Source organism: Gasterosteus aculeatus, chromosome 1 (assembly GCF_964276395.1).
Source record: "Gasterosteus aculeatus chromosome 1, fGasAcu3.hap1.1, whole genome shotgun sequence".
NCBI classification, from domain to species: Eukaryota; Metazoa; Chordata; class Actinopteri; order Perciformes; family Gasterosteidae; genus Gasterosteus; species Gasterosteus aculeatus.
Window position 1 is genome coordinate 9,343,411 of NC_135688.1, and position 141,699 is coordinate 9,485,109.

The 141,699-nt window shown below is 41.6% G+C and overlaps 8 protein-coding genes across 21 annotated transcripts in view; 4 read left to right on the forward strand and 4 right to left on the reverse strand.

Moving 5' to 3' along the window:
- Window positions 1-2,320: 2,320 nt before the first annotated feature.
- On the reverse strand, window positions 2,321-8,054 carry hepacama (hepatic and glial cell adhesion molecule a). The gene is made up of 7 exons (XM_040188047.2): window positions 7,813-8,054; window positions 5,712-6,059; window positions 5,287-5,568; window positions 4,023-4,113; window positions 3,770-3,837; window positions 3,565-3,635; window positions 2,321-3,182 (listed from the first exon to the last, which is right to left on the reverse strand). Exons 1-7 carry the CDS (start codon window positions 7,907-7,909, stop codon window positions 2,814-2,816), a joined length of 1,326 nt encoding a protein of 441 aa, XP_040043981.2. The 5' UTR covers window positions 7,910-8,054; the 3' UTR covers window positions 2,321-2,813.
- A 2,438-nt stretch (window positions 8,055-10,492) lies between these two features.
- Window positions 10,493-18,878, reverse strand: nrgnb (neurogranin (protein kinase C substrate, RC3) b). Of its 6 annotated transcripts, none has more exons than XM_078098273.1 (7): window positions 18,791-18,878; window positions 18,366-18,540; window positions 18,206-18,282; window positions 18,069-18,112; window positions 15,935-17,582; window positions 12,467-12,622; window positions 10,493-11,422 (listed from the first exon to the last, which is right to left on the reverse strand). In XM_078098273.1, exons 2-7 carry the CDS (start codon window positions 18,517-18,519, stop codon window positions 11,399-11,401), a joined length of 2,103 nt encoding a protein of 700 aa, XP_077954399.1. In that variant the 5' UTR covers window positions 18,520-18,540; window positions 18,791-18,878; the 3' UTR covers window positions 10,493-11,398. The 6 variants fall into 6 exon arrangements, with proteins under 6 accessions (XP_077954399.1, XP_077954398.1, XP_040041999.1 ...); XM_078098272.1 differs by having other exon boundaries at window positions 12,412-12,622; XM_078098274.1 differs by lacking the exons at window positions 10,493-11,422; window positions 12,467-12,622 and adding an exon at window positions 14,560-15,569.
- A 23-nt stretch (window positions 18,879-18,901) lies between these two features.
- On the reverse strand, window positions 18,902-21,961 carry LOC120824873 (uncharacterized). 5 transcript variants are annotated; one of them, XM_040186023.2, is made up of 10 exons: window positions 21,817-21,961; window positions 21,357-21,653; window positions 21,180-21,230; window positions 21,010-21,042; window positions 20,308-20,421; window positions 20,200-20,224; window positions 20,037-20,077; window positions 19,906-19,950; window positions 19,680-19,789; window positions 18,902-19,221 (listed from the first exon to the last, which is right to left on the reverse strand). In XM_040186023.2, exons 1-10 carry the CDS (start codon window positions 21,863-21,865, stop codon window positions 19,090-19,092), a joined length of 897 nt encoding a protein of 298 aa, XP_040041957.2. In that variant the 5' UTR covers window positions 21,866-21,961; the 3' UTR covers window positions 18,902-19,089. The 5 variants fall into 5 exon arrangements, with proteins under 5 accessions (XP_040041957.2, XP_040041948.2, XP_040041939.2 ...); XM_040186014.2 differs by having other exon boundaries at window positions 20,308-20,424; XM_040186005.2 differs by having other exon boundaries at window positions 21,010-21,045.
- Window positions 21,962-37,068: 15,107 nt separating this feature from the next.
- On the forward strand, window positions 37,069-44,410 carry LOC144388346 (uncharacterized). Its single transcript, XM_078089076.1, has 15 exons — window positions 37,069-37,397; window positions 37,595-37,813; window positions 37,938-38,044; window positions 38,395-38,548; window positions 38,904-39,003; window positions 39,157-39,329; window positions 39,575-39,811; window positions 39,963-40,150; window positions 40,509-40,629; window positions 40,937-41,087; window positions 41,248-41,387; window positions 41,603-41,749; window positions 42,648-42,770; window positions 43,133-43,288; window positions 44,286-44,410. The coding sequence occupies exons 1-15, from the start codon at window positions 37,163-37,165 to the stop codon at window positions 44,408-44,410; spliced, it is 2,376 nt and encodes a 791-aa protein (XP_077945202.1). The 5' UTR covers window positions 37,069-37,162.
- Window positions 44,411-44,501: 91 nt separating this feature from the next.
- On the forward strand, window positions 44,502-66,215 carry LOC120827926 (uncharacterized). The gene is made up of 51 exons (XM_078098277.1): window positions 44,502-44,661; window positions 44,801-45,019; window positions 45,216-45,380; window positions 45,677-45,802; window positions 46,316-46,531; window positions 47,259-47,437; window positions 47,661-47,763; window positions 47,868-48,026; window positions 48,162-48,324; window positions 48,696-48,799; window positions 48,899-49,078; window positions 49,177-49,398; window positions 49,605-49,784; window positions 49,917-50,108; window positions 50,266-50,415; window positions 50,542-50,645; window positions 51,020-51,222; window positions 52,340-52,560; window positions 52,693-52,839; window positions 52,950-53,114; window positions 53,262-53,413; window positions 53,595-53,763; window positions 53,947-54,055; window positions 54,394-54,530; window positions 54,711-54,836; window positions 55,239-55,418; window positions 55,848-56,072; window positions 56,145-56,271; window positions 56,374-56,573; window positions 56,679-56,891; window positions 57,010-57,155; window positions 57,678-57,805; window positions 57,917-58,061; window positions 58,570-58,702; window positions 58,837-59,001; window positions 59,115-59,241; window positions 59,338-59,549; window positions 59,653-59,815; window positions 60,009-60,097; window positions 61,424-61,584; window positions 61,744-61,858; window positions 62,509-62,702; window positions 62,791-62,824; window positions 62,899-63,045; window positions 63,143-63,475; window positions 63,631-63,728; window positions 63,802-63,908; window positions 64,006-64,064; window positions 64,295-64,326; window positions 64,437-64,568; window positions 64,933-66,215. Exons 1-51 carry the CDS (start codon window positions 44,544-44,546, stop codon window positions 65,335-65,337), a joined length of 8,079 nt encoding a protein of 2,692 aa, XP_077954403.1. The 5' UTR covers window positions 44,502-44,543; the 3' UTR covers window positions 65,338-66,215.
- Window positions 66,216-68,494: 2,279 nt separating this feature from the next.
- Window positions 68,495-76,898, forward strand: scn3b (sodium channel, voltage-gated, type III, beta). 3 transcript variants are annotated; one of them, XM_040185964.2, is made up of 6 exons: window positions 68,495-69,223; window positions 70,425-70,603; window positions 70,716-70,944; window positions 73,667-73,805; window positions 75,342-75,425; window positions 75,938-76,898. In XM_040185964.2, exons 1-5 carry the CDS (start codon window positions 69,169-69,171, stop codon window positions 75,403-75,405), a joined length of 666 nt encoding a protein of 221 aa, XP_040041898.1. In that variant the 5' UTR covers window positions 68,495-69,168; the 3' UTR covers window positions 75,406-75,425; window positions 75,938-76,898. The 3 variants fall into 3 exon arrangements, with proteins under 3 accessions (XP_040041898.1, XP_040041914.1, XP_040041906.1); XM_040185972.2 differs by having other exon boundaries at window positions 68,522-69,223; window positions 75,342-75,413; window positions 75,938-76,072; XM_040185980.2 differs by lacking the exon at window positions 75,342-75,425 and having other exon boundaries at window positions 68,506-69,223.
- Window positions 76,899-95,244: 18,346 nt separating this feature from the next.
- On the forward strand, window positions 95,245-126,345 carry drd2a (dopamine receptor D2a). Its single transcript, XM_040188510.2, has 8 exons — window positions 95,245-95,643; window positions 112,098-112,408; window positions 117,145-117,254; window positions 120,456-120,592; window positions 121,832-122,040; window positions 124,366-124,452; window positions 124,709-125,102; window positions 125,386-126,345. The coding sequence occupies exons 2-8, from the start codon at window positions 112,130-112,132 to the stop codon at window positions 125,580-125,582; spliced, it is 1,413 nt and encodes a 470-aa protein (XP_040044444.2). The 5' UTR covers window positions 95,245-95,643; window positions 112,098-112,129; the 3' UTR covers window positions 125,583-126,345.
- Window positions 126,346-136,050: 9,705 nt separating this feature from the next.
- The window catches only part of ankk1 (ankyrin repeat and kinase domain containing 1), a 6,620-nt gene continuing 971 nt past the window's right edge, over window positions 136,051-141,699 (reverse strand). For all 3 annotated transcript variants that reach the window (XM_040192444.2, XM_040192462.2, XM_040192453.2), the window contains 7 exons: window positions 141,480-141,631; window positions 141,158-141,207; window positions 140,465-140,620; window positions 140,145-140,266; window positions 139,685-139,718; window positions 138,970-139,210; window positions 136,051-138,640 (listed from right to left, as the gene is read on the reverse strand). In XM_040192444.2, the coding sequence (XP_040048378.2) occupies window positions 137,605-138,640; window positions 138,970-139,210; window positions 139,685-139,718; window positions 140,145-140,266; window positions 140,465-140,620; window positions 141,158-141,207; window positions 141,480-141,631 (1,791 nt within the window). In that variant the 3' untranslated portion in view covers window positions 136,051-137,604. The remainder of the gene's footprint in view (window positions 138,641-138,969; window positions 139,211-139,684; window positions 139,719-140,144; window positions 140,267-140,464; window positions 140,621-141,157; window positions 141,208-141,479; window positions 141,632-141,699) is intronic.

Genomic DNA, 141,699 nt, shown 5'->3' on the forward strand with positions numbered 1-141,699 from the left:
CTGCTATCTTTGGCCTCATAATTACTGTACAGAATGTAAATTATATTAACCTTCTAAATTAGCTCAACAAGGCAGCGAATACATTTCCTAACATGTCAAATTACTATTACTAAATGAATTTCATTCAGTTTCTTCCCACACTGGTGGATATATAATATTAATGCCATGAAGACTGAGGTCTCCCTTTTTTCTTTCCTTATAATTCACTGGATATTAACAGGAATCACTTCACAAATTAAGTAAATAAATACAAAAGTAGTTCAAAGTAAACATAACTTAATGTATAAGTAATAGTTATACTTACGCATTGTTCAAGTCAATTTTTTAGTATACCTTATGTTCAGAAAGACAGGTATTTTTGTCCCCCTTCAAGATGAATCTAAGGGGTTGGGAAATAATTGATAAGGTAGAAACGAAGCGTAAACTATGTCCGTTGACACAAATTTGTATCAATTCCTTAAATGATTTGGAAAATATTGGAAAGTTTGACTTTATTGGGCCTAAAACCTTCAGAAGGTCAGAAGCCGCAATGACAGTGACAGTCCTGCCTCTGGAATTGAACATAACTACTAAAAAAGCAACTACTTAAAAGAAAGTAACTCAAACATTTCCTCTAGCACCGGTAATGTACCGTGTTTTCACCACTGCGTGACACACAGAGAGTATTTTCAGAGTGGACATGAGTTGTACTTCATTTTAACAACAGATCGACTACAAGCAAAGTAAAAATGAATCACAAGCAAAATGTGACAGAAAATAAAAATTGTGAAAGGACCCTGGTGGGTGTTCTTACCCACTACAATTCCTGACCCATAACACCAAAAAGGTTATAGCTTTCCAACCATTTTACCCTCTTTTTCTAAGGATTTTACATCACCAGGCTGGTGTGAACAGGGACATTACTGACAAGGCTCGGCCAGGCAGTAGGAGGAGGTCATTAATTGGAAATGGAAAGAATCAACATAATCTGTGTTTAATCCTGCTCCCCGTACATTTGCAGATGCTCAGAGTGATGCTCCCCCGGTTTGCATGCACGCAGGTGTGATCCTGGTCCCCAGGGTCTAGTTACTCGCGGCGGCTTACAACCTCCTCTGCCATGCTGGAGGCGAGGAGGGACATGATGGGACAAACTGTATAACTAATAAACACGTGGCATCGAAATAGATGAAAAGAAATTTCCAAGGTGAAAAAAAAGCATTATTAAAAAGCATCTCATTATCTGAGAACATTTAATTTTTCACTTACTGTAATCCATTAATGATCATGCACATTTGTGTGCTTGCTGGTCTGTTCTCCTTGCTCTGCCTGTGATGCTGTGTGTGTATTCATGAGTCTGTGTGCCAGGGAATAAATTGTGTTTGAAATAGATCAAAGACAGCAAACCTCAGATCAAAACAGGCAGATTGATCTGCTTATTTCATCACAAGACTCATCTCACCTTCAGTAAGGGAAGATACATTTCAGGATAAAAGAAATTATTAAAATGAAATCTTCATGACAAAAGATATCCAGCTGGACCTCTGAAAGGACACATTATCTTGATGATGGTGACGGACCAGGCCGTGCGTGTGTGTGTGCTTATTTTTGCGCGTTTGTACACCTTATCACAAGCGTTCAGCACATCTTTTAATCCTTTTGGTATTATTTATTCCATGCTCCATGTGTCTTTTGTCTAGAAAGTAAAAACAAACATGAACTATATGTAGGATAAAAAAATAAAGCCCATATTAAGTCCTAACTCGATCTTGTGTATGGTTACAGTTGCCACATACACTTAAGCCATTATTTCCAGGAACAGTATGTCCATAATCAAGAGTCTGTGATTCATGATTGCGTTACCCTGAATTGTGATTTACTGTAAATATTGACTAATTACACCTCATTCACTTAAAGCCTCCTCTTGACGTAATCGGTATGTTTGTGTTAATGATTTAGGTAGAGCTCTGGGTTCTTGATCCTCCCTGACCTTGTAATGTCAAGTGTGGAAGAGTCAGAGACACTTTGTCATAATCAAGTAGGCATCGTTGCTTATGGACGACGTCTCTAAGTAAAGCAAAAAGACAAAACAGTGGCAACGCAATTCAAAATACGCTCCAAAATGCTAAAATGCTATAAGTCAACTGCTGCATTTTGTACGTTAAAAGTAGAAAGTAAAATAATATTTACCAATAGATCTCTTCCTTACAAATGTGCATTTAACAATAGTGCTTAAAGCGATGTGTGGGCGACATCTAATGGACTGGAAAGGAATGACGTGTCACATTTTCCTTTACAAAAAGCATAACAACTGTTTTCACAGAGTGGAAACTGTGGGGGAGAGTTTACACATTATTTTAACTGTTTTTATTGCATTAGTTTATTCCATGACCCGATCCTTAAACATAATACACAGATTAAATTGTTAAAAAGAACAAAAAATACCCTTTCTAATACATATTAACTTACATATGTACAAGTAGTAGGAAAATGTATATGCATGAAGAAACAAAATATATACCAGAGCTGGATTTCTTTTTACTGTCTCAGCATTCTATTCATGATATACCACATACTGGTGGACAGAATACACTTGTTTCATGTGACAGGGTATCAACAAAATACTACAGAAATATTGTGCACGGCCATAGAGAAAAATATGCTAAATAATGGCAGTCAAATGAAGTCAAAGAGTTAGCTGAAAAGTGTGAACTCATCGCTCATCCTAGTGAATCTCCTCCATCATCTCCGGGGCCGGAGGCGCGCGAGGGGACCGACAAACTACACGTTGTACTCTACGCGTCACAGAACGCACGCGTGCCCCGGAGCGGGGGGCGTCACTGCTGCGGTGCACCGTGAGTCTGATCCAAAGGGTCTGGACACTCGGCCTCCACGGGCAGGTGGCTGCTCGGGATGCCCACCGGGGGACGGACTTTTCTAATCGGGCTGAAACTTCGCGGGGAGCCTCCGGGGGAGTGCGCAGGCGAGCGGACGGGACGCAGCGTAGGTCCCGGGAGGGGCTGCGGGGGAGGCTGGGCCAGAGGGGAGGGGCTGCGGGGGTACCTGCGAGGGGCGGACCAGACGGGCCGCTCGGTCCTGAAGGAGGAGGAGGGACTCGGGAGGACCGGGACGTACGTGGCAGGGATACTCGTTTCTGATTGGACGGCAGCGTTGTCAGCGTATTCTTCAAAACGCTCCACAGTCTCCTGAAGTGAAGATGGAGAACAGTTACAAAGCTCATCAGCTCTCTGGTGAAATCTACGATTCTCATTTTAATGAAACCATGACGTGTGTATAAACGCGAGCAAAGTTGGTCTGTCGGTCGATCAAGTCCAAACTGAAAGGTCAACGAAATGATCAATTGCCAAGCTAATTTGTAGTCGGGCATCCATGGTCCCAGGAGATTGATTCATAATGACCTTAGGGATTCTCCTGACTACCTCTAGCTCCACCATCACCCAGCAGGTTGACATTTGTGGCATTTAGCTCACAGAATGCTAAACGGAGCCGCTTGCATGGCTGCAGACCTTTGTTTCATTGTGAGGCTGTCAGTGGCTTTTTTGTTTTTATTTTAAAGGAGTGACTTACATCTTCGTTGAGGACATAAAGAGGCATTGGACTCCTTCGACCCAGCATAGTTGGTTTGGGAACAACATCAACTGCAAGACATTATATATTCATTTTATTGATATTCTGACAACAAGTTAACTTTCTAATGGTTAAAATCACTGGGTCAATGCAAGCTTTATAGGTGAATAATAATGTGGGGGGATTCAATTAAACTGTTGCTCACCATCATGGCCATTTTCACTCTGATCCAAATAGATGGGAGCTCTTTGGGGAACAGGTCGATGCTTCTTTCTACAGCAGGAACAAAAACATGCTAAATGGAAGTTACAGGTAACTGTGTGTATTGCCTTTTCACTAAAAGTTCAGGGTTTAATTAGACCGGGAGCTTTACTTGAGATTCTAGGCACACCCTCAAGTTCAATATAAAACGCCAATGGGAAAAGAAGAAAGAGAGAGGGGGGAAACAGGGCTCTTACTTGGATGGTTTCCAACAAGCGCACACTGTCACCAGGGTGATCAGGAGGAATATGCCCCCGGTGGACAGGATGATGTATAGCGAGCTCCGTCCTAAACCAGAATGATACATGAAGGAAGACAAGGAGACAAAGAAATAAAGAAAGAAGGAAAGAAAGACAGAAAGACAGAAAGGTGGAGAGGTTTGTATCAATGCAAGCAGCACATTGCAGCTTTGTTTTCACTCAACCACTAACCTGTAGCTTTACTTCAAAGATTTATCTGCCTTACGAATGCGTTGTTTGCAAAACCTCGGTCGGTTTATTGGTATTTTCTCTTTGAAAGTAGGATAATAAAGTTTGTAGGATCAGACAAAGTTGTGTCTTCACAGAAGCACATTTGTTAATTGGGAACATCCTGTTTGCTTTCAGATTAGTTTGGAATGAATTATAGCCCGGCTAACATGCACAGCATTCGACTTCCTTTTTTTTTCTTTTTTACAGTGCTTGCCAAGCTGTTTGAATGTGCTGCCACGAATAAGGGGCATTGAAGTAGCACATCGGGGTAGTCACTTTGAGACTTTATTCCATGCTGCAATGCACGCAGAGGGAACAGAACAGAGCGTGAGGGCCTGTCTCCTCATGCTCCACATAATACAACAATAATTAAGTCAGGATTACTAAGGTCCACTGAGGCAAAGCGTTCTCCCCACCTGCCTTCATCTTCTGCTCCCTCTTTGTAAATAACTGTCCATTCATTGGACCAGAAAGGCCTCTCCCTTTCTCTCAGCCCGACATGCGGCCCTATGCTGCCGCCCAGTAACAGCCGCTCTGGGCCAACGGTGCTGCACTCGCTGCCTGGATTTTCACTTGTTGTAAACAACATTGTTAGCGAGACAGGCATGCTTGTGTAAGGGTCAGCATGAGATGATAATTGCTTCTGTCAGCAACTGAGAGTGGATGGTTGCTGAACAATGAGCTAAATACGTACAGTGTTCTCACACAGGTTGGTATTTATTAGAGCTGGAGACCGGTATTGGAATGTAAAAACATTTAATTAAGCTCTGTGACTTTTGTGCTTGTACTTAATGTGAGTATTTCTATTTTTCACTTCACCAGATTTAAGTATTTTGCTGGAAACATGTCTCTACTTTCACCCAAGTAACATTTAAAAATTGGAACATTTCCGTCCACCAATGCCCCATCTGATGTTACTTTACCATCTTCACTTCACCTCCAATGCAAACTTGTAAAACGTGAGATCCTACCGGTGTAACATGCCACCTACTGTAGACAGTGAGCTGAACAGGCACGCTCTTCATGCTGCTGATGAGGTTCTCCACTGTGCAGGCGTAAATGTCATCATCTGAGATCACAACGCGTGAGATGGTCAGCACCTTTTGGTCATGTGAAAGCTGCAGACGTGTGTCATTGGTCAGCACCTTGCCTCCCTTCAGCCAACCGTAGATGGGCTTTGTGCCGTTCTCATGGGAACAGTGGAGGTTAAAGTGCTCGCTCAACTCCAGGACAGACGAGGCCATCATCTGTATGTAAGGTCTGGACACGGGGACTGAGCAAGGGGACAGGACAAAGACACAGGAGGGCTTGGGAATGAATATTCAAAGAGTGGTTGCCTTCTGGCTACACAGAAAAAAGTGCCTCTTTGAGCTGTAAGTGAACGCAGCTCTTTCATATGAAGGTCGTTCTGCATACCGTCCACAGTGAGCTCGATGTAGCGCTCTCCAGTAAAGGTGTCATCCGTGATGGAGATCTCAACTTCGTACGCCCCTTCGTCTGACAGCTGCAGGTTGTGAAGCAGCAGCGACCCGTTCTCAAATACCTGGATTCGGTTGCGGTACTCTGGCCTCAGGTTCCCTATGATGTCTGTTCCTATGGACTGCACCACGGTGATGGGTTTCTCCTTGGCCCTCTTCAGCTGCCACTTAATCACAGGCTTGTCCGAGCTGCTGCTGGAGTAGCTGACTGACAACAGGGCCTCTTTGCCCGCCGTGCCCCTCACCACCTGGGCTTGGCTGGTCACATTCACCCCTGACACTTCACCTGGAAGAAGCGACAAAGAGACGGCGGTGAGGAAGGAAGGGCTGGTTTGGGGACCCGTGAGTGGACAAAGGAGAGTCGCATTGCAGCCTTTGGTGCTCCATCTGCAAGCAAAGACCAAACAAATCACTTGAGCAACAGCAGAGGACACTAATTACTGCAAAGTACTACTATTACTGCAAGGACAGGCACGGACCATGGGCGTTTACAACAGAACATTTGCGTAATATGAATACAATATTAAGGAAATGAGCTCCAAATTGTTAACCTAATAGCTTTCACCCTTTTGTGTGTTTTAAAGTCTGTACTTCTTCCATCCATATTGTTTTTTAGGTGTAAGTATATTTGTGTCTACCTACCATTTCCAACAACATAAACAAGATTTCATAGGTATACATTATATTTTTACTTAAATGCATGCAAAAAAATACTTTTTGCATGGAAGCAATACATTTCTTACATTTCAGACTTTGCACACTTTGATGCTGTCATTCAATAGATCTTCACACAAGGGGCTTTCTTTTTGGTTGCAGACTTGAACTCATACGCACACAGGTTGTTTTTCCCTAATCTCTGATTTATTTCTCAGAACCCTCTCGCACCCCCTCCCCACCCCACCCTCCCTCGCCCACAAATTCCTCACAACCCCTTGTAGTGAACAACTAATTGTGATTTGTGTTCCCCAATTATCGCTCGTCTCCCATGGGGAAGGGGGGGGGGGATAAGGTATTACAGTGTAAGCCACATTTCATCTTTTATAAAAGAGCCCTGTCTTGGAAACCAGACCCTGCGAAGTCATTACGTTCCCAGTTGAGCTTCCTATAACTCAGCTGAGGCTGGACACATGGAGGCCTAAACATTGGCCGTGGGTGCGCGAGGGGCATCCCACTGTTAAGCCCCCAGTGGTGGAAAGATCATCCAAGAAGAGAGGGAGGAGACAGAGAGTCTGCACTGTTCACTCTTCTCTGCAGTGAGGCAGTTAGCAGGGCATCGCCTCATTACCGTGGTAACCGTTAGGTCCGCCTGACAGGACGTTGCCAAGGCGATAAGACAAAGGGCACGATTGTTGGAACTAGTTTCCTCCCTTGAAAAGAGTGAGAGAGCGCTAGAGAGGGAGAAAGAGAAAGTGAGTCTTTGTCACTGGTGAAGTTGGAGATGGACACCGGATTCAGGGATTCTAACAAAACTGACCCGGTTGGGTAAACTGAGTACACGGTGTAGTCATAAAATAAGATCAACACATTGTTAAACCAAATTCACCACATGCTTAACTTCTCCAGTTGGTTTGTCCCCTCAAATGGACGTTTAAAGCTTTCCACACTCAAATGAAGCAGGCTTTGCCCTATTCACCAGCCCTGAACAAAACTTCATAACATCACACTTAACCTACACATCCCCTTCTTTCACACCTACAATGGACCCTCCAGGCTCCTTGGAGCTCAGGATGAGGGCCCGATAGAGAGCACCACCCATGAACGAATCCATTGTGTCACCAATCCGTGGAACACAAGGACCAAACTTCCCTTCATAAGAAGAGAGGATTTGAGTTTTTACACGACATGATAACCAGTAACCAAAATACTGTAAAACAAGAAAATTCTTAATATTTTAATTTGAATGATAATCACTGGGCCCAGTCAGCTTTTCCAGCAAAATTTTGATTTGATTTTGATTAGAATGCATTTGATTTCTTGTCACAGAGGGAGGTTTTTCATCCTCGCGTCTCTGAAACAGCCAAACAAATTTTTGAGCTTACCTGTGAAGAGAAGGAGGAGGAGGCAAAACAACGTCAGTGGCGTAGGAATGTCAGTAAAAGCGTCGCTTGTAGAGAAGGTCTTCCTCTCCACCTTCATCGTGTGTCCTGGGCAGAGTCTTTCCCCCACTCAGTGAGCATGGTTTATCCACCCTGTGCACGTCTCTGCGGCTCAATGCTCTCTCCTCTGCCTGCCTGCCTGCAACGCCGGCCTCTGCCTGGTCCCACTGAGCCCCACTCGCCTCACAGCACCCCAGTCACAGCCAACAACAGCCAACTGTGTGTGTGTGTGTGTGTGTGTGTGTGTGTGTGTGCGTGAGTCAGAGACAAAGTGTAGATTAACTTCTCTCTTCGACCCCACGTTGCCCTTTCAGAAAATTAATAGTGTTTGCTTTTCAGGCAGTCAATTATTTTTCTTTTTCCACAGCCTTATGCAACAAAATAAGTGCTCGCTCTTTATTACACAATAAGTGAACCATTGACAGAGGTCATTTCAATATTAAGTTCAGCTCCTTAAGTTCAGCTTCTTATTAAGCTTCAGAATTCCTGCTGAGGAGAAATAATGTACTTCAGTTCTGAGAGCAGCACATTTAAAGCTCAGAAATGTCTTAGTTTAAAAAACAACTCCCCCCCCCCCCCCCCCCTCTTTTGCCCACTTTTGTGAAAACTCCTGTCTGGACTGGAGCCTCAAAAAACCCCCGATGAAAACAGCAAATAAAGGAAACACATGGACACAGCGTTGTGTACCTGCTTTGTCCTCTGGGTGGTACAAGCGCTACACTCAACGACTGAACTGAACGAGGGCGACGCTTTCAGAGTGAGTAATTTACAGGAGCACAATAGGTGCTTTATGAATAAAAAAACCTAAAAAACAACATCCAGTCCATTTGTTGGAGAATGGACTGCTGCCTTTGATAACATCAGACATGATGTCATTGTAAATAATCCCCCATCAGTCATTTTTCCAAGGTTTTTGGAGATTAAAGCATTCATTGTTAACTCAATTGCATAATAAATCATCCCACTTGGGAAAGCAGTCTTTGTTTTCTGGGGGAATATTCTTTGACGATAAAGGGAGGTTTTATGCAGAGGAGGAAGCATGATTGATAGGCAGCTGCAGGAATGTGGGAAGAGATGCTGTTGAAATCATTCTCCCAGGCCTCAAACTTTTGGTGGTGGGCCATCAAAGGCGAACCTCTCCCCTCCACCTCTGCCCTCACTAAAAGCAGCACCTCCCTCTCCCTCTCATCTTCTAACACACCCTGAATCCAGGGGCACCACCCTTCAACGCGCAGAGCGGCAGCACAGAAGGACACTTGTGTGGCCGTTTGGGTGCCTGCGCTGTGACAGAAACTGTTCACCATCACATATAGTTCAACATGAATGATGTAATCCAGTGCAGACTAAATCAGATTTGACTAAATGTATCATGATAATGGGAAGCAGGATGATATTACGTATTTTGAGTGGGACTTCTAATTGATGCTAAAATATCTGTTTTTGTCCATTCAGCTGGTACGTTAATGTCCTCTTATTAGCGCCAAGTTGCGTAACCTACTTGATGTAATGATGTGTCCCTCAACATGGTGATGACTGTGGCATAACTACTCGAAAGCAGCGCCCCTCGCTGTTATGTCCAGAATTATTCAGCTCTAATTGTCACCCAGGAGATTAGAACGATATTTTTTCCCTGACAGGCTCTAAGAAAGACCAACGAGCCAAGAAGAGCTTTCGCATCATCTACTGCGAAGAAACTCCATGTACAGCTCAACTAGCCACAAATGGGACGTAATTATTATTTTCTGCTTTACTGTATCATGCGCTTTACAAACTCACTTACTGATCCATTGAGGACATGACCAAGATTTCCATGTTGTCCTTTCTGAAAACTTGTCTTTGCCTCCACTCTCAGAAGCAGAAAGTGGGTATGTTTGGAGGTGTCCACAACATTGATTTTTTTTTTTAACCCACGCCCTTTAAAGAGACGGGAGAACGTAGTCGCGGCACCTGTGGGGACTGATTAGGTGAGACGAGAGTAGTTGTCATAGAAGGTGTTTATGCGAGCTTGGCGGAGGAGGAATGTCAGGAAGGAAGTGGCTTGGCAAAACCTCATGCTAGTTGCCGTGCCAACAGCTTTTGACGCACTCTCCAGCGCCTCTATTTGTGTGTGTGCAGGTGCCTTTTGCACTTGAGTGGCATCTGCGTACTAAAGCATGGGTCGTGCTTTTCCTGTGTGGGAATGCACGTGCAGCTGAGTTTTTGCTGCTAAGTGCTGTGTGGTTAAGATGTATGTGGGCGGGTTGAGTGGGAGCAGTGGGGGGGGGAGGGACAGAAGACACTGTAGTCTACTTCTCATCAAGTGAACAAGACCGGCTGGTCAAATGAAGCAAACATTGCGTTGTTCTTTTGTGATTTAACACTGTTATTGCAATAACGGTAGACTAAAAACCATCGCACACATCCCTCAGTGGTGAAGCTGTTTAGGACAGTGCATCTGTTAAAGGGAAACAAACGTTTTATATCTAAATGTCCCTGTTTTATACCTTGTATTGTACGTCACGGGTAAAAGCTATTTGTCCAGGCACATCAAAAGTTATAATAAAGGACAAATAAATAATTTTAGAATTTTAAATTAAAAAATACTTTAATTAAAGAAATATAAAAACGACTAGGTAAGTCACTGTATTTTTCAGGTGGATTTATTTGTGTAATGACAGGACTCCACAGCAAAGTTCAGTACTAATAAAATAGTTTTCAAGAAAGACAGCTGGGTAGACTTTGATAAAATGATTTCAAATACCTGATTCAACATGTCAAACAAGTCGAACATAACAACAGCACATATGAAGCAATGTCTCATGAAGTAAAGCTCTACCAAATGCATCTGGAAAAAAAGTTGAATCACTGCATGCCTACTTCCGGAAGATCAGATTTATAGAAAATGTTTGAAGCGGTGAAAAGAAAACCTTCTTATTCTTTGAAAAAGATAATCGAGGCAACTGCAGTCTGTATGACATGTCTTAGAATAAATAGAAGATACATATTTTTTAATAAGTTAGCAAGTTAAATGGGTAAATGATAGTCAAGATACAAGTACTTTGTAAACCATGCAAAATACATTATTTAAGACACAAAATTCTCAAAGTCTAATTCTAATTATGATGCATACAAGATTTATACACAGATGGCATGAGCTGATCCATCCCAAAAAAGCCCGGTTTAGCATTTAGAGGACATTCACAGATCATCACCTAAAAACTAGCACACTACCAGAAGTTTCACAAGTACATGCAGTGAGTTGCAAATTCTGGGTCAAAGACATCCGCACCGCTGAGACTGAAGAAGAAGAGAAGGAGTGTTCATAAAATTTACACAACACACCCTGAAAACGCTCGGTTCATTTCCTACTGCTAGTGTGCGTTGTTAAAAAAAAAGAAAGGTAAAGGACTTCCGGGGTAAAAAGGTGTGACTGACAGCCATTCCAATCCAGCCCATGCCAGCCATCCCCCGCTACTTTGCTTCGCCTCTTTCTCTCCATCCAGGTCAGAACAGGGGCGTCACTGCTCTGGCACAGATGTGTCGTCTCTCTCTACTGCCCCCGATCCTCCTGTCTCTAACAACAGAGAGAGGAAAACACGTATTTAAGCTTTGAAAGAACAGTTGCTGTATGCGCTCTTGTTGTCAGTCACAAAAGGTTGTGGGTGGATCCGATATACAAAACACACTTGAAGAAAACTCAATTTTGAAGGCGATGAATGTTGTATAGTTTGCCATCCTCAGAACCTGGGTGACATAACCCGAGCTAGAAAAACAATTTGTGAAAAGGGGGTCTCCCCCGATGGGAGGGGATGCTTGGTTCCAGCCTGACAGGTTCATTAATTTTCCTTGGCTCCCTGAAGCAAATACTGTAGCTAATGCACCTGGTGCTATAAATACAGCTCCTACGAAGGATGCAAAGCAGCCCACAACTGGGTTATGGAGAAACACCGACGAGCGTCTGACAAACATTGCATTTAAAAAAAAAAAAGAATTTGTTTCCATTTTTACTTTTCCGAGTAAAATAAGTACATAAAATCTGATTGTGGTGCAAATTTTTGCTTGTGTTGAAACAGTAAATCCTTTTTGGAAACCAAGCGGTTGTATAAAATAAAAACACGTGTCACATTGACAAATCAGTTGAGAATTCAGAAGATTAATAATCTAAAGATTCAATCATCTTTGGCTCGAGACTCTGTGTGATAAGGAAAGTGGTGTGTTGCATTAATCTCAGAGGGAATAACCCATAGGGGGCTCTAATAGATGTGCTTGTATAGCTTTTAAATGGCTTCTTCTCATGTGTGTATGATGGTTAATTGTTTTTTGTTCTTGCACGATGCGTTTCAGCTAACAGTCACAACGTCTTAAAATGGGAAACCCGAAGAGGTCAATAACGAGTCTGTTTATGGTCAAATGAGCAACTTATGCTCACTTACCTTTCGTCACCTACAGAAGCTACAACTCCTGATTCAGGCCTCCGTTATCGTCCTTACAGTCGCCAGCCACCAGGCCCTCTTCCACCGCATTAAGTCACCTAATCTTATCCCGTGGTTCTACACCACTGACCTGTGTGACCTGTCTGACCTCGCTGCCTTTGAGCACATCCCTCGGTGCTGCTCACCTCCTCCCCTTCTGCTTTGTCCTCGGGCTTCATCTTCTTGCGGGTCATGTGGCCACGGAAACCAGCCTGGATCTTTGCAGCAGCCCTGTTGGCCTCTGGGTCGTCCAGTGGGATGTCCATGATGTCCTCCTCCTCCTGGGGCCGGCTGCACTCCTCCTGCAGAGAGGATCCGAAAGTGGTACTCTGTCAGAGATGGGAGGCGTATCACAGGACCAGACGAGGCTGTTCTTTTCCTCGAACGAAAAATTGATTCCTCGACAGAACGCAATATCATGTTAACTTTATAAACTACTACAATTTCTTCTAGACAGTGAGGGATATGTGATTGTTGCTCAGCCCATTTCATTACTTGGACAGCGCTCTAATCCCCCCCCCCCCCCCTTTGTCTCTTGTCATATTGTCATATAATGAATTAATATTTGAGTCAGCCTATTTTATAATGAATCATCATGTGCTGCATTTGTCCTTTTTTCAGCATAGAAAAAGTGTCTTAAAAATCAAAATGATCAGTTCTAAATGTGTATTAAGCTTTTTGCTGTTGTTGTTTGTTGGTTGAACAAAACAAGGCTGGTGGAAATGATTGCTAATTTCTGTTATATTTGACTAATGTATGTGGGATGAGTTAAATGCAGAGAAGGATTTATTGGGGATTAATAAAGGATACTTTCTTCTAATGCTTCTTATTTCAAATAGCGTGGACGTACGTGAAAAAGTATTGCTTTCAAGGGTAAACTAATTTTGTTCACTGCTGCCTTGGCAAGAAAAGGATCCGCCAGCGCAAATTGTCCCGTTGTCAGCAGCAGCAGCTCATTCGGGGACTGAACGTGCAGCATGTAATGTCCCAAAGGAAACATGTGGTGGGCGGAGGCTACATTTTGGCTTGTCATAAATTGTCACCGGAATAACGCCAAGGCTGCTGTCAACAAGTTATGTGAACACCAATTCCAGTTCTATGGCGAAGACATTTCAGCCACGCCATGCTTTACTTGTAGAACAAGAAATTGGCATTTCACACAAAAGGCAACCCACAGAACGAGCCACAGTCATCCCACTGCCTCGGTTATGCAGTGCATCATGTCTCCAGTGAAACCCCTCCAGTGGAGGAGTGCGACCACCCACCCGTTCAGCCAGCATTCATTAGCCTGTTGTCCGTTTGACTGCTCCATGAGCAGCCAGAATCCAGCTTTTGTGCCGTAGCAGAGATCCAGGTTTGCTGCACTGGGTGTGATGGTTACACACCTTGCCAGGGGTCTTATTGTTTTTTTTTCTTATTTCCTCAGGGTCCTGACACAAATTGGTTTGAAATATTCAGGCAAATATTCTATGTGATGTAATACCCACTCATGATTTAAAAAAAAAGTTTAAAAGCTGCGTATAATACGACTTAATGGAGTCAAATCTGTAAAAAATGTTTATGTTTGAGCCATAATTATTATTATTATATTTCAGGTGAGAAAAAAAAAACACACGGCAGTGGGTCTCTCGTAAATACGATAAGTAACTAACAAAGGGCAAAACTGAATAAACCAAACCGCTTAATGATTTTAAAAAAAGATAAAAAGTTAATTTGAAGCTACTTACATTGTGACAGTCCATGTCTCACTCTCAGCGATGCTTTCAGTCTTCAGGTGACCTTAACTAGTGCAACTTGTATGCTTTGATTGCTATATGTTAAGCAAAGCTCTCTTTAAATGAGCCTGTGGTTTAATACAGATGTCTCACTGGCTCTTACTAACACTCACTGTATGTTCAGTAACACCCGCTCACGAACAGAGTGAGAGAGAGAGAGAGACATACAGTCCGAAAGAGAGGAAGAGATAAAGAGGGAGGGAGGGAGGGAGGAAAAGAGAGACCTCCTACAAACATGACAGCATGTGTTCCATCTTTTCCGTCCCATTAAGGATGCTGACCCACTGTGTTCACGGTAACGTTCAGCGAGCATGACCCAAAGACTCCAGGAAAGCTACTGACTAACCGGCTAACTGTACAACGTACCCTATTCGATGGATTTAAAGTTTGACCGTTTTGACGGGAGGAGGAATGATGAATTATTCAGTCTGTCAGATGTAAAGTGACTACCACATGCACTGAGCATCATAAAAAAAGCCCACAAGTTTATGTGTTAAAACAAGAAACACCACAAACAGAAACAGATGACCAACATAGAAATACTATGTAAAAGCCAGATGGTCATAAAACAATGATTGCAGACTTTGAAACTGTATTAATAGCGTGAATATGAAACAGTTTAAGCATCTTGGGCTGTTCTACACTAGGAGGTGTTGTAAATTTATTAGAGGCAGAGTGAGCTAACAACCCTCTCCATCCCTATGATCCCAGCTGGTATTTCCGCCCACACTCTTCTGCCAGCCTCAGAGACAAGACAGAGAGAGCGAGAAACAGAAAACATCCATTTGTATCAGTTATAAATCTGACACACTGCTCTCTCCTGCTGGTTTACTAACCAGTCAAATTATTAATATATTTGTAACAATATCTATATTGCCTATCTATTCACGGCGAGAGTATAAGGAACATCATTGTTGACATAGAAATGAAAAGAGAAAAAACAAGGGATCTGACCTTTTGCAGCTAGGTCACTGTTAGTATAGGTGGCCTATACACATTGGATAGTTGTATAGTATAGTGTATAGTTATGTTGTGGTAACTTCGTTTCAGCAGTAATTATTTCTGCCATTAAGCAAGAGTATACGAAAAAGCACTCTACTGAATGCAAGAATGTAATTGCTTGTTTAAAAAAAACTGTTATTAAAGGTAGACTGATACAGACGCTGCCTAGCAACTATCAGCATCAGCATCTCCTATTTAATTCCATGACGACACAAAGAGAGAGCTTGATGGTGAGAGGTTGCCATGGTAATATCCTCAGTACCTCTTCCTACACTCCCTTCCCTGTTTGTTTGGAGCCTAGTTGGTCCAGAAAAATTAGACATGGCTAACTGTGACGGCAGTAAAAATTTTAAAGGCCTTAACTCACAAGACAAATAGTCCAGTAAGTCTTTTATGATGATGGATTACTGAATCAGGTTTCAATCTGTGGATGGAGGATGTGGTGGCTCCCAAGAGGAGAGGGGATCTGGCCCTAACAAAGGCAAAGTATACAGGTTTATGAGCATGCAGCAGAGCAAAGGCCTCAAACAGCATCTATAACACGCAGCACCAATTTAGACACTGAAACTAAAAATTTCTGCACTAAAGAGATTTCTGTTGCGGACCCTCTGACATTGCATTCAAGTCTAATCGCCTACTCCTAGATAGTCCAAGGCAAAAAAGTGAGCAAAACTGTTGATGAGACTCGACCTTGACGGTTTTATTTATGTAGGCTACCTGAGACAGGAATGGGAGCAGTCTGAAACTGTGTGGACAGTTATTCTCTGCCCACTGATACAAGTGGAGGAGATGTGGTGAGCATATATTTCGTATTGAGAAGAAAGCATAAAATGTTACCTTGTCCCCAATCGTTTCAAGTGTCTGTTCCTCTCCTTGGTGACTCGCAGCCGGCCAATCTGCACTTTCAGTGTGGATGCTGCTGCTGCCGCTGCCTTCATCACAAATCGCATCATTCGTCTTTTCTATTTCAGAATCAATGTTTCCTTCGTCTACAAGGCCCCTTTCGTTTGAACTTATCTCCTTTGATGTGACCTCGTTTTCCACCACTGCATTCTCCGCCTGTGGCTCAGCGGGCGTCTGACCCTCCTCGTTCTCCTCTAATAGATGTTGTGCACTTGCCTCTAAAGCTCCCCTCTCCGTTGCAGCAGTTGATACATTTGACCCAGTGACTCGAAATAAATGATCCTCTACCTCCACATAACCTTCTGCATGTATTCCCCCTTTGTCTCCTCCAACCACGCCTGCAGTCTTGTCTTCTTTGTAGTAAGGGTTGCTGGACTCTGCTTCCTCTTCCTCATTCTGATGAAATTCGCCTTTCATCATCTTCTCATTATGTTCATTCTGATCGGTTTCATCCCCTGGGTTTTCTTCACCTGCCTTGGCGGTGGGCCGATGTGATGAGCCAGTTTCAACACATTTGAGCTTCTCATCATCACTATCATTTAAATTATAGTCATTTGTGTCCACCTTCTCTTTCATCATATGAAATACTTTGTGGTGACTTGTCATTTCAATTTCATCTTGGTCTTGTGTGCTAGATATGTGTTTGTCTGTTGACAGTAAAGAAACCTCTTTGGACTCGTCCTCCAGGTGCATTTCCAATACATTGTCCTGTAAGACCTCCACTGAGCCCTCTTGCTGTTTATCCTCATTAGTCTGCTGATCTTCTGGGACATCATCAACGCTTATCTTAACCAATGAGTCCTCTTTTGGTATAACATTATTATTTAAAGCAGTTATTTCCCTGGGAGAAGCCTCAGCCTCTGTTTCTCCCGCCTTTTCTTTTTCGACCTGATCTTTTCCTTCATCTTGATCGCGGTCAGTTTTAAATGATTGTTCAACCGTGTCTTCGGGTTGGAGATTTGAACTGTCTTCATCATTATCTTCAGCATTGGCTCCTTCAATTGTTCTTCCTGTTGCTCCAAGCTCATTAGCACACACATCCACATCAGCTTGTCCGGCATACGGAAAGACCTCCACTTTTGCTTCACTGTCGGTATTTTTCAGTCCCCCTGAGTTTACTTTTTCCTCATCTACGACTGCAGTCTCTTGTTGATCACCGCCTTCATCTTCTGCCAACTCCTGAGCACACACATCTACGTTCATAATCGCTCTGAATGATAACACGTCAGTGGGCTCTAACTCAGACTGGGGCATATCTTGGTCGGAAGCCAAGCTGCTATCTTTTCCATTAGCTGCCCTGTCAACTTGATCAAACGTATTAGTTGTTGGGTCCTTTTCTTCTATTCTGTTCAAACAATCTGGCTGTACATCTAAAGCTGGGAGCATAATGACTGTTTCCTCTTCTGAAATTCCCTTTTCCGGTAAAATAATGCCTTTCTCCGCGATGTCATCTTTTTCCTCATATTCTTCTGTGCTTGCAGATAAATCAACTTCCTCAGAGCTTCTGACGTGCGTAGTGGAAAGATCGAAGGTTTCTCCCAAACTGTATTCATCTTCCGTTTGGTGAACCTTTGATTGCTCGCTGAAAAAAGTTACCAATAAAAATGAAATATTACTTGAACTTGAGGAGAGAATGTATGTATATGGGGATTGAAGTGGTGCTTTTGTAAAAAAAAATAAGATTATAATACTATTATAATATTTATGAAAATAATTTATGTCTTCTGCAGCTGGTTTTAATACTGAGCTGACCTGTGATATTGCCAGGCTTTATTGCACAAAGCTTTTTTGCTTTAAAGTTTTGCTTTACAATGAAAAGGTATAGCATATGACTATTCCAATGATATATTTAATTAAGCCATAATAGAAAATATTTGAAGAGATCTTCAGAAAAAAAAAATCTATATATTACCCTAAACAGCGACTTAAAGTTATACACGTGAAAAATGTCGACCTTAATTCTCATTTATTCTTTTCCTTTCTGGTTTCTATTATTTCCCTTGTGCATTATCCTCTCCCTGTTCTGTTGATGCTTCTGGCTGTTGATGGGACATTAGATGGGACTCACTTGGACACCGTCACTTCTGTTGCAGGATATTTTTCAGGAATAGCCTGACAGGGTAAAAACAAACAACAACAAAGGTGTAATAACAGAGACACCGGGGCAAATATGTATATACCAGAATAGTGACTTGGGATTATTACCTCAGGAGCCTTAAATGCATTGTTGTGGTACATGTCTTCAAGTTTAGCTGCCCACTCAGCTGGGTCCATCCCACTGTCTGAGTTACAATAATACAAATTAATTACTTGAGAGCAGTACATTACAATTCTGTCAATTTATCAAATGTACCGTTTCAGTCACCTTCTCTTTGCTTGAGAAGAGCATCGAAATACTGTGCAGCATATTTGGGAATGTCTTTAGGCTGGTCTCGCAGGACTTCCCGGGCCAAGCCCTCCAGGATTGACCCGAACCCTCGCGGGATCCGCAGGTGAGTTTTGCAGAAAGGTACCGACATGTTTTTAGCTCACACTCAATTCTGGGACAGCGAGGGATAAGCCAGTCAAAGTTATGATCATTTATTAACCTAGTGTGAAATGACTGTAACGTTAGCTGAGGGGAGAGGTTAGCGTTAGCTGTCAGCTAACAGATTTTAAACCTACGTTTGATAACGTTAGCTAACGTTGAATATGATGACAGGCTAGTTTTCAACATTTGAATCCCTTTAATGTAAACCGTAGCAAGTATTAGAAAGTGTCAGAATATGAGTTATTAGTTAAATGTAGTACCTTAAATGACGCTCGCTTCGTATCAACCTTTACGCATAAACGTTTGCTTGTGTTTTGTTGATAACTGTTTCTAGGCAACGGTTGTAACTACGGACAACAAGGAGGCTCAAATGAGGCTCAAGAAAGAATTGCTTTATTGGATATAATTGCAGGTCCATAGAACACATACAAAAAATCTAAGAGTTAAACACTTGTAATATTACATTGCTTAAAAAAAAGGAATAAAAAATGGATTAATAAAAAAAAAAAGGTTGATGTTTTTTCTCCTTCATCTTCTGCTCCTGTAGCAGGGAGCTCGGTCATGCATATGTGATGACTGCATATTCAGAGTTGGTGCTCATCTTGCGGCTGACTTCTCTTGGCTGTGGGACATGCAGTCGGTCAGCTGAACGAGAGGCCTGCAAGTGAGACCTTGATTCATCTCCCCACAGCTGGAGGAGAAGCAGAGAAAAAAGTAATGTCACATTAACATGTTGTTATTAGATAAACCATCTCAAAACTATTGTAATTTGTAATATTTTTATTTCAAAGAGTTTTATTTAAAAACTATATTGAATATTAGAATTACAATAAAGTTATTGGGTTTTGTTTTCACAATATGCAGACGTGTAAATTAATATTGTAATAAACCAACAATCTTAATAATTGGTAAACAATCAATACAGTTTCCAGTTGAATTGGTACATATGGTTAATTCAACGCCACCTTTTTAGGTGCTAAACTTGATTCTTTAGTAGGCTGTATTTTGTGGTGCTGTATCTGTTTGTTATGATATTATGATGATTGAGAAATGTTTTAATACATAATGAACTGTATGTTTGTACGTTATCGAGGGCTGCTCATACATCATGGGATTTCGTACGATAAAAAGAACGTATTGATTTCTAACTTTTTGATCTCCAGCAGCCAGGTAGCCGACCTGAGTGAGCTCGGGTGTACTGACACCTCGGACGGTGATCATGATGTCAGCATATGGAACCTCAGTGTCACTCTCGTTATCTGGAACAAAGAAATGATTCAATATTAGTTCATGTCAGTCGTTGTATCGCAGACAGTGTTGCTGTCTCACTTGGAGAACAAGAGTGGTGATTCTGCTGATCCAGAGATCCTCTTACCTGGTGCATGAATCCTCACTCTTTCACTTTGTATTGACAGTGACCCTTGGGAATATATAATGAATGAATGGTAACTGGATTCTGAGATTGAAATTCTTGCGAAAATATATTTGGTATTGTAAACGTTTTACCCTTTACTGGTTTGGGGGCAGCATGAAGAAGTAGTGGCGACCTTAAACAAGAAAAAAAATGTAATTAAAATAAATCAACAAATTAAGAAAACCAAAATGATATATTTTCGAAGGTAATTGAACAAAGCTTTGATCAAATATTCATTGAGTAGATTGTACTCACCCTGATCTTGACACAACAGGCTCCCCTGGAATATTTGACATTATTAACTCAAGCTCTTTTTTAGAAAGTGTAACAGCAAGTGTGTGTTTTCACATTGTGATATTTCACCTTTAACGTTCCGGTTCTGTCTTTTCTGGCTCAGCCACAGGTAAACGGCTAATGCCGTAAGCAACGTAGCCACAGCAACGGTAACTGTCGCTAAAACCTTAATACCTGTAAATTCTCCTGTTAACATGAAAACAACAGTATTAACTTGGATTTTATTGCATCAAAAACTGCAACTTTTACTTTTGAATTCCACATATCGTCAAAAGTTTCAGTAAAATAGCATTTTTTTGCAATAGATGTACAATGTAGCTCGGAAAAGTTGTTCCCAAATCAGCGGCAGTAGATGTGTGTTCTGGTTTATTATCTTTTGGTAGGATGAACCTATGGTGTAGACCAGAGTGCATTGCATGGCGCTATTAGAATGCTAGACTCAAAAGACCATCATGCTCTCTTCCTCTGTGTTTGACAGTTGCTGCCACACACTAAACCATCTTGAACCGTCCTTTTGCGATTTCAATGGCGTAGAAAAACTCTGCGTGATACAGTGTCACTGGCATAGAAATGGCTTCAATTGCTCATAACCTGCAGTTACAAAGTCTTCTCCTCTCACTTCTTCCTCTTTGAAAGGAAATACCTATATTTTAAATATGTGCCCGGCTCTTCACCATGACAGGGACAATATATTGCATCGTGTAGTGAAATATTGACTAATGATGATTGAGGGTGTGGACAAAATGATCTTTTTTCAAAATAGCATCTTACCTTCAGTTGTGTCGTTTGGCTTAGCAGGAATCACTGCTGATGAATAAAAAGATAATATATTATATAGTTTATATAAATACAAGTAAATGTACAAATCATGTATAGCTAAAATTGCAGACTATTTACCATTGGACCTGTTCATACATTTTTTTAACATACAAGGTGCTCACCATTCTTTGTTCCACTCTTTGGCACATCTAGCCATTTGGGGGAACTTTGAGCTTAAAAAGAAATAAAAAATAATTAACTCTAATCTGAACTCCAGCTTTGTAAAATTAGTTTACATGTTGCACCTGGAAGAATTTCCCAGATAAAAATATTTCTTGTATTGATTTTGATATAATTACCTTGAGGTTGCAATAAAACGATGAGCTCTGTTGTTCGTGGAAGTTGAGGTTTATCTGCAGCATATGTGTAGCAAGTGTAGTTCTTAAGATCATCAGCAGACACATTTGTTAGATGAAGGGACGTCGTGTTCAAGTTGCTTTTTGTCCCGAGGCAACGAGAGTTGTCTGATCCTTTGCTCCAACAGCCACGAACAAATCCACTGGAGTCATTGTACGTGCAGTTTAATGTTAGAGAATCACCTAATGCTACCGTCAAGAAATCCATCGGTACTGTCAAATGAACACAGCTCACGAGATCTGCAAACAAAGGAAATTTGATCCACTTTACAAAGCATTGTATTACATTAAATGAATAGCACATTTTCATAGATGGGTGCAGTATTTTTGTTTCATTCAACACTTAATTGCTGTTCATTCCAATGAAAAAGAATATACATATATATATATATATATATATTACCTTGTGAGACCCAAAAAAAGAGCAAAGTGAAGTGGACGAAGATTATCATTGTTCTTCTGATTGCTGAAGCCTGCGTACATGCAATAAAATATCATGTGCTCACAAAGACGATGCTTGCACCTGCAGGAAAATGCTGATATGCCCACATATATGGCACAGGAAGTGGTAAACAATAGGATTCGGAGATGCGTAAAAATACTTTCCATTCGTTGCAACTTCCTGCAAAGTAAAGTGAATAATAATTCTCACACGTGTTGATACACATAGGACACACAAACATACTTAAGTAACTACATTTTTACTATTTCATTGGTCTCCTATGTTTTAATAGTGGAAAGCATACATTTGATACCTGGCTTAAAAAAACACTGTGGTTTCCACACGTCTGCAGATCCATTGCACCTCATCATGATGTATTTTATTTTCAAATTCTCACAATTTAAAGACAAGGGTTAGTTTTCTTTTGCTTCTTCACTTCAAAGTATCAATTCTCTGCATTATTTTTAGAAATGTATCAGATTTTTTCGCCATCTTTCTGCCCTTAAATTAAATACACAGGAAACACAAATAGTTGAAGTGATCCACTAACTGCGACATCATCTAGGTTAGCTTTAGCACACTCTCATTAATTATGGACGTGGAAGGTACAGTTTCAGAACATCATTGCTCACCATTATTAACTTGAGCACCGACCCGGGGGCTCATATTCCCTGCTCTTGTTTCACTCTCATTGACTGAGGGCCTCTTACTTTCATGCCTTTAAACAATCAGTCCTGTCGGCTAAGACCAAAGAGTCTTGAATGAAACTACCTAAAAAGAAGAGTGGACTTGATTAGAGATTCAGTGATAATGTGCTCATGGAAAGTTATGCACTTCTTCTGTTTTTCATCTTCTTGGATTTTTCTGCTGCCGCCCCAATCTGGACACGCCTCAGGTAAGAGCTAAAGTTGATTCAAAAATTTGAGCTAGTTTAGAAGAAACAAAACTATAATGACTGCATAGTCCTTCTAATGTCTCTTCTACATCCGTCCTGATATTAATTCATGCATGCAAGAATCCACTGAAGGGAGTGCAGACCTCTCCCTTGGTGAAGACAGAGACGTTGACCGGTGTCCAGGGGGAAAATACCTCTCCCACCAGCTTTGTTTGGAATGTCCATCTGGTCATTTGTAAGTCATCAACCATCTTTGATAAATGGCCTGTACATTTTTACTATGTCCCTAATCAGAATAGATACATAAATACGTATATGCGTAATGTAAAACAAATCTACATCTTTCAATCACATGTGAGAATTTGACTATTAATGAATGTATTTATGCTGTATAGTTGCCCTGGCAATGTATCTGCAGCTCATAGATGTCCAGCAGGAACGTTCAACCTCTACACGGGAAAAAGCAGCCTCAGTGACTGCAAGGTGAGAGACAGCTGTCAATAAAAGCCCATCATCACGCAACACACAGATTTATTTTTCCATGCCGTCCATTGAACGCCAAATAAAGTGCCTTTTTTTATTTGATAGTGTTCCTAATTATAAATCAGATGGAAAGACCCTTTTCACGAGCAACATTCCCAGTCCAAACACAGCTGGAACTAATCCCACTAACGAGGACTCTGATCCAGCAGATGCTGCAATGCATGACTAGTTACATATGTGTTTTACATGCTGATCAAATAGAAAAGGGCAGATTCAACATTAATATTTCTCCCCTCATGCGTGTCTATATCTTAAACCTCAGATATTGTTCTTGATGCAGTTTCATATGTATCATCGTGGCCATTGTTCTGTTGTTCTCACTTCAGTATGTTTGCAGCCTTGTTTTCCAGGTCTCATCAGTTCAGAGGACAGAGTGGACTGTCGACTTTGTCCAGCAGGTTTCTCATGTGATCCGGCCCATTGGACGCTGTCTTTATGCCCCCCAGGACAACATTCTCCTGAGGGGGTCCTAAAGTGTCTGGCATGCCCCGTAGACTCTGTCTGCACCTCTGGATTTCCTAGGAAGGTGACCATTACAGCAGAATGTCTTTAGTTGCATTCTCTTTGTCCCAAAATGCGTCATGTCAGAGACATGTCTGGTTTGCAGTTATAAATGGTTGGTAAACTTGGCCTAAAAATAATAATAAGACATATCCCCCTTTCTTCCTTATTCATCCTTTATATGTGCATTAAAGTGTGGACCTGGCAAAGAGCCCAACCTGGATTACACTCTGTGCACCGACTGTCCCCCAGGCTTCTATTCCACTGTGTGCACTATCAAGTGCCTACAGTGTCCAGCAGGTAGTGCACAAATAAATCAACTTCATCTAATCTGCTCTCAATACAGCATTAGATATGTCAGTAAACTTGGAATAGATATATGACCCTGTGTCCTCTGCCTGCCGTAGGAAGTTACTGCCCAGACAAAGGAACGTCTCGGCCTCTCTCCTGCCCTCCCAGTCGGTCTTCCACGCCCGGACAGACTTACTGTAACTGTAATGATACATCGTTGCTGTGTGTAGGAGCAGAGGCCCCCCGCCCGAACCAGCCGGCCCATAGGTCGGGTCAAACAACCAGCTGCCGACCAGGAACATACAAAGAAGAGGGGGGGGAGTCGTTGTGTGTGGTCTGTCCAATAGGTTCGTATAGCTGATATTCACATTCACACTCTCCTCCATCTGTCTCTATTTGTCTGCCTCTATTGTCCATGTTTGTTTTTTCCTCAGGTCATTACTGCATGGGAGGTGTAGTTGTACCCTGTCCTGCAGGGACTTACGGCCCTAAAGTAGGTCTGCAGCGGTTGAGAGAATGCACCGTCTGTCCTGCAGGTAGAGCATTGATTGATAGTGGCAAATCTTTCAAACCTGTTACACTCACAGATACACATTGCATCAGTATTAAAAACCACAAACTACGTCAGCTTCAGTTTTTCAAGCCTAATAGGCCAATTTTAGTTGGTAACATTTCTATGTCCTTTGTTGTATGACCATTTCTATAAATGCTTTTCTCTAGGGTTTTTCTGTCTGGAAGGCAGCTCATTGAGGCCTACCTCCCAGTTCCTGTGCCCACTGGGATATTACTGTGAAGAGGGCACTGCCATTCCGCATGGGTCACCTTGCCCTGCTGGTACGGCAGGGGAACAACTGGGTCAGACAAGTAGGGCAGCCTGCAAGAGATGTAGAGAAGGACGCTTCTGTCCTGCAGGTAAGTCTTCGCTGTAATACACTGACTTCCGTCTTCCGTCATGTGTCGGATGAAATATGTAATTGTAAGTAACCACACACATATTCAAAGAAAGAACGTGAAATGAAGATTAATAGATTTGTGTATGTGTATTTATATATGTATGTTTGCTGCGCAGGCTCATGGGGTCCTGGCCTGCCCTGTGCTCGTGGGAAATACTGTCCTGCTGGCACCCTGGAAGAAGTTACGTGTCCTCGAGGCACCTTCACCCCTCATCAAGGAGCAATAAGTGATTATTACTGTTTTATATTCACCACATAATCAAGTGATATATACCCCCACCCCTTTGTATACTGTGCAGAGGTTCTGGCTTAAGTGAAATGAACTTATTCTACAATTTATCATGAGCTCAGTTTAAATAAATATGCTGCTCTAGCAGTTCATCATAGCTAAACTGAGAGATTATATAAGTGATATGATATAAGTGTTGTTTTGTACCGACGATGAACTGGAACATATAGATGATACATTGGAACAGATGGATATTGAGAGGGTGAAGATTACTTTTTTTTCAAACACAGCCGTCGACGGCAAGTCGGAGCCGTAATAGATTAAAAAACATAAAATAATACCTATGAAAAGAGATCTTAGTAGAGTATAATGAAGTGCATTCCAAAGCTGATTTAATCTTGGCATCTTGTAACTATGCCCTCCAGGTGTGAAGGACTGTCTCAAATGCCCTGCTGGTTTTTACTGTCTTGAGGGGAGAAGCGACCCTGTGCCCTGTCCTCCAGGCACCTTTAACCCCTCAGAGGGTCAGGATGAGTTGACTGACTGCAGAGAGTGTTATGCAGGAAAAGCCTGCACACAGGTGGCTTTGAGAGCACCCGATGTGGACTGCATGCAAGGGTAAGGAAAGGTTTAATGTGAAGCATGCTTCAAAGATACGGTAAACTTGTGTGATTTGGAGGACAAAAAGCACTTCTCTTACAAAAAGATGTCTTGCCTGTAATCTAATTCGTCCTTTAAATTGTCCCACCACTTTTGACTGGATCTTAATAGGTTTGCATGTCCCCCTGGTTCCTCCAAACCTAACCCGCCAGCCAATGCCTGCCCACCAGGGACACTGAGCGATCGCACTGACCTCACTGACCACTCACAGTGTCAGCGGTGCCCAGCGCGATATGCCTGTCTGCGAGGTGCTACTTATCTTTCGCACATCTGCATCCTTCTAAAAGTACTGTTTTGATATTTCATGATTAGCATTATCCAAATAAATTAATTTAGTTACCTATGTCAAATGGAGCAGGATACATTAATAAGATATTTGTTATGTGATTTGAGTCAACATACTGATACACAGTACCAGTCAAAGGTTTAGACACACTATCTCATTGAATAGGAAAATGTGTCCAAGCTTTTGACTGCTACTGTTATATTAAATCAAATATATAGCTTCCAAATAATTTAACCTCTATGCCTACGTTGTTTATGCTCTAACAGGAACTGGTGGTATCCAGAGACCACCAATCTCCTGCTTTGCAGGACACTATTGTCCACCTGGAACTATGTTCCCCACCCAGTACAAGTGCCCTGTGGGGACATGGAGCAGTCAGAGTGGATTGGAAGCTGAAAGTCAGTGCCAGCCATGTCCACAGGGCTGGTACTGTCTGGCCGGATCTGGAGCTCCGTCGGGTCGCTGCAATTCTGGACACTACTGTCCTGAAGGTACTCATGAGTGTGACACAGGTGATAATAAAAGCAGTGTCCACATTCAATTATTAAGTGCGTCTACTGTTATTGTAGACCATTCAACACAATACATGGAAAAGCGCAGCAAAGAGTAAACACAGTGTTCTATAGGAAATGTATTCAATATGATGTTTTTTCATAATCACGACTCATTCTTGTGGATGCTGTTTAAGTATTTTGATGTTGTGTCACCAGGGACTGCATACGGCACCCAGTTTCCTTGCCCTGCAGGTACATACAGCATTAAAATGGGCAACAGATACAGAGAAGACTGCCTGATTTGTCCCAAAGGCTCATTCTGTCAAAAGGGCACCTCCAAACCTTCACCCTGCCCCCTGTAAGCAGTCAATACGTGCTCAATAAATGTGTGAATAAGGATGAAGAAGGTGATGATATTGAAACTGCTCTATGCAGAATAATAGAGGATTTAGCCCGTCTGATATAGAATGGTTTGAGTTAGTACATCATTTCTGTTATGTCTTTCTCCAGTGCCTCATTTCGCCATCTGAAAGGAGGTCGGAGGCTGGAGGACTGCTCTACCTGCCCAGCCGGTTATTTTTGTCCCCACTCAGCCACTGTGAACCCCAGAGTGTGTGGAGCTGGCAGCTATTCGGTAAGGCCTCATCTTTAACACCACAGTCCGCTGTGACTGGTCATCAGCGAGAACCAGTGGAGATCAGCGCTGGTGCATTAGTCTTGTCTTCCTGGTGCGCCAGTCGGCTTGTCCTATTTTTAGATGAGCATTTTCCGCCCACAGTGATTGTCTTACCTCATTCACCATGTACGTACATCTGTAAATGTCTGAGGAGTGGTTTCAGTCGAATGTTCTCAGGGTTCATCTTTTGCTCTCATTATTGAAGAAACGCCGGTGGTGTACCAGCATCTTGTCCGATCCTTCTCTCCCTTGTGTTTACAGTCCGTCTGTCTCTTTTTTTTTGCTCTGTACCTCCCCCGCACTGGTTGATATCTTTAACTTCGACTCTCATAGTCTTCCTTCACATTCTCATGTGTGCAGGACGAGGGCTCTGTGGAGTGTTCTCCATGCCTTCCGGGCCACTACTGCAGTAATGAGACCACGAGCGAGGAAGCCATGTTGAGCGTCATGGTGTGTCCCCCGGGCCTCCTCTGCTCTCAGGGTTTGGCCCGAGACCCCCAGCGCTCAGCAACCCTCTGTCCTCGAGGCTTCTACTGCCCCGGAGGAGGCGTTGTGAGTCACAATGATGCATGTAGCTTAGGTGTATATATCTATTTAAAAATGAATATGGTCTGTTTTTTCAAATGAGTGAAGCGCTTCTGGGTCATCAAACTACCTGCGAGTGTTTTATCCCTCACAGGAGCCCAACCCCATTCCTTGCCCCAACGGAACCTACAGCGACGCTCCGGGTCTGCGTGAGGCCATCGAGTGTGTCCAGTGTCCCAAGGGGAAGTACTGTTACTCCCAGCAGCCTCAGGAGCAGCCCATTACCAGCCCTGTAAGAAGCCAAAATTAATTAAAGAAAAAATGTTTGTTGTGCCTAATCAGCTCTGATAGCTCTGAAGTGTAAATACTACTTTTGATGAAGATCATGCATGCTGCGTTATTTCAGACAGCTGTGTGTCCTCATGGACACTATTGCCCGCAGGGGACCGGCCACCCACACACCTTCCCCTGTCAGGCCGGCCAGTACAGGAACAACACACTTGGTCACAGTGGAGCGGTGTGTGTTTTATGTCCAGCCAGGCATTACTGCGACAGACAGGGAACTCACAGACCCTCAGTCTGCCCTCAGGTAGGAATACCCACCGCTTTTTTTGTTGCATTCAAGAGGCATAAGCGTAACATTACATTACATTACATTACATTACATTACATTACATTACATTACATTACATTACATTACATTACATTACATTACATTACATGTCATTTAGCAGACGCTTTTATCCAAAGCGACTTACATTACACTTTAAACCCATGGCTTTTTTCACATTTTTGCCCGGGGAGCAATTAGGGGTTAGGTGTCTTGCTCAGGGACACTTCGACATGGAACAAGTGGCAGCCTGGAATCGAACCACCAACCTTGTGCTTCCCAGCACACCTTCTCTAACCCCTGCGCCACGACGACCCCCTGCCTTGTGGGTGTTTGCAACTCTGTGTGAGAAACACATCTATCTCTCTTGTCTGTCACAATGTTAATAGGGATTTTATTGTCCGGAGGGCACTTCTGCTCCTGAACCTTGCCCCGAGGGAACCTACAGCTCTCGTTCGCTTCTCGGTGACGGGGCTGAGTGCTCCCCTTGTGGCGGAGGCCAGTATTGCAGCACCGTGGGACTGTCACAGCCGTCTGGAAGCTGCAAAGAACGATACTACTGCAGAGAGGGAGCCAAATCTCCTGTATGAAAATGATATTTTAATCCTGGGTTTTTTAGTCTTTAATAATGTATCCTTGTCTGTATGAATTAAAGGTCACTCATGTCACGTAAAGCCAGTTTTTGAGAATGTGTCTAATGAACAAAATGGTTACACAATTCGGCATTTCCTCACATGTATGTATTGTGACTGTGTCCAGACTCCTGCGGATGGGCCGACAGGAGGTTTGTGTCCAGCAGGAAGTTACTGTCCTCTGGGTTCGTCCTCTCCCTTCCCATGTCCCCCCGGCACCTTCAGCAACAGCACCGGCCTCAGCAGACCTGAGCAGTGTGTCAGCTGTCCGCCAGGGTAAAGCCTCTCATACTCCATCCCCGTTCTTCTTTATTCTATTCTATTCTTTTATTCATGTATTATTTTTCTCTTCTTGTCAGTTTTTATTGTTTAGGTTCCAACAACACCTCTCCTTCGGGTCCTTGCTCTCCTGGTTTTTATTGTACCGGTGGCTCAACTTCGCCAACTCAGAACGAAGCAGAGGAGGGTTTTTATACCCTGGAGGGGGCCGCCAGGCCACAAGCCTGTCCTCTTGGGACTTTTCAGCCGGTAGGAAATAATCCATACAGATTTCTAAGCGCTGTTTCACTTCAAATCTATCGTTAAAGTTAAATAAAGCCTTATTCAAGGTTTTCCATTTGTCAATAAATCCTCCACAGCGTCAAGGTGCACAGTCATGTGTGGAGTGTCAGGGAGGCAGACTGTGTAACCAGACGGGCTTGTCCCAGCCTACACAGTGTCCCACGGGACACTACTGTCCTCCGGGGTCCTCTGTTGCTCGACCCTGTCCTCCGGTCAGTATCTGTGTGTTAGTATGTTTGCAGTGCGGCGTGTCTACATGTTGGTGTGTCTTTGCAGCTGCTTGTCCAGTCTCCTTCTCATCTCTGTCTGCTTAGTCCGGCATGTTTGATGAAAGCTCCATGAACTGGATTTAACCTCAAATTGACATCATTAATACCGTGAAATGATTTCATCTCATCATCCAGGGCTCTTATTCGGACCAGCCTGGTGGCGACGCTGTGCAGTACTGTCGGCCATGTGAGGCCGGTTGGTTCTGCAGCCGAGCCGGTCTCTCGAAGCCTCAGGGTCTCTGTAACTCAGGACACTACTGCACCTCAGGAGCGTCTACTGCCTCTCCGGTACAGGACACATCATTGTTAATCATTTAGGTAGCTCGGCTTCCAGGAGCTCATCCAAGTAAGAAGGGATGTTTTATTAAAAACTAATAGTAGTAATACGCATAAGTATAAGATTACCTCAATATCGATATCCAAAGGAATGCAATTGACCCTTTGATGCCATATACATTTTAATAACATATTTTCTTGTTTCACTCGTGTGATGTAGCATGAAAACAGGCTTGAATGCCGTTTAATATATTTAGCATAATTATATTTGAATGATTTACAAAGCTGGTGAAATGTTGGACATTTGGTGTAATATGTTCTTGTTGTGAACCACGTATAAGGGAAGGACTGACATAGAAAAATGTGTAGGAATATAATAAGACCAACCTTCGTACTGAATTTAAGGGTAGCTATTCATTTCATGTACACTTTGACTCCTTAGGTTCTGCCATGTTATATAATTATACATTTAAAGGCATATTTAGTTTGCATCAGGAAACTAAAGAATGTTGTTGGTTATTTTCCAGGGATAAGCTGCCGATTTAAACTGCCCACAGCTTCAACTGAAAGTTCTAACTACAGATGAAAGCCAAAATAATCAAACGTTGTCATATGCTCATGATTACTCGAATATTCCCATAGGTTGCCATGGCCTCTGCTGCTGTATGTCCAGCAGGTTTTGTCTGTCCGCAAGGCACCAGGTACCCCCAGCAGCACCCCTGCCCTGTAGGAACCTGGAGCAGCACTGTGGGAGCCCAAAACCTTTCCTCCTGCTGGCTCTGCCCTCCAGGATCCTACTGCAACCGGACTGGACTCAGCTGGCCCTCAGGAGCCTGCAATGCCGGTATATGGGAATTAGTTATCTGGTACAATACAGTGGATAAAAAGCTATTTAATGTTTGAAATCATTGCTTTATATTTTTGAGGTGTTAATAACATTTGAGATTTCAACATTTGAGAGAAAGTGTTTTTTTAAATATTTTTGTCCACTGACCGTCCCAAACTGTTGCCTATTGATTTACAGGTTATTACTGTTCAGGAGGGGCTGTGTCGTCAGTACCTTCAGACGGCGTGACAGGGGACATTTGTCCAGTTGGACACTTTTGTCCCGCGGGCTCAACGTCTCCCGTGCTCTGCCCTGATGGGACTTACTCCAACACTAGAGGTACGGAAAAATAATTGCATGGAACTGCCTGGCATAGTCTCACCATTTCAAATGTAAACTGCAGCTGTTACCTTTTTTTGGATGAAGGGTCAGAACAGTGTGATGACTGCCACTCAGGGACCTACTGTCTGTCCGGAGAAGGTGTCCAGCCTTGTCCAGTGGGACATTACTGTATTGGTGGCAGTGTTGAGGGCATCCTTCCCTGCCCTCCTGGCACATACAGCTCTCAGTTTGGCCTCAGCCAAGTGGAGCAGTGCCTCATATGTCCAGCAGGTGAGAGTATTGCCCCATGGTTGTCTTCACTGCTCTGCAAGCTACTGAAGTACCTCGCTAAATGTTGGATGGGTTGTCCTTCATTTGTTCAATGTTTTGGAACTAATTGATATAGATAAAAAGCAATATTACAACGTCCTATAATTATTTCGGAAATGGATATTATTTTATGTTGCAATGTTTATAGCAATAAACAATTCAGATTTTCATCCTTCTTAGCAGCAGTGACAGCAACACTGGTTTTGACTTTATCTTGTCTGAAGTCATTAGGGAAAAACAGATTAGGTAATAACTTACACAGAGGTGATTTTGAGTAAGGCTTTTTTATATATCTTTCAGGGGACAGACAGATTGTCAATGCAACGCTACCATGTAAGATGTAAACGCGGAGTAGCCGCTGGTGTGATCCTATTGTTGAGATGGCATTGGTGTTGTGTGCTAATAGGGTTCTACTGTGAGGACTGGGGTCTCTTTGAACCTAGCGGACCCTGCCAAGCTGGTTACTATTGCATAGCAGGTACTCTGCATGTATGATAAAAGCACAATTGAGTCAAGAACAATAATATCATTGCAACCTAACCAAGATACCTGCTACTCTACAAAAATCTGCTGAATAACTGAATTTAACTTCTTTTAAATGTTACTACTCAAGGTGTGAACTTTCAGAACCCAGATGGGAACTTCAGCACAGGAGTAGGAGGCGCCTGTCCAAACGGGATGTTCTGTCCTGAGGGCACCAGTCTCCCACTGCCCTGTCCACCAGGAACCTACTCCAACAGGTCAGTGGACCGCGCTTGTAAAGTGAATCCTTTTGTATGTGTTTTTGGTTCATGCGTTAACACATCAACGGGTGCAGTCTTCATCTGACAGAAGCTTCTGGCTGTAGACCATGTCCCCCGGGTCACTTCTGTGCCACGTCAGGTCTCACTCATCCATCTGGACTCTGTCAGGCGGGGTTTTACTGTCCAGGGGCAGACACAACAGCTACAGGTAGAATGACAAATGTTGAGTTTTTTTGTTGTTTTTTTATCTACAAGGAAAGATTTGTGCTTGTTGGATGGCGGCAAAATGTTTTTTAGTTGTTTCGACCACCTTCAGGTATCAACATAATAACTTCCCTGTTAATTAATGAATGACTAACAAAAGAAGTTTATACATAACATTAAATAGGGGCAACGTGAGCTGATATATAATGTGTGACAGGGGTTAAATTGTATAAATAAGCTTCAGCTGAAAGAGAATCAGATGCTAATACATGCAGGAAATCTGAATATGTGGGGGTGTTTTGTTGAACAAATGATTACTGAATTAATCAGGGTTGATCACATGATTCATCACATTAAGAGCCCAGAAATCCATAATCTCACTAATTTACCGTATCTAAAGTTCTTTTTATTCCCTCTCCAGGTTCTGAAGGAGGTCTTTGCCCACCAGCTCATTACTGCCCCGAGGGTAGTGCAAGCTCAGTGCCCTGCCCAGCTGGAGCCTACACCAACCTCACAGGGCAGCCTGTGTGTTCCCGCTGCCCCGCTGGATACTACTGTCCAGAAAAGACTGGCAACTTCACCAAGTTCCCCTGCCCGCCTGGCTTCTACTGCCCAGATGGTAGACTAATCCAAAATACTTTCTTAATGAATTCATGGACAGTAACACTATCTAGCTTTTACAAACTGCATATCTATAAGTACATGAATGTTTCCAGTACTGACATGGCAGGTTGTACTCGCCTAATGAAATGATATCATGTGCATAGGTTCAAAGCATGCCACCCAGTTCCCCTGTCCTCGCGGATACTACAACCCAGAGCCCATGACTCACAGTCTGGACAGCTGCCTGCCTTGTCCACCTGGACACTACTGTGAGAAGGAGAGGCTGACCAAAGTGTCTGGGAAATGCAAAGCTGGTCAGTTTGTTTGTTTTTGTGACCTTCACATCCATAAAGCCTTTTTGTTTTTAGGGGTTCTAAAGCAGTCTGCAAGGCCTCTGGGTGGCAAACAAAGAGTGCATGTTAAGATTAAAGCTTAACACTAGCTACATCTGTCAGCATTTTACTGCTTCTCTTTTTACAGTTTTCTTCTAGCATTCCAGCAGCAGCGGCAGCTTTTAGTTCATCTCAATGACCTAATGCACCGTCATTTTTACTTTCTGACGCTTGGGTTTAATTTCTCTCAGGTTGGTTCTGTGTGTCAGCAGCTTGGACCTCCCAGCCTTTCGATCTGGACAATTACACAAATGCCAACTGCCTTTGCCCAGCTACATCCACAGGGGGGCGCTGCCAAGTGGGCTTTTACTGCCCTTTAGGTAGCTCAGAGCCCGTGCCATGTCCACCTGGAGCCTTCTGTAACATCTCAGGTATTTTACAGGAATACAACACGTATTTGAATTCACTCAAAGACACATTGTAGTTTTTGCCAACATTACAAATTACATGACTTGACATGATATACAAACCAAAATTGCAGGATGTCAGCCTTGAGGTTTATAGTGTGTATCATTTCTCTGTATAAAAATATATATATATATATATATATATATATATATATTACCTATGTGACTTATGATGCTCAAAAGGTTTGGCTCGGCCGATGGGTCCCTGCTTCTCTGGGTATTACTGTGTGGGAGGAGCCACCGAGGCGAAGCCAACAGATGGAGAAACGGGCAGCATCTGTCCACCTGGGGCGTACTGCGGTAAGCCCTGCTTTACAGCATTGGAACGGTTTTAATACTAACCTACCAACAAACTTAAAGCATACTAAACAAGAAAAGTGAAGTAATTGTCAAAATGAACTGTGCCTTTGATCTTCAGATACCTGCCATCATATCGCCACCACACATTAAGTCCGCCCCTCAGAAATAAAGAGCAAAAAGTCTATTCGTAAGAATGTTTATATTGCTACATACTGTAGGGACTTTAGGGAAAAAAACGTTCCTTGGAATTGGAGTTATTTTTACAGCAAAAGGGCCTCTGTCTTTAACATTGCAGTCCAAAGACATGCAAATTAGGTGGACTAGAGACTGAAGTCGCTGTATGACTCAGGTGTACTTGACACCTTAAATTACTCATGGGTGTGAGTCATCCTGTGCCTGTTTTTTCAGCCTGTTGATACACTTGTAGGGTATCTGCACACTTTTTACTCAGTGCATCGTCTTAAAAACTTTTAGAATGAAATGAATGAAAGACTATATTAACCATTTCCCTTTTCAGTTGAGGGCTCAGGAGAGCCGGATTTGTGTCCAAGTGGTACTTTTTCCTCAGTGCCAGGTCTAAACAGTGAGGCTGGCTGTCAGAAATGCACTGCTGGTTTCTACTGCAAAGGAGCAGGTCTCAGAGCTCCGACTGGACCCTGCAGCCAAGGTGAATCCATGCGTTTAACGTTTTGGGCCGTAGCTACTTGAATAAACATCGGCGTGTTTGATGCATTGCTTAACACCTCTCCAAGCTCCTTTACATTTTTGCACCCTTGTCTGTACTGTGTCTCTTGTCACCTCGGTAGGGTTTTGGTGCCCACCAGGTCAGACTGTGCCTACAGCTCTGCCGTGTCCTCCAAGCCACTTCTGCTCACAGGGAAGTGCAGCTCCCGTTCCGTGCCCATCAGGAACCTACCAGGACAGAGAACAACAGTCAGCCTGTGCTGTCTGTGAAGCAGGTAGGGTAGCTTTATTCTCTCTTTTTTTCTTAGCACAAGCACAGTTTTACTTTATTTAAAACAAAAAATACAGGTTGACCTTGTGTCATTTTATGCTGAACAGGCTGTTATGAAACTCCCCCCTAAAGCACTCCAGCAGAGTTTAATTTATTGAAGTTGATGGCTTGTTCCAATGCATCTGTTCCACTTATTAAATAGCACTTTACTACATAGTTTTCTGTAAGAGTATTTTTAAATTTTATTTGATATTCCATTATCAAGTTTTCCCCATAGCGTTGATAATTTTAAAAAACATGTATTTCTTCTTTTTCAAGGTTACTACTGCGATTTGAGACGGTCCAATGTTTCTATTCTGAGGCCTTGCCCTGAAGGACACTACTGCCCTGCAGGTACAGCCCTGCCCAACCCCTGCCCCATAGGCTCCTTCAACCCCAGAGAGCGCACGCACAGTGTTGCAGGCTGCACGCCATGTGCTGCTGGACAGTACTGTCCTTTTGTAGGACTTTCAGAGCCGGCAGGTGAGAGAGAGAGAGAGAGGGAGTTGTCTTCTCTTGTTACTGTCTCGTTCATCCATTAAATAGTAGGTACCGCTATTTATGTGACGATGGAAAAAAAAAACATTTTAATGACCATGTCTGATCAGCAAATGGATGTTCATTGAGACGTGTATTTCCTATAAGCCTGTCTTTTCATGTTATACATTATGTTCTGCTATGGTTCATTGAGGTGTTAATGTAATGTCCAGTATGAGCTTACCCTGTGTCTATCTTCAGTAATTATTAACGGTTTTCCTAAATAGAAACTATCCAAACTTTATTGCAGACATCTTTGGATGTACTGTATTTGAGCTGTGACTTTAAAATGATGTGTTTTGATGTTCTTCCTCATATAGGATCTTGTAATGCTGGTCATTGGTGCAGAGGGGGGGCATCCTCTCCCAGTCCTCTGGATGGAGTCTCAGGTTCCTTGTGTCCACCTGGTCAATACTGCCCCACAGGTTACTGGCTTGCCGTCCTTTATCAACCAATCAGCCAGCCGCTCTGTCAGTACTGTGTACTGTTGATGCCTGAAATGTGACACGGTACAGGCGGTCCCCAATTTCAAAACAATAGTTTTAGAAATCCAGCGCTGATGCAGCTTTTTTTGCAGGCTAATGCAACCAAATTTATACCGTGTGAAGCTATTAACATTCTACCCCATTTTATCCAAGGGCTACAATGTGTTATTCATGCAAATCACCATTTGGTAGCCCAGGGGATGTGCTGACAACATTAGTCTTGTTATTTTGTAAGTTTTCTTAAAATGAATTTGTGCACTTGCTCGTTCTGACTTGGGGGCACTGACCTCTGCTTTAAAGACATTGCTGAAACGTGAACTCTGCTTTTTTTCTGCATGCAGCAATCGGATGCCTGAGTACCTCACTTATCTAGTTACACTTGAATTCTTCAAGTGTGTAAACCTTATTATATAACCCAATAACTGCATTGCTGTTGGCATCTTTTAATAGTCTCTTTTTCTGCATAGTCATCTGTTCAACGGAATTGAAAATGAGAGTTGAACTTCACGTCATCTTCACAGGCACCACAGCACCAATGGCCTGCCCTCAAGGAAGCTGGTCCAACGCCTCAGGTCTGCGTAAGCAGGAGGACTGCGCACCCTGTTTAGGGGGATTTTACTGCAACTCTGTCGGCCTCACCAAACCTAGTGGACCCTGCATCGGGGGGTACACCTTGCTCAGAAATTGATGTTCTTGCGCCCACGTTGTTGTTTGGAACTTCCTTGTATTCCTTCATTTTTTTTCATCCATGTCACAGAGTTTCCATGCTCTTATGTGTGTTACGCAGGTATTACTGCGTAGAGCGAGCCGTTACATCCGCCCCTACTGATGGAGTTACGGGCGGACCGTGTCCTGAGGGATACTACTGCCCAGAGGGCACTGTTCTACCTGTGCCCTGTGATCTAGGGACATATGCTGCTGTCACACATGCTACGCAGTGTGAGCCCTGTGTGCCAGGCTGGTACTGTGTGTCCGGCTCGCTTTCTTTGTGTCCTACAGGTGTGTAGCTTTCTGTTTGTATGCCTTTTCAAACCCTTAAACATAAGTTGTATGCTATTAAAATGAAGTTGTTGATTATCAAACAAAATACTTGATGAGTGAAAAAGCTGATCCAGCAAAATATTTTAATACATTTGCTGTAAGCCCCGAACCCTTTATGCCCATTCATATCCTTGTGTCTGTGCTGTGGCCTGCAGGCTTTTATTGTCCCGAAAGGACTGGATTTGACTTGAGAGGCTGTCCAGAGGGAACTTACGGCCCTGATCCTGGCTACTGGTCTGTTTCTCAGTGCAGGCAGTGTGACGGCGGCCATTACTGCTCTTCCAGAAATGGCACCGCTGTCACTGGACCATGTCATGAAGGATATTACTGCTCACATGGAAACACTTCTCCCCAACCTCAGTCCCAGGCTGCAGGTAAACAAACGTATTTTGCAGACACGGTCACACATTCAGAAAATAAAGTACAGTGTAATATGGGAATACCACAGTGGTTCTCCATCAGATAAACGACAGATTTGTTCCCTGTGTCTCTCACCAGAAAAGGGAGGAACATGTCCTGCCGGTCATTACTGCCCCCAGGCCACCGTCCATCCTCTGCCCTGTCCACGGGGAACTTTCACTAACCTCACCAAGTTGGTCTTCCAGGTCACTTTCACTCTCATGTATCCTTCTAAATTAGTGTAATTTTCTTCAGTTAGAATAAGATACAATGATGCATTGAATTGTGAACATTTGCAGGATGAATCAAATGCTCAACAAAAAATATTAATATATTCCCTATCTAATTCAAAACTCGTAATTCATAAAACATGATAATCGCATTTATAATCATTGCACATTGTAATTATGTGAATATGAATACATACATGATATATGTACTTTCAATTTGAAGACTGGGAATCAATTTTAAAACTGGAATTTAAATGGAATTACTGGCTAAATATTGCAATAACTCCCTCTCTCTTTCTCTGTGTCTTTCTCATTTCCTCTCTCAGGAGGATTGCCAGCCATGTCTTCCCGGTTACTATTGCGATGCTGTGGGGCTCTCGGGGCTTACAGGAAAATGCTGGGAAGGTTTCTACTGTGTGGGAGGTGCAGATCGCCCTGACCCTCCTTTGGGTCATAAGCACGGAGGGCCATGCCCAAAAGGTGATCAGAACCCTCTAAACTGGTGCTTCCTTCTTCTTTCTTGAATGAAAAAATTGTAAATGAGTGAAAACTGTGAAGAAAATTAATAAAAAGAGTCATTAGAATGACAATGTATTGAATGCAAAAGAAAGTGTGAATTGTAAAGCCCACAGTTATGTTGAATATTTGCATGATCCCAGAGCCAGATAATCTAACTGGTAAACAAACCTGAATTTTAGGTTTATAAGTTTAAACCTAAGAAGCTGTTATGTTTACACTGGAAACCAAACCCTGTCCCTGGTGAATCAAGCTGGTCTTTGTTTGTATACCTGTAAGTGTGCTTATCTTTCATGGCTTTTGCCCTTCACACAACCAGGTTATTTCTGTCCTGAGGGCTCTGCGGCTCCTCGCCACTGTCCCTTGGGAACCATCGGTACGGAAGATGGTGGAGCCAGCTGCAGTGCCTGTCCTCAGGGGTAAACTAGCTTATCAACTACACGCAGTCATTGTGCACAGACAACCACAGGGAAAGAGCTGTACCTACATATAGTGTTTTTGAAGTCTACATGCATAAATTATTAATCAGCAGCCAGTAACTAAGTTATTCCATTTTTGTTTTGTCTGGATAGTTTTTATTGTCCTGGCAGACTTAACGGCTCCCTGTCGAGGACTTATGAGTGTCCAGTAGGTCATTACTGCCCGCCCGGGACCTGGTCCAAACACCAGTACCCATGTCCACCAGGATCCATCAACCCCCACGCTGGGATGGCCGAGCCCCAGGACTGCCTGCCCTGCCCTGCAGGTCACACGCCATTTACTGCTAACGATCATGAGTTTCCTTGAGGTAGTTGACTCAGAGTTTAGGATGACCTTGTCGGTAGATGGTAATTGAATACCATCACCATTAACAAATTAGCATACTTTAAAGAAAAACGCTGTTAAAAAAAATTCAGGAGAAGATCACTCTTTGTTTTGGAGTGTGTGATCAATAAAATATAAAGCGCCTGTTTTACAATTTTCCATCACCCCTTTTTCCCCCCTTTCCAGGCTACTTCTGCTTTACCCCTGGGATGAGTGTTGCATCAGGCCAGTGTGACGCAGGGTACTACTGCTTCTCTGGGGCCCGGTCACCCACACCAGATGACGGAGGGACGACAGGTGATAGATGTCCCGAAGGCCATTACTGTCCCCGGGGTTCCTCAGCACCACTGCCCTGTCCCATCGGGCATTACAGCAACAGCACCAGAAACCGTTATCCCTCCAACTGTCTGCATTGCCCTCCAGGTTGGAGCAAATTTATTTGGCACATTCTAGTGTTTTGTTATGTGTCTTGCCAGAAGATAAAACTTCTAATCCAAAACTTGATTTGTCAAGAGATAATCCATTGGCACGATGTGTGCTATGGGCTATGTAACAGTCTCCCTTCCTTTTCCAGGTTTCATCTGTGACACTAGAGGGCTCTCTCTCCCTTCTAATATCTGCCCAGCTGGCTCCTACTGTCCAGGCAGAGAAAACAGCGGGCAGCAGGCCTCTTCACCTTGCCCACCTGGAAACATGTGTCCACCTGGATCCGATAGACCTGTACCCTGCTTGCCAGGGACCTTCCAGGATTTAAACGGACAGGTGAGGAAGATGAGCATTAACAGGTGCATGTGCTATACAACTTGATATACTGGTTTAGAAAATATAATTTGTTCTGAAACTGGACAACATGTCTTCACTATCGATTAATTGTATGTGACCTATAAGAGAGGGATTTTTAACGTATAGTGAGGCTTTGTTATTTGCACATTCTCAGGCATTCAGGAGAGTTGTAGCCTCTTTAACACCTGTGTGAACTGTGCACTATTTAATAGTTTAGCTTTTATCATCTTTAACACAAGTGTGTTCATCTTCGTTTATATCCATGAAAATCTGTAGTTTATGTATTCATTTTGTATGTAATCTGTGTATAAAAAACAAGTGTGTGCGAAATGTGCAGGCAGAATGTGTCAAATGTCCAGCCGGATTTTACTGTGCTGGTTTGGTGGATGCGGACACTGGCCATGTGTCTGGTCCTGCCACTCCGACTCTGTGTCCTATCGGACACTATTGCCCACAAGGTAGGAAACAATAATGAAGCTATTCTAACACATTCGTAACAAATGCACAATGTCATCAGAGATTGTTCTAAATCAATACGTGTAACATATAAGTGCTGTTTTTTGCGCAATGAGATGAACAAATGCATGCAAACTGCATGGAATACATTGTTGAATATGGTTAGTTTTGTATGTACTGATTAAGTGGCCGTATCAGTAAATGGATTTTCAATTATGCAAATGGACGAGATAATGACGGCTTTCAAAAATTGTTCTGTGATATTCAGGGCTGGAACAGCTGTAGATGTTAGACACTATTTATCTACAGGAACGCAGTCTGGTGTAGCATTCCCATGCCCAGCTGGCACTTTCAGCGGGCAGATGGGGTTGTCCAATCAGTCGGGCTGTGAGCTTTGCCCTCCAGGGAGATATTGCGGTTCCTCTGGACTTGCTGCACCCACTGGGGTCTGCTCTCCAGGGTAAACACGGGCGCACTAAACATTTACCTCATCGTGTTTCTATGAAATTGACAACTTCCTGTTCCTGTCAAATTATGTCACCCTCACCTGTAATTAAACCACTTTCTCCTTCCGTCTTTCTTGTCCACCCCTATTGTCTTCATCATCTCCCCGCCCCTAGTTACCTCTGTAGCCATGGTTCGGTTTCTTTCAAGCCGGAGGAGGGCCCAACAGGAGGCCGTTGCTCTGCAGGGTCCTATTGCCCCCAGGGTACCCACTACATGGTTCCTTGCCCTACAGGCACCTTCAGTTCCAAAGACGGTAACAAATGACAGTGAATAATTACACACACACCTTTGGTGACATTTGAACGTAATGGGCTGATTTAAATGAGTCTGTAAGCACTTTTGTTGTAAATTTCTGTAATCGATGAAATCTTCATCGTTAATCAGAGAAAAAGAAACAGGTGGAATTATTTCATCTCACCCTAATTCATGGATGGGTCAACCATAGGAGGTTTATTTTTGTTGTTCAAGGGGCCGTTTCTGTAGAGGTTTGTCGGTCCTGTTTGCCTGGCCATTATTGCTCTGCGCCTGGCCTGTCCTCCCCATCTGGGCCCTGCAACCCAGGTTTCTACTGCATCCAGGGATCCAGAACGGCCACACCTATGGGTGACACCTCAGGTAATAGGCAGATTATTCTTGCCCTTGACAAAGTGTTAGAAAGTCTATGACAGCCTGGCCCACCAGTTGTTATCTCTGTCAAAGCGATTATGCGATTCGAAGCGTACGTGTGTCCACGAGAGTGTGAACCTTTTAGTCTCAAATCTGCTGCAACAAACTGCATAATATTTAGGCTGGCCGGTTATTTCTGCATGCTCAAGGAGCTCTCATGGTTGCTTTGATTCAAACTTTTTTTTATACTACTAATTCCCTATTCACTGCCTGCTACTCACTGCTGCTAGAGATAACACAGCTGAGTGCGCTTACTTTCAGTTTTTGGATGCCGTGTATGCCGTGGCAAACTGCTGTAACAACCAGCACACAGATTGCTTAGTAAATTGCCGTCATTCATCCGCAGCTATGCAGCCAGACAGCTTGATGACGTTAATTCCGTTTTTGGCTCAATTGTATGATGCTCCCCATACGACCACTTTGAGCCAGAATGGGGTTTACAGAGCCTCACAGCCCTTCGGTGTCTAAATTTGGGGGTTAGCCATCATGGGCTGTGTTCCTTCAATCACACAGGGACATCCCACAACAGTGGTATACACAGCATACACAAATGGAAGTGAAAAGCTCTCTACTGACTTTTTACAGTTCTGAAAAAGGTATTTACAATAGAAAACATTGATACAAGCTTGAAAAAACGCCATTCTGTGCAGTTCTTTGTTACCACCCTTCTGTTTTTTACTTAACATTTTCCTGACCTTTGACTCCACAAGGCTGGAGAGGTCTCTGCAGGAGATTTACCAGTCCCCCCTGCTTCCCTGGGGTTGGAGAAAATGTCTTTGGCCTTTTATTTCAGTTATTAACCTAATGAGTAATGACATCCAATAAAGTTTCATTGCCTCGGTTACAGGAGATTCCACGTCGCCATCTCCACTACCTGGTGATTCAACCCTGGAACAGTTCACTGGCAGTGTGTGTCCTGCAGGCCATTACTGTCCTAAAGGGAGTGCAAAGCCAAGCCCTTGTCCTCCAGGTAGAAATCCAACATTTCCCATTAGAGCTTTGAAGCAAGTGGACATTTTACCTTCGCCCTGTGTTATTAATATGTTCTTGAACAGATATATATATATCCTGTCACTTTGCTGAATTGCGCACGGTTCCATACAGCCCCCAAGGGTAAAATATAATGCCTGAATGTATCCAGAAACCGTAAAAGGTGGCCCAACAGGAGCCCAATAAAACTGTCATAATGGTCAGCTAGCTACTAAACCAAGTGAAAGAATGTGTGGTGTGTATGCATGACACTATTATACCATGCTATATCTTATATGTTCGAGAGAAAATCAAGTAGAATACTTGCCTCTAGTGATATTACAATTTATTTCCTCCATGTAGGAACCTTCTTGGGAAGGTCTGCGGCTGAGTCTCAGACTGATTGTGAGGCTTGTTACTCGGGCTCTTACTGCCCCTCCTGGGCTCAGAGCTTTGTCGACCTCCTCTGTCCCCCGGGGTGGTTCTGTCCACCCGGATCAGTGTCCGGACATCAGCCAGGTACGGCACACATCACCAGGGGTCGTGTCAAGTTAGTTTTATCTATAAAAGGTAGTGCCTTCATTTAACTTTAGGTTCGAGTCGTATTCAAGATTCTCACTCAAAAGGGGATGGACAACTGCTATATGTATATTTTTTATACACACAATTGCCAATGAAATTCTTAACATGTTCCATATGGCATTTGTCCTAAGGGATCTATAAAGTATCAACCGGGACAAATAGACTGTTTTCATGTTGCGTAGCATTTTCAGATTTCCCAGTTGGTAGATGTTTTTCATGCTTGAGACATGAAGAAGGAGCAACTAATACATTCGATTATCTGAAAAACTAAAAACGACAGCAACAATGTTCCACCTCTTTTGTTTCTGCACCAATTTTCATTTTTTTTTGTTTCAATGGTAAGTGTGAAATATGACTAATTTATATTTGATAAATTAGTAGTTTACCTGCTTAAATGTAAGACCCACCTTTTTTACATTGACGTGAGGTGTTTGCATTGTTTTTGTCTACTCCCTAAATGTGGCGGTTTAGTACCTGTTGCAATAACTAGATCAATAGATGTGAGGCCGAACTCAACAATTACTTTTCTGATCCTACGCTAAATTTACCTTGGAGGTGAATTATATGTCGCAAAAGTGCTCTCCCCTTCCTCTCTTAATACATGCACACCTGGAAATTCTTTCAAAAGGCATCCGTGACCCCTTTTTGCCTTTCATTGTGGAAAAGGCTTTCTAATTTAACGATGAAAATGGTCCAACATGTTGCTGTCAGAGTCAGGGCCCCTGTGGCTGAGGCCATTTTTTCTCTTCTTTATGAACATTGCTCTGAGTGGGTCTCTTATTCATTACCTTGTTTCCATGTTACCACACAATACAACAGCTGCGCTTTCTTTTGTGTATATTTGCCCCGTGCCTGTCTTTAAAAAGCTATTCTGTTGTAATCAAGGAGTGTGCAGAAGATGGCTTGCACTTTTCTTTATCGCCTTGTGTCGCAGGATGTCAGTGCCCGCCCGGCCATGCGTGCCCACCTGGCAGTGCCGAGCCGGCCCTCTGTAGCCATGGCAGTTTTCAATCTTCCTCTGGACAGTCCACTTGCAACACCTGCCCACCAGGTAATTAAAAAAAAAGAGTCACACTTTAACTGACAAGTAGAAACTCTACACAAAGAAACAACAGCAGAACAGAAGTTGACAATGACACCTTGGCCAGGTTTCTTCTGTACTCGGGGTTCATCCGTGCCATCGGCGTGTCCGATGGGCAGCGTCAGTCCCTCGGCTGGCATTACGTCCCCGACGGACTGCCCCGCCTGCCCCGCTGGCTACTTCTGTAACAGCAGTGCTCTGACAGAGCCGTCCGGAGCCTGCAGCCCAGGTCGTACAGCCCAGCAACACCACGACCTTCCCATCTGATTGTCTTTCCTCCCCTGTATCTCGGCTATGCATTAAGCCACGGTTTCTCTTGAATGCTTCAGTGTTGTCAGTTAAATATCAAACTGCATTGTGCACCACAGGACATTTTTGTTCCCTGGGATCCACGGAGCCTTCCCCTGTCTCGCAGCCTTATGGAGATGTCTGCCCCGTAGGACACTTTTGTCCTGGGAGTAGCGGGTCACCCAAACCATGTCCTGTCGGCAGCTTCCTCCCAGAGCGTGGAGCTTCTGCCCGCTCTCACTGTCACCGTTGCCCCCCAGGGAAATACTGCCCGACTCCTGGAAGCTCACAGCCCACAGGTGGGTGATTTGGACACGTTTTTCAAGAGCGAAATTTGGCCAATTGTGCAAAATCCATGACATTGTGTGTTTCAGCTGTATACTACAACTAAGTACAGGTTCACGTTCTGGATCACTGCCAACATCAGCACTATTTTTACATTACATACAGCAAGATGGATCGTCGTTACATCTTTCTTAAACCTCCTTTTGTTAGGTCTGTGCTCTGCAGGTTTCTTTTGTTCTGGAGGGGCAGATAGCCCCACGCCTCGAGCCTCTGTGTTCAGCTGTCTTTGTGAGATACTGGAGGTTTACACCACAAAGAAAGACGCCGCACTCTGGATTCACAATCTGCCCTGCTTCAATAATTCCAGTAGTTCTGGTAAGATATATTTGCAATCACACAATACATGTTTCTGTTAAAGTGCAGGTACATATATTCCTTCAAACTATTTAACGAGAGAGCAAAGCCTTACGTGTTGTGATAAATGCACCATAAAGAAACACCTTGTAGCTTGACCTTCCCCTCAAGAATACTACAATCAATCATTGCCGTACAGTGTTACATTTTAAGAGATGTTCTTTCCGTGACAGTCTACACTGTTAAATCCCTCTTCTCAAGACAAAGATATTAAATCAGATATTCTTCATGCTTTATCCTCAACATCCTTTTTATAGGAAGCGACGCTAACTGGATCGAAGTGGTGACGGCGACGGAGGCGGGCTCGGTGACTCACTCACCGCTGTGCCTCAAGAGTCCACATCGGAGCTGCTCCTCGTACAGAGGAGACATCTGCCCTAAGGGTGGGTACTTCCTGACAGCGAACGTGTGTGAGCTTGATTTGATACGTGGTTCATTCCTTCAGGCGCACATAGTCCTTTTTTAACTGAACATGCTGTTACAATTTATCTGATCTGTCCAGTCCGCACTGCATATTACAGCTTTAAAGACCCGGTCATTGGTTTTATTTACACATGTATTGACTGAAATTTTAAATCCAGACAAGATAGTTAGAGAGGATGAATTTCTGCTATTTTCTTTCATGCTTTTATTATGTACCAGTTAAACCCCATCATGAAATTATCTTCATGCTACAGTAATTCTGTGTTGGCGGCTCAGGCTTAACGCTGGTGGTCATTCAAATGGATTACCTCATCTGAAAAAGCAATAATAGAGTGTGGAAAAGAAATGAGTATGAAAAAAAACTCCATCTCTACAGGGAATTGGGAGCGTAAAAGACAGTAATCCTCCTTATTGGACTTATGTCTGAAAGAAGTTAATTTACTTCATTGATACTTTCTGTGTCTGGTTTAAAGGTTTCTATTGTCCCGTGGGCTCTTCCTACCCCCAGCCCTGTGAAGCTGGATCTTACTGTGACCAGATTGGGCGAGAGGCCCCTGCAGGGCCTTGTGCTGCAGGATATCACTGTCCCAAAGGCTCTTTGAACCCCCATGCCACCCCTTGCCCCACAGGACACTACTGCCCCGCCGGAACTCCTCTTCCTCGGTCGTGTCCCATTGGGACCATAAAAAGTGAGACGTTCCTTTTACGAAATAAAGCTGTCCTCTTTTGATTCATCTATTAATCTCATCGATTCAATTATGCTCTTTTATGCCTGTGCGACGGTAACAGCTGGAAGCTTTTGAAGTAAAATCTCAGTAACTCCTGGAAAGAATTTGATCAGAAATAATTATGAAGAAAATACATTTTGGATAATAAAGGCAACCTGACTGGTGGGCAGTACATCTACGAGGCAGGAGATCTAGTGTGATTAAGAATTAATGATGAATGACTAATCAGCAACATAATGACAAATCCTCTTTGTTGCAAAAAATGTCAGTTTTTCCTTCTAATGTCCTTGAACTAAACTGATGTTTAGTTCACATGACCTGATATCTATCGTTGCAGTTCAGTGATGCAGAAGAATGTGAAAACTTCCATTAAAGCCGCTTTCTCCCCCTTGGGCGCCTGTGAATAAATTCAATCACAAAGTGGTTTAATTGTGTGATGGTATTCTGGTCTCACTGCGAACAACAATGATCCTATTAAAACCTTCTGTAGCACCTAATTGTGGTTATGAATTAGAATCTGATGAGGGGATAGGTATGTACTCTGCATTAAATTAACATCTATATGATTGGATTTCTTCTGTTTGTTGGTTTGCGAGTCAACAAACACTGTGCGCACAGCAACCAGTTCAAGACTTTTAAAAGTATGTCAATATTTTAACCAATCAACATCTTTTGTGCTATCCATCAGGTTCCCTGGGTGGGTCTACGGTGGGGGATTGCCAGATGTGTCCCCCAGGTCACTTCTGCCACCAGAGAGGAATAGCTGAGCCAAGTGGGCAGTGTGCAGAAGGCTACTATTGTCCTGAGGGACAGAGCTCCGAGAGACCACAACAACATGTCTGCTCACTGGGACATTATTGTGAAAAGGTCAGCCATCCAGTATTATACTTCAAGCTGTTTTCTGTGATCATTACCAAATATTGTATGAGATGTTTGCGCATGGGTCGTTCTTCTCACTGGTGGTGTGTTACTGAAACTGATTTGTTTCCGTGTTTTTCTTGACTTTCTCACAATTGTTCCTGCGTTGTCTCCGGTCTCTGTTATTGATGCCCGATGATGCATGTGGAAATCGATCAAATGGTTGCTACAGGGAAGTATCAGACAGAAGGCCTGCCTCCCCGGCAGCTACCAGCTAAGACAAGGCCGCGGCAGCTGTGAGACATGCCCTTCCGGTTTCTACTGTCGAGATCAAGGTAAAGCTGATCGGTGGACAAACGACCCGGAACGTGGATGTAATTGATGTTTAGATTTAATCAGAAGAGATCCCTTTTCATTCCGTACCATATCTGTACGTCAGGAGTGACCCATCCACTCCCTTGTGAGAGAGGATTTTATTGTCCCGGCGGATCAGCAAATCAACATCCCTGTCCGGCTGGAACTTACGGAAACATGTCAGGACTGGTTGAAGAGTGGCAGTGCTCAATGTGTGACCCTGGGATGTACTGCAAAGGAACAGGTACAATGGAGCCCCTCCTGTGATTAGTAATTTGGGATGTATCTACCTTGCTTTATAGAAGCGTTCCAGAAACAGTTAATGGCTGCTCTGTCGTTGAGGTGATTAAAGCCTTGGTTGAATGATATTTGTTTAAAGGGAGGACTTTTGCCAGCGGGCCGTGTGCTGCAGGGTTTGTTTGTGTTGGCGGAGCCTCTGAATCTTCACCACTCGATAATGTGACTGGCTTCCCATGCCCTCCCGGCTTCTTCTGCTCCGTGGGGACTTCTTCTCCAAAAGCATGCCCGAAAGGAACATTCAGGTGCACACCCTGCAATATCTCTACAAACGTGCTAATATCCATATCTCTAATTACCGTGAACCGAGTTATTCATGAGACACATTTTGAATTTTAATTCCAAACTACAGCAACACATTACATGGAGACTAAACATTGTTTGTAGTGGTAATGGATTAAAGTTTGAAGGTAAAATTGAATCCAGAGAGATGGATGATTTTCCTTGTTTAACCTTTTGCTTTGCCAGTAGAAAATATAAAAGTGTGATGAAAAGGCAGATTGCGGTAGTGAGAAGGAGTGACTTCTGTGATGTAATAATGAGCAATTGTTATCCAGGTGAAAGAAAATCCCCTTATTATTTCAGTGGTTTATGGTTGATGTGACTCTTTCCACAGTGAGCAGAGCAGGCTGGTGGAGGAGTCCCAGTGTCGTAGCTGCATTCCAGGCTTCTACTGTTCAGAGATCGGCCTCTCGGTAGTCTCTGGGCCCTGCCTGCCAGGTCACAAATAACAACGACAACTTGTGTTTGTCTGACGCATAACCACATCAGTATCAAAGGTGTGGTATCACAACGTTTCATTGAAGGCTTTTCTCTCAGGTTTCTACTGTCTAGAGGGATCCCAGACTGCTGCCCCAATGTCAAGTGGATCTGGAAGTGTTTGTCCCGCGGGCCACTACTGTGCAGAGGGCAGCAGTGTTCCCACACCCTGTCCGACTGGCTCTTACCGGAATGAGACTGGAGGAAAAAGCAAAGATTACTGCAAAACATGTCCTCTTGGTATTTAATTATGAAATAATAATATTGCGAATATAACGGCATAACTGATTTATTTTGTAGTGTATAAATGACTCACTGTTTGAATGTCTTTGAACCAGGCTGGTTCCAGGATTTATCGGGCCAAACAGAGTGTGATCCCTGCCCTGCTGGGTTCCACTGCCAGTACCCGAGTAGCAGCCCCACCATGGGAGGCCCTACTGGAGTCTCCAGCCCTCTGCCCTGCCCGGCCGGCTACATATGTCCCAGGGAGAATCCAGACAGTCACCCTTTTCCCTGCCCCAAAGGCACCTACAGCCCCCGCCACGGTCTCACCTCCACAGGTAAAAGGCCTCAACCTCTGTGACAGAAGTGGAATTACAAGATGCCGTAGAATCTTTTTTTTTCAAAACGTTTAAAATGTAGTTTACTTAGCCACGTTGAAAACCTTAGCAGCTGGCAACCATGTGAGAGACGCGACTGATGCATCTGGCAGGTAGCTTGTTGTTCTGTTTGGACTAAAGTCAAAGCTGTCGATGTGTGTTGACAGGTGAGTGCTTTGTGTGTCCAGCGGGTCAGTTTTGTGGGTCTGACGGGTTGGTTCAGCCTTCGGGGCCGTGTGCTGCTGGGTTTCTGTGTTTGATGGGCGCCACAGTGCCCAACCCGACTGACAACAGAACTGGATCTCTCTGTCCACCCGGGAAATTCTGCCAACGGGGGCAAACAGCAGGTAGATTAAATGAAACACACCCAAAGCGAATGTTGGGTTTTTTTCATTCCTCCTGCAGTTTATTTTGAATTCATGGATTTTAAAGATAACATCTTTCAATATAGTGTGTGGTTTCCCCTTTTCCGGCTTTAGGGGATTGCTGGGCAGGGTTTTATTGCGACTGGGGCTCCAGCAGAGCAGATACGGCTCTGTGCCCTGCTGGTTTCTTTTGCCCCAGAGGGACACTGGTCCCAATCCCTTGTTCTGCAGGTACATTTAGCTCTGAAACAGGAAACATACATCAAGACAATTGCACTACATGCACACCTGGGTACTACTGTCAAGGTAGGAAACAATTTCTAAGAGAGACTTTTTCTTCACATTCAATTTTCAATAACTTACGTTTATTGATTGTAATTCATTTTACGGCACTGGGCCCAATGGTTTCTCATTTAATTGTTCGCTTTCAATATCATATGTGTTTATTCTTGTTGTGGCTCAGTTAAAGGTACTATACAGCCTTCCTTATGTCCCGCTGGATACTACTGTCCTCCGGGGATGTCTCTAGGACGAGAGTTCCCCTGCCCTCCTGGCACTGTGCAGAACCGACTCGGAGCCTCCGATCCCGACGCCTGCCTGCCCTGTCCTGCCGGTGTGGAAAGAATTAATAACTTAAACCATAATGAAATTAAAACCACAACACAAAATGAATCATACACAGTGAATTCACGATATTTGAAATATGCTGATTACTTTATGCTGCTGGTGTTTCCTCCAGGAATGTTCTGCTCTCAACCCGGTCTGTCGCAGCCAACAGGACCTTGCGAGGCCGGCTACTACTGTCCTGCTGGTTCAACCAGCCCTAACTCTACTGCTTATCAGGTGTTGTTTGTGTTCTCTGTAGTGCTGCAACCTGGTGATGATGGTTCGTTCTTTTTTCCTAGACAAAGAGTCCTAATGGAACTGGTGAACCTGTGACCTTTCACTTAATAATTATATGAAGAAAATCAGATCTGTTGAGAAGATGTCGGCTACATATTTAATTATTCATGGTTTTGATGGTGCTATTGATTTATCGCTTTTTTTCCAGGACTTCCATAAACCCTGAATTCCCACTAGCACACAAAATTGTGGTCAGGGAATAAGTGAACTTTAAGACGCATAAAGGCAATGCATTATACTGTATATACTAATGTGCACTCTTAGGAAATGATGCCACCAAAAATACTAACGCTATTGTTATCATTTTTGCACAGGGGAATTCTACCATAGGACACCTTTGTCGTCCAGGTCACTATTGCCCCTCTGGCAGCGGCTATCCCCTCCCCTGCCCGGCAGGCTCTTATTCCATCTTGCATGGACTGAGGGGAGTTGATGGATGCCTGCCCTGCCCCCCTGGACGGTTTTGTGACAGGCCTGCAATAGCAGAGCTCTCCGTTGCACCCCCATGTCATGCTGGGTAAATACTTCTACTTTGATGTTTTTTTTTTTTTTTTCAAATCTCGCTACTCTCACACACCGTTTTGTTTAGTTGTTCGTATTTATTTATATTGTTTCATTGGTCCTGAAGAGGAAATGGCCAAGAAATGATTTGATATGTAAAGCTTTTTCTCTCCTGCTTTCGGTTTTCCTTTAATATTTTGGATTAATGTGTAGGATTTAAACATAGATTAAATGGTATACGCATCCATCCATTATCTTTAACCAGTTATCTTGTTCAGGGTTGAAAGGGAAGCCAACCCGAGCTGACATTGGGCAAAGGCGGAGTTGACCCAGATGGGGAGACTATCACAGGGCTTACACGCAGAGACCGACAAATATTCCATATCACATCCACACCATTCAGGACAATTTGGATTCATCATTTAACTTATGAGTGGCATGTTTGCGGACCCCGGGAGGAACCTAGAGAACCCACACTGCCAAAAGTATACACATAAACAAAGAAATCAGACAGGTAACGACAGCAGATTTCACCTGAGAGTCACAAGAGGAAATGGAGTGGGTGTCTTCAGCAAGATAAGAACCACACTCTCAGCACTGCTGCTGTTTGTCACTTTTTCATTCATCTTGTTAGCTGCACACAAAACAGGGTTTGAGAAGAATTTAACTTGGGAGAAACCGCGTTTTAATTTAGTGCAATTCAAAGACACTTGTGTATCTGACATTAATCACTAAGGAATACGTACCATAATAACTGATAAGGTAGTGGTAGTGGTAACTGCTTTAGGTGCGTTTTTGTGCTCATATCATTGTATACGTTGTTTTTTGTTGTCCTGTCAATTTACTAATCAAATCAATTTTGATTGATTTGATTTTTTTAACAAAGTGAATTTTATGTAATGTATTATAATAATACAGTAAAACTAAACTGTTTGGGAATCGTTTTCCGCAAATCAACAAAACGTGCCACATTTTTGGTTAAGACAAGTTCTGAGAAATGACTTAAAAGAGTAATTGACTCTGTAAACAGGAAAGCTTCCCAATGAAAATATGAACTCATACGTCATCACTGCCAAATCAACATCACTAATGGCAGCATTGAATATCTGTGATTTCCCCGTTTATGGCTGCAGGTATGTGTGCCTGGGTGGCAGCTCCAGTGCCACCCCATCCGACGGTTCCCATGGCTACCTCTGCCCCTCGGGCCACAGCTGTCCCGTTGGCTCAGCAAGTGAGGTGCCCTGTGAGACCGGCACGTACAGTCCTGCCACTGGAGCAGCTCACTGCTTAATATGTCCCAAAGGGTTCATGTGTTCCTACTTAGCAACTCAAGAGCCTTCTGTCTGTCCAGCTGGTGAGGACGGTGAAAACCAACCTACAGTATAAAAATCAGATTATTTACCCTTTTGCATACAGCAGCGATACTGTTCACTGGGCAAGTTTCTGATAATGATCCACCAATATTTAAAAAGTGCTCTCTTCCTAGGTCATTTTTGTCCTGCTGGGACCGTGCTGCCTGAGCTCTGTCCGTTGGGGACTTTCAGCAACAAGACAGGAGCCTTTTCTCTCTCTGTGTGCACACCCTGTCCCTCTGGAGTGTACTGTAGCTCATACGGAGCCTCAACACCAGACGGTCAGCAGACACAAAGAATTTACCCGTTTAGCAAAATACACACACCTGGTTCACTGGTTTAGTTAAGAACCAAACAGTAAACAAAATGTTTATTTTGTTATTCTCTGTAGGTTCTTGTTTGCAGGGTTATTTCTGCACGGGGGGAGCCACACAGCCAACACCGCACAGCTCTGACAACTCCCCAGGGAATGGCCCTTGCCCCGTGGGCCATTACTGCCCAGCAGGGTGCCTCGCCCCAATTCCCTGCCCTCTCGGCAGTATTCGCAAAACCATAGGTAAAACTACTTTCATTATATTCAAGTCATTATTATGAATGATGTGTTTTTTTGATGATTGAATGATTTGATATCCACAGCGTCTCTTTAACCGGGGGGGGCTTGCTTTTGAAATAGGTCCTACTGTTGTCTTCTTTCGTCCTGCAGGAGGGGTGTCCATGGAGAGCTGCTCCGCCTGTCCCGCTGGTCACTACTGCTCTGCGGAGGGTCTTGCTAGCCCCAGTGGCCCGTGTGCAGCTGGTTTCTACTGCCCTTTTGACTACTCCTCGACCACTCCATATGCCTTCTTGTGTCCCAAGGTAAAGGTCAATTTTTTTCATTTTTCACCCTCGTTCACTGAATTGTCTCCCCTCTTCTTGCGACTTCTCCATTGTTCGTATTGCTTTCCTAACGGCGTCTCTCCAGGAGAATTTTGTGCCATGTGCATTATTATGAATCTCTTGATGCACTAACCCTTTTGGCATTTCCTTTCTCTACTAGGGCCATTACTGTCCAGAAGGCTCCGTTCTGCCCCTGCCTTGTGCCACAGGAGAGTACCAGCCAAACCCGGGCTCAGACGGCTGCGTCCCATGCCGATCTGGGTTCTACTGTGAGGAGGCCATAGTGGGAGAGCCATGGCTCTGCCCACCACACTCATTTTGCCCTGCAGGTATTTTAAAGGTTTTGAATAACTGGGGATAGCAAATGGTGATTTAATCTAAGTAACATTATACCAACCATTCCTTGCAAACCCCTCAAAAATGCATTCTGGTCTATGCGCTGCTCTCATTGTGTAATTACTATACAACAAATAGCGCTGTAAGTCTCTGCTCTGCTGCATCCTTTTCTTTAGGCACAATGGTGCCTCTGCTCTGCCCCAATGGGACATACACTCCTTCAAACCGGGGAGGACTACGAGAAGAGCGAGAGTGTTTACCCTGCCCTCCAGGGAAATTCTGCAGGTATTCTGGATGCATCACAGCCCCACTATATGCATGCACATGTCTCACATTCACATACACGTTCGAGTACAGAGGCAGACACACACACACACACAATAAGGCAGATTCACATCCTGTACATACACACACAAAGACATGCTCAAAGGAGAAAAAAAGGCAAAAACCTCTGAGCTCTGATTAAACACACAATTGCAGGAGTCATGATTCACTGAACAACCAAATTAAAATTTAAATATGCCTGAAAATAATGGGAGGTAAAAATACCAGAAACTATGTAATTATCATTTAGGTAATGAAGTCTATATCTTTGTATATTATTTTGTGTATGTTTTCTTCAGGGCTGGTAGGATCCAGGGTTTGTGCGCGGCGGGCTATCTTTGTGTTTCTGGCAGTGCAGATGTCACCCCTGAGGCGCCACTGTCTAACATGACACAGTGCCAGTGGGGCATGCAGTGTGCTGGACCATGTCCACCAGGTACAATACATACATTGTTAAAAATATGCACATGTTGTTATACATAAGTACTGCTATTTGTATATCTTTTACATCAATTTCCTACTTTGTGATACATTCTCTAAATTATTAGCGTAGCTAGTTATTAATTGTACTATCTGTAAAATGTGTAGTTGCCACATGTAAGTATTTTTATTCCAGGTTTTTACTGTCCTGAGGGAACGGAGGAAGCTAAGTTCTGTGCTGCAAACACCTTCAGAAGCTCCCCGGGAGGTGCCAGCCTACCTGACTGTTTACCCTGCCCACCTCAGCATTGGTGTAAACCGGGTATTAGCTGGTGCTCTTCATGTTTGAGTATTTGGAAGTAATTGTAGTAACTGTTATCCGGCGTTTAAGATGAAAATAATTGGATAATTTAGTTCAGGCATTTTGGGACACATTCTTTTGAGGATTGAGGGAATCCGGCAGTTGAGTTTGCAACACTGATGAGAGAAAGATGAAATAAATAAGAACATTGTATCGAACACTGCTTGCTTGCTGTCCCGCCATGCAGTGAATTGCAGTTATGTTAAGTCTCATGTGTAAACTAAATCTAATTGGATACTAGCAGGATAAAAAACCCAGGCTGAGAATTGAAATGTAGCTGAAGCCCTTAAGTGATTCCTCAAATACAATGCAAGAGGGTTTTTTTTTCCGTTTCCTTAAAGTTGAGAATTTATCTTTGTACAGGAGACCCAGTCCTTCATCCGTGTCCGCCCGCGCATTACTGTGACGGTCTGCCTGGAAGTGACTTTAATGGAGGCACAGGACCCAGGCCATGTCCGCTGTACACCTATCGAGCTTTACCGGGAGCAGGCAGCAAGGGTGACTGCCTGCCCTGCCCTCCTGGTTCTCACTGTAACAGAACAGGTGTGACACACTGCATCTAACTGACCACAACCACTCTCATACTGCCTGTGGCTGCAATTTATAGAGGTGTATCATCCACAATTCCTTCTCTCTCTTGCTGTTTGGGATTTACATTTGTAGGACAGATCAAAGTGAATGGTGTGTGAATGCATAAGTCAGTCCGTGCCTGAGATAAAAGAGAAGGAGATATCATGAATTTAAAATGTGTGATGCCTAAGGGTATAGTGATAATTGAGTGGTGGATGGAAGAAAAAAACTTCTTTAAGATTTCCTTGTAAATACCTTTATGGGTGTTTGGGTTTTAGGCTTAATGGTTCAGGTGATTTTAATTTAACTTCCTGCTCAACGTGTGATACAGCAAATGTGCTTTTATTTATATTTCTCTTAGTTTTATTTTTTTATTTTTTAAAGACACTTCTTATTTCCCAGGGCTTACAGACTACTCCAACAGTCGGTGCCCGCCTGGTTTCTGGTGCAGCGGGTCTGGACCCCCCATTCTCTGCCCTGCAGGCACCAAAAGGCCCCGTCCTGGAGCTGCTTCACCGAGCCAATGTGAACCGTGTTCGGGGGGAACCTTCTGCCCAGATCCGAGAGCAACAGGGAGGCCCAATGTGGAGGGGATCCCCTGCAGGGCCTCCTATCAATGCCCAACTGGTAAGTTCATCAACACGGTTTATACTATTAGCATGTTGTATTAAAATCTGCATGTGGTAACTCACAACCCAGGTGCAGTCTCGGAGAGTCTGTGCAGAGCCGGCTCATACTGTGGACCTCATACTGATGAGCCTGCAGTTTGTCCCAAAGGGTATCTTTGTCCTGAGGGATCTCATACCTACAACACCCCCAAGCAACTGTGAGTGCATGAGAGGTCCTGAAACAGAAATGTGGCTGAAAAAATACTTGACTGACATGGAAACAAAAAGCTTTATAAATAACCTGTTAACATACCCCACAGATGCCCTTTTCCCTACTACTGTCCAGCAAACAGCTCCTTCATGAGGTCCTGCAAGGGGGGGTTTATGCCCATCAACACCAGCGACCTCAGAGGATCCAAAAACAGCTGTTGTCGTGTGTGTGAGGGGGGCACTTATCGCCCGTACCTCTCCCCCATCCTGCAATGTCTTCCATGTCCACCGGGATACTTTTGCTCTCCAGGTCCTCTGCTTACCACCACGAATAATTCCATAATTCAACCAATGTGTACAATATTTATTCGCTGCCTTCCTCCAAATTATGTGTGCATATATTTAAATTCCACAGGTACAACCGACTACAAAAGTTCCCCCTGCCCTGTTGGGTATCGCTGTCCAAAGGGAGCCGCCCAACCAATAGCCTGCCCTCCTGGCTTCTTTGGTAACATTACTCATGCTGAGACATTGAGTGACTGTCACCTGTGTCCAGCTGGCACCTTCAACCACCTGCTTGCTCAGAAGGCCTGCTTCCCCTGTGGCAGCTCCTCCACCTCAATAGCCGGTTCGATCCGATCAGATGTTTCTCAATAACACATTAAATACTTGTATTTGAATAATGAATATGTGTATTGAGTCAAGTATTAATTTGAAATGATTTGATTTCACACTGGTTTCCGCAGGTTCTTCTTCTTGCACCTGTATCGGTAAGAATCGGGCATTTCAGCACTCGGATGGTTCATGTTTGTGCAGAACTGGTTTCATCTTCTACAATGAACTGGACTTCAAAAGTTCTACCTCTGACAGTGAATTGGACTGCCAGCCTGAGGTCAGTTGGATGTTCTTGCCATCAATTAATTTATTTATATATCAGGCAGCAGAGTTAAGTAACAATGAATGGATTTGGTCCTATCCGTTGTCATTACATTTTAATTTTAAATTATCTCAATGCACTTTTGACAGCTATACCAAATATATTCACATCCATAAAAAATGTCTTTCAAGTGTTTTTACAGAAATGCAACTGGAAATTTTGATTGACTGAAAGTCTCATGTTGAAGTTTGCCAGAGGCCTGTGAATAACTGATCTGAACTCTTTAGTCAATCACCACGACTAAATGATTAACATGTAAAAAAAAATGGATTGACGATTTCCTCTATAATTTGTTTTTGCAAAAGATTTCAAAATCAGTGAATGGTTTTTCAATCAATAATGATGTAACCAGAAAGGTCTGTGTGTGTGTGTGTGTGTGTGTGTGTGTGTGTGTGTGTGTGTGTGTGTGTGTGTGTGTGTGTGTGTGTGCGTGTGCGTGTGTGTGTGTGTGTGTGTGTGTACGTTTGTGTGTTTCAGGTGAACAGACGGTGTTCTGCTGGTCAGGTACGTCTGGCAGCATCCAGGGAGTGTGTGACACCTTCCCTCCACTCCTGCAATACAACCTGTGGACAACATGGAGGAACTCTGGATGTGGCGATGGGCATGTGAATATAATTATTACTTTTCAACCCAGGAAATCCGTGAAAAGTAATTTACCACTAAAAATCCCTCACTCTGTCTTTTTGTCTCTTATCTGCTTGCTGCTGATGCCCCAGCTGCCGGTGTGAGCGATATGTGTCCGCTGAAGAGCTTTGCAACACGTCCTGCCTCTTCACACTACCTCAGCTCTCCGCCCAGATCTCACCAGACGGGCACCTGCTGCTCAGCTTAAAAGAAAGAGACAAGATGGTGTGGGCAAGGGTAAGGGAGTAATAATGGGACTTTGACTAATGATGATTGGCCATACCTTACAGATAATGGATTTATTTTTACCTAATACTTACATAGGATTAACATTATATGAGTAAACAAATGTTTGGGAAGATGTTCAGAAAATTGTGCACATTATGTTACCATAAAATACATGTTTTGCAATGGAAAACTCCCATTAAAATGTGTTTTAAAGGCCCCAAAATCCAAAACAGATATCACTGCACATACTGTAGTATAACAAACACAGCCACTGTGTAAAGCACTGTTCAGCATCAGTTAAATTCATAACTTTATGGATAATTATGCCATCTCTTGTGATTGGTTCTCAAATATTGTGTACACTGTCAATAGCAAATGGCTGCATTGTCAGTTCAATGAGAGAGATGGTCTCTTGAAGTTGGTTATTGATATCTTGTATTTTATTTCTTTAATTTATGTACTGTTCTTTGCTGCTGCAGTAGCATTTCTTATTGAGCTTGTTTCTGTTTGCTCCCAGACTGTGATGGATGTTTTAGGACCAGATATCCACGCAAAGGGTATTGGTAAAATCCATTTGATCCAGTTTGATCCTGAAGGCGTGTTTGGTTGGATTCCAACACAGAAAGAGCTCATCAATAACTTTCTGTCAGGTGACTAGACCCAAGTAGTCACATTGATTAATTGTATTTTCCGTCTTCAATCCAGCCATTTCATTTCTTGATCTTGTATTGTTTCAAAGGAACTTTCTGTCTAAACCTTGAGCTACTGTTTTTCTTCTACTCAGAACCGATTGAACTCCTGAAGACAAGACAAAGAAAGAGGAGAGACATGGAAGATGCCGAGGATTATGATGCTTCTGACACAGCTGTCCTTCCTCGTATCCCCAACCCCATTGTCTGTCTGTCCTCGGGTGACATGCTCATTTTCCATCTCACCATCAACCACACTGGTACTGCAGATTTCATTTCCTTTTGTGCTGTTTATCTATCCAAATGGACAGGGCTTTTCCTTTTGTGTTTTAAACACATTAAACTTGTTCTAACTAGACTTTATATCCGTTAGACCGACATCGGAGCCACTTTCCAGTGTATCAGAAAGACCACCTGTTTAACAGTAATCCCAGTTGGGACTTTGGTGCCTTCAGACGACTGCAGATACTCATGAAGCAGACCAACTTGAACTCTACAAGGTTTGTTGAGTCTGTACTGCTATTAGAGCCTCATTTTTCTCATACTGCATCCCTGCTATGTCACAAACTCATCTGTGTTCCTCTCCTTTTCCTCAGGTTTGCCCACGTGTTTTCAGCAGCTGGGAAGTACGCGTTTGTCGACAGCGCCGTCCCAGAGCGGAGTATGGTGGTGGTGGTCAGTGATCAGGGGACAGTCTGTGACCCTCGGGCCTCCGTCTTCCAGCCCATGACCCCGGCACAGCTGGTGAAGCACGGGATTATCAAGCAGCACAGACTCAACCTTCTTCCTGACTGGGGAGTGATAGCAGGTGTTTACCATCACTGCTCACTGTCAATGTCCCACTGAATAGGTGCATGGCTGTTGTAAGTTCGCTTGCTAATTCATCATGACACAATGCTCACTGTGTTCAGGGGTCCTTGGTCTGCTGCTGGTTCTCGTTGTGGTTTTGACCACCACCGTGATAGTTCTGCGACCCGGTAAAGCAAAACTCGTCTCCCAATGGAGGTATAAGCCCAAGTGGCGCAGCCTCGGGGAGCCCTTCTGTCCGGTGGATTGTGTTTGCAGTGAAGACAAGTGAGTTGTTGTGACGGCAGAACGGATGGTTTGTTTTATCCTGGTACTGATACTGTTCATCTTGATGAAACATGCTTCATGTCACCTTCCTCTCTCAATGTCTTATTGTCATTGTCAAGCTCTCCACTAGATATAGACTTTGTAAGAGGACACAAAACCAAAAAATGTGTGTGGCTTTGTATTTGGGTTTCAGCAAAGTTGTCCCAAGCGTAGGTGGCTTACTAGGTAGTAGGGGTGAAGGAGAGGGAGCAGAAGCCGAGGAGCCCGCTGTTTCAAAAGGAGGTAAGCTCACTTGTGCTGTCAATCGAGCCCTTTTGGAAATACGGTCTGGTAATGTCTGGAAGTCACGGTGTTGTGGAGGAATACACAAGTTTGGCCCCTGGAAAACTTTAAAAAGGGATCTTGAAGAATCGTCTTGATAAGCAGGACTAGTGCAAAGCGGAATATCTCTCATTTTAGGGAGAAGGGCCTAGTGAAAACGAATAAACCCTGTCATGGGAAAACAGGCTGGGTAGGTTGCATGCAGATATCAAGATATAGATATATAAAAGAGGGGCATGGCTCCTGGGATAGATGGATCTTCTTTGTGACCTTTGTTCTCTCCGGGGCAGAATAACGTAATTGCTGGTGGATATGAATCCACTGTCTATCTGTCTATGTACTGTATGTCAGGGCATACCCTGCTTTCAGCTGGAACGACAGCAGTTCACACATCACACCAGTCTACAGTTGTGGAGCCGTACTTGGATGCAACACAATGGAGTTAAACGGGTGCAATGTTTACCATGTTCACCAGTTTAGTGTTGCATGTTGTCATTTTTCATCTCACCAGACTAAAAGTAAAGATGAGGCTTAAGCTGATGGGAATGTTGAATCATTTTGCAGGTTATTCACACCTGGAAAAAATGAAATCTCGATCTGATAATGTCATGAAATGTCAGTCCGATTTATCTTTTAAGAACCATGGATGCCTCTAGCAAATGTCACGGTGATCCATCAAGTAAATGTTGAGAAATTTCTGTCTTGTGTTGTAGGCACTACAACCGTCTACTTTACATAGCCATACAGCCATGGCTAAACTAATTAATAGTAAACTAAATCAACACAGTCGTTTTTATATTTTTTCCACCAATACGGTCAATAAGTATAGTATTTGGGTCATTGCCTTTGTTTGTTTGTTTCTTTGCACTCTGCACCTTGTCAGCCAAATGGCCAAAGGTTTCCCAGCAAAAGGAGTTAAAGGTAGAATTGTCTTCAATGTGGCTCACTTAGTGCATATAAAGTTATTCATGCAGCTTGATAGGGCCTTTAAAGTCCATTGACCCAGTCATTATAAAACCATCCCGCATGACCAGGTAGCAGTAAACGGCCTGTTCCCCATTAGATTAATGATGATGAAAATAATGGCCAATACCACACTGTAATTACTAGTTGAGTTGCTCCATCCTGACTGAAATCTTATTTTGCCCACTCAATCAACCATATGATTTCAAGGTGCAGCCAATCATCAGGAGTGTATCTCCCCAGCTCTTAAGGATGGCATAATGACACATTTCCCCCGGCACATTTCTAATTGACCAATTATTGCCATTTACTGACCCCATTTAGGAAATGTTCCAGGGCGCTGCGATTTGGAGGAGTTGAATGTCAAGACTCTGTTTGACAAACTGGAGGATCAGAACTTACACATCGCCTCACAACTGGCCCGACACCGCAAAGACACACAGGAGTTTTATAGAAACATCTGTCAACAGACTGAAACACTCAAGGTGAGTTTTATCAAACATTCTTTTCAGATTTTAATTTGATGTGGTGAGATAAAGGCATCAAATCATCAGGTCAAGAAAGAATTTAGCTCATACTAAATTCTTTCTTGACCTAATGCTCAGGACTTCCTGAAAAATGTGACATATTAATTTTTCTTTCAGAATGTCCTAGACAATATGGATCATAGAAAACTAAGCTTTCTAAAGGAACTGCTTGTCCATAATGCAATGAAGAATAAACCATTCGACTGCAGTGCAAGAGGGAGAGATTTACAAGGTGAAGCTGCATGTTCATAATGATATTGGATTTTATTGTAAAGAAACTAATTTAGTCAAAGTCATGGTCAACGGGAAGGCAATATTATATTAATAAAGAAAACGTTTTAAATGTCTAATCATAAACCCAAGGTGATTAAATGAACAGTGTGTTAATTGAAAGTATTCTCATTTTCTTTCTTGTCAAGAAGATCGATCCCTCTTCCTCTGTATGATTAATATACAGCGGCGGCCTGTTCACGCAACTTGGCACAAAGAGACTATTTAAGTCCCAATGTGGGTTATTAGCAGATTAAATAAGATTTAAATGAGCAAAAAATGTATAACCTGTTGAGTGATCTTAAGAAGGGCTGGTTGGTGTACTATGGTACCAGTGTAGCTATTTCACCCTGTGTCAAGCCTGTAAGCTAAGCTAGGATACTTTGCTAATCAAGTAAATAAGCATTTCCCAATATATCAGACTATTCCTTTATGTCCTGTCACATAATATATCCTACATAATGTAGGATAACACACACAAGTGTTCAACTACTTTCTTTGGCCCTAAAGGCTCATATCAACCCTTAAATCAACCCTTATTGTGGTTTAAAAAATGTCACATTGGTTATCTAATGTTTTTCTTTCAATTCTCTGATAACCTCCTCAACACAGTTGAGACCTCTACAGCATTACTAGGAGATGTACTCCAGTCAGTAGAAGCTCTTCTCTGCAAGCTGGCGGGAGAAGCTTGGCAGAACCAGGATTTAGCCGCCCCTCCATACTGTCACATTGGTCCTCGTGATGCCAGGGAATGTGAACCACGAGCTGGATACAGACAATCTGGTGACAACATGTGTTATACACAGGTACTGTAATGTAACTTGTTGTCTGTAGCATGCTCATCTTGGAATAATTAAGAGGAGAATGACTCCTTCCTTCAATTTATGTCCAAAGTTTTCGTCAGCGAATGTGATCAAAGCAGAGCCAGGTACGGAACTTTTCAAGTCTCGAAGAATCAGTGATCGACGAATCAGCCCAATGAGATGATTCTTTCTTCCCCAGTACATCTACCGAGCACAGAGTCCTGTTTCAGTGACCACAACTTGTCCAGACTGGTCAGTACATCTCCTCTGTTCAAGACCCTGCACGAGATCCAACAGTCTTTACACAAACTCACCACAGAGGAGTCTAACCGTCAGCCTCACATTGGTGCATAAACCTGATTAAATAACTCAAAAGTAAAACCCACAATGATTGCAAAAACAAATTATGTCAAATATCAAGTTTTTTCCTTTTCTCCCAGCAGCTACAGAACAGTCTGTCCAGGAAAACAATGAAGGGCAACTTATCCCGACTGCCCTCGACAACCTCTCCGTGCAACACTCAGCCGTCTTCCTGTTCGGTTGCCAGGTGATGCAGTTGCTTGCGAACAGCCACCTGTTCCCCCCTGTGCTTCTCCTAATGGCCAAGTCGATACCTGTTCCTTTATCTTCCCCAAATGAGGGTCTGCTGACACATTGTTCAAGGGACTTTTATTTTGATGCATCCAATCAAATCCTTTATCTGTCAGAGGAAAAGCTTCATCACGTTGGACATTTCATCGCCCTCATTCTGCAGTCCATGGCCTACATAGTGTCAGGTAATAAGACAGAGTTATAGAAGAGGCCCCTGACACCCAATATTGTGCCATTGTTTGGCATCATTTGTGTAACACAGTACAATAGCAATAAAGCACAAAGTAACCCTTTTTGTATGGATATGATATTTATCTTCCTTCCTATATTTTTCATCCAGGATCCAAACCTCTGAGTTTCATGGAAGCCCTTCATGAGGCAATATCAGCTTTAAGCCTTCAGCTGTTCAACGTTTCTTTCAAATGGAACGCACCAGGGGTGAGGTGCTATATGAGCTTCAAACATCATCCTTTTACTGCAGGGGTAGATAATCCTTGATGCTTTTTTTCAGTCAAATTCCAACGCTTCAGAGGGGCAGCATAGTGCATTAGTGGAAGAGTTTCTCAACACTAGAATTCCCACTGAACCACAGTTTACCGAACACCTTTTAGCTTGCAGGTTGGTAAGAAATAGAAAATTGCAGCAGATAAATAGTATGCCATTCAAACAAAATCATGTAAATAAATATTTATATTCTACCTGTTCTCTAATTTAGACTTCAGAAACAGCTTATGACAAACCTCAAACAGATTTCAACTGAGGACAGAAACACAGGTAAGAGATAGAAAGTTAGGGTATTATACAGTAACAATTGCTTTGACCACAACTATCCACGCAATGTAAAAAATAAAGGTAAATGCCACATACTAATCAACCCAAACTATTGGGTCCAGAAACTGTTACACTCTATTTAATAATTACTGTTTTTTCAATCAACGGGTTCCGTTGAGACCTTCACCGAAGGTATTTATTGTGGAGAATCTAAAGTCTTTTTTCATCGTCAGCAGGTTTGCCACCAAAAGGGACACCAATGCAGGTATCAATCACTTATAAATCATAAATGATCTTAATTAAAGTAGTAGATAGTCACGTAGTCACTTAATTCCCGGTACAACGACTGTTACTTCACCGTATCCTCAATTACAGATGTCCTGCATAGAAGACGAAATTGACCGAATGAGTGAGTCTTTCTTGCAGCTGAGCGTGCAGCTACAGAAGAGAGCTCAAATGAGCACATGGCTAAAGGAGAGAGAAAATGGAGCTGGCAACCATTCTGTGGTAATTATCTGGAACATTGCACGTTTTACTTACTGTTACATAAACCAAGAAAATAATCTGCATGATAATTAAATTGCATTCTGAAGGTCTCAGAGAAAGTATTTTATTTCCTACGAGCTGACATACATTTTTGATTTTGATTTCATACATATAAATCTTATTTTACATTCATACATCAATTTGATCTGGTCATACAAGCGTTGTGCAGACGTTCATTTGCTCCTTTTCAGCAGTGACTGAAGAGAAAAATGTATGAATCAATATGCATGAAAATAATCTTTGCTTGAGACTGTGTGCATTACTCAATGTATTCGTTGCCAAATATTGTTTACAATACAACTGTCTGTCTAATATTCTCATGCAGCAGGCAATACCAACGAGCATACCAAGTCTCAGTCGTAATGGAACGATCCTGCTGGAGCTGAAGAGATCCTATGTATCACAGCGCCTCAACAAGCTCCAAATGACATTAGGCCACATCAGACAGAGCCAGCAGCGTGACAGCGAGTCAAAAAATGGAACAAGAGGCCGCATGCAAACCGACAGCAGCGCCACTCAGCAGGAGCAGAGCGACCATTATCCTGGCGTAGCTGATTGGGGTCCGCTTGGCGGCCAGCGGCCGGACAGTTTTCCATCTGACACGAGTCACAGCCAGCAAAGAGCAGAGAGCAGAGGTCCCGGTAACTCTAAACCGGAGAGTCGTATATCTGACCAGCTGATGAGTGACACTGTCCAGAGCAACAACCCAGACGCATCACTAGACTGCTAGAAGCCGTGTCTCTGTATCCCAAGGGTGCAGGAGGCTTTGGTACACGTTTGTTTTGATGCACAGAATAATACAATTTCTTGTATGTTTAATCAGAGCTAAGTGTGTTGTTTTTAATAATGTATGATCTTGAATTCTCAGGCAGGACTTATTGTGTTCTGTTTATTACCATATTCTAAAGAAGACGATAATCTTCAACTCGGTAGATTCAAAATGTGCTTCTGTGTTGTTTCTTACTCACAAACACTTCTCCCTTTTGTAGCGGTGACAACCTCTGTCTTCATAAGTATTTCATGTTTGTCCGTTTTCTTCATCTCAAAGCTCCATTCAAAATCTTGCTGGAAAGGTCTATGCTTCCTTCCTCACTCGGGTTCCTCGGTTTGTCTGACGCACAGGGTTCTGGTTCTTTTAATAGAAAGTGAGTATTCCTACAGGGGACTGCGGGCCAAATCAGAAGGTCAGATGGAACAAGTCTTCACTTACTATCAGTGTTAGCTTAGAGCTCTGTGACAACTCCCCCGAGGTGCAATTTGGCATTGCCCTGTAGATTTGTGTGTGTGTGTATGTGTATGTGTTTGTGTGCGTACGAGGGGTGTGGTTCAGTGACTCCTTGAGATTATACGCCTTATCAATTAGATTAGCTGCTATGTGTTAGTGATTTGGCCTCACGGTGAGACAAGGCATCATATAACACGGCTCCTGAGCCCTGTGTTTCTACATTAGCGGTACAGCGTTATGTTTGCTCTAGTTGTTGGGCTCAACACAAGTGTTATTTTTAGACACCGTCTTTTGTGATTTGTGTGTGACAGTATGTGTATATATGTTTGAATACTATATGTATACGATTGCAAAATATCCAAATTAAATACAAAACATATTCCATGAGGTCTGCCATGTACTCTAATACAATGCTAAATGCTAAAGTTCTAACAGTGGGTCAAGAATCAGCTGTCTTTTGTTGTATAAACACAGCAAAACCTTTTTTTTTAATTGCATTGGAATAGCAGATTTCTTTGTGTACATTTGTGAATTCAATACATGGATTATATAATTGCATAGAGTGCTGCACAGATACAGATGCATCTAGAATGCATATGAAAGATGCTTGTAGAGATAAACCAAATTCCGACGTTAAGATACAGTATATATTTTTTCTAGCAAACCCCCACAAGATTTACATCTCAGTTTCCAACATGTTTCATCCACGGCAGTCTGCCTAATCATGTTATAATCTTGAAATCCTTCCAAATCCCTAGAAATCTGCTCTCCTCTGACCCAAAACTGGCCCTGTACACATGCACACGCGTATGTATACATACATGCTCTCACTAACACACGCTCATGTGTCAACTGCTGGTGAATGCTGTTTTCTTGCTCTCCAGTCTTGGAATTGATGCACCCTTTTTTGGGATGCATTTACCATAAAATACGCAAAAGTGCTTCATTCATCACCTGCTGTGAAACCCCTTTGAGCTGCACACAGAAAAACACAGAGTGTAAAAGCACATGATTTAATACATATGTTAAATCATTTTCTTTGAGAGGATTTTCTTTTATGACTAAGTCAAAACATTAAGCTCTTAAAAAATATAGAGCTGCGTTTGAGCCTTCCTGTTTTAAGCCTGTGGTCTGTCGCTAAGGAGGTCTCTCGTCACCATGGCACTGCATTACTGTTTCTATGGTTTCCTTATCTGCAGGATGTGGTTCATCCAAGCCTGCCATATTTAGTCTGCTTCTCTGGCCTACTGCTAATGCTGACAACAACACAAGAGTGCACTCAGCTGCCTCTTTGCTGTCCTTTTTACATGAAAATCTGCTCCAACAACTATAAGCATCTTCTCATACATTATTGTGCATATTGTGCATATTAATATATATATATATATATATATATATATATATATATATATATATATATATATATATATATATATATATATATATATATATATATATGAAGCTTCCTTCGTGTAACACTTTCACACTTGTACTTATATATGGACAAGTTTAAGTAATATAAAAATACATTCATGGAATCGTGTCCTACTCATCTTGTTGCTAAGAGAAAATAAATAATAGGTAATGCCTTTAGATATTTCTGTGAATCTCAAAGCCTTTATCCACATTCTCAGTAATCCTGTCCTTACTCCAGATACAATAGAGGCGAAATTAAATACTGTAATGCTACAGTGAAAATCTTGTTTCTCTTTCAGGCCTATATGCTGTATCCTTGTTCCTGTGAGAAGAAAATCAGAAACAGAGTAAACTGAAATATGTTACCATTGTATAATCAGTAATACGTACCGATTTTTTCAATAATATTTAACCCCCAGCCCCCGAAAATGTAGATGTAGATTTTCCAAAAGATATAGTCATGAAATCTATTTTTGTATTCATGGTCATAGTGCAGGTGACAGAGGAAGATGGGAGAAAGAGATAGATATGCCCGTGGATTCAATTCCCTGCCAATTTATTGCATCATCATCACATCATTCAAATTTTGCAAGGGAATCATATCACTTTGGTCTTTAGTGAGAAACACAAAATATGATGTAATTACTCTGTTCAGCATTCATTTAACTCCTTTTCTGGTGCAGTTTGGGTTCGTGGGATTTAAAATAAATGAGGGTTATTCCCTCCTTCAGTTACTCTTTGTAAAAACATTTGTTGAAACAATTATCCTTCACACCCATTGCACTGAGCTTAGTTTGTCCCTTCAATTATTAAGGAGAAGGCAATTCTAATTGAAATATACACAGATCCTTAGAAAACGTCAAGTCTGGCACTGTGCTTTATCTGCTTCATAGTGGTACCACAGATACCGTCAGTCTATATGTGTGCTTAACATTTACAGGATTTTTTTTACAATGTCTATGTGTGCATTTTATTAATCTTAAACCACATGGTAAATCTGAGGATGCAATGTCATTGAAGACCTTCAACTCTGCATCCTCTCATCAAAGCACTAAACAAGAACAGGCTGTTTCAACTACTACTGAAATCTGTTTGTAGGTTTGTCAACTAGCCCTATAACTGGTTTTCACTTGACAGAATGACGCGCTGTTTTATGTTTCTTCAGTTAAAAGGAAAGCGGATGTAAACGGGCGTGCATGATCGATAGCTCAGGCCTACGCGTGTGACGGTAATAAGGACGTGCACGTTGTAGTGTAGGAGGGAGTAACTCACGCATGCGCACCAAAGCCTCCGCTCCACCAGCGCTAAGTGACTCCTGCAAAAACACAGGCAGCGATCCGCGGCGTGGGAATGTTGTCATTCATCCTTGCTGGAAGAAGAATACTTCAAACAGCCCATTTAGTCGTTCTTTGAAGAGTGAAATAACAGAAGTGCTATTTTTTTTAATGTTGCTCTTTGCGTAAACAAGACTCTACAACCTCGCGGCACTCAATCGGCTTTTGAGAATCCACAGGTTCTTCCTCTTCGCTCGGTTTATTTTTATTCTACTTCTGTGCTTCTGGAGCTGAAATAGAGCAGCAGCAGCAGCAGGTCTGTTGTCCCGATGCCCCGTGGGCCTGTTTATTGATGAAGTTGGTGTTTTCTTGATTTTTTTTTTTTGGGGACGACTCGAATTTAACCGAGCGAGCAGATCTCCCGCAGGCTCGATTCCGCAAGTCTCGACGGGCCTCTGAAGGAGTAAAGGGTTTTTACTCGTGAAGACCAAAGTTGCCTCGCGCGCTCATCCGCCGAAGAGCGGCGCTGTCCGTGGTCCTGAAGTCCTCTCCACAACTCCTGCTATTCCCACAACTTCAGGGTTTCCCCCAAAAGACAACAGCTGGAAGGGACACCGTCTGCCAGCGGCCCCGGGAAGCGCCTAATATGGTAACGCCGACCAGAGTTCCTCTGCAAACTTTGGTGCTTTTGTGTTTCGTTGGTAAGTATACACGCATACAAGTACAACATGTATCTGTTTGGTCGTGGGCGTTTCATGTCCTAATGCAACCGATTTTGGGGGGTCACATATAATCATGTGTTTTTGAACTTGTGAACTTGTCGGAGCAGCTTCACTGACCCCGAGTGCAACACAGCTCGGTTCTATTAGCATTTTAAATAAGACAATCCATTGAACAGAGGCTTAGCTATTTTTAATTTTTACTCTGTCCTATTTCCATGCATATTTGTATAAGCCCCGAGTCCAAAAAAAAGAAAAAAACCCCGATGAGATGAGATGGAATTGATGTTGTCACTGTCCGCCCTGAGGGACTCGGGTTATGTAAGAGCACCGGAGCAGATACAGCAGCACACACACAGACAGCCATGTGGACAGCTCACTGACATGGCTCACAATCATTTGTTATAATCCCGTCCCCTCTTCCCCTGCACTACCTGCCTTCCTCTAATTAGTCCATCCCTTGCAATGCTTTTATTCATCCATCGATCGATCGTTGTTCTCTTGATACAATTTGCAGAAAATTACTCATTGTGCCGCCTTCGAGCACAGTAACTTTGAAAGGCTCCTGTTGAAAAGCTGCTTGAGTTTGTTCCTTTGTTCCCAACATAGTTTTTCCACAAAAAAAGAACAATGAACATGTTGAAAATACTGAGAAATTACACTTATTAGTTACCCCTCTCCAAATTTAACCAAAATCTCAAATCTGGGGGTAGAGTAACTGATTAGAATATATTGATCAAAGGACTCTGTGACCTCATAAAACACATCTTTGGACGTAACGCAAAAAGTAAAATGAATATTTGAAAATTGTACACAAATGTCTGATGTAAAATCATGATGAATTTCTACACAGAGATGTAGACTGCAACTTTACTGGTTGTTGGGGCTACACAATCAGGAAAGTTGTGATCCAGTCATTTCAAAAGTTGCTGGCTAGACCAAGACGGGCTCCTGAACCAGTAGTGATCACCCTGCACTTAAACTCTAAACTCTTTTTATCGCTCAATTTATGATGAGCACAGACGCATTTTCGGCAGGTAGAAATGAAATAGCCTCAAACCTTGTATCTTTCTGCACCGTGAAGGTCAAACACTTGTGAACAAAAAGGAAACACTCTGGAAAGGGACTTCAACATCTTTGGCTGTGCTTTAATTATGCTGTCTGCATGTAAATGCTCTTCCAGTCCACCCGAGCCGGCCGGTATGTGTCGATATCCCGTCGGAGACCGATGCGGTGCTGGGGAAATCCATGAAGTTGACCTGCATATCTTGTATAAAGAGGGATGAGATCAAATCAAAGACACATGTGGATTGGTACTACATGCCAAACAAAGAAAAGGACGCTCCACCTAACAAAACCCATGTAGGTCCCTGCTAAATCATTGTCTATCAAATATACGCCGTATGTGTTCTTACTACATTGTATGGTAGTAAATATATTTTATGCATGCCTGCTTGTTTTTCCTCTCTTCAAGATTTACAAGTATGATGTTGATAGTCCAGTTGAATCGGATGGGCCGTTTAAAGGCCGTCTGGAATGGAATGGGAGCCAGGATTTGCAAGATGTCTCCATTCGAATCATCAATGTCACCTACGGTGACCGAGGCATTTACGAATGCGTCGTCCATCGCCAGTTTGAGTTTGACTCCTTCAAACCCTCCGTCTCCCTCACCAAGGAAATCAAGCTGACTGTGAAAGCAAAAGGTTTGGCTAATAGTTCTACAACTCCAATATGACTATCAATTTGTAATCTGGTATTTAGAAACACGTCCGCTTCTGTCCACAGGTGCTGCAGTAATCAAATCTATTTAATCTATTGAATCACAAATGGGTATTACAGCCCCGAATGGATGTATTTATCATATTTAGCCTTTAAAAGCCCTCCAAAAGGCAGCATTGGTTTAGCCGTCTCGGCTGCACACGCAGACTAGCTTAAATATAAGAATAATCTGTGTGCAATATCTTTTTCTGCTTGTTTTAACTATCATTAGAGCCGATTTGTGTTTAACCAATTCTTCTGAAGAAGAACTGAAATAGATTTAAGCAAAAGAGCTGGTTTCTGAGATGCAGGATGGCGTAACTGATGAATTCCCAGCACTATTTCACATTCTAACACAAACATGATGCTAATGAGGATGATGATAAGGAGGAGGAGGAGAAAGATAAGCAGGAGCACACAGCTGCACACACAATATGTTAAAGAGGTTTCAGCTCAGGCGTGTTAATTAACAATCCCTCCTGGTACAAAGAGTGTTCTCTTTGTGGTGTACAAGCCCTTCCTTTCCTGCTGCATACATTGTTCATGTAACTACTTAAAGAGGGTTTGTCATTTTATTATATATTTCCTACTTTCAACGTTTTCACTAAGCGATGCATCAGTGTTAGGGCACTAACAACACCACTTTCCTTCTGTCCTCGTTGTCCTCTGTACTTAGTAGTAATAATGGTGCATTTTGTTCTGTCTGCCTTTAGTGTTCATCAAAGCTTTCTTCTGTTGTCATTGAAGGGGTTAATTCAAACCAACTTCTTTGCTATCTATGATGAGGGGTAATGTATTCTGCTTCCCGAATGCTTGGCTTGCTGAATGTGCCATTCTCCACTTTTATCGAATATACAATACAACATGTATATTTGGAATAACCTTTAGAAAATATCTTATATATAAAAGTGCTTGCATGTGGTATATAGTTCACTATCAGAGGCATTTAAACATAGACCAGGCCAAGCTGTATCTCAGTGTTTGGATTTTAAATGGAAAAAGAGTGAAAATTGAACATAATTTTCTTCTGAAGTGCAACTATCCAAAATATACCACAGTTTGATCATTTATAAATATTAAGCCTCTCATTCACATCTCATAGACGTCGGACCAAATTTCATAAAAGCCACCAGCCAGTGTATACTGTACATTACAGGAATCGTGTTACGGCAACGATGTTCATAGCATATAGCGGAATGGATTAAGTTACGGCAAACATTCCAGCGAAGGTATTATGTTACAGTAATCGCCTCTATTTGCAGGCAGCGCACAATCAAACCAGTGAATGCTTTTAACTGTCTGGTCAGCAGGCTTTTTGGAATTTGGTACACACTCACTGGCACAGTGGTTCACAATGGCTCATAATGATCCTGCAATGAAAGATGTTAAAGGATAGGTTCCGATGTTTTCCAAGTCAGCTTGGCATTTGCTTGAATCATTCCTTATTTAAATTTCCGTAATTCCAAAAAATGTTTGTAATCATATTTAAGTGATGGAGACAATCCACAGTCCTAAAATAACAAAATAGAAATGAGTTCATCTTAATTCAGTGTTCTTTTTTGTTTGGAATAAAAAGAGGACATCTGCACTAAAAGCAGTGTAACTATGGCAGATATCTGCTTAATATGAAAAACAATACAGCTCAAGCCTCATAATAACTTCATAAATACTGACAATTTTGTCCACCATCACTTAAACTGAAGGTTTCCGTCCATAAGGACATCAGAGTAGTGTTTTAAAAAATACAAACATATTCCCTTTCAAGTAAAGTACATTTAAGGATATAATTTATTGAATCATATGAAACACGTCTTACATTTGTGTACTTTAAAAGTATGACCTACGTTTGAGGTGTTTAATGCCACGAGAACCACTGTGACTTTGCATATCTATCATATTTGACATTTAAAGGTACCCTGTGGAGGTCCTAGCAGCTGTCTGGAACATTGTTTTTTCGGTTTGTCTGGTTCATACGGCCATAACATAAGGACACACATGCATCCTGCCCTTTCTTTTCACACTACTCTACCAGTGAACAGTTGTTTGCTAACAACAGAGAGATGAATGACAACAACTGTGGCGATGCAGGGAAAAAAGCAGCAATAAGAAGAGGTTGGATGTAAACAATGCCCGATTTAAAGCATTTAGAAAAAGCAATTGGCTCTGCAAATGTTTTTTGTTGAAGATAAGATTAGATCCTTTACCAGTCCTGCATTAAAGGAAATGAACACAACACCTCTGCTTAACCGTAAGGATATAAATAATGTATTCGGGGAAAAAAAAATTCTAACATAGTTTTTGTTTACCGATAAGAAAACTCCACAAGCCACCTTTAACTCCTTCTGTTATCATTCTACCACAGGCACTGCCATAATCGTCTGTATGCAACATAGTTTGTGCATCATTTTTAAAAGTCTCAAACAGGATCCCCACTGCTGCATTGTAATAATAGTGCACCCATTGAGTTGGACACAACTTTTACCATAGAACTATTGCCTTCTCTTTACTGACTGAGAGTTGTAGGTGAGCAATGTTGCACGTACATGAACAAGCTTAACAATTACTTAAATATCATGTACATAGAAAGTCTCTCCCACGCAGAGACGTTCATAGGTGGCTGCACACCGGATAATACATGTTCCCTGCTATTGTGTGTGTGCTCCACAGCCACTGGAGATGCCGCGGCGCTCTACTCTGAGATCATGATGTATGTGCTGCTCGTCTGCTTGACCTTCTGGCTGCTGGTAGAGATGGTCTACTGCTACAGGAAGATTTCCAAGTCAGATGAGCAGGCACTGGACACAGCGTGAGTCTCCCACAGACACAATAGTGTAGATGTAAGCAGAGACAAGCGAGAGCTTCGGCGCAAAAGAGAGCAGATCATTGGAAAAAAAAATAATTTAAAGTGCAACTGCAGCGCAACTGGGTGCGTGGGATGGGTCACCAAGACGATGTGTGTGGGTCTGGTCCTTACATATTAATAATCATTTAGAAACAGGTCTGAACGAGAAATTATGGAGGCAAACAGTGACAAAAAACGTCCAGGGGAAGAACCCGACAGACAAACAGACAAAAAGTTAATTGAGTCAACACTGCATCAGTTTGTATTAACCCGCTGCGATAATCTGTCTTTTCACTTGGACTACCTGACAGGCCTGAATAATTCTAAGCACTGCTGACTGCTGTTTTTTTCCAAACAGCCTTTTTACATCAGCGTTGGATTTGCAGCTCTATCAGAATCATTTTCAGTTGCAGCTTGTCAGCACTGACAAAAGACTCAAGTGCGGCTGTATAGTCACCGGGTTGCCATGGCGTTGACGAGGCCAGTCAATCCAGGTTGACAAATTTGAACAGGCAATTTATGTCCCAATCAGAAAAATCACAGAGCACATGTGCTTATCCAGTTAATGTAGTTTTGAGGGTGATTAATCCTGATTCCAAATCTATTTTTACAGATTAACAGGGGTTGGACACAACACAACCTAAGAGGAAAACATTGTAAAAAAATATTTTTTCTGTGCTGTAATATCTTATCGTTAATTCTGGGAAGAGCATTAGTTACCCAGAAACACTGTTTGATGCAGACTTTTAAAATTAGGCATTACACAAATTGACAAAATACAATGCGAAAATATGACCATACGTTTTTAATATGTATATGTATGTGAATACTTTCTATATTTAAGATTTGGCAGGGCTCTAAGACATTGTGATCAGTTTCAGTATTTTCAGACAATTAATAGACAAAATAAAATGAGCCATCAATGAATCAGAAATGAAAGCCGCATGAAATCAATTAGTTACATACATAAATTGCTAAATAAAAGGTCATTTGAAAATAAAGGCAAAAGTTAAGGAGTGGCTGTTATTGACCAGTATGACACGCTCGTCTCACGGTGAGAAACACCACCCACTCGAAAAGGCCGTCTTGTGGGCTTCTCAGCTACTCAGGCTTAAAGGTTATGTGGGCTACCGAAACATTCTGAGGTTACATTTTGCAATGTTACTGAAAGGAAAGATAAAACGCAACCTGGGAAAGACTTGCGGGATTAAGGCTCCGTTTTAAATAAACTGACAGAGGTAGAAAATCGTTTTAACTATAATGGATTTGACTTTCTCTATTGAAATGGGAACATAATTCATGTTACTATATGAGGTTTTTGTTTCTTTCTGATGATAACAAGCCCCCCAAAGAATGTCCACAGTCCCACAAGGAAACAGTGAGCCGTTAAACCACTGTTCAAACATTAATCTGCACTATTTTGAAGTATTTGGGGATGGAAAGTGTCCCACCACCAGGTCTTAGAAAGCTGTTTCTGTTTTTATACCGATCCGCCTGCAGGACAAACTACCTAGCCATCCCTTCTGAGCAGAAGGACAACCCAGCCGCTCCTGTTACCGAATAAAAGCTGTTGTCAGTGACACGGTATTTTACATGTGAATCTCTCAATCTGATCCCGATCAGTGAAATCATCCCTCTCTTTCTCTCTCAATTCACAGTTTCCTTCTCTTTTAGATTCATAACTCATGTGAAACTTTGCAAGTCCTGTTGCATCAGCACCCTCTGTGTGTGTCCTCTTGATTGTTCCCTTTGCCATTTATGGAAATGTCTCCTGATCACTACCTCACTATTTGTTCTCTCTCCATTCAGTGTACATAGTTCAATATAAATCATGACAAGTACATGCAATAAAAAACACTCCTCAGTGCATATAAAGTTAATACATGTTAGCAATCTGAATTGTACAGCATTAGCATGCATATGAAGTAGGGTTCCAGAGTTATAATAACCCTAAAGGACACAGTTGTTTATGTTAATTTCCTGTTGATGTTGACTTTGCATATTGTTTCATTTCGCAGTGTGCAATTTACCATTGTTTGTTTTTACGCATAAATCATTTAATTGTTGAGTATGATGTACTTCTCTGCTCTCTTTAGATATTAACCAATCACGATGGAACTTGGACGACAGCAGAAGGCAAAGAGTCCACCAGCTGGACAGAGCCACTTGGAAGGTTTCATCACTCCCAAACAGCCATGGGAATCTGGCCCAAAAAGTGCTGCTTTTTCTCCTAATGTACTCTTATTTCTTTAACTTTCATACCAGGCATCTTACATGAATTGTTTTGTCAAATGCAGCAGGTTAAAGAACACAAATATCAGTGCCCTGCACAATATTATCAGATAAATGCCGTCTGTGCTTTGCCGTCGACTTTGTTCTCAGTAGTTAGTGGTGCCACTGGGACTTATAACCTCAAAACAAGAGAAATGATCCAATGAAAGAAACTGTCCTCTTGGCTGTTATATACAACTTGTGTACAGACTCTGCAGTTCTCGTTAAGTTAATTTTGTATCATTACAATTTATAGGCCGTGCCTGGATTTTATTCGTTCGTTTATTCGCCAACGTCTTTTTATGACAGTGGATGGAGCGTTTATACTGTATGAATGTGCAATTGTCTCTGTTGTACTGTGTGCATCGGTGAAACCGCAATGTAATGGAACAATAGAGATATTTGTATTGTATTTGGTGAATCTATGTGAGTCAATCTAAATTCCTCTAGAGGTCGTTAGGTATAAAAATGTTACATGTGTTCAGTACTGACGTCAAATTAAATCGAGGTTAAGTCTTACTTAAACTGTGGCTGGTGTTCTATAACAGCATTGCTATTGAGATGAAATGTGCGTGCAGCTGTATAGAAATGTGCATATTATTTCATCCAAAAAATGTGTGCGTGAGCTCCTATTGAACTATTAAATGCAATGCTTTTGTGTTGAAGCACTGTTTACTGAAAAGTTCTTACTAATGTTTAATTGTAAGTGCAGATGTTATTGGAATTACGCAGCAATTGAGTCCACTTGAATGGTGAGAGGAAAATACAATATCTACTTTCAGCACCATCTGTCTTATGTTCTTCTTATTATCTTTGGCTCTAGTGCTAATGAAATGTAAGACATGGGCTAAAAAACAACACAATAAGGAGCTGTTGTTTCCAGCTCCCATTAGTGCAGAAAAACAGCTAACGAATAAGCATTTCAATTTTCATTTACTTTTTAATGTCTGTCTAATAAAGCTGAAACAAAGCATAGGGTTATTTGGCGGAAGCAGAGCTGGTGCAGAAAAGCAGGAACAAAGATAAAGGGGAACTGTCAAAGGGAGGTGATGTACATTGCACTTTTAACTAGCCGTGACCCACAGCAGAGACGGATATAGCAGCAGCTGTTGTTATAGCAACCCAGGCATGCCTATAGTGAGGTAGATTGCCTGAGAAAGAAATTACTATGTGAGTTGGTTTATTACTTACCATGCATAAAATATATACAGAAGACACCAGTCCCCCAGCGTGCTTCACTAATAGAGGCTTAATAGACAGAAGAAATACCTACCAAGGCCAGATAAATTGTCTGAATAGCAAATTGTTCATGTAAAAAGTGAAACCGTTATCCATCAATCAAGTGGCCACAGATTCTGCAACACATTCCATAAACTCTGCAACAGTATGAACAGAATTACGGCTTTGCGATGCATAATAAAAGTGTACCTCCCCAAGGATATAACCCAATAAAATGGCCTACATTCTATCAATATGCGCCCCAACTGCCCTCTGTACTCTAGTATCATATCAAACCAAAAGTGTGAATTAGCCTTAACAATAAATACAATCGGTAGTAATTATTTTGCTCAATAATGGAATGGAATCTAATCACATGCTATGTCAGCACTGACATAGCATGTGATTAGATTGTCAACAAACAAGCACAAAGCTCCTAACACATGAACTTGGGGAACAATTTGAATAATGATCATTTTCTGGAGGTGTACATTTCTGAGATCAATTTGGATCAAATTGACCCAAATGGTAAAAGATGTTAGTAAATGTTAAGGTAACAGGGGCGTTTATATCCCATTCACATAGCAAAGCAGTCGGCAAACACATTGTACAATACATGCAAGGCGCTATGTATTTAATGCGTAGACATATGTTTTTGCCTGAAAAGAGTTGCAGCTTTTCTTTTCAACCTTCCATCGTTAAATATTACCTTGAATCATAATTCATGTAATCTGCAAGTCACAATGCGTATCCATCAATGGAGGGTCTTTGTCTCCCCCTAGTGTAAAGCACATTATGTCACTCAACGTCTACATGAAATCAAAGAAAATTCTTGAATCTCCTTCACACACACACACACACACACACACACACACACACATGCACTAAACATGAAGAAATGATGAAGAAAGGGATTCGCTCTTTGGAAGTTGCTCAGGATTTTTTGAGATTTTATTTTTTATTGGTGAGATGCTTGACTGCCGGTGATCATTCAACATGCTGTATGCTCCCAGACATCTGCAGTCATTCAGAAACTCAGGCCATCAATTGTAGTGGATCGATAGCCCCTTTGCTAGGGTTAAGTTCGGTTTAAACATGAACAAGTCATGATTGATGGGAACACATATAAATCATACAAATACAAAGGAAACATTACGTCTAATTTTAACAACTGTCAAACCTCCCATTTTCCACCTCTCCCCCTTAGGGGTTAACCCTCTGTGTGGCTCCACTCTTGTGAAGTTATATTCAGAGCATGGTATCGGACCAATTTGGAGCCAAGAAGGTGTTGCAACAGGAATTTATCAGGCCGCCAATTTCCATTTCTTTCTTTCACTGAAGACTAGTGCACACATTTCCAATAGCGGGACAGAAATGGACTCCATGGAGTCCTTGCAAAGAAAGCTTTTACTGAGACGCCTTGTAATTCTGAATCCCCACAAACAATTCATAGTTCGATATTTTTACATATAAATATGGTCAGTACAACAGTTTTTGAATTCCTAACCATCTCTCTTTCATAGACATACATTAAACTGGGATTCATGGGGTCCGAAGAGACGTAATGACAGACCACTTTCCTCTAATCAGGCCGGTTGATAATGAATCAGTAATTACTCAACCTTTAAAAACAAATGATGAGAAAAAACAGAAAACTATACAGCTTACCTTGAAAGCTAAGCTGATTCATGAATGTAAAGGTTCAGCTTAGCTCGGCATTACAACAGGAAACAGAAGCCCGGTGCGGTCTGAAGGTGTCAAAAATTCTATCTATTGTATTTTAGAGAAATTGCTGAAACACCGCTGCAAGGTCATGCAGAGAAAAGTAGCTCCAGACAGCTCTCTCAGAATGAAAACTAAATTCTACTGATCACTATTAGTCCTTTTGAATGCGGATTGTCAGCAAAGTTCTACTTATACTTTTAATTGGCAATTAAAAGTCCATTCTTATTATGGAAACACAAATCTGCTGGCAAAAACATCATTCTAGTGTTTATTGTGTTTTTTTCCAGCTGTTTAATTGAACCTGACCAACGTTGAAGCACCTCCGGAGAACCTTTCCACTTAAATTTAGCACAATCTGGTAAGGGACAATTTACCGACGCAGTGAATTATTCCTGAGTGTCCGTATAAGTACACCAACCTTGCTGTTACGGAGTTGTTATCTTCCCCCTGTGGTGTCATTGGCATTAACAGAACAAAGAGGGAGATGTGTTTGACAAGTAGAGCAACCTCACTCCTGAGTGAGACGCCTTGATTCTCAGAAATATGAATTTACGGTCAAGTAATCTATCCAACCTTGTCGGGTATTTCCGTTTCTTTGCCTCCTGTATCAAGCGGTATATTTTTTGTGTGTTCTCATTTCCAATAAGTCCTCCTGCCGATTCGCACAGATGGTTGATGGCTGTCAAACCTGTCGTGCATTTTCATTTGGCGTTTCGTTTGTCAAAGCGTGTTTGTGAATTACATTTTTCTTCAAATCCATTGTGAACGTATACCGTCAGCAACAGATGCAGAACCCTATAAGCGCAGAATCCCCATCAAACTGCATTCTCCTGTCTGCCTATTGTGTGCATTATGTCAACACAGGTGTGTGCGTATTCTCTCTATAGCTTCAGTCAAATGTTGCCGCCAATATGGGATGTCCATCAATGTGTGTTACCGACAATAAATCACTGAACTCGAGCCTTTGCGATGTCTTTGTTTTTGTCACTGGATTGATACTGCAACAACAACAACAAAAAAAACAGAATGGAGCAAACAACCAAAACCCCAGCTGTTCCAAGCCCCTATCAAAATGGAATCCATGAATTAAACAGGAACCCTTTCTCTGTATACCTTCACCTATCCTCTCTGCCATCCATCTCTCCTATCCATCACCCCATCCCGTATCATTCGGCCCGCATTTCAAACAAGAGGCATCTTTGATTAGCGAGACAAAGAGAAGTCCTTAAATAAAAAGACTATTTACAAGTCAGACTCGGAAGCGAGGCAGTGACTGGGCCCCGCTTTCCAATTTGCGATGAGAGGATGGAGCTGGCCCGTTGCACAATGACGTCGCAGCCCTATTGTTAGTGAAATGAACACCTGGCAGCCGGAGAAGTGCTAAATCACGATTGTGTGCTTAGCCGCACCTGAGCCGCTCCACACAAAATAAGACAAAGCAGGACATTACAACAGAGGCAGGCCGAACGGTAACTGTGCCTGAGATTGGGAGCGTGGGATTTATCTCCAGTAATCAGTCAGTAACTGGTCGGTCCATTAGATTTACATTTTGTGCCTATTGCTATTTTAACCATCATTTCCTGGGCAAAAGGGGGGAACTGAGAACCCCAAAATTGCCAAACCTCACTGAACTAATGTGTAGGAGAGGGAAATTAACCATGGCGAAGATTCCTAATTGTGGTGGGTAGTCAAACGTTATTGATGGGTTAAGCCTTAAAAACATTGCCAGACGACGGACAAACTTGGTGGTTGCTTTGTTTTGGACAGCGGCCAAAGCAGCAGCTGGCGGATGCACTTCTTGACATGAGTTAGTGACGGCCCCAAAAAGTCTGATAAATGCCACGTTTCCCCCTGAAACGTGGTTATAAATCCACACACACACGTATTCTCACATGCAAACCTCAATTAAGTTATTTATTAGGACTGATCATTTGTGTCTAACAGCCTTACTAGTCTATTTTCACTATTGATGGGGATTAAAACTCAATTAATTAAACTATTTAACAACCCTCACGGTACCCGGTTCAATCTGTGGAGGACAAAGCAATAGATGCGCACTGGCAAATAACAGCTGCTCTTCTCTGCTATTACCTCATGCAATGTGGGAGACCCTTATCTCAACAATAAATCCCAGGTCTGTAAAGAGTCAAAGCTCTCTTCCACAAATCCTCTGGGATCAATTAATATAGTGCACAGGGCATTTTTCATCCACAGTTCTTAGCACTTTAAAATGGTGGATTATTTCCTGTGTGAGTTATTATTTACATAACTCACAGCACGAGCGTAACACTTTGATTAAGCCTTCAATCTGGCAAAGATAAACTTCAACATCCTCTGTGTATTAACGGAATTATTTGAAGCAGCGACATGGGATCAATAGCAAAACCAGAGATTTCCTCTCAAAGCCCCTAGCAGTCGACAACCAGTGAGATCAGCTTACCTTGCCTCCTAATTCTTGGCAGGAGGAACTGTTAACGAGATGCATGTTATATGTTGACCAAAAGGCACATCACACTCTCTTTGTATTGATACAACATCCAATACAAAGTACAGCTGTTAACACCGAATGGGCGCCGCTTGGTGCAGCACACAATATTTTGCATTGGTTGCAAAATATTGTGTTGCAACCAATGCAAAATTGGTTGACTACATTTTTTTTTGTTTTCTCTGCTCCATAGTCTTCTTTGAACAAACACAAACCGATTTTAAAATGCAGTAACGACAAACGTCAGTAAACCCTGTTGTTACATTTGCAAGTTTGTTGCCAGTCAGATCCTGAAGATAATTTTTGGTTTGGTTAAACACAGAAACTACCTTAATTGGAGTTGTCAGCCTTGAATTAGATATCATTTTTACTCTCATCAAATAAAAACGTCTAAAGAATCTACAGCCGTGCTTGGGCACAGAAGTGTTTTGAGCTGAATTATAACATGCTCATGATGGCAAGGCTCACACGGCAGCTTCCATTGACCACCGTAACACTTTAAATAGCCCTAAACACAAGGTACAGCTGACCCTGAGTGGACTACCATCAGTTTTGTGGAGAGATAAGAAAGGTCAGTAGATCAGTAAAGTCTTTACGCTTCATCGTCTGGGAACTATTACTGTTGATGCAAAATTTAGATGAAGAAAATGTGAAAAATATTTTTTTGGGGTAAATACTTTGAACTGTTTGTGACAGATGCAAAGACAGGGGAACAGGTTCAATCTCTCTATAGGACATTTCATAGAAGATACATTCATCGGAAAGATGAATAGAAGCTATAGGAAAAGACAGCATCATTGCAATTGTCTCTCCTCCCAAAACACTTGATTTTCCTTAACAGCACATTCTTGTTGCACCTCTGTGGATCAAATAGTCTTCCCTCGGTGAACTGGACCTACACTGCACCATAAAATCACATAACCAATTGAATTGTATCCAGGTTGTATTGGATCAGGTTACACAATGTGCAGCTGTGGAAACCCAAAAACCAAAGGAGTGATTGAATACTAGAATAGACCTTGACTAAGAAGAGGCTTTTCAGGTAATAGTAAAGAAATTGCTTCTAAACAACTCTTCAGATGTATGAGGTTTACAAAAAGACTGATGACATGATGACATGCATACAAACCTTTCAAGTGTACCTATAGAAATACAAACAGTATTATATCTTGAGGGATTTCAGTACCAACAACAGCTTTTTATAGAGCCACTGCGTGTACTATTGGATCAGAATCAAAATAATCAGGACTAATCGGCCACATTGCAGCAGCAGTTTTCATTCTATTTTTATTCTTTTAACTTTTAGGTCTATTTTGACAAACAAAGAATATGACCAGTAGTGACAATCATTATGTTAAACACACAACTTAAATGGCATTCATATTTGACTCTGGGTTCAATTAGTACATACATAAACCTGTGACTTATTCTATTCATGCAATTGATTGAGTTCTCCTTATGTTCCAGATACGTATTTTTCTTCAAATAAAATGGTTTATCACCTTATTTGAGGGTGATGGGAAACATGCAAACACATTTGTCAAGTAGTAAATTAATTTCCTGAGGGGAAAGTGAGTTAAATGGGAGCTTTGCTTATTTAAATCTTGTTGTTAAAGGCAGATTGAATAATGTGTAATGTTCCACTGATACTGTGTCTTCTTCTGTCTGCTCAGATATTACCATCCATCTGAAATGAAGAAATGCCATTAACTCTGATGAAACCTAAAATATATACAATTGGTTATCCGGAATACAAACAGGAATGGCTAGAGATAACGCAGGTGAAGTATGGTGAGAAAGCACCAAGGTGTTCAACCGTCTTCTTAATAGACCTACAGTACTTGTTTGCTAACAGCTTTGCAAACCTGACAGTTCGGGCTGTTGGTCACAGGAGCAGGAGAGGATAAGTGCACGGGTTCAAAACTGGTGATGCTTGAGAAAATTAAGAGGTGGTAAGGTGATGCATAGAATTATCCTGTTGCTAAGTAACAAATTTGCCTATAAAACAAACCATCTCACACCTACACCAACTCCAGCTGCGTCGGTGTGATAATTCAACAACTATCCTGCAGTTGTGCATTTTGGGGGAATTTTACATCGTATTCTCATAAACATTGATGGCAACAGAAGACATATAATGGGAATTCGGTGCTAAACTGCTGGCATTCGTAACATAGCTTCTCTGGTGGCTGAAGCTTTGGTCAGCGATCAGTAGACTTTTCTTACAACCCAATATATACACCGTAATTTACGTTGAGATAGATTTCAACACATTCACACTCTTTCTTAGATTAATACACTTTTCTCTTAGACACCCCAACATTGCATTGGGCTACGGTCTAATGTGGGTCACTGTCATAAGAATATCCAATTAGCAGTAGCAGAGTGCAGTTTGTTCACTGAGATGGATGGTGTGGCCAGGTCCGTAATGTCCTGATGAGCATCAGCCATTCACAGCACGTTAGTCGAGTACCAGTGTGGGTTTGAATCGGACATGGTGAGCTTTAATAGCATTAGGGCTGCTGCATTCTTGATAAGCTGCAGTGTTTGTTTGGCACACCAGACAGGAGGAAGTTGTAGATGTCCATGCCGCCTCTGGGTGTGAAATGGGAATCCTGCATCCTCCCAACGTTGTGGAGAACGGATCTGCAAGTCAGCAGCGAAAGACCAAAAAACTTCCACTATGAACTGTTGCACAATGTCTGTTCCCAGCCTAACACAGCATTTTCTTTTTGTTAGTAGAAACGAAGCAGCTCTCAGGTGTGAGAATCACCAGGATGCCCCTTAACCTGGGTCCTAATTGTGGGCTGCACTTTTACCCGCCTTGCCACATGATCATTCCCACAAGATTTAAAAAAAAACTTAAATAACTCACTGGCATGATAACATTCATCTAACTGATCGTAATTTACACCAACTCAGCAACATATGGACTCATTAGCTGCAGGATTTGTAATCGGCTGTACTAAGAGTTTAGGCAAAAGGAGAAAAGGAATCTACTAATGAGCTGTCATTAAGATATACTTATGTATTCTGCCGATCCAATGTCTTTATAGCTCATACCTGTGTATGTGAAATAAGCAACTGTCCGCTGCCAACACATGATTTGTATAAAACATACCAGATGTCCAAACTTTTTCCTTCTCATACAGATGCAGATGCATTTGATAAGAAGGTTGTACAGCATTTCTTTTCTTTGGCAGTATTTTGTGTGAGTGGATTTGCTCTGCTTATATCTATGTTGCCCTTGAAATCAACCAACACAGACACTCCTGCCAACTTGTTTTATATAATAAGACATTACAGTGATTGATTGTGATGGTTGTGAAGGTCCCACTGAGTGACGGTCAATACCACATTAAAAGCAGAGGACTTCTGTCGCCAGTCGTTCACGCACACATACAGTACACACTCAGAAATGCACAGCAATAAATACACGTGCACAGACATGCCTATCAAATGGCACTATCAAAGAGTGACAGGGAGAGAAGGCAATGCCACAAACGATCCAAATCCTGCAGACCTGTCAGGCTGCAAGTGCTCCCTACTGTACATTTCCCTTTAAAGACTGCATTATTAAATATTTCAAAGGCACTGGTTTCTGCAAATGCTCCTTGAACCTGCTGCAAAAATTCAAAACAAAGTTATTTGCACAAACAAATGTTCAATTGTAATTCCTTAGAGACCCACATGCTTGTGGTAAAATAATCTCTGTGGTGTGCAATGGTACTTGATTACAACTGAATAAATGAGATTTAAAGCACAGCATTTTTTCATATTGCACCCTCCTGTTTCAAGACAGCAGGGTGCTTCAGATCTTTCCTTTGTGGTGTCATTTCATATTATTCATGGAATCTCCCAGCATCCAAACATGTCTATTTCCACTCCTCCATTGGCCTCCTGCTTATGCCCTTATTCTTATCTCACCCTGCTCCTCTCTTCCTATCCAGTTGAATCTCCTTTTCCATCCTTCCCACATCTTTTTCCGTCTCACATCATTCATATGGCAGCAGCAGAAGACACACAGTATTACGGTCAATACAAAACCATACGGTGATGTAAAGGTTGCAAAAAGATGGAAGGATGATGAGTAGAACGGAGGGGGAGAGTAAAATAGACAAACACAAAAAGACAACTTCCTGCTCAAAGATAACAGAGACAGGGGAGCTTTCACATGATGAAGTGAGGGGGGAGAACGGGAGAAAGACAAGAAAGAGAGTCAGACAGAGAGAAGCGGCATGACAGTTTTGAAGATGACGGGCTCCATGGACGAATGCAAGCAGTACATAGGTAGCCTCAGGGTGCTTGTGGAGAGTCACAGGAGACAGCACTTGGGGACACCAACACACTCTGGGCAAGGAGACCTCTTGCCTGGTCCAGACTCCTTATGTAAATACAGATCACAGCTTATCAGAGTTTTGGGGTGGTGAATAACCCGGAAAATGCAGATGAGGACAATGTTGTCCTCATCTGCATTTGTGAATTCTTGCTGCTGGGATATTGCAAATAATCTTAATACTGACCGTGGAAGGAGCGAGGCCAAGAGAGCAATATTTTCACTTACACAGTTAAGTCGAAACCAACGTTTGCAGCCATTACTCATAGTCAGAAAAAATCAATGCGTGGACTCTGACACGGACAGTGCATGCTTCAGTTACATTTCCAGTGATGATGGTGTGAAATGTGCCAAAGGGACAGTGTTTTAGAGATGGTTCGTTTTTCCAGGCCTCATGTGTTGGCTGATTTCTGATTTATAGAGCTCCCAAGCCTTTTCTTTTTTGCCTTGAATAATAGAGAGGAGACCTATTTTGGTCACAGTGCCTGGCTTTGTTAATTGGAGGAATACAATTTAACATTTTCTCAAATAACATATCATAGGGAGCTCTGCTGTGACCTTTACTTGCAGATAAAATATTTAGGAGAAAGACTCTCCACTCTTAGCTAATTAGGGAAGATGGAAGATTTGACAGTATGAAACTCTTCCCAGTGATAAAGGCAAAGGATATTTGTGTGCGAGACAGATTGCAATTTGTCGTTAACAACATTAGTCGTTAACAAAGTAAATTAGTTTGATTAATCAACAGGAAAAGTTGAGTTACTCGATTAGCTCCATCGAAGGCAACTTCAAAGCGTCCAACCAATCAATCTCTGTAACACCTGCAGGAGAAAAAAAAATTCAAGGTTCAACAATCAGCCGGGTTTGGTTGTATTCACTATATGTCCTTGATACTGTAAGTATTACTATTTAGTACAATTGAATCTCCCAGGAGATCAAGTGGTCTCAGTGTATAACAGCTTTTCACAGTATCCACGACAAGGTCCATCACTCTTCTGACAGAACTCCAGTCAAACCTGCAATTTGCACGTCTCCAGACAGTAATTCAATGTGCCTGAATGTGCTGTGCTGCATGCCAATTCCATAGGAGCAATGCAACAAGCAGCATAATGAGGCAATTGGCAATGGTTTCTGCCTTTTGTGGTGCAGTTAAAGCATGTTCCACCCATCCAACAAATGAAGTTGGCACACTGTGAAAAGCGCATCGGTTCGATCAGCCCTCAGATGTCCATCGCTCAAACCACATCCAGCCACTGCCGTCACCCATCTGTAACGGAACACTGAATGCCTCATTCTCATTCTTAAATCCAGCGCACGACGCCCCAGATGCTCCCCACAGCTCCTTCTGACATAAATGAATTGTTCCCTACCTTCAATCCTCACAACTTCTTGGAGGGAGCGTAAGCAAGCGTCTGAGACGAATGCAATTATTCTTGGGTACTTCCCGTCTCTGGCAAGTCCAAACATTGTCTTTCTACGCCTCTACGTTCGGGATTGGTGGACTAGTACCTTTAAGTTAGTCTTAAAAAGTCTCCCCCATGGCTGCGTTTGTCTCGCCATCTCTGCCCATCATCCTTTCTCCTTCTCTCCTCTCCCTTACTCCAAGGAAACCTCTGCACTTGGGTTAATGATCACATCACAGACTTATTTCTGTACACTCACTACCTCCCAATTATAACCGAGAGTTGCCTTTCTTTAAAATAAGGATCCTCATCCGCATGTTATTGAGGACACTTCAACTCCTGCTGCCTTCATTACCCGCGGTTCTCTGGATGCCCTGCAGTCCTTCTCCCCCATCTCCAATTCGTCTTTCCACTTCTCTTTTCCTTCAGGTCTTCTTCTTTTGTTGCTTTGCTATTATTTTTTTTCTTCCTTTCTAGACCAAACTTTTCCTAAATACTAGAAACCTTATTGATCCACGTCTCGCCGTAAACATTAAGTCATGCCGAGCTTATGAGCCGACTCACCTAACTTTTGTTGTTGATGTGATTTGCTAAAAAAAAAAAAAGTAATGCTAATAAGCACGGCCACAGCTGGGAACAGATTTAAAAAAGTAACGGGGGTTTTAGTTTAAGGCTTTGTGGTTGAATCCTTGTTGTGAATGAATCATACTGCAGAGACTGTTGCAAAATATTTACCGGCATAATTCCCTCAGCCACTGCAGTCTTAAGAAAATATAGCTCTTTTGGGCAGCTCGAAATTGGTAATTCAATCTTGGCATTAGCATGTAGATAGAGGGCAGTTTTGACTGACACTTTGGTTCAAAAAATTCAAATTAAGATTCATGAGAAGATGGTTTACTGTATGTGTACACATGTCTGCACAAAATAAAAGGACTTACTACCAAGTAAAACCATTAGGATACATATTGTGAATGACATTCAGGAACGTAGCTGTTCGCAACCTCGCACATCATCCCCCCTGAGCCCTTAGCAAAAGTTCAAAATGGTTAATTTCATGTTGAATTGAGAAAGACAGAGGAATGAATGTGAGTTGGGAGAGTTGTGGGGTGAAGGGATGTAGGGTTGAGGGATAGAGGGATAGATGAATAAAGGGGGTGTAAGGTTGTAGGGTAAGGAATGAGGGAATGAGGGTGATGGGAAGATTGGATGTTGGGTAAGTAATGAAAAGGTATAGCGTACTATCACTACGAGGATCACAACGGATCTTAATTACGCAGTCAACCGCGTTTCCTGTAATCAAGGGAACCAGAGAGAGGGAGGTAGAGAAGGAGGGAGGAAGAAATATAATAAGTGGGTTAGGGGGGAACTGAGTCATGAAGGAAGTAAATGGCTTTAGATATGTAAAGGCCATAGCTTATAAAACCTCATACCACTATGATGGGATGGAGAACTTATGGCACATGTCTGCTGGTATATGCATGCAGAATACAATTAATGTGTAATAGTTTTCTTGCAGAACTAGATCTCTTCTCACCAACGTCTCTTGGTGAAAACTAGCCTGGATCCCGTCCACCATTAGCTGAGCTCAGCTTGAAGCCTGGATGAATGAAAAAACAGCTAATGTGACTTTCTGTTGGAAATAACGCAATAATATAATAGTCAGCAGGGCTCTTAAGATGGCATAATGTCTGCCCCATTTGCAATGATAGCTGTGTACGTCATGTCCACAGATAGAAGATGTCTGCGCTTAGATTGTCTAGATGATGTCCTGGAGGCTTGTGAGACAAAACGAAATGTCCTTGGGAAAAGAACACGATGGCCCGGCACTCGGATGCGCACAAAGCCTCCTGGTTTCATTATGTTACCTTCCAACTACATTTGCCTGCTCCAAAGATGAAGACCTTTGAGTAGCCTTGACACAGGCCTTGTATGTGTGTCAAATACGTCTCCCGTTTGCCAAATTGATTAAATAAATGTCCTGTTTAATGATTTTACACCAGTGTCGAGTAAGAATATTTCTAACATAATTGGTCCTTCGAGCTGGATCTCAACAACTCTTTTTCCTCTCTTGGCTTGCCCCTGGATGTGCACAGCGAGGGTTCTTTAAGATTCACCCGCCCTATTGCGTTACAAGATTAGTTTGATTGATTGTGACCACTTGAGTTGGAGAAGCAAAACTGGAAGAGCAAGCTTTCCACAGTCTGTGGTAGCGGGTTAGGAAACGTTTTGGGAAAACACTTGATTATGGTAGTCTCTAAAGCATTAACAGTAACAAAATCATTGCAAAATCATTTAAAAGAAATGCTATTATTCTTTGATTTGGTGTACTTTTCTGAGGAAATGACAACTTGAAAGGTACATTTAGGCAGATGGAACGAGCCTGTAACCATATCTTTACATAAGAGTATTTTAAGATACATTGGTTTAGATTATAATCATTGTATGTATAATCATAATAATCATTGATGGCAATATTTAAAATAGATAGCTATTTCCTGAAAGGTGAAACTTTCAGAACTCATAGACTATACTTGTTTTTAGTTGAGGGAGAAAAAGGGATCTATGAAGGACTATAGCTGACTATTAGGTGTATTGTGCTGCAGATCGAAGCACTGCCTTCCTTCAGAGGCCTCACTGGATGTTTTCTCTGCTAAATACAAGCACAACACTGACAAGGGACTGATTATCTCTTTCAACACAACAGGAGGCAATCGTGTTTTTTTTTGTTGATTTACTAATATCAACATGGTGAATTAAGTTGGATTGTTTCTTCTCTGCAGTGTTAATAATAATCTATCGATCTATCTATCGGATCCATCTATGGCCTGTTGTTCTGAAAAAATAATCAAGATCAACCTGGATTCAGTTCCAAACAGAGGGAGCAGGATATGTTGAAGCACCTTAACAAATTAATTGCTGAATGGCGCTCTTAGTACACGGCCACGAGTAGCCATAAGGTTAACAAGGCCCGCTCCACCATGCCCTATCATACTGTCCACCTGCTGCTGGGCTTAGAATCTCCAGCAACAAGTGACCTTGGGCCTGACAATACCACGATACTGTTCTGTTCTTTCTGCCTTAACTCGCCTCTGTTTCCCTATTCTGACAAAGCCACAACGAGCATCAGATTCCCTTCATGGACAAGGAAGCTGTGCCTGCATCACAAAGCAATGGAAATGAAAAACTTTTTCAAATACCCACCATGAATTATTCATTCAGGACATCTTTCACTACCTACTTACCACAAATTACCTCTTTCTGTAGAATCTGATGAAATGCGACACTGCAACTAGATGGAGAGCTGCCATGAAATCTGTAAAGTTCTGCAGAACCTCAACCGCACATTGCACACAACAGAAAAATGAATAATTCCTCTGCTTTCTTGTGTTAGCATACCCCCCCCCCCCCCCATTATGTACTGAGACAGGAACTAAAAACGTGCTGCAGGAAGAAAAAATTAAGCTGTTCTCCGGTCAATCTGTGGGGCCGTCGGAGGTTAACCTAAATCATCTCAAATTTCTAGATCCACCATAATAACTTTCTCTTTTGCACTCTAATGGTGCCATTTTCTTGGCGTTTTACTCAGAAGACATTAACACCTGCGGGTGTGAACTAAACGTCTGCAGCCAATTTATCGCCTTACTTTACTTTAAAAGATGCCAAGATACACAACCGATGAGCAGATGTCTGCTTTACCTCTGATGACCTCTGCCCGGAGCCACAGGCTCCTCTGTCCTGTCCCGAGTCAACTTGACTTGACCCTGAATCTGCCCGTGATCAGGGTTCTTAAAAATAGAAGGGGCAAATATTGTTCTTTTTCTCTGCCACCAAGACCTGTGTGTCGATGATGCTGTTTAGTTCAAATCGTAATTAATTCCCCCAATTCCCCTTGTGTTTTGTCTGAATATTATATAACTTATTATATAAGTTGTTAAGCACATGCTGTTCATTCCAACGTGATCTCCAAAACCTGTTTGTAAAAATGTATACGAAATATTTGACATAGAAATTCGTAACAATACATACTAACTGGCGGTGGTTAACCACGCCCCTTGAGTGAACGTCTCTCTGCCATGTTGGATTTTTTGAGGGGGTTAGGGTTAGTATTGTAGTCTTACAATTTAACATTGATTTCTCGTTAAAAATGCAATGATAACACGTTTATTTTACATTGTTAGACTTCACGAAGTGTGTTTACTTAAAGAGTCAACTATCTTTCTTCGCCAATCCAAAAAAAATGTGTGTGCTTGTCTAATTAAACACAGCGTTTCAGCTCATACAGTGAGTAGCAAACAGGGAACGAGCCTCAGTCTCAAGCATAGCGTGTCACAAATGCTTATTTGCTGCTAACGTGAGGTAACATCGTAAATTCTTTATAGGAGGAGGTGAACTTTGCAGCGATGACACGCAGTGCATAAATATGATTCACTCTCAGGATTAGAAGGAGTACACGTGTGTTCTGTATGTGTTCATGTGCGTGAAAGAGGGAGTGAGAGCCCCTCAGTATAGTGTCCTCCTTCTTTCCAGGCCTGTGCTTCCTCTCCTGCTCACTTGCGCTCACTGGTGGTGGCCTTCTGCTTCGGCCAGACTTTTGTACGTTTATAGAACCTAGAATCTGTCTTTCCAAGTCCGGCTCAACATGAGGCGATAAGGAATTACAATCCCTGAACTGAACTTACCTTTAGATCAAATATTGAGGATCTCCTGGGTGTTTCAATAGTTTGAAACAAGGTTGAAGCCGGCGTGTGAAATAATACAATCCGGGTGCCATCATCTAGGTGTCTGTGATTTATTCAGCATGCTGCCAAAATACACCCCTCAACTCGAGGCCATATCAGCGAGCACCAGGCTGCTTTGTTGCCTTACGGCAGACTTCAGTTGGATGTGCTCGTGCCTCCCACGACATGCCTTTGGACTGCACATGTCTGTGTGTGCTTTTTGGGTGGATTTATCTGAGTATGTACGTTTAGGCTGTGTGCTCAATAACAGGAGCAACAGGAGCACACAAATGTGAGAAGACATTACCAGAGAGGTCAGCTCGCCACCGAGGAAAATTGCACAGGACGTTTCACTAACCAGTGACATTTGATGTATTGTGAGATATTTGGATGTTGAAATGCATCTACGATCCTTTGTGCTGTGATGCTTTGATTACTTTTGCCTCACACATAAAAAAAATTCCGCTCGGGGGCCTTGGACAACATCCCCAGACTTGTAACAAATTTTACATCAAAGAACATTTTGAAATGAGTTAAGATGACACTATTGGCTTGAGAGTGATTGTCGGAAAAGACCAACACTCACAACAACGTGAATCTGACAGTTGTGTTGGATGGTGGGGGGTTAGTGTGCAGTGAGGTGCGGTGGTTTCTCTCTGAATGATTACTAAGTGTAAATTAATGAAAAATAATGAACAGGATCCTTAACTTAATCCAGTTGGTATTAAAGCTTGCCATAAAAAACGTTCTAATTCATCATTTTTTGTAATTTTCCTGAGTAATGCACAGTGGACAGTGGACCCAGTTATCTGTGAAAGGAAACCATTTCAAATCCTTTTACTTTTTAGCAATATCTCAACATCATATTAATAGTCATTCCAAATAGACAGGCCTGAATTCTCCATTAGAATTGGAGTGCAGGCAAGTATTAGCATTACAATCTAATCATGTGAAATAATTTATTCTGAAATAATTGTTTGAACGGTGTTTTAATACTGAACCTTAAAGGGGACATTAAATACATTATAAATCACGTTTTTAGTCTTTTTTTCCACATTTCATATTAAATGTTACATTATTCTTTACAGAGTGATCAGCAACAGTCATCAGATACATGTGGATCTCAAAGTGTAACCCCCGTGCTGTGTTGTGTGGAAGCAAATACAACATGTAAATATAAAATACTCAAAAAATGTATCTACTTTGTTGAATACCAACCATGTTTTTCTTAAAGTGCCTGTGGTCTTTGATCACTATCGCATTTCATTTCCATGTCTGCATTAAACTGAATACAGTTTAAAGGTTAAAGTGATGGCCCTCTAATCTCAATGGGCGGCTCAGTGAGGACGCAATTTTTGTTGTCTGGTTTTTCAGAACAAGGTGTCTGATTGATTACATTGTGTTGTCCGTTAGTCCGGTTGTGCTGTATTGCACATCCTCATTTAAGTCTCACCTGTGTAAATAGTAGAGCAAGCTGGACAGTTTAACACATGTGAATCAGACTGGCAGGAATCTATAATGTAAACCCATCCATAAATTCCTTGAAAATGAATACTTACACTTTTCTGGTTACAAGATGCATCACTTTAGCTCAAAAATAATTATCTTCACTGAAACCGCACAGCTTTACGCAATGCAGATACAACTGACAAACAGGCTGTTACTGGCTGAAAACACAAAGCTTCAACCTGAGAGGTATTTGAGTGGCACTCGAAAATGCTCTAGTGCTATTTCTGACATATTTTATACAAAAGAAAAAAATGCTATTGTATGTTCTGCTTACAAACACTCGGGTTTTCATTTAGAACCATTGCGTGCGCATAAAACAAGGCGGCACACAAAATGTTCAGAACTTGGAAAACAGACCGTCTGGTGACCAATATTAGCTTTAAGTCCACGTCGACCAGCAGAGGAATGCAGAACGGTGCAGGTGTCACCTAGTGCCGCTTCAGCTCTCATTAACACGTTCATTTAGGATTTACAAAAGAAGAATGTGGCACGGTAGGCGAACACAAGGTTTTATGAATGACGTGCATTTCCCCCTTTGAACATAAGCAGACCTTTAGTGTGGCTCCTGTCCACTGTTTTAGAATTGAGACCCCTGGAGTGTATTGGAGAACAATTTCAGTTAGACTGAGACAACACATATTAGAGTAACACGGTCAAGAGTGGGTTTTGATGTAAATGAAGTTACAAATCAAACTGTCTTCTCCTCGATTGTCTTGTATTAATTTGCATAGAGGCTGATTTACCTTTAATCCTCAATCATTGTCCTCAGGGTGAAAAATACTCCTGGTTTTCTATTTCAAAAGTATCCTATTAGTGCTATTAGTGAACATGAATAGAAATCCAGCCGAGCTGGGAGGTGTCAGTTAGTGAGTTATGATCCCATTTGTGACCCCACTACTTTTAGAACCAGGCCCTCCTCTTCATACCCGACGACTCAAACCAAGACATATAAAGTAAAAATGTTACCAGAGCTGTTACTTGTTAATCACTATCTTGCAAAGAGTTGCCAGAGTGTAAAGTGATGGGTGAGGCGGCTTCCCTCCTCCCAACCATTATACTTCCTGCACCCTTGGTCGTATCACATCCATATTCAAACTGAATCTTCATTAACTTGACTAAGTACTGTTGTCACATTAACAAAAACTGTCCCAAGACAAGTAGACGGACTGGCAGAGTACTCAAGGAGATCCCATGTGGTGGTGGTGCCTTGTCTGTCTCCAGGATCACAATTACCAATGACGACACGCAGGCAGACTCAAAAGGTGAGCACAAAACAAGGTTGGTTTTATTTCTTTCTAAGATTGAGAGAGACAAGGAGAAATGTATTAATTACAGCTCACTGCGTGGGTCAGAATGCAGTGTTCACCACACTTTTCTAAATATATATGTATATATATATATTTTTTTTACTTCCGAAACCATCACCGATATCCATGTGATGCACTATTGCACTCAGCTGCTACATGACTGTGCACTCAATTATTGGCAAACTAGTTCTAAATTAAATTTATCCCACCTCGCCATCACGGGATGGTAAAATTTACATCCACATCCGTGTCCTTTGTTTTTGAACGTACATTTGTAAAAATAAAAAGTAGAGCTCGCGGAGCAAAGTGGAGATTACATTACACAGGAAACGCGAGGCTAACACATGGATAGAAGGTATAGAAGGTACCCCCCCGTGAGGAATTAGGCGTCCCTGTCAGGGTTAAAACAGAATGTAACCCCGCCTAGATTTTCCTCAGTTCTTCTCAGTCGCCGCGTCTCGTGCCTCCGCCACTACCGAAGGTAACTCCGTGCGTAAAAGCTCCCGGACACCCGACGGACACCGTACAGTTTCAACCTCCGCCTCTCTCTCTTCAGGCGGGCGAAACGGAAAAGAAAGATCATTTAAGCTCGGGAAAGATTTAAGGATTGGAAGCAGATTTATTTCTCTTTTATTTCTGTGTATTATGTTGGCTCGCGTGACATTCTGTTCCGATGCCTCGCCCCCGAGCCGCTGCGCCAACTCGGTTCAGTTATAAAGAGTAAACAATGTGCAAAGCGACATACACCGTAGGAGCTAAACGTGGATTCTGTTGAATTGAACAGCGGGTACCTGTAAAAACAAAGGTTCAGTCAAACTTATGGCGTGAAGGTAAGGCTTTTTTTCTTCTTTTTTTGTGTGTGAGTGTGATGTACAAAACTTGATTTAAAAAAAGAAAAGATGTCGTGAAAAGATTGTAAACCATATCTTCGATCAGTCTAAACATTGCAGAAATTGCCATAAATGTAAAGTAATGTCCAGCCAGCCGGCTTGAGTCATGATACAAAGGGTGATAAAAAGTGATGTATTGTCATTATCAAAATATAAACTTACGGTAAATTTGCTGTAGCCAGAATATTCCGCTTCACCGAAGTGCGTTTCTTTTTTTCCATTTCCAAATTAACACTTTGAGTCCATTTATTTGAATGAATTTGAGCCTGTATGCGTGTACGCATTCACACATCTGTATTATGGCTGATTTATTTCTATAGCAGCTCGGTTGTTGACAGTATTGATCCCGCTTTGCCCTTTGGTGTAAAACAACCGTAGGCAAACACATTTGCGCTTTGCCGCAATTCAGGCCCGGAAAAGTGCTGAGAAGTGAGCCATGACTTCATGTTTCAAACCTCGCCATGTGGCAGAGTGTCCCTTCCAACCCACGGAGCGCTGATTTCAGATCTGTCCGTTCCTTCCAGTGTGTGATTAGCTGGCTTCTCCGGGGACGCGGCGCAGGTGACTGACTGCTGTGTTTTCTGTACAACCTGTGCTGTATCCTAACAACCTTCGCTCAGCAGCCTTGACAATTTAAAAAAAGAAAAGAAAAACAGCGGTGAAAAAATCCACAGAGAAGAGTGGTTCATCATCAGCTCCCGCGATAAACCTGTGTGGCCTCACAGCGTGTCAGAGACATGTATTTGCCATTATTATGATTTATTTGAATGGCCTTTGTTTTCTGATTGGGTATGGCTACTGTATGTATTTGGCCTCTCAAAACCTCACAACACATTTACTCAATTTGAGTGTGTTTATTGCCAGTTTCCAAATAACCCTTTAAAGAGATTGTTGTACAGAATTATGGTATTATTACTATCCAGTAAACATCTGCTGCTGTAAGTCAGCGGTAAGGGTCTTTGGAAAGCTCCACCCTGGTCATAACAGCCAGTAGCCAAATTGCTTCTGTCAATAAAAATGACACTTACTGGCAGACACAGTGCTCATCCATATGGATTCTAAATCTTCGTGTCTCTTATCTGCCACGTCTAGTTGTAAAGAAAACAGCATCATCAGAGTTGCCCGCTTTTCAACGCTTGACACAGCTTTGTTGAATTACATCTCCTCGACGCTTTAAAGTGTGAGCTGTACTGTTTTGATATTTATCTCCACATTAACTACTTTAGTTTATATCAGAAATTTACATGAAGGTGGTAGATGTCCCAAAGTGGAGTAGGCTATCAGCCTCATTCACAGTACAAGCTGAGTAGTTAAAAAGGTGCATAAACACAGGAGCATTTTGGTTGTCTCTACATGGCTCTCAACATGGCGCCGCCTGAGCCAGCGGTTAGCAGCTAACAGGGCTAACAGCTAGTGGTCGCTAAGCTACACCGCTGACAGTCAGCGTGGCTTTATCAAAAGTAACCGCCGCATGACATCAGTGCAGTTCTTTACCGGTATATTTATGTTCAGAATGTCTTATATTGTAAAAGAGGTAGAAAGATGATTCAATTGATGCAGCGTGTAGTCAATAGTGACATTTAAATTCAGCACGCTGCTCCCCAGTGAGATTACATGTATTTAACAGGAAAACGACACCATGCGGCAGCCTGTGCTTTTTTTAATGAAATTACAAAACAACACAAATGTGGTTTTGTACAAAGGGTTCTAGCACCCAAATTTGATTCAATCTGTGAAATTGAAACCTAACTTATTAGAAACCTAACTTATTAGAAAAGACATCACCCAGAACGACGCGTTTCTGTGATTGACGCGAAACCAAATCGTTTTAAATAGATGTACTTTCAGTTTAACAAATTGCTAAAAAGAGGAGAAAAATATGCAATTTACTATGTCATGCATGTTTTTCTAAATATTTAACTTGTTGTTAACTTTTTGTTAGGGCAGTAGTTTGGGAAAAAGGTAAACTTCTCGGGTAAGGTTGAGTTTTTATGATGTAGTTCGACATGTCTTAATGTCAGTTAATGATCATTGATGGTGTCTTGCATATGTTGATACTACTAAATATGTTTGATGCTTTAAAAAACATTATAATGTCAAGCATAAACAAACGCCTAATTGTGAAGCATTAAAACACGAATCCTACAGCTAGGCTGACTAAAGGAGAATTATTTAAATTTGGGAAAGGGTCCTCAGGGAAGTAAAATTGTTTGGACCAGAATAAACAGAAGAAAATAGGAGAGTTACAAGAGAGCTTCTTACCTTTGCATGTGCTTCTGTTGACACATGATTAAACTAAAAGAAAATATAAATTGTTTCCATTTTTAGCAAAACCAGAAGCACTGAAATCTCAAAATGGTCTCCAAATCACTGACAGATGTGAACTCCTCTTTACACACAGTGGAATATTTGTATGTCTCGGTATTATTGCATAAGGCTATAGCCCAAAGTAACCGGTGCAGCTTGTTGTGTGTTTCTAGCGTGTTTCTGTTTCTGTTTGTGTGTGGCAGACATGTGGTTCTGCGGCTCCATTTTGTTTCGAAATCATTTAATACTATTGAGTCTTTTTTAATGTATCGGACTGGCCTACATTCTCTCGCTCCTCAAACCCATTCCCCGGCATGTCAAATACGTCAACAATCCGGAGACCAGCAACCAATTACAGAAGGGATGCATCAGCCAATTATGTATTAAAACCATCACATTAACCATCTGATTATGATCCAGGTTAAAGTTATATGCTTTGAAAGTTATGTTTACAGAATTATCAACTGTACATGAATTGATCCTAATGATGTGCACATAGTGCCTTATATCTAATATAGGTGACACTAAATGGGTATGTGGAGCTAGTTCTTTTTTTTGCAGTGAGAAGAACTTGTTTGCTGTCTTTACAGAATATTTCATTTTAACACTGATTATATTTTCTGTCACCCATTTTTTGAGGGCTCTCTCTTTATTCTGTGCTTTTACAGCTCAGTTACATTTAAATAGCACCTCAGAAATTCATTTTTATATTTAGAATACATCCACATGCAAATACACAAGTTGTTGAAACGACTGCTAGGCTGTTGAAAGCCGACCAAATTAACACATAAAATGCTGCAAACCCACTGCTGAATGGAAATGCAGCATAATTCCTTTTTATCAGAAAAACAGCCTGTTAGTCTTGGTCTTTTGATTCATGATGAACAGGAAGTTAAAACTCAGGAACAACGGTGAACATTCCTCTTTCTGATCCCCTGGGGAGCTTCACACACACACACAGAAATACAATATTTCCCCAAAGAGGTGTGAAAGTGCTTCAGCTACAATTAGGCTGCATTGTGAGAGAATACAAGAAAATGATTTACACTTCTCACTCAGAAACTCTGTCTTTTGTGTCTGAAGCTCTGCCTTTTAAAAGGGCAAAAATTAAAAAGGTGATGTGTGGTGGCGTGTCACATTTAAGCTCGGCGGGACATCATGACTCATGCGTCACTTTGGACAATCTTTTTCAACCTCTTGTGTCAAGTGGCAGATGAAACCTGCGGTTGTACTAAACTGTCTTTCGGTGGCAGCTTCCTTGACATTTTCTTCAATAGTCTGGGAGTCTTTTTGTTTGGTGAACAAAGCAAGCATGGATCCGCATGTCTGTGTGACCTTTTGGTCTTAGCTTTGATAAATTATTCCTAAATCCAATACTTTCTTACCATCTGTTCAGGTCTGAAAATAGCCCACGGACACCACGGCTTTCAAGTAATCGGCAGCAAGCGTTTCAATTGATCAAACGGTGATTCACATTTAACAGGGTGATTAGTCATCTATTTTTAAAATATTTGTACTGTTATTATAAGACTATTACATGATGTTACTATACTACGCCATACAGTACAAGCAATCTGTCTAAATAGTAATCTTAGATTACAACTAGACTCTGCTCATAACCCTTCAATGCCTAATATCAACCATCTCAAGAGAGTTTTTGGGCCAATCTCATTCAGCAACGTAATTTCATTGGCTCATGCAATAGAAATCACTTTAGAAACAGACCTTGCACAACTAATAATAATCAGTTCATCAGTGTATTGCACAAGCAGCAGTGATTGACTACATTATTTGGTTTTCTACCAACCGCTTGATATTGAAATCATCTTTGGCATGGAAATCGGGGAGAGATTTTCCTCACCTGCACACCGCGCAGCTACAGTTAGACTCTTTAATCTAACAAATACAAGCACTATTCCCCAAATTCATTTTTCAAAATGTCCATTAATAGTTTCACAATTCATATTCACAAGTTTGCTTCTGCAAACTAGTGATACTGATGCAGATACATATTAGATTAATTGTACTTTCATGAATTTTTTTTTTAGTCATCCCACATCTCACAATTTGGCTGCAAATTGTGCCAAACAAACTCCATCCTTCTGGTAAACACAGAGAATGGTTAATGTGAAAGACAGGTATATTGCATTATTCATACATTTATTATTGATGTGCTAATCATTTGTGTCAAGACACACTGCATCTCTGGTCACATCAGGGCCAACGACTCAATCCAAGTCACATTGAGGTTATGCAGAATTATAAACAGCTTGAGACCATTGAGCTGTCAGCTTGAACACGGACTGGACAGGAAATAAACAGTTTCATCACTCCACCTTTTTAACACTACAGTTGTTGCAGACGGGCACAGTGGGGCCTACACGAGCACTTGATTTCCCTGGGCCTTCCAAGCCTCTGTTGAGCACGCAACGTGTGTCAGGTTGAGCAATGACGCTGTGTGTGGATGTCTGCATCCATTCCTTTGTGCCTTTTGGCTTTTAACGCAAAATCAGCCAGGAGGGTGTGTGTGTACGTTCGGGTTTGTGTGTGAGAAGTGTATGCGTTCACAAGAGAAAAGAGCGGTTGTTAGTTCGGCGCTTCCCTGTACGACCTAATGAGGTCGACGGAGGCTTGTTTCCAACCTCCTTCCGCTCCTCTTCCAGCGGGCGGATGCTCTAGCGTCTTTCCCCTTTTGGCTTGATTTGAGTATGTAATGGCTCATATCACCACTACAATGACCTTTATGTCTTACTATATCAATAACATTGATGCATAGTTGAAATTTACCCCGAGGGCTTTTGTCTTTGTGTATGAGGCATCAGTGACTTTTTATTTAGCCCTTTATGGCTGTCCTTTCTATCAATGTAACTCGTCTTGAGGTTTCCCGGATGGTCTCCAATATTTCACTTCTTTCTGACAGCATCTCCAAAGTAAAACATCCCTTGACAGAGGAAATTGTGTAGTCTAAATGCCATTTCCTTTGATATAGGTTACCGCACACGTCAGTTATGCCACTTTTTTTAAGTCAGGGGGTTCAGCATGCTGATACTGGAAACTGTTGGGTCCTGTATTTTCTTGGTTTTTAATTTTTTTTCCTAAACATCACATGGTTGGTGTGTAAAAAGAGAAATTCGTCATTTCAAAAGCTATCTTTCCCTTCAAAAACTCAGTTGGTTTGGTGAAAATAATAGTACACTAACAGCAAACCAGATCTTTCCTGCAAAAATGCATTTTTTGTTTGATATAAAAAGGGAAAAACAATTTGCAGAATTTTTCTTATAAATCCTTCACTAATTTGAAATTCCTCAGTGTTAATTATTTTTTGCTCTATCTCAGAGGGGGATCAAACTGAATGCACATTTGGATAAGAAGGATGTTTCAAGTAAAATTGTTTGTAATTGCAGAGAGAAAGGGGACATAATTGCAACACCAAAATGATGACAGTGTAATTGCTACCCCTGAATGTACACGTTTATTTTCAGCACAGTAAAAGTCATAGCAGCCACCACCTACACAGACAGTCTGTGAAAAGCGTCTCTTTCACAGTGATGATGAGTAGCTTCCTCACTCACACAGCAACAAAAGTAAGCATTTCATGAGAAATAAAGTAGTTATTGACTTTGCCACCATCAATGATTTTGACCCAGCATCTAATGGGGGCTGAGGCAGATGTAGAACTAATTGGATGAAGCCTGTCTTAGGTTAACATCAAACACTTTGACAGTATTGACCCAGCGGTATCAGCTCGAGGTTTTGCTTCCTCTTTGCATAGGCTGATACTAGGAATCAGGAAAAGATTTAACGTGTGCAAAACCTGGAGAATAATGGCAAACTAAACATCCTATCTGCACCATTAAAACGCATATGATTATTATTTACTTACACAAACAATAACAGCAGAAAAATCAACAAAATGTTGTGTATCTTTTCTGTTGCATGCAAATGTGGTTTGTGTTGTTCATGTACAGTATGTAACTGTTTCAGTGCATTTGAGGGCGTTTGCCAATCAAATTCAGGGTTTGAGATAGCTGTAATTCGACACAACTAGATTGTTCATTAAATGGAGTTTGTCATAAGATTAACTGGCGGTTTTTAAACAAGTTTTAAAAAAACTGATGACTGCCTCGCTGCTGCATTATTTGATGAGATTATCACTTCACAGCAACAATTAAACTGGCCAATTAGTTTTTCTCTTTCTGATGTTCACAGACGATTAAAAATATCATGTGAGATTTGATAACACTTATTAAACAGTTTCTGTTCATGAAGCAGCTTCAATAAAAACACAACCCTAAGTATTTCCTACTTAATTATCTTCAATAATACACAAAAAGGACAATGAGAACAATTTGTGTATTTGTGGGCCTTTTTATGTAACCAGAAGGGCACTTTTCCCCTCATTTAGGTCCATGCCCTTGCAACTCCTTGTGTCGTTATTGGAAGTGAAAAACAATCTGTGAATCTGCCCCTTGATTCAGACCTGCTCACAATTGAGTGGGTTGCACCAAAAGTTGAGAATGCTGCTAAAACAAACAAACCCCTCTTGAAAGTAATTATGGTTTGACTATTTTTAATTAGATGTTTATAATACTGGGGAAAGGCATGCATGTGTTGCTCCCTCTTAACCAAAAATATTTTACCCCATAATTATTATTTTGTAATTCTTACAAAATACAAAGAAGCCATGTTGTCCTTCCTCTGATCTTAAACATATAGCAGAATGTAAACTATAACTAATAACGCATTTGCTATTTGTTAACAGTTATTAACTCTTTAATCTGATAAAAAAGAAAACAGCCAGCCCTACATGGAAGACATGTAGCCACTTGGTAAAAGACAGACAGCCTCACATGGGCCTATAATCTGTTTTTTGGGGGGCAGTTGGCAGCTGGGGTGGGCAGAGAAAAGCTTTGTCACCACTCAATTCTTTGGAGATCCAAGATAGCCAGATAATGCTTCCTGTTTTCAGAGATCTGTGCTGTGGACCCCGGGGAATAAAAAGGAATGTGATTGGCTTTTAGACTGAGTTATTGGGGGTGGTGAGGTTATGCTATTTAAGGATTATATCCAGGACATGTCCACTGCTCACAATTAATAAATCTTCTAGTTGGCAACAACTAGTATTTAACCTGTTTAATGATGAGAGATACAGCTGCTGCTCTTAATCCATCCATTTAATAATGTAGAACCTTCCCATGAATATGAGTTTAAAGGAAATACTTCCTTATAATATATCATCAATAACTCTAAGCCTGGTAGCCATAATGTGTCTTTTTTATAATGGACTATGTGACGATAAGAAAAGGCCAAGTTATAAAGCTTCCAGTGCACACAGATTGATTAACCTCACTTCTAACTATTCAACCCCTGTCTCCATAATAGGGGTGTAAAATACAGTGTCGCATAGTGATCAATTAGTCTAAGAACCTGTTTACTCAAACCTGTTATCTGGTAGATCTGAACGTTTATCTGATCATTTGGAATTTTAAGATCCCACCGGCCCCTTGTATTAGTTAACCTAGTTTTGACCTCTGTCTGCTTTTTCTTCACTAAATTGCCTTCAATTTGTATTTGATAATTGGAAATGACATACCTCTCCCTCCTTGTTTTGTTTGTTTCAGCTTTGTTAATGGACTTTGGTCTCCTCATTTTCCCTTTTTATATGATTCATTAGATATTGAGCTTTTGTTTTGGGGAATTCTACATTGTTTGGCACTTACTTGGTAATTCAAGCTTTGTGTATATGGAACCCGGAGAGTTTGTGTTGACTAATCTTTGGGAGTTGACTTTGACGAGCTATGGGCCCTTATACACGACACTGGCGCAGTTTGTGAGATCATCATTTTGATGTGTACTTTGGGTCAGCAGTAGAATCTCATTTCTTGCTGACCATACTCAATTTTGCTGATGCTTTTTTACTTTTCAGTAGAAATTGGTCTGCATGTTGAGGCAGGTTCTGATTTAGAAGAAGAAGACATTTGTATTGCCAAGTATTATGTTACACATACAGAAAATTGTTCTCTGTATTTAACCCATCCCACACAGTGGGAGCAGTGGGCTGCCGCAAAGGCGTCTTGCAAAGGGACACTTCGGCATAGGACATGGAGCAGCCGGGGTTCCAACCGCCAACCCTGCAGTTCCCGGTGCACCCTCTCTACTCCATGCGCCCTTGGTTGCCCCGTTTTTTTTTTATTTTACTTCCTAATTGTTCAGCTTCTTGAATTGCTCCACTGGATCCCAGGCTGCTTGGTGGGAGATTAAATCTGAGAGTGGTTATGGTTATGGTGACTGTTGGGAGTATATTGGCTGTACAGCCACAAAAAGAAAAAAGAAAATTGCCAAAAATGTATTCTATTACAATCCTTTTGTATTGTTTTTTTGAACTTTGTCTTGTGTTCCAAGTGTCAAGGTCAAACCTTGTTAAACGAGGTCGCGAGTGAGGGTCGTGGGCCATTCAGCCTGCATGGTAGTCTTTTTTTATCCTGCACCGTAACACTTCCGCAGCACAGAGGCCACACATCAATACACTTCACATTACTGGTTTGCCCCCGTCCAATGTTTGTTAGACTTGACCTTGGATAAAAAGATAAGGTTTAACATTGCGTGGGCACCCTCTTCTCTGAGCCAGTTTTATAAATTCACCTATATCTATGCATGAGCTCTGCATAATATGCGCTTTCTTCTTTCTTGGTTGCGAGGAAAGAAGAATTTAAGTGCCTCCCCTCAGCTCAACCAACCTGAAAACGATGTGGTTCTAAAGTTGTTGTGTGGAGTTAAATATAAATCGCGCGCTGTATTGCATTACACAGTAATTAAATGATGCAATCATTTTCACAATTTCAGCTCTGGTAGTCCATTTGATACATTTTTAGCTTTGCTTTCACACTTACTTTACTTTGCTGGTTGCCAGGTTTGTTTAATAGGGTTTATTACATGGAAAACACCCACTCGGCTACTTCATCACTATTGACTGTGGTTGTGATTTAACCCTTCCAACTGCATCCTGGTCATTTTATGTATAACAGCTTTGTGGGAGAGTTTTTCTGCCTTCTTATTGACTGCTCCTTCTTTTTAATCTCCACATTATAATGCAGCTTCTTAGCCAAAAGGTGTCTGGCATAACTAAAACAATAGACACACACAAGAAGTCACATTTTCACAAAAGCCCTGACAATAGCTAATTACTGGGGAGCTTCAAAGAATAATCTACCAAAATGGAGGACAAAAATATTTTGTGACACTGTTTTTGTTAGGAAATAGCAAACTGCATGTGTATTTTAGAATGCAGAGAGTGAGAGATGTGTTTCAAAGCAGAAAATTGCAGCACCTAGAAAATTAATTGGAGAAACTGGTATTGATCAGCAACACATCAACCTTAAAGTTTCTTGCCTCTCAAAAGTAGCTGTAAACTAAGATTTCTTTTAAAAGGGAGCATTTCTTATATTCTCTAAAATAGCTGTAAACTATGAGCCGTACTTCTCCTCTAATAAGTTGGGTTCGTGCTCCCTTAGGTGCTTGTTTACTGCTTAGTATGTCCAGCAACATGAATTAATCACACAGTGAAAATGACACCAGACTTGACAGGAGGCTGATTGCCAAGAGATCCCCCCTTAAGAAATTTGCTTCCTTCTCAAGTATCTATTTAGGCTGTTTTCCTTCCTCAAAATCACCAAAATTAAAACATACTAGTGTTTGGCTTTCATCGTAGGATGTTACCCTCAAGTATCAAGCAATTCCTTATAAAGCCTTAGGATGTTCATTGTTCGGGACAGTGTGTTAGGAATCACTGTAATTGTAGTATTCATCAGCATTGTCCAAGGCAACACACTTTATTGCAGTTTATGTCACTCTATTGACTACCTGGGTTTATTTTTTCTTAATTTACATGATGCCTCATACTAATTGTCAGGGGTGCGTGGGGAGGCAGGACTCAAATCCAAATTTTAAAGCAAAAACGACTTGAATAGTCAAAAGGGTTGACAATGACGCGACAAGTGATAGGAGACACACACAGCTTAAATACACTAGGAAGGTGCAGGTGATTGGACACAGGTGGAAACAATCAGACAATCACAGACGATGACAGGACAAGGCAGGAAGTGAAGTTACCCAGGGAGACAAGAAGCAGAAAACTACAAAATAAGACAGGAAATAAAACCACACCGTGACACTAATGAAAGTGCTTTGTCTCTTATTTTAATATTACGTTACATGTCATTTAGCTGACGCTTTTATCCAAAGCGACTTACAATAAGTGCATTCAACCATAGGGGTACAAACTCAGAAGAGCAAGAAACAAGAAAGTGCAAATCTTTAGTTTGCGGCGGAAGATGTGAAGGCTCTCTGCGGTCCTGGTGTCTTCAGAGAGCTCGTTCCACCATTTCAGATGAAGGACAGCAAAGAGTCGTGATCTAGTTGAGTGTTTTGCTCTCAGTGAAGGAGGGACGAGGAGTTTTGCAGATGCAGAGCGGAGATTGCGGGTCGGGATGTTGGGTTTGACCATGTCCTGGATGTAAACTGGACCCGATCCATTCACAGCACGGTACGTGAGCACCAATGTTTTGAACTGGATGCCGGCAGCCACCAGTAGCCAGTGAAGAGAGCGGAGGAGTGGAGTAGGGACAATTTCGGAAGGTTAAAGACCAGTCGAGCTGCTGCATTCTGGATGAGCTGCAGAGGTCGAATGGCGGTAGCAGGAAGACCTGCCAGGAGGGAGTTGCAGTAGTCCAGGCGGTAGATGACAAGAGCCTGAATCAGTACCTGGGCTGCCTTCTGAGTGAGCAGGGGACGTATTCTCCTGATGTTGTAGAGCGTGTATCTACAGGATCGTGTTGTCCAAGTGTTGTTGGGAGTCAGGGAAAGTTGGCTATCGAGTGTGATGCCGAGGTTCCTAGCGGTCAAAGTGGGCGTTAGCACGGAGTTGCCAAAGTTGACCGTCAGGTCCAGGGTCGGAGAATCTTTTCCCGGAAAGAGAAGTAGTTCAGTCTTATCGGGGTTGATTTTCAGATGATGAGCGGACATCCACTGAGAGATGTCAGTTAGACAGGCAGAGATCCGTGCCGCCACCTGGGTGTCCGAGTGAGGGAAGGAGAGAATTAGTTGGGTGTCATTGGCATAGCTGTGGTAGGAGAAGCCATGCGAGCGAATGACGAGAGAGTTGGTGTAGAGCGAGAAGAGGAGGGGACCCAGGACGGAACCCCGAGGAACTCCAGTAGTAAGAGGACAAGGTTCTGACACAGATCCTCGCCAGGTTACCTACGTCTACGTAGAGGTAGAACGAGAGAAGGGAGAGAGCAGAGTCTGAGACACCAAGTTCCTGGAGGGAGGAAATAAGGATCTGGTGGTTGACTGTGTCAAATGCAGCAGAGAGGTCCAGAAGGATGAGGACAGAGGAGAGAGAGGCGGCTCTAGCAGTGTGGAGTTGCTCTGAGACAGCGAGGAGAGCAGCCTCTGTGGATTGGCCTGCCTTGAAGCCTGACTGGTGGGGTCAAGGAGGTTGTTATTGTGGAGACAGGAGGAGAGTTGGTTAAAGATCGCACGTTCAAGGGTTTTGGACAAAAAGGGAAGAAGAGAGACCGGTCTGTAGTTGTTTTCTTCAGAAGGGTTGAGGGTAGGTTTCTTCAGGAGAGGGTTAACTCTTGCCTCCTTCAGAGAATTGGGAAACAGCCAGATAACAGAGCATTGTTGATGAGACAGGTGAGGAAAGGAAGAAGGTCAGGTGCGATAGATTGTAGAAGATATAATAAAATAAACAAACCTGGTACTATCCTGGTTAGCCCCTTATGCTGTTTCAACAATCTCCAAATCTGGTTTGGTGATGCTGCCGGTATCACTACTATCACTGCACAAATGAATGAATGTAACACACGTTTAAATAAGATCCTTTTAGAGTGAAAAATGGGAAATTCCTCACCGCAAATTTCCTCAGAAACCGATTTAAAAAGACTGCTGATGAGAAACCACATCTTTCCTTTGTTTCCCAACCCGGTGAGAATATGCATTACATACATAAGATTGTGGGTGATTTAAGATTGTTGCATCCTTCAAATAGTCAGAAATAAAAGGATCCTCAAAATTGAAACAGTCTTTCAGCAGCATTTGATTGTTGGGGCATCCTTTGAAATTCTGCCGTGGAAGCATCCTTCCCTGCCTTTGAGAAATGTCCACTGTATTTAGACTATTATTCCAAAGGGGAAATTTGCAGCATTGTATTCAAGACGTTCAAGACAACTATACATATATTCAGTATATAGAACTGGACACTATACTAGACTCAACAACATACATGCAGGCGGACCTGGTGTTTAAGGTGGTCATGGCTGCACAGATCAGGCTTTCCTCAAAGCCTTTCTGCACCTCATTACTCTCTACCTGCACCTGAAGGTCAGTAGGGTGAAGTAGTGATTAAGTAAGTGATGTCCTGTTTTATTTAAGTTGAAATATGTGCAATGGCCTCATTGTTCAGCTCTGCGAGCTGGAGTGTTGGGAGAACAATTATCTCGGCCATTGGTTATGCCTGTTTGGCCTGCTTAGTTACGGATAACATGTTGAAGAAGCAGGTGCGACAGAAATTTCTAGTTGGACAAATAATAATTTGATACAACAGTTGAAAAAGGGAGGGAACATACAGTGCTTTGAGCTTACGGATGGCAGATTGTCCTCAGTGGCTTGTTTTTTAGATGTCGATGGTGCACTAGGTCGATTGTCAAGTGACACTCCGAGGTATTTGTAAACTCTTTGCTTATTATTGGGCGCAGAGGTGAGGAAGGAACAATGCATGTACTTCAATTGATCTAATCTATTGTATTAAGTACGTTCTAAAAGCAGGTGGGTGTGCACAGCCAGCAGGCTGTCACAAATGGATCAGACCATGGATCAGAAGTGTGGAGACGTTGTAGCTTCTTGATGATTAGAAGCCTTTGGTTGGTGTTAAAAGCAGAGCTGAGTTCCCTTTACGAATCATCACAAAGGGCCCCGGGGAGCCCAGGTACTGGAGGAGGAATTTCAGCAGGCACACAGCCTCCAATTGTTCCTTTTTTATTAGAGAAGGAGTACGCCTGCTGGAGCTCATTAAAAAGATTGAATTTCTCTTTGGCATGACAGCTAACCACTAGCATTACCGTCACACCGAGCTGCAAGCTCCACAGCAACAGCCTTGAAAACGACACAATGACACAGATACAAATCAGTGTTGACTGAAACGGCCATTCGTTCATGTTCATTAGTTTTTGCTTTGAGCTAGTCATTGATACCTGGAGAGGTTGGAAGAGGATATACATTTGTTAAACGTTACAATTGTACATAAATGTTTAATTTTTGAATCCCACCCCAGACAACCGGCGTGACCAGGTGCCCTCGACTTTTGCAACTGACATTGTCGAAGGGGAACAGGCATTCGCATCACCTGCCTCTCCGTAGATGCCTGTGCAGATGTGGGAGGGATCTAACTTAATGCTAAATATGTGGCACTTGTTAGAGTCTCACTGCGTTTGAATAGCAGTAGTAAATGGCATAAATGCTGATTAGTATTTCAGTGATTAAAGAGGGTCCATTCTGTTGAAGCTTCCTTGTGAAAGACACTGTTTAAGAGTTGTTGTACGTGAGCCCTGATTTATCTAGTACATAATTATAATCCTCACAGAAGGGTCGTTAAAAAAATATAGGATACTAAAGATATCAGATAGAAAGCAGAGGTTTCTGTTTATGAGCAAGCACCAGCTATCAAGCCAGCAATGAGAAGAGTCTGTAAGTATGGAAATAGACCCAGTAAAAGAATGAGATTAGACAGCACAAGGCATCTGCAGGGTACATACAGACCGATACCCCAGAGCAATGGTTACACATCTTAAAAGGAGCATTCCTCCCTCACCCACTTACTCTGTTTCTCCTCTCACTGCTTCTGTCTGAATCCTTCATCTGCCTCATGCTATTTCAATCAGAATCAGAATCGGCTTCATTGGCCACGTATGCTTACGCATATGTGGAATTTGTCTCATCTTTCATTCTTGATATGATTTCATATGCCCTCATCTGGCAACTTTTCTCAATTTCCTCAATTCAACCGTCTGGGCTATAAAACTATGTCTTCAGTTATAGTCAACAACATGTAGTTGTGTACATTCTTCTCTTATGAAATCTCTTTTTGTGTCTATGCTATAAGCAGTAAGGTACGAGAAAGCTGCAACAAATGTGAAAACCTTTTTGATAGTTAAAGGTATTCTAATCAGTGACTCAATGACTTGTGACTTGTGACGGAGTTTTTATACGACCCTGAATATAAAGAGGTATACTCTGTGCTTATTTTAGGCTTGAAAGGGCACAAAAGGATCTTCAATAGAATTTGACCTTCACAAGTCAACAGTTAACCACATGAAGGTGAACAAAAAAAAGTTCAGATTGCTGCAACACTCAGTTCATGAGTTCCATATTAAACTCAATGTCGTGACAGGAAGCTGAAGGGCGTGTTTTCAGACATCTACCTGGCTAACCAGGCTTCACATGTCACATTTGCTAAAACATAACCTGGATGTATGCCCCCTGTTGCCTGAAGACCAAACACATTATGTTTTTAAACAGGAAAACCTTGCTCAGCAACACCAGGGCTTGGAAAACAGTTAGAAAACTAAAAAGCATTTTTTTCTTTAATTCTTCCTTTCCTGCATGGCAGTGAAGAGTCCCTTTGTTTTCAAAGACTGTTTTATTACTAAGCTGATGAACAATACCGCACAGAAAACGGAAAATGTTCAATTAATGCTCTTAATTTGTCTGCTGAAGACAAGAAAATGTGTTTTCACGAAGAACGACCACATTTCCTTTCCCCATTGTAGTGATTTTATGATGTTATTTCTTTTCACTCTCAGTTTGTTGTGGCAGGATGATTAAAGTGGGCAAAAGCAGGTTGAATGTCAGAAGACAGTAATCACGAAGCATATTCCAGGGAGTGTCCTGGACTTCGCTTCCCCTATCATACATGTGGATCAACACATTTCTAATTCAAACAGTGTTGTTGATATATATGTCAGGGTTATTAGTTGTAATTAGTGTCTTTAAAAGTTTAACTACTATCTAACAAAACATCATGAAAACGGCTCAAAGGTCTGCACGGTGGTATCATCTGGACTAAAGAATTAACGTGCACTGAAATCAAAGCAATAAATTAATGTTAGCTTCTGTGCGAAGACATGGCATTTTAGACTGAAAACTGAAAAACTGCAGAAAACTATAACTCGTACCGTTCCTTCACACCTTAACGCGTGTTATTTCTGCACTAATGTTCTTATTAAGAGGAAGCAGGATTATGAAGTCAACTCTTTGTTTGACAGGAAGCCAGTGTAAAGACCTCAGAACAGGAGTGATGGGATCCCCTTTCCTGGTCTTATCAGTAGTCGAGTCTACTGAAGAAAAATGCATTGGCATATTTTTCCAGATTTAGTCGAGGCTGATTTTGTAACTCTTTTGTAATTAAACTTAATATGGCTGTTGGATTTGAGGTCCAATTCCATAATTGCACATAGATTTCTGGCTTGGTTTGTGGTTTTTAATATCAGTAGTTGAAGCTCAGAGTTGACTTTTGATCGTTCACCCTTGTTACCAATTACATTGTTTTTTATTACTTCCTTGGGGAGCACCAAGGGTGAAACGTTTAAAAACTGCTGATAAGGTCCTCATCACATAAACAGTCAGCATTTTGCTTAAATCATCATGAATACTATTGCTAGATGTGGAGGACAATTTGAGTATTAATCTAGACAAGTATAAGAGAGATGCACTTCTTAGGGGTTTGTTAAATATAGTTTTTATATGTGATTATGTATTTCGTTATTAAGTTTGCAACGCTGGTTTACAGAAAAGTGGCAATTCGGAGAGCAAGAGGACGCAGTGTCCAACAAAATCAGTGATGTGGAGAAACAATGGTGATTACTGTTAATGTATTCAAGCAGAGAAAGTATGTAGTCTATGATCATGATGATTTATGCAAAATGTAAGCAAAGTATTTCGACAAAGACCTTTTACTTTCTGCAGTCACTGCAAACACCCACATGAATGCAACTTTATTCAAATGCTGTTTTCTCTCTTTGTGTCTGTAGGGCCCGATCTTGGCCTTCGTCACTCACAGCTAATGGATGTCTTTACCCAGTATGCCTACAATGACAGTTTCAACGACAATGAAACATGGAGCTTCAACAAAACAGATCAAGAGCAGAAGCACCTCTACAACTACTACGCCATGCTGCTTACCCTGCTTATCTTCGTCATTGTCTTTGGCAACGTGCTTGTGTGCATCGCTGTGTCCAGAGAGAAGGCCCTGCAGACCACCACCAACTACCTGATTGTCAGCCTGGCTGTTGCTGACCTGCTGGTGGCCACACTGGTTATGCCCTGGGTCGTCTACTTAGAGGTAGAATACACAACATTTACATGCATACACTGCTTACTAATGGTAGATTCATAACTTAATATGCTCTGCTGACATGCTCACCCTATCTGTTGAAGTACAGATTGTCTCTTCTTCTGTTATCTTTTGTAATTAAAAACAGTATGAATGGATTTGCAACTTGCAGTACAACATCTATAAAATAAGTCTGTTTTTCATAGTATCACCAGTATACCAAAAATAGGAAAACATAACGTGGCAAAACATGCATTTACAGGGAATCTGCTGCTGGTGAAAAGGTTTTCTTAGCCATGCAAGCCATCTGCAGTTGTCAAGCGGGTCAAAGGCTTAAGGTGAAACAAGGGTGACGGCTGATATGTTCACATCAGCATTGTAAATATCAGACCTGCGGTGGTTAAAGGCATGTAATGTAGCAACACTGACAACATCATAATGTCAGACTAGTGTATTAAGGCAGAGGTCAGATGTCTATGAATAATTTGTCCTAATTCAGGGATATATCCTTTTCTATTCACAGCTGGGATGATGTAGATCTGCTTTGTTTTGTTCCTTAAAACAGTTGTGGCACATCAATGCCTGCTAACCAGTGAAACCTAAAACAGAACAGAGACTCAGGTTTGTAAAAAAAAAAACTCCAATCTACTGAATCAATAGCAAGCAGGATGCGGGCTGGCTTTAAGACTAGTCTCTCTATCTCCTGATCATTGCTCATGTCTTCTGTCTATGTTCTTACCCTGGGTATTATTTCTGACCCTCAGACTGTAGGTCACGCTGTCTGATGTAGAGAAAGGCAAACACAGACTACAGGGACTCTAATCCCCCTGTGGCTCTCAGTGAGTCAAGACGATTATGTTTCTCATCACATCAGTACAGTGTTTTAATTCATAGGGTGTCTACTAGTCTGCATGTTCTTTATGTGCATTTGTACATACAGCACAGTGGTGAGTAGCAATGTATCATTATGTTATCGGGATAGTAATGCTGTTTGTGTGTGTTAACAGTTTAGTTAAAAGTTTAAAGTAAATTCTTTGTTAGACAGGAAGCCAGCGTAAGGACCTCAGAACAACCGTGATGGGATCCACTTACTTGTTCTTAGTGAGGATTCGAGATTTGTGAACACAACGTTACAATAGTCCAGTCTACTGAAGACGAATGCATGGAAAAGTGTTTCTAAATTCTGTTGACATAAATTCCTGAATCCTTGATATATTCTTCAGGGGATAATAGACTGATTTTGTAATGTTGTTCTATGGCTGTTCAGATTGAGTTCTGAATCTATAAATACAACAAGTTCTCTGGCCTGTCTTGTAGTTTTTAACATCAGTGATTGAAGCCGAGCGCTGACTTTTATCATGCGTCCTTGGCCCCAAAAACAGTTCCTTCTGTTATCTTTGTTTAATTGAAAAGAATTAAATTTTTTTCATGCAGTTATCAAGCCCTTGTGTGGGAGTATAGTCCCCAGGCCATATTGTCAGATTTTTCTGCCTGCTTAGTTATGATAGCATACTTTGTTTCATTTCATAATCTTAATTAGTGGAAACATATTTCATTGAATTGAATGAGGACATGTGTCCAAGCTTTTGACTGCTACTGTAGATGTTGAACAGGAGAGTCCCCAAAATGAAACCCTGGGGAACACCACATGTCATTTTAATCCGCTCTGCTGTCAAATTAGCTACAAACACAAAGTATTGTTGGTCCTTCAAGCAGGATTTGAACCAGTTAAGTGCCACAGTCTCGCCCAGATTTTTCTTTTTTTAAGTGGATGTCGTTGAAAACCGCTGTGGTGCCCTCGAAATCCTGCCTGGAAGACATAAAACAGTTGTTTATGGCCAAAAAGTTGTTTAGCTGAGGAAAAAAAACTTTTTTTAAATTACTTTAATTATATAGGTGAGGTTTGCTTTTCTTCTATCATTTTTAATTGTTACGTAGTTTAAATGAGTCTTTTTTAAGAGCGGTTTAATAAGGGAAGACGAGAGAAGATGTATTGCAATTGGAGCTCTGCAGCCACTTACACTGGAGGAATTTTTAGCCCGTCAACGGTAGCAAATAATATGCCTGTCTTGTTACTGTTTTTGCTTGTGATGTCAGAGAAGAAGGAATGCCTTGCATTTCTCAGTTTCTTCTTGTATTTAGAAATGTATTTTTTGCTCAGCTCTTTCAGCTGATTCTCTTTTCTTTATTCTGACCAGTTGGGCCTTTCTCAAAGGAGATCTTACCGGAGATAACCTTCATTTTAGTGGGTGCAAATTGACTGAGATGCCTGAGGGCTGGTGTGGAGGATAACTTTTTCTTTTCAGTTTCTTTTTTTTCTTTAGAAAAACCCACTACGAACACCTTCGTAATACATTTTTGGTCTGCACCCCAAGGCGAGATAACCATCACACCTTAATAACAATGTCAGGATAATTCTCTCAACTCCCACCAGAACCACAAATGGCATATTTAATTGTTTTCATAGGCTGAGTAGTACTCCTAATGATAAAGAAACGATGTATAAAAATTTGCCTATTGCCCTCCAAAAAAAAAGAATGAATCCTCAGACTAATTTGTCATTGAACTTTGAGCAAGTTGGTGTTTCTTGTGTGCTCTTTCCTTTGAGCTCATTTAAACTGGACACTAAGGTTGGATCTACACTTGACAAATGTTGCTACTTGTGTTAACATTTATTTAATGAGCTGATTGTAGACACATTTAGAGTACTATTGTATCATTAATTATTTATGTGAAAAATGGTAATCCATATCTAGAACAGAAGGTGCTACGATTATTATTTATTTCAGGCTTACAGTAGTATTGATTAGAGTTCCATCCTGTTCTTCTGAACACTGTATGAGTGGGTGGGCGGGGGGGCTAACGGTTTCCTGTGTCAACAAAGAGCACACAAAAATGTCCAATTTTGGTGTAATACTACTCAAATTAATTGCTGAGAACTAAATACCGGCGTTATGTTAAATAAAAAATGTATCATCCAGCATGTGTTTGGAGTGGGATGTGCAACTGATGTTGGCGGGTCAAGCATCTAATGCTAATGTAAAGTAACATAAACAGAAACTTGTATAACTGCTTCAAAATATGCAAATATTTGGTAGGATTTAAAATGCTGGTATTTGAATATGTTCAGAGGAGCTAGTCTTTGATATGAATCATTGCGTTGTGAAAGGGAAGGAGCTGGTACATGTTGTCTCTGGACTGCTTTTTACCTTTTTTTGGAGGTTTTTAGTTGCTCATTTTATGTGTTTCTGGAGTCTCCCATCAGAGAAATGGCCAAAAATCAAGCATCTTTGGATAATAACAAAAAACACTTCACCTCCAATCCCACGTCAAAAAAAGACTCCTTTTTCATTTATGGCATTTTAGTGTCAGTAACCATGGCCGTGACGGCGTTTTTTGTGTTAATAAATGTATCAGCATGAACTGAAGCGAGAGGTTAGTCACAGAGTGTGGGTAGAGCATTCACACTTGCCCTTTATTATTAAATGCTGAATTAGCATTAATTGCCACAGTTCTTGCTTTCTGTCAACTGTAACTGATTCGAGCATATAGAGAGAACTTTATGCATTATTTGAGGATTCAGAAAAAATAAAAATGAATTAATTTTAAAAATAATAACCTTTGGACAGACTTGAGAATGTGACGTTGCTCCCCATGAAGAAATGTCATTTTCATGTATTGCCCGAAAAATATCCGATTCAATTCAAAAGTTTATTGTTTTTTTAATAAATGAAGGCAGCCTATTTTTAAATGAAAGAGCAGAAAACGTTAGTTTCTTTTCACGCTGATTATAAGTGGCATCTCAAATTGCATTTTTAAGAATGTTCATCCATTCTAAATGATCATAGCCGTGCACAGTGTTAAGCTATACTTGCACTTTCAAAAGTCCTGCTGTCAAAGCGTCCAAATAGTTTTTATCTTTTAGAATGTTTTCGTTTTGATTTCATCGCCTGAGACAAACATTAATATCCACAGAGCATGTTTCCTGCCACTGATGGGAATAGATCTGTGTGGCAGCCATAAGGGTTCGTAATGGATTTCAGGCACCGTGAGTCTCTTTAATTGGTTGGCGGCTACAGCACTGATTTGGGGGAGAGGAGCCACCTGTGGATTATAATCACCTGTAAAGACAAACAATGAAGTGGTGGTTGAGAGGGAGAGAACCCGAGGATATGGTTGACAAACATAGACAAACAAAACATAAATATAAAGGTTAGAAAAAGAAAAGAAGAGAAGAGAGGAGACGTTGTGACAAGGAGAAGGATGCTCATTAGTTTGTCTGATGACACGCCATCACTGCAAGTGCTGTGCTCCCAGGCAACAACATTAAGCGGTCGTTTGGTTTTGCAAAAACGTGTCCTGAAGACATAGATCAATATCTCTCATCAAAACCGTGGGAGGAAGCCGGTATATAGGGACACGCAATGTGGGTGGCATCGTACAGCGCAGCATCAACGATGATAGTGGTTTCTTCTTGTGGTTTGACTATCGATTAGAGAGCAATTGCATTTTGAATACAAAAAAGGTTTTGCCATTTGGGCAGTAGATTTGTTTTTTTACATTTATGTTTTTTCTTGCTGTAATTTTGTTGAAATAATTTGAAGAAAATAAAAGGCAAAGAGGTTTTACTGACGGGATTGCTTTTTGTTAAAGAAATAATATACAATTGTTTCTGCCAATGTGCAATGTTTTTGTTTTTTGATTGTTGCTGTTAATTGCCATTTGTTGATGCTTTTCTCCTCTAGGTAGTGGGAGAGTGGCGCTTTAGCAAGATTCACTGTGACATTTTTGTCACTTTGGATGTGATGATGTGTACAGCCAGCATCCTCAATCTCTGTGCAATCAGCATTGATCGGTGAGTTTGCCACTGCATTGATTGCTAAGGGCTGCCTTTCATGCTTTCTTCATACATTTTCTAAGGGATTCTTTAAAAGCATCACCGTCAATGTTCCCGTGTCTATATACTAAACTAAAAACGTTTATGTCACACCATTCACAGCAGCGTTATTTCAGTTCTAAATAAATAATATGAATGAATACCAATACATATTGCGATACCGCGATATATTGCGGTATCGCATTCATTTAAAGAATATTTGTTATTATGTGTTAACGCACTCATTGGCTCTGAGTAGGGTAACAGTGACAGTATTTGAGGGCGGTTCTATGCTGCTGGGAAAGCTCACATGGACCTAAACAGAAAAGAAATGGTGGGGACAGAAAAATGGAGAAAGGTAGCTAACACTTGCATGGACAGTTCTTTTGTTTTTACTGAAATTCTAAAAATTTAGTAAAATATTTAAATAAAATATTTCTTACAATATAATATCATATATATAATAATATTTCTTATAATGTAATATTATAAAAGTGTGCATAGGCCAATATTGTGTTTAACACAAACAATACAATAGAGGAGTGGAAACAGTAGGAAAGAAGTGGGCATCCAAAATATATGTATATGTATATATATATATATATATATATATATATATATATATATATATATATATATATAGTAAATTTACTGGTAAATGCATTACTTAATGCAGTTTCGTAGAACCATCATTCTGTGACAATCCATCTGGGAGATCACTGTCCATCTACACGCACTACTTATACACGCACTACACGCAAGTATTTGTTTGTATTGAACAGTTGATGCCCTAACGTGTCCTTTATCTCATCAAAACATGGAAAAGTTGCTTGTGCTTCTTCGCGTAAAAATACATTTTCTGCCTCTAGCTTTTAAATGCTCGAATGTATTCACCAACAAATCACTAACCGTGGCTGTCTGCTGCTGGGTTCAGAGCAAGCATTTTAAAGTGGATTGTTAAAGCTTTTCTCCCGCGGCTGAAAACAATTCAGTGAGCGTAAATCGGTAACTGCTGAGCTAAGTTGTCATGCTCTGAGTGTGTTACTACGAGTGACCCCTTGCATCTACACGTTTGATTGGTGTTCATATAAAAATATTATTTCTAGAAGGAATACAGTAGGTCGAAAATCTTAGAACCAGTTCTATTTAAATGGGTTGCGGTTCACAACAACACGTCCTCATCCTCATCTCATTAACGCTTGTCCAAAAACGTATTGACTTATTTAGTTGTATAACTACCATGATCACTCAAGTCATGAATAACGGAAATTAAAGTGGATCAAAAATTGCTGAATGGAATGAAAAGCTAAGCTTATGCTTAAGAACTACGGGAAGTAATCATGTAGTGTTGACAACCACAACATTTCCTTTGAAACTTGAGACTGACAGTACGTCTTTGTTTCATTCACTATTTATCTTAGATTCATGAAGATAAGAACATCTCATTTTATGCAACATAGAAACTCAGCGTCATCACACATGCACACAATTTCAACTGTTTCTGAGGTGAATGAATTACTCCAGAATACAAATGTCTCATATGTGGAGAGTAGCTCATCAGGAGCTACTCTGAACAATCTCATGGTAGATCATTGTTTGCGTGTTTTTGAAATGAATGTTACGGGCTGAGTGGAATATTAATTCATCTGACTTGTGCATATTTGCTGCGTTCTTGTGAATACGGTTGAGGGATGATGAAGACAGTAGCAGGAGTCCCTTTTCCTGGCCCAAGTCCATTTCCGACCAATGTATTTTCCTGTGTACAAATCAAAGTATTGTACTTTGTTCTTCTCACCAGTGTGAATGTGTCAACATCTTATTGATAGACAAGACAGAAAACAGCATTGTTAGAAAACAGCTTTGTTTGATCTACTCACATACTCTTTGAAAGCTGAAGACTATAGAAAAAACTGCTTTTATGTAGGAGGTGACATGAATAAACACTTGCTAAATGTGATTGAACAGAGCTGAAATTATGTTGCCAAAAGGCGCATTTCTTTTAAATTGACACTTTACTCCGAGGACACTTTTAATGAGTCCACAATAGGCACGTATTTATCAAGCATTACAGAAGAGTCAGGCCTCAACTTTAGTGACATGAATATGGAAAATACATATTCTTATGATTTCATGACAAAAAATGACAGGCTTTTAAAACTGTTGCAGACATTCATAATTGTCCATAATATCCTCTTCCTGTTAATCTATCCACGAAATTCCTCTCATTTGGTATGCTGAAAGCCTTGGCATCTGTAGACTTGTTTTGACTGAGGTTGGTAGCGTGTCACAAGATTTCATTTGAGACAAGATGCTGCTTTTATGATTGTGCTAATTACAGGTTTATGTACTTTATGTGCTGCAACCCTGCAGTTAATTTGGATGATCGATTAACAGCTGCACCGCACCAACACTTGATGTGTCATGCACAATTTCACATCCCTTTTATTAAGAACTGTAGCTGAAATTGACATATTATTCATGCTGCTATTTGTGGCAACTGTGCTTCAAGCATATGAGATGGAAGGACTGATACCTTTAATTACATGAAGTTCCCTCGGAAATTTCTTGAAAAAATGCACATTGTGTTTATTCTTTAGCCCTTAAAAATATGTGGATTACTTACAAAGCTGACTTTATAGACACCGTTGTGTATGAATTATTTTTTTAATTGCGTGTAGGTAGATATTCAGTCAGTCACGTTCTTGAAATACACTTTTCTTTTGGCCCAGCAACGGCACAGATTAAAACCTTTGGATATACAGATGAGGTTTATTCATACCCAAGGTCTATTTTCCCCAGGACACTGGTACAGTCTGATGCATAATCCTCGGCGACAAACATAATACAACTGCTTGTATTCTTATTCCTTGTATGTGTTTCCATAAAGACACTCAAACAAAACAGTCTCTGAAAAGCACATACTGTAGCTGTTTCCAAAGCGCCTGCCAACATCAAATGATGATGATCAAAGATGACAAGCAAGATCTCTCGCTTTTACCACTTCATTGATGAAAAAAGAGAACTAGTAAGAGAAAGGGGGTACATTCATTTTATCCTTCATGAATACATTGAAACCGTGAAAACAGCTTTCATTCTCTCTAGGTAAAAAAGTTTTTGTTTTCATGTCATCTTTTTTTGACATTTGTAATGAAGTGGCTATTTTCTCTCTTCACCTCTTAGTTACACAGCAGTTGCAATGCCAATGCTGTACAACACTCGCTACAGTTCCAGGAGACGGGTGACAGTAATGATCTCTGTGGTGTGGGTGCTGTCTTTCGCCATATCATGCCCCTTATTGTTTGGCCTAAATAACACAGGTAAGAAATGATACGATTCAAACAATAAATGCTCTTTTCATGATGTTTGACTACATTGGTGGAGCAATAGCGGGGCCATCCTGCATCATTCATGGTGGCATCCACTGCACAGTATAGTACAAGCGTCTGCATTGTAGACACATTGTAAAGATGTTTGCAAAATTGCAATCCCTATTTACAGCATTGCACACTGTACAATGCATTGTGCTGTAAAAGTGTCAGATACCCATACCAGTAAACGATTACCTGATGATACAAGCGAGCCGCAGCCCTTTACGTTGCTTATTACACAAAACACACGCATGGGCTTTACAGGAGGATTACAGGTAAAGCAGATTAAGGGCTTTTTAGTCTTGTTGCTGACTGGCGCCTGTGGTTCAATTCCTTTCTCTTTGAAGCCACTCATCCCTTTGAGTGCCTTAATGTAACATTTATTTCTACCAGAACTCAGACAGTTGGATTTGTGAGTCCTACACCCGCTTTTAGACTTAGATTGGGTGCTGATCTCACCACTGTAAGCTTCCAGAAACCAAAACTCGGTCACGTGTTTGTGTACTTGGCTGCTTTCAGTTTTGCAAATGTGAACATTTGGACATTGATTCAAAGGGGTATTTGAGTCATTAACCATGTAACTTCAAAGTTGAGGGCTCAAGCGGTGACAAAACCGGAGCCCACATTTTACTTAATACCCAAGTTTACACAACACAATTTTAATGTAAAAATGGGCATTAACTTTAATAGGCAACCCGTTCTGTCTCATAGGCACAACCATTGTGACGTGTGAAGATATTGGTTGTAAATATGAATTAGACAATTACTGTAAAATCTATAGTATCTATGACAACTGCTCTTAACCAAGTTTGAGTAGTGACAACTTTTGCCAAATCAAGCTGCCAATTGAGCTGTCTCTGAGGGAATACAATTTACTGGGGAAGGGAGCTGAAACGATTGTCTGGTAAATTCAATCTGTAGAATCTAAAATTAGCCCAGATTTGTGAGATATCAGCTGTACATTTGCTGATATAACCGTGGAGGAGGTGGCCTCCTCCATCAGATATAAGGCCGTTCCCGGTGAAGTCGGTGGGAATAAAAAAAGTTTCTAAGAGGTTAAAGTAAAAAAACAAGCCTTGGTTGTAAGCTGCAAATTCAGGCTATTTTATATTCTAAGGGGGAGACAAAACTTAGAAAGGAAAATGTTAATTGGGGTTTTCCCTATTCATCCTCTGCTTATCTCAACAGCTACCCGGGATGAGTCTCTCTGTGTGATCGCCAATCCAGCCTTTGTGGTATACTCTTCCATAGTGTCCTTTTATGTTCCCTTCATCATCACTCTGCTGGTTTATGTGCAAATTTATGTGGTACTGAGGAAGCGCAGGAAACGTGTCAACACCAAACCGAAGCAGCGTGTCCGTCAGGCTGCCGAGCCTGATGTGGCCACTTCGCTGAAAGTGAGTATGTAATATAGTTGCATTGTAATAAAAACACAGTGCTATTACAATCTCAAGATTCATTTGTGCCTTTATTATTCTAGAGAAACTTGATTTTTCTGTACTGTCTGAGCATTTTAAAGATGTCCTTTACAGTGAGTATGAAACTGTAATCAATAATCTTGTCAACTTAATTACACTTGTTGGTTTTATGGATTGTCATTTTATTACATAACATAACATGAATGGTAAAACCCAAACAAGGGTTTTTTCCTACGAAAAAGATTGAAAGGGCAAGACTCAGTTCTAACTCAAACGCGGCCATAAACCACGTTTACAAAATGTGGAGTTCTGCATTTCGGTTTCCCCATCTTGCTTTACGGCTTTCGCCATGTTTGTCCAACTTGTGGACATAATTGACCACAGTTGGCCTAGGAATTGTGACATAGAGGATACAATACACCATTTTATAAACGGTAGCGACCCGTCAATCAAAAGGCGGCCCGCTCTAAAGCATACTCAATGCATTATTTACTGAATCAACATCATGAGTGCGGCCATATAAGGACCTCCATACAATCAGACTTATTTTTGTAACCACAGCAGCTGCCACTTGCTGGCCAATTGAGAAATAACAAGTTTAAGGTAGAAAGCTTCAATTATCAGAACCCGGAGGTTGCAAACTGATTCGCACATTGACTGAGAACCTCCAAAGAAGGAATTCCCGCTTCAAGAGTCTTGTGGGTTGAAAAAAAACGGCTTGTAGTATTTACACAAATTGTTCAGGTCACCACAGGGTCTCCAGCTTCACCATAGCTCTGCCTCTCACTCTCTCTGAAATGGATATACAGGGCATTGACAATCTATCCCCTGATAAGGAGATGGATTACCTCTCAGCCGAGATTCAAGAAACAGAAACAAGCAGTGTCCATTGCACGGGTACACAAGAAACAGCAGGCGCTATACAACCTACTCCCTGGATCTCTAGAAAACAGGAGATTTCAGGCCTCTGTTGGATCTTTGCAACTAGATCTAATCTTGAGATCCTGTGCACCTGCACCTGCAGAGGTTATTTGCCAGCCTTTGCATGGTGGCAAAGAAGCACAAGCAACTTCCGGAACAGGCTGAAGAGGACTGACCTGTCCACCTGCGTTGTTTATACCGTCCAGGTTGCCTGTTATAAGAAACATTGGCCATGGTTCCAACCCTGGATGTATAAAGATAATAGATCCCCTGTTCTATGCAGTGGGGCCTATTCCTCCTCTTTGTCCGATGGGGGTGAAAAGAGAGTTGCCACATGCCACTGCAACTAAACCCTCAAGGCAGAGGATTTTGCAGAGGGCAAGAGACCTGTCTTTGTGGTAAACCATGTTTTTCAAAGGGTCAGGGTGCAACACCGGGTATTTCTCCCGTGCAGTGGCACCCGCTGATGCCATGCTTCAAACTCTCGAGCACTCTGCTCTGCAGGAGTAAATAAGAAGACCTTACGAATAATCATAGTTCTGCAAGCACAGGCACAGCTCTATACCAAGGGGGGCTTGCAGCTTCTCTACGAATCGCCGAAGAGGGTGCACTATGTCTCAGCAGCGGTTAAGCACGTACTGATGTACCAGCTGCGATAGTACAACCCATGGAGTCCAGTGGGGAGCTCTGTGTGTGCCTAAAGAAATTCGTAGCCTTCACTACACCTTTGGCATTTTAAGTGTTTTTCTTTCCCCATGTATGCAAATGGGGTATTCTTTAAATGGTTCCATCCAGGATACCTTTTGTAGTCACGTTTTCAGTGTTGAAAGCCGTCACACAACATGAATATGGATTTTAGTGAAATAATGCAGCTGAAATGGGTCTCCATAGGATGCCAAGTAATCATTTTCAACCAGTGCACTGCATTACTCATATCCATGCATGACTTCACCATGTGATGTGTGCGTGATTGTTATACAATGAGATCAGGGAGTACATTTAAAACCAACACGGGGGTTTAAAGGGAATACAAAATACACATTACTATAAAAATGCAATCTGTAAAGTGGTGATACGGCAGCATATTGACTGATTATGTACATAATCTTTGCTGATTCGAATAATGTAATTCAAAATAAAATTCCACTTACACTGTCAATTGTTCAATGCGTTTGCACCATCTTGGTGAGATGTCGAGCAAAGGGACTTGCAGACAGCTGCAGTTGAAGCTTCAGATCCGATTCTTGCTAAACTGCAGTTCTTTACCAAAGCTCGATATAGCCTTCCTTGACCCGGTAGGCTGTGGGATCTATGCTTAGTAAGCCTTTTTGTCAGTTGTGCTTTGTTACCTCACCCTGTCTGACACTGCTGTTTTCTTTTCAGGATAAGTGCACTCATCCAGAAGATGTGAGGTTGTGCACCATGATTGTTAAATCTAATGGGAGTTTTCCTGTCAACAAGAAGAAAGTGGTGCGTTCTCCTTTTTTTTGTCATTTTGTGTACACTCTTAATTGTTGGAAACATTTTTGTGCTGACCGTAAGGTTAATCAATGCGTCGCCTTAAAGTTTCCCTTGATTTGTCAAGAGAGCACATCATTTTAAAAGGCACCGCTTCGTTGGTCTAAACACTGCAAACGCAGAAAGTGTGACAATTTGTTACATGTTAATTAGACGAAGAACTGACCAACTGAATCCCTGTTTTTGTGTTCCTCCCGTTGCTGCATAGATATTCATCAAAGACGTAGTTAATGAGGGGGGCGATCTGGAGCTGGATGAGCTGAACAACAGCGGCAGAAGCCAGAAACAGAAGCAGAAGCAGCAGCCACGTTGTGCCCTGGGAGACACTCCGGCCACCAGCCACCAGCAACTGGTGCCCAACAAAGCCAACGCGAGCCCCACCTCCACACCGCCTACTCCCCCGGAGGAAGACCAGAACGCAGAGAAGAATGGAGATCCTACCCAGGAGACCCCCGGGGATCCAGCACCCGCTCTTGCCAAGTCCTTCCAGACCCAGGCCTTACCCAATGGCAAGATTCAGACCTCAGTGAAGACCATGAGCAAGAGAAAGATCTCCCAGCAGAAGGAGAAGAAAGCCACTCAGATGTTAGCCATTGTCCTTGGTGAGTTGGTTTACTTCTTTCTGTACTGATTATGCGTTTCACCTTTGATATTGTATATTTACAATCGCTAATATTATACTTAAATTACATGCATTTTGCGTTGTTATTTCCATGTTCATTTATTTTGGAAAGACCTAAAATGGAGCTTGGAAACAGGAAATGTAGCAATGCAACAAACATGTTCTTTTACTTGTATTCTAGAGTCTGTCCGTATGAGAGCCTGTTTTGTCACTCTCCTGTGTCTCTCTATTTAATATTCCCCTGTGTTCTTGTACCTCCTCAGGAGTGTTCATCATATGCTGGCTGCCGTTTTTCATTACGCACATCTTGAACACCCACTGCACAAAATGCAAGGTTCCCGCTGAGGTGTACAACGCTTTCACTTGGCTGGGCTACGTGAATAGTGCCATAAATCCCATCATTTATACCACCTTTAATATCGAGTTCAGGAAGGCATTCATTAAGATCTTGCATTGCTAAGCTGCAGCCTCACTTGTCAGATAAGACTGAGAGAGAAGAGCGACAAATAAAATAATCTCTTCTGGCAAATACCTCATCCTGTTAAGGAAAACGCGCCACAGGGGGAAACTGCCTTCTGCTTTTTAAAGTTATGGAGCTGAGTGACTGAAAACTGACCGTGTCTTCTTGAAAAGGCGCGCCGGCTCTATATGTGAGTTGTTTGTGGAGTCCCGTTCTCCAAATCACTGAATGTAAAACAAAAAATGTCTGTAACAATGACCTGCTTCATGGAGAAAATAAAAATGTAAAATCACTGTATCTGTCACATAAGAAACCATCTGTGTATACCACACACATACAAGTTGCAAAATGCTATTTATTGTGTGAATGTACTTTGATGATCGAAATTTTCTGCATATCTTAAAGATAACAAGTCAGTGTTCATTGCAGTGTTAAAACTGATCGGTGAGCTCTTAATCTTAAATCCTGCCACTGATTGGAATGTGTGCTAAGATAAGAGACAATTTACTTGCTATATAATGTGGCTATGCCAATATCCACGTATTTGAAATTTTATGAAATTAAAAATTGTATTATTATTATTATCATATTCTGTACATAATTTTTATTCAAATATTAACTGTAATTATATGCTTGCAATGGGAAGGTGATGCATGCTACACTGCTCCTCTACTTGACTTCTCATGACATGTATGTTTGACAACAATTTACAAAAGATCTCCAATAAATTAAAGTTATGAGACACTTTAAAGTGCCACATGAATACAAGTGTTTGCTGTATGTGTACAGATGAACCCGTACACGACGTGATATTTGGTTTGCAGCGTCTCTTATTCCCAGGACTGGCGTGCAGTTTGAGTAATGGTGTTTACTGGAAGTTTTTCCAGGCTTAAACTAATGACCTGTACTGTATGTGGACTTTACAGCTTCCAGATATAATCATGTGGATGTGTGCAACCCCTGCAGCAGCTCACAGGGGCATTTGCGGAGTGAGAATGAGGAGAATTTGGCCCAAACTGAAATAATTGATACAGCAATAGATGTTTTGGTTGTTTTGGTCCTGCATTTCATTTAAAATAAACAACGAAGGCATTTGGTCTCATTCACAAATATCCTCATAAGTTTGTGCATTGCGGTTAATGAATTTCAGAATGTGCGATTAATTAGTTCATCTTAACAGCCCTAATATATAGATGTATATATAAGTAAAAAGTGTACCTCAATAAATTTGGATGTTCGAGTAAGTATAAATTCTTAATTAAAGTGTAAAAACAATCTTAACAATCTGAACCCTGTACAGTTCATGGCCATTATGGGTAACAAACAAGATATCGACCAATTGGTCGTCCTTAATGAGGTAAGCAAATAGCTGAGATAGAGTCAATTTGTAACTCTTATCCTAAGGACTCAGTAGAAGCATTTTCTTTACATTTAAATGGACACACATATACAGCGTAAACATGTTAAATGGTTATTTCTTACAAAAAAAAGAGTTGTATCTGAATTATTTTGTAGTCTTCTATATTTTTACCACTCTATCTACTGCAAATTTTTTTAATGTTGTTTTTTATCTCTATTTTATCACTGTTGCTGGAGGGCAGCTCTATATTTTTGATTATATATGTGATCGGGGTAAATCTGTAGAATGCCGGCAAGCCTGCCCCCAGTGTCATTCCTTCGGCTCTCTCGAAGCTGTCAATCTCGGGCTTGTCTTTTAATACCACATCTGACGCGACACGCATCCAAACAGTGCTATTCATCACTGATTTATAATGGTACACACTATTTCATTGATTCTTTTGTATGGAACACCAAAGGTTTCGATCAAAAAAAGGGTAACTGTGCGGCAGTCAATTGCACATGGAAGGAGATGCTGCAGCAGGAAACACATTGTCTCTGAGGAGAGACTTTCTCATGTCTGCCCCTTCTCGTCCCCCTTCATTCTCCAGTGGGTGTTTTCCCTCGACACCGCTGTATGGAGCTCAGTGACAGGCATCTCTAAAAATAGCCTCAGAGGTTGAGGAGGAAGGATTCAAATAGTGGTGACACCGACTGCCAGTCAAGCATTTGCGGATACTTTTAATAAACTCAATCACAATAGCTTTCTTAAATTATTAAAAGCTTCTTATGCCAATGATTTCTTTCCTTGAGTCTGACTCTACTATCAACCAGCAGTTTTAATTCTCTGCAGGATACAATATGTGCTTAGAGAGACAAGGCAGCATCATATGGAAATACCTCAGTCAAAAGTCAAAGAGAGCACAAACTAAACTATTCTGTTTTCCCAGAAGAAGTCATGTAAAAGACTTTACCTTATTGTTGGCTTCATGAGAAGTCTGAGCTAGATCTAAGTTTACATGACATCTAGCTTTTGGGAAAGTCAGTCTCCACATACATGCATTTTGGCTGAAATCATATTTATATTATTTTTGTTTTGATTATTTAATTATCAGTTGAGAAATTATTTATGCATTTACTATTTTGCGTTACATGCTGGCCCTGTGTTAAGCATGTTGAGCATGTAACAAAATAAAAAACCCTAACTATTAAGATTTAACTTGACATTTTCTAGTGACTAATATGCAAGGATAATTACTGCAGGTTCTCCTGTTTTCATCTTAGAGTGCAGCTGCTAACGGTAGAGTGAACCATGAAAGCTGTGAAGTAATGCCCTTTGAGTACACACAGGAAAAAAAAAGGACTGTCGGACTGTAATGATTTCTGAGGAGAATTGCGGTTGTTGACAGATACTGACCTTCACTGTTCGGTTCAACTGTGATGACAGACGACTTGCATCCTGTGTTAGAAGCACGTACGCATTTAAAGAAAAAATGTCTTGACTGGTAGGCTGAGATGAACCGAGTATTTATTTAACGTTTGATCTTCTTTATTTGCAACACTGTCCATGAGCTTTGGACGTGACAACAAAGTCAAAGACAAACATTACCGCAACGTCTATGCGCTGCACAGTGGTCAGGGGTGTTCATTAGTGTCGGGGGGAGAACTTAAGCTGCATGACTTAATGTGAGCTCCTCACTAAGAATTGTAATAACTAACATTATATTTGGAGTATCTCTTGACTTCATTAACATTAATTACCTCAGGTTTACAATTTCAGTATGGATTATTGTGTCGCTGTTAGTGACGCATTCGGTTGGCGTGACCACACTAACCGTCAAGGAGCTGAAATGGCATTTGAAGAAGCCGATACACTCTTGACATCATTCAGGGTCAAATGAGACACTTTCAGCACTCTGAGCGGCTCTCACTGTGACCTTTTTGAAAAATGTGTTTGTTGCAGTTGTTATCCAACGGCTTGACAACCCCTCCAGCATGTGAGCAACAGATAAATGATTGCACTCACTTAGATGGATTTGGACTTTAATGCCTGCTCCCCATTGTCTCAACTCTTGATTATGGCATTTATCGCTTTGAATGTGACTTTATTTTCATTCGCGAAGGTAATGATGAATTAATTTAACAGATTTTAAAAGGGACGATAGGGAAAGAAAAGAGAGGCAGGAAGAGAGAGAGACAGAGGAGAAGGGACGTGTTGCCTATAATAATATATATGCTTCAGTTAAGGTTGTTGTTTTCTAGCAGTAACTGATGAGATGAGATGTGAATAATTATTAAAGAAAAGTCTGAGGAAAATGTACTAAATCTAAATTATCCTGATGTTGTTCTCGTACCACCTTGTTTAAAAATAAGCTGAAGCTCATATGTCATCAATTGAATATGCTTCACCACCACACAGATTCTACAAAAATAATTAAAGTAAATAACTAAAGTCAAGTTGAGGGAGCTGAGATATTCAACTAAGCCCCCTTCCCACCCCCTCTTCTCTCTAACTGATTCCAGCTGGATCTTTTCCCGCTTTAGGGCAGGTCTGTGAAGAAGAGGATCCAAGTCATTTGTAATCACATATCCTCCTCAGTTGAGTATCAATCTAAATCTTAATTCAATTTACAAAATCAGAAAGCTCACATTGGCAAAGTAGCAAAGTAGCAGTGGGATACCTTGTTGATTTTGCTGGTGCTGAACGTGAGAGATTGGAGAGCTCTCTTGGTGTAGTAGTCATAATCACAGCTTTCTCTCTCTTTCTGTCTAAACTTGTGCCTTGTGATATTTGTTTTTGTTCCTGTCTTCGCACACAGCTTTGCTCTTGTTTATCTCTTGGGGAACTTATTGAATCAAACAAACTGACATCTTTGATTTATGATTTTGTTGGATCAAAAGTTTGTGAATCACCACTTTTATTGCAGTTCTTTGGATATCTGCTTTAACTTTCAATGCAATCCATCTTATAGTTGTTTGGCAAAACAATGTCAATAATTTGGCCCCAGAGGAAAGGAGAAGGGCACCAAAGTCATTCAAAGTCATAAAATCTTTACACAATTGCATGGCAATACACAACAGCACGTTTGTTGAGTCTGTGCCGCAGCAGTGGACGGACTAAAAGGTTGACAAACAGGGATACAGCGATGATGCACTTGTGGTCCTGGAAGTACGAGCCAATGCAACCTTTGATGCAGGATAATCTCACCCACTTCCTGGTCGTAGGAGCGGTTCCTCGCAGCAGCACTCTATTGCGGAAGACAGAGTCACAGCAGCAACTTTATGGGGAAGAAAGGCACACAGTGTGTGATTTAGTGTCAATGTATTCACTGCTCTGACGATTTTTCTCTCAACAGTATTACAATTCCTGGCACTGCTTGGACTTAAATATGAATGAATCGTTTTTACAGTCCAGGTTATCTGTGGTGTGTTGGCAGGATCATCAACATCCGTCTGACTGTCATTTAAGCTACCAGCATATTAGGACCTTTGATGACCCGGTACGATCTTCCAGCCTGATCTCCAAAACTTGTTCGTAAAAATGTATACGAAAATCTTGAAGATACAAATTCGTAGTGATACATACGAAATAAATACGGACTGGCAACTGATGACATCACCCTGTTCAAAGTGAATGGGGACCTGCACCTCGTAAACACACTTCGTGAAGTCTAACAATGTAAAATATAGGTGTTATGATTGCATTTTTAACGAGAAATCAATGTTAACTTGTAAGAATAGAATACTAACCCTAACCCCCTCAAAAAATCCAACATGGCGGAGAGACGCTCACTCAAGGGGCGTGGTTAACCACCGCCAGTTAGTATGTATTGTTACGAATCTCTATGTCAAATATTTTGTACACATTTTTACGAACAGGTTTTGGAGATCACGATGGATCTTCAGAGGTTTGAGAGACTGTAGGTCCACTACTACAACCCAGGTAGACCACATCAACATCCTTCGTCGGAGCGTCAGAGGTTCAGTACGTCATGACCGTCTCTATGTGAAGGTGATTGATTTCAATGGGAAGGAGATTCGGCCCATTTTTATCTACACTTAACATTTTGGGGATTTTTAGAATAATGTGGAGTAGGGCCGTTGAATTTCTTACATCCAAAATGATAAAGGCGTGGTGCATGAGCTACACAATCACTTTGCCATAGCCCAGCTGTTCTAACATAAGGAAGGCCTTCGTGCCTTTTTTAAAAAACTTTCCCCGGACAGTTTGAAGAAGTGAAATGTTTGGAGCCAGCTGGAGGCTGCTGGCGGAACAGATGCAGCACCATTTTACTGTGCTTTTCCAAAAACATCGAATGGGAGTAAATACTATTAATTAATTAATAAATCATTTCAGAAAATCAAATATTTGGTTTGTTGCTATCATCACTACTGTATACTTGTGCTTTCCAGGGGAACACTGTTTCAATTGTAAACAAATATGCACAGTAGCCTAAACCAGCCTGGTCCTCTTGGCCTGTTGTTATGTTATACAGTAATTTACCATTCCAGGACAAAATCAGGGATTATTTGTTATTCAGGGGTTAAATACATATGTAGCCTCTGACTGCAACATTCTTTATCAAAATCTTAATCTTAGTTCCAGTCATGCAGTGTCACTGTGTAGCTTTCAACAGCTGTCTCATGTTTGCACAGCACAGCATATTTGCACGCCTGCATATTTGAATGCTGTTTGATGTACCTGCATGCAATTCCTTACTTAATAATGCATATAGTTAGTAACTGAGGGGCCTGCCAAGAGTGACAGGGAGGGAGCAGCAAGCGGATTAACTGAAGCTTTGCGGTGGGTTGTTGTAAGCAGAAAAAAGAGGCAGGGGATGAAAACAATTCTGGTTCATCTGCAAAGGTACGCAATCTTCACTGAAGGCTGAAGGACAAAATGGGGAGATATGAGGAAATGAAAGATACCTATCTTCCCTACCTGTGAGTGGTGTTTGATTCACTGTCGCTTCAGCTCGTCCAAGGAGAGAAGTGTTTGATCGTTATGATATTGTGATCTCATCCCCATTGCACTACAGCAGCAATATATCATTTTGACGTTAACATGCAACTTTTGTTTGTTGCCTTTCTTCTCACCAGAGTTTGCCCTTTGCCCTTTTTCTGTTTTTTTGTTTTGGTAAAAATGGGTGCGCAAATAATTTCAGCGAAAGAAAACACTGCTGAAACATGAGTATGTATTCGTTGAGTATTTCGTTTCTTGGTTTCTAATACTTCTCAATATGCATTCATTGAGTTGTTTTTGGCTCATAGAGACTACAACTCAATCTTACACACACAAGGGCCTCCGTGTTGTTCCAGTTACAGTTCCCAAAGTCTAAGACTGACAAACAAATATGAAGTATTTGTTGACGCTTACGTTTGAAACGTAAGCTAAGCGTTACGCATCTTAACTTAAATCGGTTACAATAACCTGACATTGACTTTTGATTTCACACAAGACACAAACAGCATTCACTCTGTCTCTTGACCCCTGACCTCCTCCATACACACACTGTCTCTACAGAATTCCTCCTCTCCACCCCCCCATAAGTAACGTGACATTTAACATAAATTGAAGTGTAGGGCCACTGATACGATGCTGTGTTTAATTTCTCCTACCATCCGTCCTAGTACCTGGGAGACGCTGCTAAACTGTGCACAGAGTACTTCTATGGTATTCAAATAGTGTAAAGTGTTTGGGGTTCATAGTCTTTGCTAGCGAGATAGAAGTGATATCCACCATTAATCATTTTAGAGAAACATGACAACGCCAAGGAAAGAAGCTGAGGGAGATAATACGAACACACAGCAGAAAACAAGGCCATTCATTTCAAATGTTCAATAGCTTGGAAAATACATTCTGCTGTATTAAGATTATGTTTTTAAAACATGAATCGAGTGTAATCTTTCCAAATCCAATGTGTGCTCTTTCTTTAAAGCTGTTCAAAGTGTTTATGTGAAGAGGAAGTGAACGTTTTCCTCAATTATAATAAAAATAATAATAATGAATGAAAATAAAATTATAATGGAAAAAGAGAACTTGCAGCACGCAGTAACCTTGGGGACTTAGAGAGACCAACGTTGGGTGTTTCTCCGTTGCCATATTGAAAAGTGAGAGGTCTCAAAGAGATGACAGGGGAAACATTGTTTTTCCATATCATCAGTCAGAAAAAGAAAAATCATCACTCAGGAGGGATGATAGATCACTCAATCTATTACCGGGCCGAGGAGCAGAGATGCCTGCTTGGCCCTGCTGAGCCAGCGCACCTGGATCAAAAGACAGCATCCGTCTTGATTGCAGCTGCTTAACACCACAGGGCGCTGCTCAGTGGCCAGATTAAACCCTGCTAGTTTAAGAGCAGCTTTGGAGAAAGCTTGTAATGGCCCTCCACTGAGAAGCTAAATATACCAATAAGTATATCACAGATGACAGCTGTGAGCACCAGAAAGCCCTTTTCATCATTGCAACAAATCTTTATGCAACCATTTCATAAGTGCTCTTTAAACCTTGAACACGCTGAAGACTGTTACGGCATTCTGGTAACACTGGACTTCAAATAGAATCAAATACCACAAGGAGCAGGACTCATATCCAACTGATCTAAATGTTGTTGAAAATGCTATTTCATATGCCAATTGCTTGCAATTAGTTTGGTTGTGAAACCTTTCTGGGCCTTTGAAAGCAGCAACTCATATTTAAATTGCATGGGTGGAACATTTTTTTTGCTAACCCTCTTGAAATTAGTTTTTAAATTTAAAACAATGTGTTCGCCAAAGCACAAAATGGACATTATATAATATCATTGAACTATTGTTTTAATGTTTATGAATGATGCATATGTTACATAAGCAGAGTTAAGGAAGGAAGCAAGGACACATCGCAGGCTTCTTCTTTCTGTGGTGTTTGTTGAACCAACAACTTACATGGCATTTTCTTCTTCTTGCTTGTCTGCCTATTAGACAATACAATTAGTTTAGGTCAGTGCAAACCCAATTACTGGCTGATAGAAGGTATCCGATGTGTCACCTATGTGTAAAAAGGATGGGGCAGCACCATCGATTAAGGTCGGGCCTGATTAGATATTGTTGGAAAAGTGTGTTTCATTTTTCAGGAACTGTCGGTAGAACGATGGTGTAGTTAAACACAGAGGAAAGTTTCATTTCAACGATCAAAAAGACAAAATGACTGTTGACAGAGCTCTGTGGATTCCACGGATGTATGTCATTCACATCCGTTAAATTGTCACCTGATGGTTTACTGTTGATAACAATCATAGAAATAGGGTTTGCTTCCCGTGTTTGAGACACAGGGGGCCTCGTAAATTTCCAATGGGAATTGCTGGAGAAGAAAGTATACTTTAATAAATAATTTTCTACCCCAATCTGAAATACACACCTCTCTCCCGGGAGTCTCTGTTCACAATATGACAGCTTCTTTTCAAACTAGTGAATAAATTACAATGATAGCAGGGTCAACAGATACTTTACCTTGTGCGGCTCCTGATAGAGGACATCAGTTTTTCCCAAACAAACTTCACTGTCTGCTTGAAAGGGCCGCCTGGCAGTAACCAGGTAAAATGTATATTTATATTTCAACCCAAGACTCACAGCAAAACGTGTAATAGCTACGTTGTGGAACGTGGTATTGTTACGTGGTATTGTTACGTTTTCTCCCCAAAATCAAGGACAATACTACTTTTATTTTGGCCCATTCATTTACATTGCCTTGCAACTACGTCGCTAGAAACTAATAAACGGAAGGTCTTTTACATTCTCTGATAGAAGCTTATGAAAATATAATGTATACTTCTCGCTAGAAATGCCATCGAAATGCATACAAATCCTGATGCTTTCTTAAAATATTGCGTTTTTAACAGACAATAGACCGACAGTCGGCCATTTTCTTTTTTTAGCTGAGGGAAACTTGATAGTCACGTGACCTAGTTGCAAATGTAACGTAGTATTGTCAAAATTTCTCCCAAAAATTGGGACAATGCCCCGTTGGTCCAACGTAGCTATTACACATTTTGCTGTGAGACTGGGTTGTTGATTTTTATAAATCCTCGACAGAATGACATCATCCAGGATCGATCGAGCCATTGTTGCTTCCTGGCAGTTGTCTAAAAATGAACAGGGCCAAAGACTGAAGCTAGAGAGAATAAGCTTTTATGCCGATAATATTCTTTTCTAAACTATTAACTATTTAGTACATCTGGAAGTTGTCACGTCCACAGCTTAGAGGTTTTAGAGGGGTGGCGTTGACGTGAAAGGCTGTTTTTTACAGCGCGAGTCCTTGGGGATTAGAAGAGGACAAAGTGATGGTTCTGGGTTGTCATACCAACACTCCAAAAGGGCCGACGCGCGGTACAACCTAAACGAGCCATGTCATGAAGAAAACAAAATGAAGCTTCAGAATAAAACATCCATTTCAAAACAACACAGCGGACCCCTACATAGCAATCCGAAAAAGAAAAAAGAAACCCCTCCATCCCCGTCAGTCTCTTGTGGATCCAGTGGAAACCCTTTTCCTCCTAATTCCCTGCATTTCATTTAAATCTAACAAGGCGTCACTGTGGTAAATGAAGCTGGATGGTGCTCCGCTCAGCCTGGGAATAGTGGATAATCAGAGTTATCTTGGCTTGTCATAAAGAATAAATGTATTTGAGTTCAATAGACATATCTAAGCAAGATTTCCAAGTGGGATCCAAGATTTAATCAAATAAATCTCTGTATATCATTACGGCAGCAGCTATTTTAAATTTTCATTTTCACATGGCAGCCGGGCATTAATTGCATTTGCCAGGAAAGCGTAAGCAAGCGAGGTGAGTAAGAGAGGGAAATCAATATGTGTTTTGTCATTATAGGGTACTTCACCTGAAGCCGACCCCATATATAGGCTCCCTCTCTTTTTCCATTATACTGTAATGTCTGTCAGGAATTTATATATATTTCAATTCATATATATTTGATTTGGTATAAGAAAACACCAATGCTGTTAACACTACATCCGTTAACAAATAGTGAATAACATAATAAACCCAAAACTATTTAAAATGTGTTGTGGAATATTTCAATAAAAGCTTGGTAGAAGAGAATGATTTGTCTGATAAAACAGAGTCTTGATGAATGATCAAAGTTGCAAAAAGTCCATTTATTGCTTGCAAGCTGGAGGTCAAATACACAGGCACGTATCACGGTGCTCTGTGGAAATGGCGTCTCCGAGCACTAAAGACGCTGAGTTTTTATACACATGTGGAGGACATTCTCCGTGCCAGCTACGAGAAGCTTCAAAGCAGGTTGAGATAAGAACCCAGGTGAAGCTGAGGGTAGCACACACACACACAAGATCCTCCTCGGTGACCGGTGCAAATCATAATTAATTGACATGAAAGTAAAACTTGGATCCAGAACTTTCGTACAGAATAAGATATCAACCAAGGCCATGAAGAGGAGTCCTTTGTTTTGAAGCTTTTATGAGATCGAGTCAACCGTCCTCCCTTCTCAGGGCACAGCTGCAAACTAACATTTTGTATCATGCTGCTCTTTGCACATCAGGGTCAAATACAGGACACTTGAGACACGGCTTTAGCACAAAACAATGTTATAACATATTTTACCATTACAAATGTTGTGTGTAACATTTAGAGTCATTATTTGGAAGACATTCAGCAATCACAAGCAAAACAATTAGTGTATGATGATCTAAACTACAAATCATAATGTTTTACATAGCTTTAAATAACCATTTATATATATATATATATATATGTATATATATATATATTACATTACATTACATTACATGTCCTTTAGCTGACGCTTTCATCCAAAGCGACGTTCAATAAGTGCATTTCGACCATGAGGATACAAACCCAGAAGAACAAGAAACAAGAAAGTGCAATTTCATCAAATAAGCTAATTCACAACACAATAGAGCCATTATAAGTGCAATTATAGTGCTACAATTTGTTTTGTGTCTTTTAGTCAAGGTAGAGTCTGAAGAGGTGTGTCTTTAGTTTGCGGCGGAAGATGTGAAGGCTCTCTGCGGTCCTGATGTCATCAGAGAGCTCGTTCCACCATTCCACCAGCAAGGACAGCAAAGATGCAATTGCAGAGCGCAGTGTGCGGATTGTACGAATGTAAGGTTTGACCATGTCCTGGATGTAGACTGGACCAGATCCTTTCACTGCACGGTACGTGAATGCAAAAGTTTTGAAGCGGATGCGGCCACTGCTAGATAAGGAGCAGCTTCTCTTCCACGGAGACAGCGTTCCAGCACCTCACCCCGTTCCGAACAGACAAGCGCCAACATGCGCTGGCTCGAGACGAAGCCATTTGAGTTTTGCCGTTACCCATAAGTAGAGATGGCTAGCGACTGTCACCCAGCCATGCTGGAATACTACTAGAATACAACACTATTCATGTATTCAAAAATAAAGTTTCGGTGAAGTATCTGCTCTTATGAATAACATGATAAAGATACAAATCTCTACCTGAAGGCATCTGTAGTTCTCTGGCATGCTTGGAATGGAATTGGTGACCAGAGGCTCATGTTGTTGCGTTGTGTTGTGTAACCTCGACACAAAGTACAACTAAACCGTACCCACTGTTCTTAGCTGGAGGATGATATTCCAGCTGTGGCATTGTGGTTTTCATTTAGCTTCTTACACTTATCTTGTTTTCACTAATACTTCTCTAACAGTTGCACCATTTCCCATTTTTCACACCTCTGGGCCACATCCAGAGCTGTTGATCCAGTGGAGTCCATCAGGGTCCTGTCGGCTCCGTTCAGCAGCAGAGCCTCTACAATGGGCACACAGCCCTGCTGCGCAGCGAGGTGTAAAGCCGTCGCCTTTCCTGCGCTCAACGCGTTAACATCTGCATCGTGGGATATCAAGTGGAGGACACTTGGCAAACTGGCGCTAGTACAAGCTAAATGTAGCGGCGTCCATCCTCCACTGTCCTCCGACGCGTTCTGATGGGCTTTGGCTGCCAGGAGCTTTGCCACCACGTCAGGCTCGCCCTGGTGGCAGGCGAGGTGGAGCGGGGTCCACCCATTCTTGCCCCGGGCATTCACACTACCGCCCTTACCCTCCAGCTCGACCAACGTGGCTTCATGTCCCCTGAGGGCAGCCAGATGCATGGCGGTCCACCCTTGCAGGGTCTTGCATTCTGGGCTGGCTCCTTTTACCAACAGCGTCCTGCATATGCCTGTGTGACCCTGGAAAGCTGCCAGGTGAAGCGGAGTGTATCCTCTGCTGTCGGCGCTGTCAATATTCACCTCACTCTTCACTAACTGTCGGACCACTCTGTTGTGGCCTTTCTCCGCCGCCACATGAAGGGCAGTAGAGAGGGAATTGTCGGTGGCGTTGGGATCCATTCCCCAAGAGAGGAGGAGCTTGGCGATGTGCGAATGGCCGTAGGCGGAGGCTAGATGTAGCGGCGTCCTCCCTTGCGCCTCCCCCTGTCTGGCTAACTCCCCTGACAGCCGTGAAAGCAGCACGCGCACCACTGTCTCGTGGCCATTCTGACAGGCCAGATGAAGGGGCGTCCAACCTTTTTTCTCCCGAGCGTCTGGCACAGCTCCATTGGCCAACAGGAGACGGGCCGCCCTGTCATCGCCGCTCTGAGCAGCAAAATGGAGAACTGTCCACTGGTCCTCGTCTACCTGGGTGGTAGATGCACCGTGTTCCAGCAACAAAATGATGATGTCCTGAAACCTGTAGGGTAGAATTTCCATTTATAGGGTGTGAGTACAACTGACTTGTCGTTATCAAAGCTGGGTTGCCGGCAGCGACTCCAATTTTTAGATAACCGTCTTTTGGATGTAGCTCACAAACATGAGAGTCGGTTTAATATTCTCCCTTTAACTCTTGGCTAGAATGCACACAACAGAATGTTCCAAAATATTGCGCTATTCCTTAACGTCAAATAGAGGGAGACTAGGTCTGTGGTTGAACTTAAAACTGCTTTGAGACTTTGAAATGCCCAACAATACCAAATTTCTTTGAGTCTCAATACATTTTTTAAAATATATTTATATACACACCTGTGCAAAACAGCAATAAAAAGAGGAGTGTAGCCTCTTGCAGTCGTACAGTTGACCTCAGCGCCCAGACTCAGGACATGCTCGACACTCTCTGCGTCCCCGCTGGCTACAGTGTAGTGCAGGAGGCTCTTTTTATCTGAAAACTGGGTGAATACATGCTCTCTTTTTACTGAATGTTTAAAAGTACCAAACTCCCTTTTGTCCAGCAGAGAGAGAATGCTGTTGGTGGCACAGTGGTCATCTGTGAAATGAAATTAGTGGGATTATGTGTCAATCATAGCTGTAGAAATGGTGTTATTAGTGTGCCAGAGTGGTTTCTCTGTTCTTGTATTAAATTCCAAATTGTTTTGTGTGCAATAAAGTGCACCTGTAAATGATGGCAGAGGAGAAGGGTCTCTGGAAGCTGTGGTTCAATACCGTCTGCATTAGTATTTGAAAATAAGTGGCAATAGATTTATAGTTTCACAGAGAGGCTGTGAAATTATCAATAAAAATTATTATGAATTATCTAAACATAATACAGTCCACATTTTAGAGAAAAGAGATCAAAGAGGCTGAGTGGATGTTCCTTTTATCCACCTTTCCACAAATAATTGCTTTTCAGTACTAACACATCTTTTTTTAAATGTGACAGCACTGTACATAGCACCTCTTAAATGTCAGCCCTCCAGGCGTGATAGTGCAATATGATTTTCCTTCCTATCTCTATGTTTACCTGAGGGAAGGTCAGGTATCTCAGGCAAAGCCATCTAAAATGGAAAATAAAGAAAGGAAAATGTGATTTGCTGTGACACCAGCCGTCACAAGTTGTTAATAAGCACATATATCAATCAATATGTGAACATTGGAATTCAAAGTGACCGCGCATAGTACTCTATTTATTTTTTATTGGGAGCAGAGAGTCTTTAGTGTGAGATAAAAGGTCAGATGTCACTCTAGTTCATTAAAATAAATAAAATATGAGAGGATTAGAGGGATAAGAACATGATACTGATGACCTATAACTACCTAAGAAAGGTACCATATTCTCTAAATATCCTAGATATTTTCCTTAAATTTGTAAAGTTTCATATAACTACCCTAGAGGTCAAGCTTTTACCTCTTCCCACTAAGTATTATTAGACTTTAAATAGATGCTACAATTCCATTCAAATAAAGTTTGAAGCAGGACTAACTTCATGCATCGTAGAAACCAGCATCGGATAATCTGATTTCTGTCCCTCGTCACCATTTTGGATTTCGATTTGTTTTGGGATATTCAGTCTTTGGTTTAGCGCCTCCGTTTTCCTCACAGTGTCTGCAAACAAAACAGATGTGAAGGAAAGGACTGTTACTCATTTTCCAAATCAAACCAATGTCAGATTCGTGTTATTTTTCATCTCAACCCATTTGAGAAAACGTCTTTTTCTGTGACAGCACCAGCTCAGCTGATGTAAGAATAAGCAAGTGACACAAAGAGCTGCAGCTCCATTAACACATCTTTGACTTTTCGCACCTGAGAACTGTGGCCTCTTCCTGTGGTCTTCGCTCCAACACTGCCCCATGATGTCCATCATCTGATCACACTCTTGCGGCTTGGGTTCAGGTATCATCTCCACACTGGGTCTCTTACCCTGGGACACCTGTAGGAATACTGTGGTCACACTGCACCCTGGGGCCAATAGAGCAGATATAGATCACGAGGTTCAATAAAGACAAACACAATCATATGCCCCAAGGAATTGTGGGAGGGAATTATCTCCTTTCCTTTCGTAAAGGATGGTCCAGTGGTTCCTCTGCTAAAGGAGCTAAGTAGGGAAGCATTGGAGTTCCTTTCCTTTGCATTAGCACAAATGCATAAGGATGTTGGACAGTGTGCTCCTGTAACCTCTGTATCTATATAAACCATTAGTATGCTATCTCAATTAAACACTGTGAATAAATGGCGATACATCAGGAGATTTGTGCTGTGCACATCTGTAGCAACTGGGAGAGAAAGGGTCTCTCTGTCATGTTAATTTTGCAACAATGGAAACAATATGAATAGTTTGACTGAAATGTAATTCCAGAAACCTTAAGATGAATATGCCTTCACCCTCACTTTGTTTGAGTGATCGTGTGAAATGTTGCATGACTGCTGGCTGAAGTAACACTGAGGAATCGTCTTGAAATAAAAAATGTGATGCATTTGAAATGAGTTCATCTCTACCTGCATACGGTTTCTGCTGAGTCAGGATCTCCCACATCACTATTCCAAAGCTGTGGATTGAAGCAGAAAAAGGCACTTCAGTCGTAACTTTCTGACGTATCCTGCATTTATTTAATATTGGGACAGTCCCTCTCTAAAAAATAAAAATATGGCGTCATTAAGGAACCAACCAATGTCAGACATGAGTATAGTATATAGAATATGTCTTGCGTTAGGGGAAAGAGGAAAGGACAACATATATATGAGTTGTGCTCTCAATCGGGGGGGAGGGGTAAGCAGTGACTGTGATGGTGCAATTTCAAAAATGTCCTTGGCAAGTCACCTGTAAACATCAAAGGCAGTTCCTGGCGGATCAGGGCACTGAGTGAAGGTCTCTGGAGGAATGTAGTTTATGTTTCCTCTTGCTGTCAGATGCTCCATGAACTTTGTATTGCCCGTGCTCTCCTCCCAGTGGATTATACCAAAATCTGAAATCTTGGTGGAAAAACAAGAATTCACAAAAGAAATCTCCGAAATCTCCAGAGATCAGTGTAATCGTACAC

What these genes read in the sequence shown, in the direction of transcription:
- hepacama (XM_040188047.2), bottom strand. Translation starts at nt 7,909, where the DNA reads ATGAAGGTGGAGAGGAAGACCTTCTCTACAAGCGACGCTTTTACTGAC. An exon ending in CATCGAGCTCACTGTGGACG is followed by an intron (nt 5,569 to 5,711) that starts GTATGCAGAACG and finishes CCCCTTGCTCAG; the next exon opens with TCCCCGTGTCCAGACCTTAC. An exon ending in TTTATGTCCTCAACGAAGAT is followed by an intron (nt 3,183 to 3,564) that starts GTAAGTCACTCC and finishes TCTTCACTTCAG; the next exon opens with GAGACTGTGGAGCGTTTTGA.
- nrgnb (XM_078098272.1), bottom strand. Translation starts at nt 18,519, where the DNA reads ATGTCGGTACCTTTCTGCAAAACTCACCTGCGGATCCCGCGAGGGTTC. An exon ending in ATGCATTTAAGGCTCCTGAG is followed by an intron (nt 18,113 to 18,205) that starts GTAATAATCCCA and finishes TTACCCTGTCAG; the next exon opens with GCTATTCCTGAAAAATATCC. An exon ending in ACAGAAGTGACGGTGTCCAA is followed by an intron (nt 17,583 to 18,068) that starts GTGAGTCCCATC and finishes AACTTTTTTCAG; the next exon opens with CGAGCAATCAAAGGTTCACC.
- LOC120824873 (XM_040185994.2), bottom strand. Translation starts at nt 21,865, where the DNA reads ATGATAATCTTCGTCCACTTCACTTTGCTCTTTTTTTGGGTCTCACAA. An exon ending in AAAGAGTGGAACAAAGAATG is followed by an intron (nt 21,046 to 21,179) that starts GTGAGCACCTTG and finishes TTTATTCATCAG; the next exon opens with CAGTGATTCCTGCTAAGCCA. An exon ending in ACAGAACCGGAACGTTAAAG is followed by an intron (nt 20,225 to 20,307) that starts GTGAAATATCAC and finishes CAAATATTCCAG; the next exon opens with GGGAGCCTGTTGTGTCAAGA.
- LOC144388346 (XM_078089076.1), top strand. Translation starts at nt 37,163, where the DNA reads ATGCTCTTATGTGTGTTACGCAGGTATTACTGCGTAGAGCGAGCCGTT. An exon ending in CGGAGGGCCATGCCCAAAAG is followed by an intron (nt 38,549 to 38,903) that starts GTGATCAGAACC and finishes TCACACAACCAG; the next exon opens with GTTATTTCTGTCCTGAGGGC. An exon ending in ACCTATGGGTGACACCTCAG is followed by an intron (nt 41,750 to 42,647) that starts GTAATAGGCAGA and finishes CCTCGGTTACAG; the next exon opens with GAGATTCCACGTCGCCATCT.
- LOC120827926 (XM_078098277.1), top strand. Translation starts at nt 44,544, where the DNA reads ATGGGCAGCGTCAGTCCCTCGGCTGGCATTACGTCCCCGACGGACTGC. An exon ending in TGCTGGACCATGTCCACCAG is followed by an intron (nt 54,531 to 54,710) that starts GTACAATACATA and finishes TTTTTATTCCAG; the next exon opens with GTTTTTACTGTCCTGAGGGA. An exon ending in GAACACCTTTTAGCTTGCAG is followed by an intron (nt 63,909 to 64,005) that starts GTTGGTAAGAAA and finishes TCTCTAATTTAG; the next exon opens with ACTTCAGAAACAGCTTATGA.
- scn3b (XM_040185964.2), top strand. Translation starts at nt 69,169, where the DNA reads ATGGTAACGCCGACCAGAGTTCCTCTGCAAACTTTGGTGCTTTTGTGT. An exon ending in GCTGACTGTGAAAGCAAAAG is followed by an intron (nt 70,945 to 73,666) that starts GTTTGGCTAATA and finishes TGTGCTCCACAG; the next exon opens with CCACTGGAGATGCCGCGGCG. An exon ending in GAGCAGGCACTGGACACAGC is followed by an intron (nt 73,806 to 75,341) that starts GTGAGTCTCCCA and finishes ATCCGCCTGCAG; the next exon opens with GACAAACTACCTAGCCATCC.
- drd2a (XM_040188510.2), top strand. Translation starts at nt 112,130, where the DNA reads ATGGATGTCTTTACCCAGTATGCCTACAATGACAGTTTCAACGACAAT. An exon ending in GTTTGGCCTAAATAACACAG is followed by an intron (nt 120,593 to 121,831) that starts GTAAGAAATGAT and finishes TTATCTCAACAG; the next exon opens with CTACCCGGGATGAGTCTCTC. An exon ending in GATGTTAGCCATTGTCCTTG is followed by an intron (nt 125,103 to 125,385) that starts GTGAGTTGGTTT and finishes GTACCTCCTCAG; the next exon opens with GAGTGTTCATCATATGCTGG.